The 127,241-nt window shown below is 40.3% G+C and overlaps 2 protein-coding genes across 9 annotated transcripts; both read left to right on the top strand.

Annotated features, from left to right (window-relative positions):
• The first annotated feature begins 450 nt into the window (after positions 1–450).
• On the top strand, positions 451–56,934 carry MUC2 (mucin 2, oligomeric mucus/gel-forming). Its single transcript, XM_038138065.1, has 63 exons — positions 451–520; positions 2,120–2,384; positions 4,822–4,936; positions 5,090–5,180; positions 5,583–5,692; positions 5,943–6,159; positions 6,591–6,716; positions 7,401–7,518; positions 7,850–7,988; positions 8,439–8,549; positions 9,553–9,622; positions 9,986–10,123; positions 10,664–10,828; positions 11,396–11,490; positions 12,375–12,501; positions 13,148–13,403; positions 14,291–14,343; positions 14,612–14,721; positions 15,131–15,282; positions 15,703–15,841; positions 16,398–16,508; positions 16,826–17,005; positions 17,971–18,210; positions 19,440–19,596; positions 20,655–20,783; positions 22,644–22,794; positions 23,506–23,549; positions 24,118–24,330; positions 24,674–24,703; positions 25,073–25,519; positions 26,107–26,342; positions 26,685–26,784; positions 27,365–27,547; positions 28,735–29,358; positions 30,014–30,187; positions 31,321–31,551; positions 32,522–32,665; positions 33,672–33,878; positions 34,955–35,137; positions 36,325–36,759; positions 37,595–37,801; positions 38,736–38,891; positions 39,999–40,193; positions 41,229–41,402; positions 42,445–42,633; positions 43,674–44,524; positions 45,651–45,825; positions 46,380–46,627; positions 47,768–47,951; positions 48,074–48,278; positions 48,919–49,097; positions 49,741–49,810; positions 50,134–50,234; positions 50,394–50,425; positions 50,600–50,774; positions 51,413–51,517; positions 52,119–52,159; positions 52,777–52,899; positions 53,346–53,444; positions 54,100–54,228; positions 54,916–54,955; positions 55,231–55,360; positions 56,451–56,934. The coding sequence occupies exons 1-63, from the start codon at positions 451–453 to the stop codon at positions 56,704–56,706; spliced, it is 10,950 nt and encodes a 3,649-aa protein (XP_037993993.1). The 3' UTR covers positions 56,707–56,934.
• A 5,684-nt stretch (positions 56,935–62,618) lies between these two features.
• Positions 62,619–106,586, top strand: LOC119702198 (mucin-5B). Of its 8 annotated transcripts, none has more exons than XM_038139821.1 (50): positions 62,619–62,636; positions 63,019–63,189; positions 65,688–65,886; positions 67,556–67,811; positions 69,210–69,324; positions 70,656–70,743; positions 71,658–71,791; positions 72,205–72,430; positions 73,244–73,369; positions 74,067–74,184; positions 75,410–75,548; positions 76,140–76,241; positions 76,458–76,527; positions 76,761–76,898; positions 77,456–77,620; positions 78,483–78,577; positions 80,066–80,192; positions 83,165–83,417; positions 84,423–84,475; positions 84,859–84,959; positions 85,261–85,412; positions 85,876–86,014; positions 86,737–86,847; positions 87,282–87,461; positions 87,854–88,090; positions 88,946–89,102; positions 89,317–89,445; positions 89,871–89,955; positions 90,158–90,195; positions 90,955–91,110; positions 91,977–92,042; positions 92,371–92,463; positions 93,093–93,334; positions 93,849–94,026; positions 94,310–94,560; positions 95,018–95,201; positions 95,732–95,924; positions 96,575–96,753; positions 97,184–97,253; positions 97,408–97,529; positions 97,906–97,937; positions 98,385–98,562; positions 99,168–99,272; positions 99,882–99,922; positions 100,491–100,613; positions 101,535–101,630; positions 102,962–103,090; positions 103,964–104,003; positions 104,676–104,799; positions 105,352–106,586. In XM_038139821.1, exons 3-50 carry the CDS (start codon positions 65,805–65,807, stop codon positions 105,524–105,526), a joined length of 6,393 nt encoding a protein of 2,130 aa, XP_037995749.1. In that variant the 5' UTR covers positions 62,619–62,636; positions 63,019–63,189; positions 65,688–65,804; the 3' UTR covers positions 105,527–106,586. The 8 variants fall into 8 exon arrangements, with proteins under 8 accessions (XP_037995749.1, XP_037995747.1, XP_037995750.1 ...); XM_038139819.1 differs by lacking the exon at positions 62,619–62,636 and adding an exon at positions 62,748–62,874; XM_038139822.1 differs by lacking the exon at positions 62,619–62,636 and adding an exon at positions 62,755–62,874 and having other exon boundaries at positions 63,039–63,189.
• Positions 106,587–127,241: the final 20,655 nt, after the last annotated feature.

Here is a 127,241-nt window from a genome sequence, read left to right as displayed (position 1 = left end):
GAAATCATTCTATGTGATGATGAAAAATGAAAATTTCTTTGGTTTTGAAGCCTTTATTTTAGGGTTTCACCTTAAAATTTCTTCAAGGGATTTCTTTGTTCAGCCACCCCAAAATTCATTATTTGTTATAGGAGTTACTGAAGGTTAAACTTGGTGTGAGCATCTGAAGGATTTGAAAGCACAGCATCCTGTAGATGAAATACAGCAATAAAAAATTACATGATTACTGAATCAATATTATAGTTTCCTGTATGCTGAATTCCTTCATTTATGGTGAAAAATGATTGTCTGTTTACTTCTTATCTTCTGCAAATATCACACCTGTTTTTTTACCCCTCCTCTTGCCTCCTCCCTTTGAATCTCCTCCCCTGTGACAGAATCAATTGCCCCAGTGGGTATTATAAAAAGCTGAGTTTCCAGTGCAGTTCCCATCCACCCACTTCAGCCGCCATGGGGCTAAGAGCGGCCAGCCTCTTCCTCCTCTGGCTGGCTCTTTCCTCTGCCAATGAAATAAAAAAAGGTAAGATCTAGAGATGAAATGGTAGCAGATTGCCTCCTGGAAAAGAGGGAGATATTGCTGCAGAGAAAGAAGGAGGCTGTGCATTTAAATAACACTCTGGAGTTTTAGGATGCCTTAAATTGCTTAAGCTTTCAAATACTGAGGCTACATTGCTTGGACAAAATTGGTAGATCCTACTTTCTTTGGAGAGATTAGTGCCTATCTCTGCTGCATTGATTTCTAATTTGATGTGCTTGGAAAATATTTTCAGTGTTGCTTTTCTTTCCATGCATTGAGTCTTTACTAGGTATGGCAAGAAAGCAACTGTAAGGCAAGAAAGGAACTGTAGGACTTTGAGAGGTTCATTGTTAAGGTAATGAAGGAAGTGGATGATTGTGTCTCCTGTTGCTCTGGAACAACATAAATTGTTCCTCAAAAATAAATGTAATAACATTGGGAAAAAAAAAACTTATTTTGTAATTTAGGACTTTTTTAACCCTTTTGCAAAAGTTCTAACTTACTGTATTTGGTATCAAATTTGAAGTGATAGAATGGAGCACTCGTACTGAAAACTACTTTTTAGAGGAATAGGTGAATAATTATATCCAGTGATCAGGTTTGGGCTACTGAACTTGGTCTGCTGTGTGTTGAATTCAGCAATGGGAGGAAAGCTTTACCTTGCATTTGGTCTTCCAGCTGTGAGCTCTGGGAGGATCTCTGTGCTGCCTTCCTTCTGGGAAGGGAAGTGTTCCAGCTTGGCTGGATGTGTCTGGTATGATTGATACCATCAAAATACAGTAACCTAGGGGTTTTCTTAGCAGTTTTGCTTTCTCATGTTAAATGCTGCAAGAAAATCTTGTGAAATGTTAAGATTCCCAAAGATGCTCAGCTTTTATGATTTGCCCCTAATCTACAGTATCTGGAGATTGATCAGATATTGTTGTTAATTTGTATTTTTTGTTGGTATAGATGGCAGGGAAAGGAACAAATGATCTTCATATTTTGCTATTGCAAAAACTTTTTTCCCCCCCTCCTACCATGGCTATTTTCTGACCTATATTCTGAAAAATTTCTGTCTTGCAGTAATAGAAATCACTACTGCTTTTAGGAAAATAAATATTTCACTGAAATCTCCTGTTGTGCATAAGCCCTTTCATAGTCTTTAAACTATTGGCCTTCCAGCGTAGGTAGTACTTTTTTGATTTCCTACCTGCTTTGTTTCTCGTACGTGTTGCACGAGGAAAGAAGACAGTTCTTGGAAAAAATAATATTGATAAAAATAATACTGTGATTCAGAGTAAAATCATATGCTTGGCATAGAAGCCAAGTTTGTGATCAGTATTAAGTTTCTCCACCTCATGCAGATAAGTTCCTGTACCTCAGTGAAGATTATAGGATATACCCTGGTCTCACAATTATTTATTAACATCTTATTCTGCTTTTGAGATTTCCATATTTTCTACTGACCTGGCAGATACTTGATCCCGTTTGAAATCTATGGGATCACTGTGAGCATAATTGCAGGTGGTTCCTACTGTAAAATTGAAGATTTACCATTTTCCATTTTAGATCGTTTCTTGCACTTCTTTTAATCTCTATTTCTTTTTCATCACTTAACAGGAAGGACAAGAAGCCATGGCCACTATGTCTGCAGCACCTGGGGAAACAACCATTTCAAAACTTTTGATGGAGATGTCTACCAATTCCCTGGCCTTTGCGAGTATAATTTTGTTTCCGACTGCCGAGAGGCTTACAAGGAATTCTCTGTCCACATCCAGCGTGCTCTCAACAGCAAGGGCCATCCTGAGATCCAGTATATTCTGGTGAAAATCAAGGATATAATGGTCTACCTCAAACCCAACCTGGTTGTCGTGGATGGGCGGATGTAAGTTCCTTTTCTATGATGATACTCAGAGAAATGTGCTGGGAAGTTAAAAGCAGGATTGAGTCTTTACACAGCTGTCTGTGCACCATTACAGAATGCTGCAAAGCATTTCCACAGACAAACAAACAAATAAAGAAACAAAAAAGCCTTTTGAAATTCAGCATTAAAATTGCTTTGGGGAGGGGCTTTAATACTAATTGTCATTTCTACAATGGCGTAAGGGATTATTTAAATACAAGTCAGGAATAGTTTTGAGTGAATTGTTCTTCCAGTTGTGCAGAAAACAGTGCAGCTCATGAGCCAGATTTTTCACTGGCTTAAAATGACATAGCTTCATTTGTTTAATGGCATCATCTTGAGTTTACCTTAGCAGATGGTCTAGCAAATCCTTGAAAAGGAAATACATGTCTCTGGGGTCTTCTCCTCTTATTTTCTGACAGAAGAGAGGTAGTTTTTTCTGATCTTCGTAAATAATTCTTAAAGATCTGATGGCCATTCCCCAAGGGAGTTTAGCAAATATAACACAGGTCAAAATTCACACCAGTTTATCTGTGGCACTATGTACTTTTTCAGACTAAGCAGTGTTATTTTTCTCCTCCTATAACATGATTACACAAGAAACTCATCTGACACCATTACTGATCCTAAGTAGTGTCTTAACCTGGTCTTTCCTACCGTTAGCTTATCCTTGTAGTGTGTGCCTTTATACTCTGAAGCAAGTGAAGTAACTCATGAGTTAATTAGTATCAGCATAATTGAAAAAAAGAGAACTTTTTAATTGTCATTGGAGAACTCAGTTTTGCCCAGAATTCAGCTTTTGCTCCAAAGTTTGGAAGCCACTGCAATGAAAACATGTTCAAGGACTGAAAGTAACTTTCAGTTTTCCAAAGATCGTACTAGAATGCATAATAAAATGACAGAAAGTTACAAAAAAATGCATTATTGCCTCAAATTGGAAAAGCTCTTTATTGTGCACTTAAGTCTTAAAAAGAACTCCATGAAAAACAAGTTGGAAGTCCTTTTAAAACTGTTTCTCTTAAACTAAGCTATTTTTGTCTTAGATAGACTTTATTGTCACAAAACAGCAGATCCCTGCCAAACTGGTTTTTGCTGCTTTGTGAATTTTATTTTTTTTTTGTAGAACTTAATTTTCCATATTGCATCTGAAATGATAAATTATCTATTGTCATGCAAAATAGCATTTCACAGTGCTGAAGTGAAAACTGTGAAGTGGAAAAGTGTATGGATTAGCCTTCAGGTACCTTATCCACTGATTGATGGAATGTCCTACTATTAGAAACAAAGGATAAATATTCCATGCTGTGAAAGCCAAAAGCTGAAAAGATGTCCAACATTTTATGCTTCCCCTCAAGAAATATAATCCCTCGAGACTTCATTGTTTATTGATGAATAATTCAGTCAAAAGCAGAAATAAAGGTCTCTGAGTTTGCACCTAGATGTGTAAGTCATTTGGGCATGAGAAAAAATGCCTGAGGTAAATAGCTGTAAAAACCTCAGTGACAGAAAATCAGGAGATAACGTTGTCCCAGTCAAGAGACTAGTGAAGAGATGTGCATATACATGCATGAATTGTGATGGATAACAATTACATTGATAGATCTGTAGAAAATGAACCAGTTATTTTGACTGGATTCCAGTTTACATTACTTCTGTTTGAGCAGACTCTAGTTCTCTGGATTTTATAGGATAAGACTGCCTGCCACAATTCTTTTATTGCTGAATGAAATTCAACAGTTCAGTTTACTTGTAAGACAGACACTAATTGTTATCACATAAAAATATCAGAGCTCAGCGCTCTGCAAAGTGTCTTTTGTCACCATTAACAAGCTCAGTCCTGTCCACTTAAAACTAAGCAACTAACTACTGGAAGAGCTACTGAATTCCTCTTGCTCCTTTCTTTTGAAAATTTTGTTGGCAATCCCTGTAGCTACCTGTGCATTCTGAACTCTCTCTTAAAGAGGCAGTTCCTTGCAATGGAGCATTAATTCTCTCTGAAATGGTTATGAGATATTTTGGTAGGGAAACACTGTAAGTTATGTTGTAGCTCCTTTCATTGATCTAGATTATTAGTGAGTGTTTGATATCCTCTGTTAATACCACAGTGACGATGGTTTTTCTTTGATTAATTTGAAGACATCTGACATTTTGGTATTTTTTTAAGTTAAAGAGCCCCAAGTGTTGGGTAGGCTTTTTCTCTGAAATTTCTTTGCTTTTTAAATGAGTTTTTGCAATGAGTTATTGTCCTGAGTGTCAGAAAGAGATGACTTTATGCCTCATTAAAACAAGGCACCTTGTGCAGTTAGAATGAGGTAGTCAGACTAGTTTCTCTATTCCTTGGGGTATTTGGCTTATTACAGACATTCATGTCAGTCCTTATGTTTCCTAACTAATACAAAGTTTGTGATTTTCTTCCTAGTGTGAAGACACCTTACTACACCTCTGGTGTCCTCATTGAGAGCAATGAAATTTACACCAAGATTTATGCCAAATTAGGCATGTCTCTGATGTGGAACCAGGAGGATGCCCTGATGGTATGTATGATCAAAGTATTTTTAATTGGTATTTCCTGGGTTTCCCGAGATATTTATCTGTATCAGTAGGGGAAAAAAAAAAAAAAAAGGAGGGAAAAAAAAAAGATAATTCTTAATTCTTTAATGTTTTTCCTTTTTCTTTTTGTTATTTAGGTGGAGCTGGAAAACAAATTTAATAACCACACCTGTGGTCTCTGTGGGGATTACAATGGCATTCAAATCTACAATGAGTTCATCAAGGGAGGTGCGTTATCCCACCATACTGACAGTTGTCAGACAGGCTGACAAGCCCTGTGCATAGAAACATCACAGGAGAGCCAATTTCATTTGAGAGCTTTCTGTGATTGCTCCAGACTAAACATTAAGTTCCAGTGAGTTCCAGTGCTGCATTCCTGGAATTCCTGCATTCTAAGTTTATTCTGTTCTAGATTAATCTTTTTGTTCTTTACTAGCCTTCTTTTCCTGTTTCCCCTTAACATTTTTAACCCCAGTTAGACATCATTCAGAGCAGGTACCTGTGTCTGACAGGCATATTTGATACCACGGTAACTGTTTCCCTTGATCAGTAGAGTTCCAGGAATCAGCTACTCCTTGTTGTCAATTTTTGGGGCTCAGCAAGTTATCTTCCTATTTTTTTTTCTCATAGATGCAAGCTACAACTCAATTACATATGGGAATATGCAGAAGATCAGCAAACCCAATTCCAAATGTGAAGATCCAGATGAAACTCAGGCTCTTCCAAGCTGTAATGACCATGTAAGTATTTCTTGTGGTGAACTTCCTTGACATGGACACATGGAGACATTCTTGTGCAACAGGGAGTTAGTTTGCAAGGAGCTGGGAAAACTGTCCCTTCCAGGATATATGGTTACTTGTTCCTAGCAGTTCAAAAGACAGCAGGTTTTTGGTTTTTTTGGTTTTTTTTTTTTTTTTTTTGTAAGATAAGAAATGTCCAGAAGCTCAGATGCCTGTAAATCTCCTAAACTTTATTCCTCTTCCTCCTCAGCGTGACGAGTGCCAGAGGCTGCTGACTTCCCCTGCATTTGCTGATTGCCGGCTGCGTCTTAATTTGGAAATGTACATCCAAGCCTGCATGCAGGACAAGTGTGCCTGCAATGGGAAGGATGACTCCTTCTGCCTCTGCAGCACCATCTCCGAGTATTCCCGCCAGTGCTCGCACGCAGGCGGCCGCCCGGGAGAATGGAGGACACAGAGCTTCTGCCGTAAGTAGCTACACAAATTTTACAAAGATCCGAAGGTTTCATGCATGTAGCACCATGAAATTTAAATTCATTACTTCTTTACAAAGCTGTTGGCATGTATTACAAATTTCACACTGGTAGTGCTAAAAATATGTTCTCTCTGTTTTCTTCTTCTGTTACTTTTACTATTAAGAAATACTTTACAGCAAATTCTGTTCCCATTAAAAAACCTGAGATTTGATGCTGCAGGAGATGGGAATAATTTTATCTATTTGAAACCAAAATAAGTAAATATAAAAACCAGGGAAAAGCAGTTCAGATTTAGATAAACATGCTTTGCCATGTGGAGTCTGGCTTGAGACACCACTGACTTGAAGGGAGTACAGTGTGGTTTCTCAGGAAAGATGGACTTAACACTCAAATAACTCCTGGTGTCTTTCTTATTCTTTCAGCCAAGACCTGTCCTGCTACCATGGTCTACAGAGAAAGCAGCTCACCCTGCATGGATACTTGCTCACACTTGCAGGTCAGCAGCCTTTGTGAGGAGCACTACATGGATGGCTGTTTCTGCCCTGAAGGCAAGTGTTACTCTAGCTGTTGCATCTGGAACAGAAGCAAGAGCCCTGGCTAAGGAAGTCATATGAAAATACTACATCTAGTCAAATTATATCTTAGAAAAGAGTAGTGCTACTCATTATTTTCCCCTCTAGGGGAAAATAACAGTAAAAATTTCTAAGGAGGTAATAATTGATTAATAATAAATTATTTTATAGTTCAAACATATTAACACAGTGACAAGTAATAGACCTGCTTCGAAATTCTCAACAAGTGGGTTTTTGATACTATATAGTAAATCATGCTTTTTAGGTTGAATAGTTGTGAGACAATGGACACCATTTGCCCAGAGAGTGGCAGTGAGGGACAGAGAGTGAAATTCTCAGGCTGGCTGTCTGCCTTAGGAAGGAAGATTACAGTGATAGTCTTCACAACCAAAAATACTAATAATCTAAACACATGACATTCTCATATTGTTCTTATCTGCTTGCAATAACCTTTTTTTTTTGTGTGTAGCTATATAACTGAACAGATGTGGATTTTCAAAGCTGAATCAAAGTGTTTTCCATCTGTTTTATATTTAAAAAATAGAGCCAGTAATTTTCAAAGTTTAGATAATCTCAGCCAGTGTGGCAAATCAGAGTTTTTCCTTTGTGGAAATTGCTTATTTGAAAAAGAGCTGGAATAGTTTATGTTGTGTTTTATAGGAACTGTGTATGATGATATCAGTGAAAAAGGCTGCATCCCTGTTAGCCAGTGCCACTGCAAACTTGATGGAAAGACGTATGCACCTGGAGAAAGCATTTCCAAAGAATGTGAAGAATGGTAAGGATCCTGGTTGTTGTACACATTTCTTTGAATGATTGTAAATGGGTCTGCATTTTTCAAATTTCCACTTGGTCATAGGAGATGTTCTGAAAGCTCTCTGAATTTAATGTTTATGTTGCATGTCTATAGAACAAAATTTCTTGTAAGTTTCTATGGCATACGTCAGGTTCTATGGTATATGTCAGAGGGAAAATCTCAAGGAAATGGTCAAGGACAGTTTTAAAACACCTGGGGATAACTTCCTGGTTGCCAGATATACAGATACTTTCAGTGCTCTCAGCTCCTGTAACAACTACAAGCATTTTTAATATTATTTTTCTGTTTATAGCACCTGTAATTCAGGCAGATGGACCTGCAAAGATCTACCCTGTCCAGGTACATGCTCAGTGCAAGGAGGTTCCCATTTTACCACCTTTGATGGGAAGAAATACACCTTCCATGGAGACTGCTACTATGTGTTGGCCAAGGTACTGTGTACAGTGGGGCTGTTCTCTTGTAGAGTAAAAGTGTCTGTGGGCTGATGTGTATCAGCTGGGAGTTCCAGTTCCATAGGGTGAGGGAAGCCAAAATCCTGGAAGCTGTACTAGAAAATTCAGGATATAGCTGTAATTGCCCTAAGGGGAAGCTGGGGACTTAATGCAATGGATGATTAACTCAGTGAGATAGAAGACTGCCTATGCTGTCTTATTATCCAGTGGAGTCCTTTGTATGTAAGAAATCTAAAGAAAGATAAGAAAAGAGATAGGCAGCTGTTTCACTCATCCCTAAAATATCTGGTGTCTGCTCTTCTAGAGAATGAGGAAACTCTTGTTGAGCTAGGAAAGTTATTGCAACTGATGAATTTAGTCTTTGTTGTGGAAATAATCTCATGAGAGTTTTAATATGACTAATGGACATTTCTTTCCCTGTGATTGTAGGCTACTGCAAATGAGAGTTATGCTCTCCTGGCAGAATTGACTTCCTGTGGCTCCACAGACAAACAGACCTGCTTGAAGAGTGTTGTGCTGTTAGTGGATAACAAAAAGAATGTAAGTGCTGTTCTGTGGATTCTGCTAGATATGGTGAAAATTAACATATTTCCCTTAATGTGGGTGAATACTTTTTTCTTCTGGAGTTATTATTGTGGATAGATAAGGAACCTCAGACAGGCTGACAAACAGCTCAGGTTTCTGCCTCAAGAATTCAAAATAAATCTAAACTTAAGAAAATATGAGATTCAAAACAACTGACATTTCCCCCTCTTCTTTCCTCTGCTCTGTGTGATATGATTTTTCTCACAGAATTCCAGGTGTCTGGAAGGAAGGGTACCTATTCTTCTCCACCTCATAGTTTTTTTCTTCATTCAGATATAATTTTATAGTTCTAGTTGAGTCTTTTTCAGAAGAAATCCTGTCTTTGGTGATACAATCCAACCTTCTCAAATATTCACTTTAGTATTCTCTTCGTTTATGAAAATATATAGACTATCTCTATACATAATTTACTTACATATACACATGATTTTCCTCACATATTTATGGACTTCCATGTCCTTGACAGCATTACTAGAACATAAGAAAATCAAATCAAAATCCAATAGTTTTATGTTTCTCTATGTAGAGTAGCATTTTTGAGGAAGTTTAATAAACTGCTTTCTTACCATGTCAGAATCATATTAACCATCACACAGAAGCTGTAACATATGCTCTAACAAGGAATAAGAACTTCCTAGAGATCCTGAAGACCTAATATTTTCTTCTACTTGCTGAAACCAAAGTGCCCAGTATAAATGAGTTTTGCATTTCATTATTGCCATGAATTCTAGCAGGCAGATGTAAGAGAAACACTGAATAGTAAGACAAAACCTTAGGTGTAATCTATAGGACTGCTGCCATGTTCAATTTTCAGACAGATTTTTCCTTTCAAAAATTTGGAGTTCTAGACAGAGCCTAAATGTGTAAAATGTCCTTGCTGTTAATCTTCTTTGTATTTGTAAAATCTTGGTTTTCCTCAGTCCCTGGAACCTCATTGATTCCATTTGCCTTTACACAGGTGGTGGTTTTCAGATCAGATGGCAGCGTGCTCCTGAATGAGATGACAGTGAATGTGCCTCATGTGTCAGGTAAGGGACACAGCCTTCTATGTCAAGAGTCACACACCTGGCTTCTCATGTAGGGTTGTATTTTCATAGAGGCAAAAGTGGAGGAGGGGTATTTGGCACTTTCCAAACCTGGCTACATGGTGTGGGCATGCCCGTTTGGTTCTGATCCCAGAGACCAGCCTTTATAAGTAATCAACTTGTTAAGTTTGTAAGCATCAGCATCATATCTAGTAGGCCAGTGATTTTTAAAGGAAAAAAGATATTAATTTGATCCTGGTCTCAGAGATTTCATGCTGGGTGATACATGAGAATCTAATAAGAAGTGTTTCTTTTGGCAGCCTGTGTGTATTGGTTCATTACAACAGTTCATGTTTTGTTTTTCAGCCAGCTTCTCAGTATTCAAACCGTCTTCCAACTACTTTGTTGTACAAACTCCTTTTGGGCTTCAGATGCAGATCCAGCTGTTTCGAGTCATGCAGCTGTTTGTGACTGTGGAACAATCACTTAAAGGAAAACTTCAAGGCAAGTGTCTATGCTAACAGGAAGCAAAGTCATGCTGTTTCCCAGCTGATAAATCATGTATTCTTTATAGGAGTGATAACTCATGCTACTTATTGATTCAAGGGGAGAAAACAGAAAGAGTATCAACTGAAGCAAACTAGAAATGTGGTTTTATTTTTTGATATTGAAACGACCTATCACTCTGTTGCCGGTACATAGGTGTTTCTTAGAGTATTCCTTACTTTTGTATTTAGTCTAATTTTATACTATCCACAAAACCAGGTTTTTGGTGTATTTTGTTTCAATATCATCAGAAAGCATAAAAAATTTTGGGTTAGAGTAGTAATCACTTGAAGCACAGATATCTTCATGTTTACTATTCTTGAAGATGTTGAAGATTTAAACCAGGGCTTCTAAAACCACAGTATTTATAGTGTGCATTAAATTGATGTGGAATAATCAGCAGTTTCTAGTGTTCGTGATCACTTGTCCCTATCCTTTGAATTTTCAGTATGAGAATAAGTAATGCTTATGTGAAATTTTTACCTTGTTCTCAAATAGGTCTTTGTGGAAACTTCAACGGAATGGAAGGTGATGACTTTAAAACAACCAGTGGGCTGGTTGAGGCTACAGGATCTGCCTTTGCTAACACGTGGAAAGCTCAGTCCACCTGCACAGACCAGGTAGAAAAGCTGGAAGACCCCTGCAGTCTCAGCATTGAAAGTGGTAAGCACATTAATAATTCAGAGGGCTAGCTTCTGCCAGGATGAGCAGTGTCTGCTGTGCATTACTGTAACAGGCCTGTAAGAGTTGTAGTGTGTCATGGAAGATTTTTTACAGGACTGTAACATTAATAATTAATATCTGCAAGTATGTATACATACAAACACTTCATCAAACTGAAGTGAAAATTTACAGGGTGATTGTAAAAGAATCCTAAGGTGGTAGAATGGGAAAAACAGTCATTAATTTGTACTATCTGCAAAGACAGCTTGTATCTCCTAGCATCATCTCTCCTTATGTTTAACTTAACTTTATGGTCCCCAAAGAGAAAGAGCTGTCACAATTCCATGTGTACAAATTGTAAAAGTACGGTGCAGTTTTTGATTTTGTGATTGCATGTTTCTGAATCAAGGATTAGAAATACATTTGTGAGGATTGCATGTAGTTTCTCCACTCCCCAAAATGCACACAGTTCTCTCATTTGTATTTCTGCACTGCATTTATGCATCAGCATAACTAGGCATGGCACAAGAAGATAAGGAAATGTGATGAATTTCTCTTTTTTTGCAGCAAATTATGCTGAACATTGGTGCTCTTTGCTGAGAAATCCAAAGGGTCCTTTTGCAAGATGTCACATTGCCATTGATCCTTCAGAATACTATAAGGTATTGTAATTTTGCATTCTTTTAGTACTGCAATATTTCAGATGGTTAACAGTAGACATTTATCATTGTTTCAACATTTGAGACATCAATGAGTAACTTGTCCATAAGAGATGCTGAAGTTTCTCCATTGTCTGATTCAAGCAGCATAGCATCCAAAGTATCTCATATGGTGAGATCCTTATGGGCTGCTGCTGAATAAAAATGTACATTTTTTTATCTTGCTTTTTTACTTTTTGTGGCGTGTTTAATGGCTTGGATATTTGGACTGAAAAGAAGACTCAAGAGTTGCAGATGTTTCTAAACTTAAACTGTGCACATTAGTTTCTATAAAGTGGGGGGGAAAATTCCAACTATATATTGGTTGGAATTTATCACCAAATCCTTTTCATGCCAGAGTCCTCATGAATTCTTTTCCTCCATGCTCATCTCTGTTGAGCAGCAATGGAGGAAAGGAATTCTAAAATCATTGCTTATACTTGAAAGTCAGTGTGAGCTCAAATGTTGTAAAGGTCTTTGTAGACCTGGTTAATATTTTGCCTTTATTCTAGTTTTTGTGGGTCTCTGCATTTCTAATTAGTAACTGAGAATGAATGGTATCAATATCCTTTGAAAAATGTGTTCTTAGGGTGCTGACCACTTTTTAAAGGTTCAAGAGGCTTGGCTTAGGTTAGAATAAGCATTGAAATATTTTCATTGTGTATCAAACAAAGCAGCACTTTAAATCTCTGGTCTTTGTCCATTCCTTTCATTGTTCTCTGGTCATGGGAATTAATACAAACAACATCAGGAAAAGCAGACAGGACATTTTGTAGCAATCAAGTTGCAATTGCCCATTGATCTCTTGTGGACTTGTTGACCCTTTTGTTCTTTTTTTTTTTTTTCAGAAATGTAAATATGACACCTGCCTCTGTGAAAACAGTGAAGAATGTTTGTGTGCTGCCCTGTCCTCTTACTCAAGAGCCTGTGCTTTCAAAGGGATCATACTGGGAGACTGGAGAAAGACTGTCTGCAGTAAGTAGTGGAACAGTAATCCCTGGGGAAATAATTAAGCAGGCTCTCTCTGAATTTGGTTTTCAGTGATCTATCTCACTGTTAAGGGATTTGGAGTATCTTAAAAATGTCTAATGGACAAAAAAGAGACAATGCTGATAGTGTTTACTAATTCACGTTATATTCTTCAGATGTAATTTGAAAGTTTTATACTTAAAATTAGAAAGCAATATTTTTAATTTTCATCTTCTTTCCCCAGTCTAGCTAATATAATTCCATTTACTGATGGAATCCCAGCCATCAGGGCTTTTACTGCGCATTTGTTTATCAATGTCTTTGTTTCTGATCATACTTGCTCTACATCAACAGTTCAATATGTTTGAGACTAGCAGTTTACTATGTTGTGCTTACTGTCTGATTATCAGTATGTGAAACAAATAGGGCTATGAAAGTAGAAACTATTAGTAGCAGTTAAAAATAAGTCTTCAACTGGTGAAGTTAGGTTAGGGTTACTTGTGACTTCTGATATTTTTTGTACTTTAATAAGATCTAAGGGAATGTTTTTATCAATATACTTGGCACAGCCAAAGAAACCAAAATGGAAATGTCAAGGCCAAATTGTCCATCCTGCATCCGTTATTTATCAGTTTGGTTTTTCTCCCTTCAGGCAGTGAAGCATCATCTTGCCCAGGAAATCAGGTCTTCCTTTACAACCTTACAATGTGCCAGCAAACCTGTCGCTCCATTGCTGATGGTGAAAAGTATTGCTTGCAAGACTTTGCTCCTGTGGATGGCTGTGGCTGCCCACCCAATACATACTTGGATAACCAGGATAACTGTGTGCCCGTCTCCCAGTGCCCATGTTATTACAAGGGATCATACCTGGAACCTGGGGAGTATTTCTCAAAAGATGGAGAACGCTGGTATGTTTTATTTTGGCTTCTTGTTTGTGAGAAAAAAGCCCTTTAAAAATTGCTTGTTAGGTGTAAGGTGCTTAGGTTTTTTGGTACTTGTACGAGTATTTGTAATGCATTTCACAACATCTTCATGCTGAGCAAAGCATTATTCTGTTGCAATGCAATTTATCAATAATTGAGCAGTGTAGCTTGCTTTGGAGGTGTGAGTACTGGCCTTCACAGATAAATGTTATTCTGAAGCTGGAGTGTTAATAGGGCTTTGTTAAGCAGAACAGTGAAAGGCAGATAAAAGGCCAACTATGTGTTATGTTTGCTTTTCTAGCAGACACAGATTGGTTGTGTTTTCCACTGCAGGAAGGTCCCCTTGATATGTATTCACTGTAACATAGGCTTTTGAAAATAACATTTATGATTCTTTTATATTTTCCCATGGTCTCTGGCAAAACTTTGCTGCCTGAGTCATCAGTGCAAACTGTGAAGTGCCTTTTCTCATCCTGCAGAAGAAGCAAATAGGTCAACAAATTTGTTGCATATAAATTCAGTAGCCATGAAAATACACTGTGTATCCAAATGGAGGCTTTGATTTAAGTTATAATTATTATCTGTGTCATTGCTATCTAATTCATGAGTTGTCATAAAGCATAGTACTAAAGATTAATAGAACAGCTGTCATTCCTTAAAACATAACCTTTCTAAGCATTATGCCTAAAATCTTGCTACACTTTTTCTCTAATGAAATAGAATTCAATAGAATTAACCTTGAAATTTCAGTAGAAATTATGCAGGATATCTTTAATAAATACTCTCAAATTTATATAAACAAGTCCTTAGACTTAAATTGAAGCTATTGAGCTTGCTTTCTTTTGAAATTTCTACTTACTTCACTCTTCTAGTGTTTGCCGAAATGCAAAGATCCAGTGCACTTCAGTGAAAATAAGAATGAAAAGTAAGTGACATTCTATAAAGTAATCAACTAGAATAAAATCCATAGCCAACCTCCTAACCCAACCCTACTTCCCTTTTGAATTCTCCATTTACTTGTTTTGCATGTTTTTTTCTCTTTATGTAAAACAGTAACACATTTTCACTTTGTTCTTTCTTCACTAAGCCTTTTTTTCCATAAGGATAGACTGAGATTTCTGTCTGAGAAACTACCACCTTTCACTAACATTTCTTTTGCCTTGATTGATATAAACCAACAATGTACCTTTCAGGTGAAAAAGAATGTTCTTCTGGCAAGAGATACTTTGACTGCAATGCATTCTCAAAGTGGACTTCACAAACACCTCTACAACTTAGCTGTCATACTCCTCAAACCGATCATGTATGTATTCAACTTTTCTTTATGTCTTGCTTTCTTTATTCTGTATTCTTTACATGACATGGTGCTATACAGCAAATACAGTTGTAACTAGCAGTTTATTTCTCTTTGGTTTAATCTACCCTTTCCCCCCCCCTCCCCATGATAATAATCTGTTGCCATTTTCACAATGGTTTCCCTCTCCTCTTCACTGTGTCTTCAGCAGAGTCATAATATCCAAGCAAAAAAGAATTTGAGTTCTTAGACAAACCAAAACCAAAAGAAAAATATTAGAAACCTAGTAAAAAAGAACCTTATAAAACTAATCAATATTAGGTTGTGTGGTTTTAAATGCAGATTTTAAAGTGTGAAGAAGTGGAATTAAGATGCAGCGCTTTGTCATAGGGTAACCATTTCTCCTTATATCCCTTAGTTCCAGACAGAGTGTGTCTCAGGCTGTGTGTGCCCTGAAGGTCTATTTGATGATGGCAGAGGGGGCTGTGTTAAGCAAAAAGATTGCCCGTGCATCCATAACAATGAGTGGTATTCTTCTGGAGACAAGATAAAAGTGGACTGCAACACCTGGTGGGTTATAAGTGAATACTCTCTTCTAGAATATACTCTATGCAGTATATTCACTGTCATATCTAGGCCTATGTACTAGAGTAGCTAGTAAATAGCTAGCTACAAAAGCTGGAATTATCATCCTTAATGTTTAGGAATACTTATTGCTATCTCAGAAAATACAGATTCTACTGGAAGGATGGGGGTGGTAGTTACCTCTGTTTTCAGTAGGTATTTCTTATTGGGAAAACTCACTCAGTTTTAAAAAATAAATGCTGTCAGATCTAAAGATTGTAGCTCAGGCTTATCAATTGAAGTTGAGGCTTGGATATTTTGCACATTATCCCTTTATATCAGGCAGTTGCTTGGTTTGTTCTGCAGTTTTTCAAACAGCACATTCTTGGTGAGATCTGAAAATTCAACTTCTCTGCTCTCTTCTAGCACCTGCCAGAAAGGGGTTTGGAAATGCACTGATAATGTGTGCTATGGGACTTGTATGATATATGGAAGTGGCCATTATAACACTTTCGATGGGAAATTCTATGACTTTGATGGGAGCTGTGAATATGTGGCTACTCAGGTAATGCTCATCAGCAGGGCTGAAAAGGAATTTGATTACCTTGAAAATCTACTTTACTCTTTGGTTTTGTCATTCCTTATTGCCTGTCATCATTGTTCCCAAGGGGTTCACACATTCTGCCAGGATAAATTGTGTATTTTCAGTGCAGGCAAGCTGTGTGAATGTGGCTTTTCTTTTATTTCAGATACAGATATCGTAAATTACATGTAACAGAACTACATTACAGTGAGAGCTAATTATCATTTGTGAAATAAATCCAAATTCTAAGCTTAGAAACTTGAAACTGTTATTTAAAGCTATATAACTCACTTTGTTTTATTGTCCCACTCTTTTTCCCAGGCTGATACCGTGTTAACTGTTTATGTGTATGCATGGAAGTATGCATATATAGCTATGCATCTGTGAAAATATGTGTGTGTAGGATCTCACATTTGAAGGAGCAGTAACTATTTATACATTGTGAAGATTTAAATGATTGCAATTCTTATGAGATTGAACTGTAATGAAATATTCTACCTAATTTTCTCATGTTCTTTTTTTTTTTCTTTTTCAATAGGACTTCTGCGGTGACAAAAATTCCAGTGGCTCATTCAGTATCATCACAGAGAATGTCCCTTGTGGAACTACAGGAGTCACCTGCTCAAAGGCTATCAAAATGTTCCTAGGGGTGAGTGGTGACAGTCAGTACATATCAGAAATCAAGTATTACCAAAAATGTAATGCTCCAAAGTCATGCCCCTAAAAGCAGCTGTAACAAGCATTAAAACAAGCTGTAACAAGCACTATCAAATTATTCTGTAAAGGTGTAGGTTCTCAAGTGATGAAAATTCTCTCAAACAGAAGTGCTACACCACTACCTGCCATCCTGGAAGTCATCCCAGAGTTTGAGCTACTGGTTTTAGAATGAGTTGCATTGTTACAAGGGTCTAATATTTTGTCTCATCATAGAAGTTAGTGTTACAATACTTCTCTTTTATCTTTCAGAAAACTGAACTGAAATTGGAGAACAAAGAGTACAAAGAAATTCAGCGAGATGTTGGTGATGTTGTGCAGTATTGGAACAGGACAGTCGGCCTGTACCTGGTTATTGAGGCTAGCAATGGTGTGATGCTGATCTGGGACAAGAAGACTACTGTTTTCATCAAGCTGAGGCCTGATTACAAGGTTAGTGCCTGTCTGTCTTCTTCTGAAGTAATCTTGTGAATAGACAAGGAAACATAAAGGAAAATAAATGTTCTTGTATTCTGACTCCATGTCTAATTCCTGTATCCTCTCTGCACTGATGGTCGGCTTGCATTATTACAGTCACAGCTTGCAGAAGTGCTTCTGGGGTTTCTTACAGTATATCACAATGCATTGCACAAAATGCATAGGATATTATTCCAACACTCTTGAGTTTGTGAGTGTTGATAGCCAATCATCCAGAATAATTTAGGAGATGTGGACTGACTGCACATGTGCTTGGAAACCTTCATGCAATCTCAGCCCTGTGTTAAAACCAAACTCCCTGTGCAATGTATGGCCGTGGTTCTGGTTCCTGAAATTCAGCATGCTGAACTGAAGAATATTGAGGCATTGTACAGTGACATACTTTACTTGAGGGGATTGGTGGACCTTAAATAACACTACAAATACTTCACCATTGAGGGCAGATTGATACATTTTCTTTCAAGAAAAACGGGTCCCTGTAATTTCTTTTCCATGAATGCAGAAATCATGATCATTATGTTAGAAACTTTTAATAAAAATGGCTTTGAGCAGAAATTAATTATCTCAGGCTTATATTCATAGGTCAGTTATGATAAATTGAGAATGGAGAATAAATAATTCTTCTCAGCTCTAGAGGCTTGGGCACCCTTTAACATTTTAAGTTGGATATGGAGACAGATATATGGAAATATACTAGATATAAATGATTTCAAGGAGGGAAGACATGGCAGCTGAATAATTTGCTGAGGACAGACAAATAAAAATTTATTTTCTTTAAAAAGGATTTGACAGTAAAGACGAATGTCATCATTTACACAGACAGTAATTTGTCATTTTTCATGTCAATGTTTTGCTGTTACTTTGCTGGAGCCTGTTTCTCATTTCCATGTTATATTTAAAAACTCAATTTTCTTTTCCAGGGCAAAGTGTGTGGTCTGTGTGGCAACTTTGATGACAAGGCAAACAATGACTTTACAACGAGGAGTGGACTGCTGGACAATAATCCCCTGAATTTTGGAAATTCCTGGAAACAATCTCCCATGTGCCCAGATGTCACACAAGAGATTAAGCCCTGTGATCTGAAACCACACCGGAAGTCTTGGGCAGAGAAAGAATGCAGCATCATCCAGAGTGAAGTCTTCAAAATTTGTCACTCCAAGGTTTGTAGAGGACAGTAGGTGGTGGGACAGCATAGTGCATATCTTATAATGCAGAACCAAAAAGACCATCAGAAATGAATGAAGAGATGGTTAAATAGATTGATCTTCAATTATGTCTTGAGTACAGCTGCAGGTGTCAGAACTTTCAAGTGGCTTTAGTCAAAGTAATCTGAGTCTCTGTGGCAGTGAGACTGTGTCAGTGGTGGTGGCAGCCCCAGCTGTAGAAACCCATATTCATCACCACAGTTTCACTGCTGCTACTCTGCAAGTTAGCTTCAAAAATGTATCCTGAACAGGCCTGTGTTTGCTGCAGTTGCACCATCTCTTGTTGAGAGACAGTCAGTATTACAAGTACTGAAGGACCTTGCAATCATCAGATCTATCCCCTGATGGAAATTCCTACTAAACATGAAAGGTGGCTGTTGAAGAGGCTACTACTTCTTGTAGTATTCCATCCACAAAAGGATCTTTTTAGACACCACTGACATCACATAGTTTAGACAGACAGCTGGTGGTACTGTGCCTCCAAATTGTCTCAGCAAACACTGTGACAGCCCACAGCTTCCAGAGTACAGTGCACAGAGAGCACTGTAGAGGTTTATTTCTCCTCTCTTTCCTGATGCATGGTAATAGTAACAACAATTTGTTCTTAACTCACAGTGGAAAACTCACAAACAATTATTAATTTAATTAATTTCTTATCTATTTCCATGTGGTTTACTTCAGCAGCAAAAATCCAGTCTAAGTTTCTCCTCTTGCAGTCTCAAAAAAAAAAAAAAAAAAGCTTTTTTTAATGTGTCATTGGATAAACTCCAAAAACTGATAGGCACAAAATTGCATCCTTCATATTTGCTGTGAATGCAGCCTTTCTGACATTGTTCACCATTTGGTTGGCAAAGCTTGCTGGAAGATCAGCCTTCACTGGCATAAATTCAGCTAGGTTTTGGGAGCACTAAAATGGAACTCTATTAGAAAATGTGAGCACTGCCAAGGACTCTTACTTTGTTTTTTCAGTCGTAGCAACTTATGAAGGAGCTATATTATTTTAAGTCTGTTATTCCCCAAAACATATTGAGCAGCTTCAGGCCTGTAAGTGTTTGTGATTTGGTAACTCTTAGACACAGTCTCATTCCTTCCCAGCTCAATTCTCATATATCAAGAGTTCTCAAACATATTAGTTTGAAAACTAATTTGGAGATGAACTGGAGCATCATTTCTTCCCCTGACAGGTGGACCCACTTCCTTACTATGAGGCTTGTGTTCATGATGCCTGCTCCTGTGACAGCGGTGGGGACTGCGAGTGCTTCTGCTCTGCAGTTGCAGCGTATGCCCAAGAGTGCATCAAGGCTGAGGCCTGTGTTTTCTGGAGAACTCCTGATATCTGCCGTGAGTAACGGATAAACACAGCTGTATCTTTCTAGCTGCTGTCAGAAAGCCAGTCAAATAAATCATTAGTACTGTCACTGCAAGGTCATGCTGACTATTTGGTGAAACCTTTTCTCAGCATATCAGGGAACAAACCAGCTAGTAAATTTGTGTATTTCAACTGTCTTCTGTTCAGCCTGGCTCTCTTCTCTTCTCTTCTCTTCTCTTCTCTTCTCTTCTCTTCTCTTCTCTTCTCTTCTCTTCTCTTCTCTTTCCTCTTTCAGTTGTTAAAATTACTCAGAATTTGATTTTAGAAAACAGTATATAGCACTGCTATGCTTTAGCACTGAACCTAATCAGTGTTATGTATATTAAGCAGTGTTCATTAATGGTGCTGGTACACATACCAGAATATAATAAATTAATGTAAAATAGTATTTAAATTAATATTGCCCAAAAAGCAGTCAAATTTTTGAGATTCTAAGCAGTGGAAACAAATATATTTTAATTTTTAAAATTCATTCAGATTCAGAATTTGGACTAATTGGAGCTTTTAAGTATAAGAAGTCAGTGAAACAAAAATTGTAAGTTTCATTCAGCTCTGATATATAAGTTAATAAAAACTCCTTCCTCTGTCTCTGGTCATCTAAGCTGAATTTAAGTTATATTCATAATGGCTCATATGCTTCCTCTTGGACTTTCAGCCTGTGTGATACAGCAAGATGGAACTACTTTGAATGAAATTGAAAAATATTTAGGAGTTTGCTAGTCGCTACAGAAGAAAAATACTCTCAGAAATGTACCTTTAATTTTAAACTAAAATAATTTTTTAAATAGTTTTTCTTTATGATTTGAAGCATTTTTATCCAGTGGCCTGAATATTTAAAATTTTAGTCTTGGGCACAGTGTTTTGATGTATCCTAAATTTAAGCAGAGTAGCAGAAAGTCCGGGTCTTGTACCTCAAGAGAAATTTGGCCAGCTTAATTTGTAGATTGATGTGGCTTGTACCTTTAAAGGCCTGCTCAGAAGTGAATTCTGGCAACCTTGTTTTTAATCAGCTTCTCTCTTTTCTCATCAGCGATATTCTGTGACTACTACAACCCTCGCAATGAGTGTGACTGGCACTACGAGCCTTGTGGCAGTAATATCACAACCTGCAGGATGATCAATAATGTCAGCACCAACTTTACAGTACCACTGCTGGAAGGTAATAAATTCCTTGCCACTTTATATTGTGTTTTATATAACTTTGTTCAGATATCTTTTAATGATTATGGACTAGTCAGTCAACTTGATGAGATGCTCCTAAATGTTGAGTGTGCCTCCAGTCTTACATAAATGTTTCCTATAATGTAATTTATTATTTATTAACATCAATGGGTGATAGTTACATTGCTGTCAGCCATCTTCTCTGCTTGGATAATATCCTGAAACGTGCATTATTATTACATCATGGTTATTTTGACTCTCATGCAAAAGTATTTCAAAATCAGGAAAATCTTTGATATGGCAAAGAAGCAAGTCACTGATAGTTGGGTATTTTTAACCTTATCATTTTTTATGTACCAGATCATCTCGCCTTTACTAGATTAATATGCAACATTCAGCTACCTTTACACTGGAAAATATCTTTCATAGCAGACACAGTGATGCTGCTTTGTATTTGATTCGTGCTGGAGATTCTGTTTCCTTTGCAGATGGGATATTAGTAGGTGACAGTCCTTGTGGTTGATAACAGAACAGGAATTTCACATTAAAAGGACTGCAATGATCCAAGAATATGAAAGACTTTACAAGTATCTTCTGGTTTACCACATGGTAAAGCTGGAGAAAGAAGCTGTGTTTTTAGCCATAAAGTCTTTTTGGTCTGTACTGGAAGCATTTATCTCCAGTTTAGGGATTGGCAAGAAATGTATTGAGTTTGACTTTGCTTTGAACTGCTAGCAAAAAATTAAAAGGAAAAAATCAAACAAACCAAAACTCAAGAGCAACAGAACAAACCAAACCAAACAAAGCAAAACAAAACAAACAAACAAACAAACAAAAACAAACAAAAAACCCCCCCAAAACCCACCAAAAAACCCTACTAAAAAATCAACTAAAATACCTAACCAAAATATTTTTTAAAAACCCAACAAGCCTCTGTATTTTAAAATAAATTATCTTATATTATTAGATAGATGAGGTTTGGGAAATGTCAGAAGGCAGATTATTATATATCCAATTACATTTCTGAATTATTTTTGTTGTTTGATTTCAATAGAAATATAGAGCACGCCTATTTTTATTAGGATATCTTAAGTGCAGTCTGGCAGTGTAAAGTGATTTTTAAGTACCAGTTAATTACATGGTGCTTTAGTTTAAAGGCTATTTAGAACTCCAGTACAGTAAAAAGAGAACTTCATGTCATTAATAATTGGACTTAATAAGAGGTTATTTGGAGGAAGGACATATAATAATAATAGCAACAACAGAATAATATTTTTAAGTGTATTTACATGAAAAATGGAATGACAACTGACAGTCAAGCCCTTGCAGTAAAGTTTGGATCACTGCCTGTGGGTAAAGAAAAACAGATAAATTATCTGTTTGAGGTAGAGATACCTGGTGTATTCTAGGTATATAAACAAGGCCTAATGTTCCATGAAATGTAGTGAAAAACCCGTTTGTTAGTGAATCTTCTTCCATGTTCCTCACAAAAGTATTATTGATATAGTGATCTATACAAAAATTGGGGTGATTCTTTGTCTTAAAATTACTAGTTGCCCATAGAAATAAGTATGAATTAGGGGTTTCTCCAAGGTATTGAACTAAGAAAAAGAAACTTCACTAGTTTTCTTAAAAAAACTTCTTACTTAATCCTCCTCACACCAGTATTATCAATGAGAACTGTTGAAGTCTTTTGGAAAGACTAATTGTCCACAGTCTGATTTGAATGGGAATTTTTAGATTTCTTTCACTATGCTTGATTCAGTGAGAATAGTTTACCTTCAGAAGGTAACGTATGACTGAGTTAACTTTTTGTACTTTTTCTTCATCCTTATTCTGTTCTACCTGTCATCAATAGGTTGCTACCCCAGATGCCCTAAGGACAAGCCTATTTATAATGAAGAGACAAAGCAATGTGTGACTGAAGATCAATGTGGATGCTATCTCGAGGATGGAACCCATGTACCCCCTGGGCAAGAAGTACCCACAGAAGAGAACTGTACAATATGGTATATAAAAATTACTTGAAGTAATTTAGGAAATAATTAGTGTATGCCAATTCCTTAGTTTACTTTTCTGGCCCTCAAACAAATAGAGATGCAACTTCAGCTGAAGAGCTGGTATATTCTTGCATTTCATAATTTTCCAAAGGCATAATAATCCAGATTTCAGGTTGATAGTGTTATTATAATAAGTGTATTAGCAAATTCATTAATTATACCTGTCAACTGTCATAAATTATATAATGAAACCTCAATGAACTTCTAAAACAACCTTTCAATTCTCACTACTCTTTGGGAAGAGAGGGGCTACTCTGCCTTGCATTCTCACTTAAAACAGGGACTTCAAAATCACTGTAGTCTGAAATACTCTTGCCCTGAAAGAGATAGTGGAGTCCTAACTGTTCATGCTTAGAGTGTTAGCAATGACAGCACTTACACCTCTGGCTCCACATGGTGACCAGAGAATAATCTGATCTAGCTGAAAGTTCACTCTGCCAAACAGTTGTTATCACAGTATTGCAACTCACAATTGAACTGAAAGTGGTGACTTAGTTTGAAAGAAAATGGTAGGCAATACTAGAAAATATACCCAGAAAAACATCCAGTAGTATGAATGAAGATCAAATGACAAATATCTATGTTTCTGTGTTCTTGACTGTGCTAATAGGTGTCATAAAACATCAGCAACATTTTAATTTTTGAAAATTTTTCTTTTAGTGTCTGTGTCCCATCAGGATCCATTGAGTGTAAACCAGTCCCAGGTAAATAATGTTTGGGTTGTTCTGGAAACAGAAAGAAAAGAAAATGCACAGAACTGCTCTGTCTGACTTTACAAAGGCTTAATATTGATTTAGAATAATTCTTTCCTAGTGCTAGTGAAAGTTGTGACTAAATAAAATTTGGCAGCACTTTTGTTGAACCTTGCTGTTAGTACTTCTGGTTAAACCTTTTTCTCATGCCCTTTCAGTCTTTCTCCCCATGTCCCATATCCAAACTAATGGATTTCACTACGAGTTTGCACTTCCTGAACATGCAGTTATTAATATAAAAGTGTCAGATAGTAAATTGCAATTATTATTTCTCTCAGAACATTTTAAAATCTACTTTCTAAGTCTGTACCACCAGGCATTTTATTCAGGACTTGATTAAATATGTTCTAACATTGCTTTAAATGTAAAGATAAATTATCACAATATAGTAGATCTAAACTCCAGGTACAGGTCTGAAAAACATGCATGACTCATGTAAATGCCCTCTTGTCCATAAGTATTTTGCCTCCGCCTCTTACATGGTAGTAGAAAAATTGTACAGTAAAGCTCTTTCTTGCAGGGTGTCCTTGTGTCATCAATGGAACAAGTTATGAAGAGGGTGCTACTGTGGGAGTCGTACAGGATGGCGACACATGTACAAGATACATTTGTGCAGAAAATGGCTCTGTAGTTCCTGGTGAAGTCTATCCTTGTCCAACATCTTCACCTACAACCATTTCAACCTCCTCCCCTCACAGTACTCTTACCACCACCACCACCACCACCACCACAGGTAAATCATCAATACAGATGTAATCTAAAAATGGTTTTCTTTAAGGAAAATGTTTTAAATATAGAATGTACAATTATATGGGATTATAGTTGACACAGATAGAGCAATATTTATGGATTGGTTTATCACTGCACACTAAGAAAGACTTTTAGCATTTTGAGTTGATTTATTTCTCATTAAAGAAATTGTAAGTATAAATGTATAGGGTGCCTTCCTGTTTTTGAAAAAAAAGTTAGCTTTTCAATATCCTAATGGGATAGTATAAATAATGTTAGGAGTGTCAGCAAAAAAGAAATACTATTATATATTTTTGAAATTATAATCTCTTTTTGTTCTATTTCAGTTTCCACAACAAGCCGTCCAGTCACTACAAGTAAGTTATAAATACAAAACAATGTTGTTAAAAATGTCAAAGGAATATTTAAAGGAAGAGTAAATTAAAGACAATCAATACAGAAAAAATATATTTTAAACAAAAATGAATAATTTTTGTTTTATCATTTCAAAAGTGCTGTTAGTATAGAGAGAAGAAGGATATTTAAAGGCTTCAGCTTGGTGATTTTATTTCAATGCAAAACTTCCAGTTTAAAGACATGGAAATACAGAACCAATTTTAGAACTCTTTTCTTTGGAAAGATTACAAATTGCAATGCAGTCCTCTAGTCCGTAATGGAAGAAAATAAACAATGGATCTTCTCAGGATGTTCTCTGTAAAGTCTGAAACCTCTGTCTTTTCTTGCAGCTCCATGCATAGTCACAGAACTAATCTGTGATTGGACTGAGTGGTTTGATGTCAGTAAACCTGAAGAAGGTGGTGGTGACTACGAAACATATGATGAAATAAGAAAACATGGAAACAAAATATGTCCTGCTCCTGAAAAAATTGAATGCAGGGCTAAGGATAAGCCGGATGTGAGCTTAGAAGAACTTGGTCAGAAAGTAGACTGTAATGTTAAATATGGGCTAATCTGTAAAAATGATGAGCAAGATGTAACTATGTGGCCACTTTGCTATAACTATGAAATCAGAGTAAACTGTTGTGAGTGGCAAGAAATTCCTTGTGGGTCTACAAGTACACCTACTATACCTTCAACTTCAACCACCACCCAGACAACAATAAGCACCACCACTACAACCCGGACTCCAACAGAAATGACCACCACGCCCACAGGCATCCATTCCACAACATGTGAGTATACACCATCAGTCCTCACTCCATTAACTTTAACACCTCCAGGTATTTAACTGAAAAACACTCCATGATCTTTGCCTTTGGAGAAATATAGGGCTATTGGCTACTGAAGGTAGGTCACAATCATAGAAAATGTTGGTCTGCAAGAAGTCTTAGGAGAGTTTGGACTTTTAAGTTTCTGCTGGAGACAATATTGCCAGAAGGATCTGTTGTGTGAGAAAAGAGTGGGCCATGCTTCAAACTCCTGTTGCTAGAGGCATTATCTGGGTGGGGCTGCACAGGCTTCCTTCTTCAGCCTGACATGGTCTTGCTGATTTTGTGAGAAGCACTTTCCAGCATTATGCCTAATCTCTTCACTAGGAAAAGAGGGCCATCACCCTCTCTGTGCATGGATGTCAAGGATTCTGCTTTCTGGGGCCAGAAAGGGAGGGCTGGTGCTAGGGACCTTTGCAGTGCTAAGGGTGGGCTGACCTCTCTAGCTCTGTGGCAACTGCCTCATGTGCAGCTTCTGTTCAGTTAATATTGAGTCCCACTCATGCCTTTGTGCCTTTGTCTGTTTTCTCTGTCCCTGCTCTTTCTAACAGCCCCATCTCCACCCACACCGAGCCCACCAAAATCGACGACCACTACCTCTCCGACGGAGACTCCCACCACCACCAGCACACCGACAACAACAACCCCTTTTACTGGATCAACAACACCCATCTCAACTACTTCAAGCACATCCTCACCGACACCAACATACACCACCACCACACCAACTCCAGGTACTTCTCTGGACTGTTCTCTGATGTGTTTCTTTGCTATGGGAGAAATGAAGGTGCTTTGGCCCTCCTTTATTGCATCTCCATGGGATTGCAGATTGGAGGAATTACTGTTCATCCGCTCAAGTGCCCTGTGCTCAAAGCTGGCCTTTTGGCCAGCTGATTAAGAAGAACAAGAATTTAGGGGTCCAAGGGTGAAGGTCTTGGCTTCCCTGACTCAAAAGGCTCCCAGGTAAAAATTTAATGCTAGTGCCCAGGTTAGACAGATGCTGAACTGATGGAAGTTCGTGATTTTCCTGCTGTTGGACCCAGTCCTTCAGCTGGCAGAATGTAGTTGCTGGATCCACACATGGAGGGCAATTTGAGTGAGGCTTTAGTCTGTGATACTCTCATTCTAGGAACAGCAGGGCAGATTTTCTTCCCTTTCTCCTCCTCCTTTGGCATGTCAGTACAAGTGGATGACAATGGTTGTAGATCTTAGAAACAAGGATTACACTGGTACACTTTTGGGAACAGTTTTACACGGAAAAATGCCACTTCTTGTGAACTGTAGCCTTTTGCTGATGACATCTGCTAGAACTCTAGGAAGCCCTTCATCAGGCTGACATTCCATCAGAGAGAAATTTCATGACAGTCAGGCAGGAACTTACTTCTCTTCACACTTCAAACTCTGACAATGAATTCACCACTCAGCTCTTATTGCAAGGAATTGTGAGGTGTTCAGGTAGTGAAGCAGAGATAGAAAGTCCCAGCAAGATAAAAAAGCATTGAAGCTCCTCACACCTTACATATTGGTAGCTCTCTCAGATTTAGTAAGAAGCACCTTCCAGCACCATCCCCAGACTCCTAGCTAGTAAAGAAGGGCCATCACCCTTTCTGTGCATGGATTTCAAGGATTCTTGTCTTTGGGGCCAGAAAGGAAGGGCTGGTACAAGGGATCTTTGCTGTGCTAAGTGTGGCCTGACCTGTCTAGGTCTGTGCCAACTGCCTCATGGACAGCTTCTGTTCAGTTCACACTGAGTCCCACTCATGCCTTTGTGCCTTTGTCTGTTTTCTCTGTCCCTGCTGTTTCTAACAGTCACACCGAGCACAACATCCCCTACATCAGAATGGACAACCACTTCCACATCAACAGAGACTCTCAGCAGCACCACCACCACCACCACCACTACCACTACCAGCACCAGCACCAGCACCAGCACCAGCACCAGCACAGCACCGACGACAACAACTGTTACAACAACCATCTCAACTCCTGGACGTATGTTCCAAAACCAACTAATGCCCGCCAAAAGCCCTGTGCCTCCAACTACAGTGCCAGCAAATAATTCTCTGGCTCTGTTGTCATTTCTGGCCTTGCTATGGGAGTAGTGGAGATCCATGAGCACCTCCATATGTGGCTCTGGAAAGGGATGAGGGAGGCGTGTAATTTCTGGGCAACCTGTGGCTAAACCTGGCCCTTGTTCTGGCAGTTTAAAAGGAGCAAGGATTTAGGGGACCTTGGGAGAAGGTTGTGTCTTCCGTGACTCAACAGTGCTGCAAGGAAGTATTTCATACTTGTGCCCAGATGAGACAGATACTGAAGTGATGGGAATGTTGCTTTTGCTGCTATTGGGCCTTGTCCTTCAGCTGGCCAGAATGTAGTCACTGGACCCAAGGTGTGCAGCTGGAGTGGGGCTAAAGTTTGTGGCAGTGGCATTTCAGGCTCTGTTTGGGCACAGCTGTGCAGGCCTACTTCCCTTTCTCTCCTGTTTTGTTTCTGTGGCCATTGCTGCTACTTACCAGCTGTTTGGGCTGTAGAATACTTCCACAGCTTTTGCTGGTAGAGTTTGGGGATTGGTTTCAGAGCTCAGAGTGCCACTTTTGACAGACACAAGCTCTGGGCAGTTGGATTCTACCAGCATTCCCACTGGTGCTTGTCTCCAGCAATCTGTGTGCTACTGGGAAGCACTGGGAAGCACTAGGAAGCAGCTGAGGCTCTGTCAGCAGCATGTGTCCTGTGCCTGCTTTCCCTGTTATCAGGTGCCTTCCCAGTGGTTGGTTTCTCCATGAGATATTGTGCTGATGTGCATGGCCCAAGAAGCTGAGAGAGTGGCAGGAGTCTCTGCTTAGTCCCACTCTGCCTCCTGTATGGGTCTTATGTGCGTGTTTTTTTGCAGCCGAGAGTCCATACAAAGCAGTGTGCCCCAGCTGTGAGGCACACACACATAACTCATGAGTGCCTCAGTCCTGATTTGGGCCCAGAGTGGATTTTAGGGCCAAGAAGGAGAGGCCTGGCAACACTACTGAGCTTTCTTATGGCCAGTGTTGCCTGAGTGCAGTAGCAGCCTGAGGGGCACCACTGAGTGCAGGGGATGCCCAGGGCACCACCTGTGTGTGAGCTGGTGCCCTGCATTGTTGTCTGTCTCCTGTCTGTTTCTAACTGTGTGTCTTGTTGTTTCCCCTCAGCGTGTGACTGCATCTGGACGGACTGGATCGATGTGACTTACCCAGACGGTTCTGACAGGAATGGTGGTGACTACGAAACCTTTGAGAACATTTGGAAGAAATACCCCTCCTGGGAGTGTGCGAAAGTTGAGAATATTTCATGCCGAGCAGAGAAATTCCCTAGCCAATCCATTGCAGATTTAGGGCAGAAAGTGGAATGTAATGTTAATGTAGGGCTCATCTGTAACAATAAAGACCAGCAGATAGGAGGTATAATACCGATGCCAGTCTGCCTCAACTACGAGATCAGTGTCTGCTGCACCCCCAACAAACCAGAGTGTCTTCCAACTCCAAGCACCACGAGCACCACAACTTCCACAGCTTCCCCCACAACGAGCAGTGTGTCCCCTCCAATATCAACCACCTCTCCAACACCAACACCAGTGGAGCCTTCCAGCCCTACCACCACCACCACCACCACCACCACCACGATGCCTCCCAGCAGCACCACCACTAGCGGCAGCACCTCACAGACAACAACAACTGCTCCTGTCTCAACAACACCCGTTTCAACTACTTCAAGCACATCCACGCCCACACCAACATACACCACCACCACCACCACCACCACCACCACATCTTCAGGTATTTCTCTGATCTGTGCTCTCATGTGTTTCCTTGCTGTGGGGAACCAAAGGTCTGTGAGCACCTCCACTTGTGCCTCTCTCTGGGATCTGAGATTGCACCAATTGTTGTGTATCCCCTGAAATGGCCTTTGCCCATAGGTGGGCCTTGGGCTGGTTGTTTCAGAAGGAGCAAGAATACAGGGCTCTATGTCCTCCTCTCCTGTGGAGATCTTGATCCTCTTGTTACTGGGCATACATCCTTCCCTGACCACAGATTCCCATCTCAGGTCTTACTCCATGACTTAGTGGGGGGTTCAGGTAATGAGGCAGAGATAGAAATCCCCTAGCAGATGAAAAGCATTACTCTTCCTCCTCTCTTCCCTATAGGTAGATCTGTCTGATTTTGTGAGAAACACCTTCCTGCACTATCCCCAGTCTCCTAGCTAGGCAAAGAGGGCTGTGACTCTCTGTATGCATGGATGTCAAGGATTCTGCTTTCTATGGCCAGAACAGGAGGGCTGCTTCTGGAGACCTTTGTTGTTGTTCTAAGGGTGGGCTGACCTGTGTATGTCTATGGCCGCTGCCAGCTGTGCAGCTTCTGTTGAGTTCACATTGAGTCCCACTGATGTCTTTGTGCTTTTGTCTGTTTTCTCTGTCCCTGCTGTTTCTAACAGCCCCACCTCCACCCACACCGAGCACAACATCCCCTACCACAGAATTGCCCACCACGTCACCGGAGACTCCCAGCACCACCACCACCACCACTACCACCAGCCCTCCAAGCACAACAACAACAACAACAACAACAACGGTTACTGGATCAACAACCACCATCTCAACTCCTGGAAGTATGTTCCTAGCATTAGTAATTCCCACCAAATTCTTCTGCACCTAACTACATAACCAACAAATAATTACCTGGTTCTTCTGTTATTTCTGACCTTGTACTGGGAGTACAGGAGGTCTGAGAGTACCTCCATTTGTGGCTCTGGATGGGATTGGGGATGGGTGTAACTTCTGGACATCCTAGGAAATGTCATGTGCCCAAAGCCGGCCTTTTGTTCTGTCTGTCTCAGAAGGAACAATTTTTTAGGGGTCCTGGGGAGAAGGTTTTGACTTCCGTGACTCAACAGTGCTCCCCGGCGGTATTTCATCCTGGTGCCTCATCTTGTACAGATTCTGAAGTCAGGGGAACCTTGCTTTTACCCCTGTTGGAGCTAATCCTTCAGCTGGCCAGAATGAAGTCACTTGACCCATGGAGTGCATTTGGAGTGGGTCTTGGTCTTGTGGCAGTGGCATTTCAGGCTCTATTTGGGCACAGCTGTGTATAGTTTCCCACCTTTCTACTCCTTCTTCACCCTTTTGCTGTTAATGGTGTTCAGCTACTCTAGGTGTAAGAAGAAGGATTCTTCTGCCAGGCTTTTGGGAACAGTTTCAGTCTGCATACTACCCTTTGCTCTGAGCTCTGATCTTTGGCTGATCAGATCCACTAGTACACTGGGGAGCCCTTTATCAGGCTGACATTGGAAAATCACATGACAAACAGGCAGCAAGATATTCCTGTGCATGCTTCCTTCCCTTACCACACGTTCCCATCTCAGGTCTTACTCCAGTGTTTAGTGAGGTGTTCAGGTAATCAGGCAGAGATGGAAAGCTCCAGCAAGTTCGAAAGCATTGCTGCTCCCAATTTCTTACCTATTGATCTCTCTGATTTGGTGAGAAGTGCCAACCCGCACCATTCCCAGTCTCGTAGCTAGGAGAGGAGGGCCATCACCCTCTTTGTGCATGGTTGTCAAGGATTCTGCTTTCTGGGGCCAGAAAGGGAGGTTTCGTGCTAAGGATATGTGCTGTGCTAAGTGTGGGCTGCTCTGTGTATGTCTGTGGCTGCTGCCTCATGCGCCGCTTCTGTTGAGTTCACACTGAGTCACTCTCATGCCTTTGTGCCTTTGTCTCTTTTCTCTGTCCCTGCTGTTTCTAACAGGCACACCTCCTCCCACACCAAGCACAGTGCCCACTACACCAGAATCGACAACCCCTCCCTTGCCACCGGACACTACCACCACCACTGCCAGCACCACGATGCCCCCCAGCACCACCACCAGCATCAGCACTCCGAGCACGACAACTGTTACTGAATCATCAACACCCGCCTCAACTACTCCAAGCACATCCACGCCCACACCAACATACACCACGACCACACCAACTCCAGGTACTTCTACATTTTGTGCTCTCAAATGTTCCCCTGCTGTTGGAGTAATGAAGGTCCGTAAGCAACTCTTTCTGCCCCTGAATGGGATCAGGAATGGGTATAATTCCCAGGTATTCCAGGAAATGGTCTGTTCCAAACCTGCTGTTTTGGGCTGGCTGTTTCATAAGGAACAATAATTCAGGGGTCATGGAAAGAAGGTCTTGACTTCCCTGACTCAACAGAGGTCTAAGGAGTTATTTCACACTGATGCCCAGCTTAGAGAGATGTTAAACTGATAAGAAATGTTGCTTTTGCTGGTCTTGGGCCATCCTTCTGCTGGCCAGAACAGAATCACTGGATCCATGGAGTTCTATTGGAGTAGGGCTTGGTCCAGTGGCAGTGGCATATCGGCTCTTTTTGGGCATAGCTGTGCAAAGCTTTTTCCATTTTGCCTTCTCTTTTGTTCCGTCAGTGCTAACAGTTGTCAGTTGCATTAGATGTTGGAAGGAAGGATTCCCTTGCCAGCCTTTTGGGAACAATTTCTCTCTGCAGACTGCCCCTTGCTATGAATCATGGCCTTTGATGAGATTCACTAGTGCCAAGGAAAGTCATTCATCTTGGCCTTCATTGCACCACAGGGATATCACATGACAACCAGGCAGGAATATATTCACAGAATCAGTTAGGTTGGAAAAGATCTCTGTGATCATCATGTCCAACCTTTGCTGGAACACCACAATGTCACCTAGACAATGGCACTAAGTGCTACATCCACTTTTGTCTTAAAAGCTACCAGATGCTGTGGCTCCACCACCTCCTTGAGCAGTCCATTGCAGTGTCTAATAATTTGTTCTCTGGAAAAATTCCTCCTAACATCCAACTTAAATTTCTCCCAGGACAACTGCCTCATGCACAGCTTCTGTTCAGTTAATATTGAGTCCCACTGATGCCTTTGTGCCTTTGTTTTCTCTGTCTCTGCTGTTTCTAACAGGTACAACCACATCCACACTGAGCACACCAAAATCAACAACCACTACCTCTCCAACAGAGACTCCCACCACCACCACCACCAGCAGCCCTCCAAGCACCACAACCACTGTTCCTGGATCAACAACAACCATCTCAACTCCTCAAAGTATGTTCCCAAAAGCAATACTTCTCATCAAAACTCCTCTGCCCCCAGGAACAGAATCAACAAATAATTCTCTGGTTCTGTTGTCATGTCTGGCCTTGCTGTGGGAGTAGTGAAGGTCCATGAAACACCTCCATATGTGTCTCTAGATGGGATCAGGGATGGATGTAACTTTTGGTGGCCAGCTTAGACAGATTCTGAACCAAAGGGTATCATTGCTTTTGCAGCTGTTGGACCATGTCCTTCAGCTGGCCAGAATGTAGTCACTGGACCCATGGAGTGCAAGTGGAGTGGGACTTGGTCTTGTGGCAGTGGTGTTTCAGGATGTGTTTGGGCTCAGCCCTTTCTCCTCCTCCTATGCCCTCTTAGTGTTAGTGGTAGTCAGCTGACAGACATGCAAGAAGGAAGGATTCTCCTGCCAGTCTTTGAGGGAACAGTTTCACTCTGCAGACTGTCTCTTGGTGTGAACTTTTGGTCTTTAGCTGACACCTCACCTGGTGAGATCCACTAGTGCCCAGGGAAGCCTTGCATCAGGTTGACATAGAAATACTGGGGGAATCACATGCCAATCAGGCACAAACTACTCCTGGGCATGCTTTCCTTCCCAGCTTCCACTCTTATCTCCTGTTCCATGAATTAGTGAGGTGTTCCAGTAATGAGGCAGAGATAGAAAGCCCCCAGCCAGATCCAAAGCATTGTTCCTCCTCATCTGTTACCTATTGGTTGGTCTGTCTGATTTTGGGAGAAGCACCTTCCAGCACCATCCCCAGTCTCTTCACTAGGAGAGGAGGGCCATCACCCTCTCTGTGCATGGATGTCAAGGATTCTGCTTTCTATGGCCAGAAAGGAAGGGCTGGTTCTGGGGACCTTTGTTGTTGTTCTAAGGGTGGGCTGACCTCTCTATCTCTGTGGCCGCTGCCTGCTGTGCAGCTTCTGTTGAGTTTCTATTGAGTTGCACTCATGCCTTTGTGGCTTTGTCTGTTTTCTCTGTCTCTGCTGTTTCTAACAGCTCCACCGAGCACAGCTACTCCCACTCCAACAGCGTCTGAAACTCCCATCATCACTGCCAGCACCACGATGCCCCCCAGCAGCACCACCAGCATCAGCACCCCCAGGACGACAACAACAACTGTTACTGGCTCATCAACAACCTTCTCCACTACTTCAAGCACATCCACACCCACAGTGGAATATACGACCACCCTACCAACTCCAGGTACTTCTGCCTTGCCTGATCATGTATCCCCTTGCTTTGGGAGTAATGAAGATCTGTTAGCGCCTCCATTTGTGCCTCAATATGGAGTTAGGGATGGGTGTAACTGCAGTGCATGCCATGAAATGTCCTTTGCCCAAAGCTGGAAGTAGGGCTGGCTGTTTCAGAAGTGATGAGAATTCAGGGGTCCTTGTGAGAAGCTCTTGGCTTCCATTACTCAAAAAGTATCTAAGAAGGTATTTCATGCTGGCACTCCTGCTGGGCTTAGAGAGATGCTAAATTGATGGGGAATCTTGTGTTCTTGTTAGACCTTGTCCTTCATCTGTCAAGAATGTAGTCACTGGATTTAAGGTATGAAATTGCAGTGGGGATTACTCTTGTGGCACTGTAATTTCAGGTGCTTTCTGGGAAAAATTATGCAGACTTCATTCACTATCTTCTATGACTTTCAGTGTCAGTGCTAGTGGATGCCAGTGTTTATAGGTGTAGGAAGCAAGGATTTCTGTGACAGGCTTTTGGGAACTGTTTCGTTCTGCAGACTATTTCTTCCTCTGAAGGGTGGTCTTTGGCTGATGAGATTCACTAATCCTCTGGGAAGCCCTTGAGAGGGCTGACATTGAATCAGTGGAATTCTTATGACAACAAGGCAGGAACATATTCCTGTGTATGCTTTGTTCTTGAACCACAGATTCCCCTCTCAGCTCTTGCCCCAGGATTTGCTGAGGTGTTCAGGTAATGAGGCAGAGATAGAAGGCCCCAGCCAGATCCAAAGCATTACTCATTCTCCTCTCTTGCTTGGTCTTTCTGATTTAGTGAGAAGCACCTTCCAGAACCACCCCCAGTTTCTTCACAAAGAAAGAAGGGGCATGACCAGCTTTGTGCATGGATGAAAATGAGTCTGCTTTCTAGGGCAAGAAATAGGAAGGCTGGTACTAGGGATCTTTGCTGTGCTAAGTGTGGCCTGACCTGTCTAGGTCTGTGCCAACTGCCTCATGGACAGCTTCTGTTCAGTTCACACTGAGTCCCACTCATGCCTTTGTGCCTTTGTCTGTTTTCTCTGTCCCTGCTGTTTCTAACAGTCACACCGAGCACAACATCCCCTACATCAGAATGGACAACCACTTCCACATCAACAGAGACTCTCAGCAGCACCACCACCACCACCACCACTACCACTACCAGCACCAGCACCAGCACCAGCACCAGCACCAGCACAGCACCGACGACAACAACTGTTACAACAACCATCTCAACTCCTGGACGTATGTTCCAAAACCAACTAATGCCCGCCAAAAGCCCTGTGCCTCCAACTACAGTGCCAGCAAATAATTCTCTGGCTCTGTTGTCATTTCTGGCCTTGCTATGGGAGTAGTGGAGATCCATGAGCACCTCCATATGTGGCTCTGGAAAGGGATGAGGGAGGCGTGTAATTTCTGGGCAACCTGTGGCTAAACCTGGCCCTTGTTCTGGCAGTTTAAAAGGAGCAAGGATTTAGGGGACCTTGGGAGAAGGTTGTGTCTTCCGTGACTCAACAGTGCTGCAAGGAAGTATTTCATACTTGTGCCCAGATGAGACAGATACTGAAGTGATGGGAATGTTGCTTTTGCTGCTATTGGGCCTTGTCCTTCAGCTGGCCAGAATGTAGTCACTGGACCCAAGGTGTGCAGCTGGAGTGGGGCTAAAGTTTGTGGCAGTGGCATTTCAGGCTCTGTTTGGGCACAGCTGTGCAGGCCTACTTCCCTTTCTCTCCTGTTTTGTTTCTGTGGCCATTGCTGCTACTTACCAGCTGTTTGGGCTGTAGAATACTTCCACAGCTTTTGCTGGTAGAGTTTGGGGATTGGTTTCAGAGCTCAGAGTGCCACTTTTGACAGACACAAGCTCTGGGCAGTTGGATTCTACCAGCATTCCCACTGGTGCTTGTCTCCAGCAATCTGTGTGCTACTGGGAAGCACTGGGAAGCACTAGGAAGCAGCTGAGGCTCTGTCAGCAGCATGTGTCCTGTGCCTGCTTTCCCTGTTATCAGGTGCCTTCCCAGTGGTTGGTTTCTCCATGAGATATTGTGCTGATGTGCATGGCCCAAGAAGCTGAGAGAGTGGCAGGAGTCTCTGCTTAGTCCCACTCTGCCCCCTGTATGGGTCTTATGTGTGTGTTTTTTTGCAGCCGAGAGTCCATACAAAGCAGTGTGCCCCAGCTGTGGGGCACACACACATAACTCATGAGTGCCTCAGTCCTGATTTGGGCCCGGAGTGGATTTTAGGGCCAAGAAGGAGAGGCCTGGCAACACTACTGAGCTTTCTTATGGCCAGTGTTGCCTGAGTGCAGTAGCAGCCTGAGGGGCACCACTGAGTGCAGGGGATGCCCAGGGCACCACCTGTGTGTGAGCTGGTGCCCTGCATTGTTGTCTGTCTCCTGTCTGTTTCTAACTGTGTGTCTTGTTGTTTCCCCTCAGCGTGTGACTGCATCTGGACGGACTGGATCGATGTGACTTACCCAGACGGTTCTGACAGGAATGGTGGTGACTACGAAACCTTTGAGAACATTTGGAAGAAATACCCCTCCTGGGAGTGTGCGAAAGTTGAGAATATTTCATGCCGAGCAGAGAAATTCCCTAGCCAATCCATTGCAGATTTAGGGCAGAAAGTGGAATGTAATGTTAATGTAGGGCTCATCTGTAACAATAAAGACCAGCAGATAGGAGGTATAATACCGATGCCAGTCTGCCTCAACTACGAGATCAGTGTCTGCTGCACCCCCAACAAACCAGAGTGTCTTCCAACTCCAAGCACCACGAGCACCACAACTTCCACAGCTTCCCCCACAACGAGCAGTGTGTCCCCTCCAATATCAACCACCTCTCCAACACCAACACCAGTGGAGCCTTCCAGCCCTACCACCACCACCACCACCACCACCACGATGCCTCCCAGCAGCACCACCACTAGCGGCAGCACCTCACAGACAACAACAACTGCTCCTGTCTCAACAACACCCGTTTCAACTACTTCAAGCACATCCACGCCCACACCAACATACACCACCACCACCACCACCACCACATCTTCAGGTATTTCTCTGATCTGTGCTCTCATGTGTTTCCTTGCTGTGGGGAACCAAAGGTCTGTGAGCACCTCCACTTGTGCCTCTCTCTGGGATCTGAGATTGCACCAATTGTTGTGTATCCCCTGAAATGGCCTTTGCCCACAGGTGGGCCTTGGGCTGGTTGTTTCAGAAGGAGCAAGAATACAGGGCTCTATGTCCTCCTCTCCTGTGGAGATCTTGATCCTCTTGTTACTGGGCATACATCCTTCCCTGACCACAGATTCCCATCTCAGGTCTTACTCCATGACTTAGTGGGGGGTTCAGGTAATGAGGCAGAGATAGAAATCCCCTAGCAGATGAAAAGCATTACTCTTCCTCCTCTCTTCCCTATAGGTAGATCTGTCTGATTTTGTGAGAAACACCTTCCTGCACTATCCCCAGTCTCCTAGCTAGGCAAAGAGGGCTGTGACTCTCTGTATGCATGGATGTCAAGGATTCTGCTTTCTATGGCCAGAACAGGAGGGCTGCTTCTGGAGACCTTTGTTGTTGTTCTAAGGGTGGGCTGACCTGTGTATGTCTATGGCCGCTGCCAGCTGTGCAGCTTCTGTTGAGTTCACATTGAGTCCCACTGATGTCTTTGTGCTTTTGTCTGTTTTCTCTGTCCCTGCTGTTTCTAACAGCCCCACCTCCACCCACACCGAGCACAACATCCCCTACCACAGAATTGCCCACCACGTCACCGGAGACTCCCAGCACCACCACCACCACCACCACCACCAGCTCTCCGAGCACCACCACAACTGGTACTGGTTCACCAACACCCACCTCAACTACTTCAAGCACATCCTCTCCCACACCAACATACACCACCACGTTATCAACTCCAGGTACTTTTATGTTTTGTAGTCTCCTATGTTCTCTGCCCTTGGGAGTACTGAGGGTCTGTGAACACCTACTTTTTTGCCTGAATTAATTAACTTCAGGGCAGCCCCTGAAACATCCTTTGCCCATAGCTTGCCCTTCAGCTCTGTTACAGAAGGAACAAGGACTTAGTAGCTTTTGCTGCTCTTGGACTTTGTCTTTCAGCCAGCCAGAGTGGCGTTCCTGGACACATGGAATGTAGTGCAGTGGGGCTTGATTTTGTAACACTTACATTTCAAGCTCTCCTTAGGCACAGATGTGTGGTCTTTCTTCCTGCTCCTTTCCCATGTGAATACTAATGCTTCTCAGCTATTATAGATGCAGGAAGGAAGCATTCCTCTGCCTTGCTTTTGGAAATAGTTTCGCTCTGCAGACTGTGACTTTCTGTGAACTGTGGTCTTTGCCTGACAAAATTTACTAGTACTCTGAGAACTTCTGACATCCGAAAACCACATGCCAATCAGCCAGGAACATATTACTGTGCATGCTTTCTTCCCTGATCACAGTTTCTCATCTCAGCTCTTTCCTGAGGATTTAGTGTAGTGTTCTAGATAACTAGGCAGAGATAGAAAGCCCCAGCAAGATCAAAAGCATTGCTCCTCCTCATCTCTTACCTATTGGTAGGTCTTTCTGATTTTGTGCAAAGCATATTCTGGCACTATCCCCAGTCTCTTTACTAGGAGAGGAGGGGTATGACCCTGTGTGTGCACAAATTTCAAGGAGTTTGCTTTTTTGGGGCCAGAAAGGCCCCTCATGCTAGGGATCTTTGCTGCACTAAGGGTTTTGCTGACCTCACTAGGTCTGTGGCAACTGCCTCATGCACACCTTCTGTTCAGCTCATATTGCGTCCTACTCATGCATTTGTGTCTTTGTTTTCTCTGTCTCTGCTGTTTCTAACAGGCACACCTCCATCCACACTGAGCACACCAAAATCAACAACCACTACCTCTCCGACGGAGACTCCCACCACCACCACCACCACCACCACCACCACCAGCCCTCCAAGCACCACAACCACTGTTCCTGGATCAACAACAACCATCTCAACTCCTGGAAGTATGTTCCCAATGCTAGTAATTTCCATAAAACCACCTCTGTGTCTAACCACAGAACCGACAAATAATTCTCTGGTTCTGTTGTCATTTCTGTCCTGGCTGTGGCAGTAATGAGGGTCTGTGAGTACATCCATTTGTGGCTTTGTGTGGGATCAAGGATGTGTGTAACTTTTGGGTATTCCAGGCAATGAGATGTGCCCAAAGTTCATTTGGGCTGTTTCAAAAGTGATAAGGATGCAGGGGGCCCAGGAAGAAGTTCGTGTCTTTCTTGATGCAACAGTGCTCTGAGGAGGTATTTCATTTTCCTGCCCAGCTAAGACACATGCTGAGCTGATGGAAAATGTTGCTTTTGCAGCTGTTGGACTGTGTCCTTCAGCTGACCAGAATGTAGTCACTGGACCCATGGAGTGCAAGTGGAGTGGGACTTGTGGAAGTGCATTTCCAGCTCTGTTTGAGTTCAGTTGTGTAGACTTTCCTCCTTTTCTCCTTCTCCTATGCCCACTGTGTGTTAGTTGTTGTTAGCTGTTAAACATGTAAGAAGGAAGGATTCTCCTGCCAGCCTTTTTGGGAGCTTTGCAGACTGCCTCTTGTTGTAAACTGTAATTTTTGGCTGACGGTATCTCTGATGAGATCCCGTAGTGCCCAGGGAAGCCCTGCATCAGACTGACATTGGAACACAGAAGAAATCACATGTGCATGCTTCCATCCCTGATTACAGCTTCCCATCTCAGCTCTTACCCCAGGATTTAGCAAGGAGTTCAGATAATGAGGCAGAGATAGAAAGCCCCAGCCAGATGCAAAGCATTACTCCTCTTCATCTCTTAGTTATTGGTTGGTCTGTCTGATTTTGTGAGAAGCACTTCTAGCACCATCTTTAATCTCTTCACTAGGAGAGCAAGGCCCTCTCTGTGCATGGACATCAAGGATTCTGCTTTCTGGGGCCATAAAGGAAGGGCTGGTGCTAGGGACCTTTGCAGTGCTAAGGGTGGGCTGACCTCTCTAGCTGTGTGGCAGCTGCCTCATGTGCAGCTTCTGTTCAGTTAATATTGAGTCCCGCTGATGCCTTTGTGCTTTTGTCTGTTTTCTCTGTCCCTGCTGTTTCTAACAGGCACACCTCCATCCACACCGAGCCCACCAAAATCGACGACCACTACCTCTCCGACGGAGACTCCCACCACCACCAGCACCACCACCACCACTCCGACAACAACAACCACTGTTACTGGATCAACAACGCCCACCTCAACTACTTCAAGCACATCTTCACCAACACCAACATACACCACCACCACACCAACTCCAGGTACTTCTCTGGACTGTGCTGTTGCTTGCCCCTTCCTGTGGTTGCCCTGAAGGTACACGAGCACTTCAAATTCTGTGTCTCAGATGGATCTGGGATGGGTATAACTTCAGGGCAACACTGGAAGAGCCTTTGCTTAAAACTTGCCTTTCATCTGGCTGTTGAAGAAGGAACAAGGTTTTGTTGTTCTGGGAAAAAGGTCTTGGCTTCCCTGACAGAGATCCTATGAAAAATTTTGTGCTGCTGCCTAGCTTACACAGATCTTGACCTGATGGAAAATCTTGCCTTTTTTTGCTGCTGAACCTTGTCCTTCAGCTGGCCAGAATGTAGTCTCTGCGTGGCTTTGGTTTTTTTGGCACTGGCATTTTAGGCACTATTTGTACATAACTGTGTAGACATTCTTCCTTCTCTTCTGTTCCTTTGTCCTATTAGTGCAAAAATGTTTTAGTGCTTATAGATGTGAGAAGAGAGATTCCTCTGCCATCCTTTCAGAACAGTTTCTTTCTGCAGACTGTGACTTTCTTTCAGTTACATCTTTGGCTGATCAGATCCCCTAGTACTCTGAGAAGCCACTTATCAGGGTGACATTGAGAAAATCACATGCCAATCAGGCAAGAACATACTGCTGTACATACTTTCTTCCCTGATCACAGATTCTCCTCTCAGCTCTCACTCCATGAGTTAGTGAGGTGTTCAGGTAATGAGGCAGAGATAGAAAGCTCCAGCTAGACCCACAGCATTACTTCTCCTCATCTCTTCACTGTTGGTAGGTCTCTCTGATTTTGTGAAAACCACCTTCCAGCACTATGCCCAGTCTCTGCTAGGAGAGGAGAGCCATGATACTTTCTGTGCATTGATTTCATATATTCTGCTTTCTACTGCCAGAAAGCTAGGGCTGGTGCTAGGGACCATTGCTTTGCTAAGCTGAGCTCTCTAGTTCTCTGCCAGCTGCCTCATGTGCAGCTAATCTTCAGTTCACATTGAGTCCCACTGATGCCTTTCTGCCTTTGTTTTCTCTGTCCCTGCTTTTTCTAATAGTCCCATCTTCATCCACACCGAGCACACCAAAATCAACGACTCTGCCAACAGAGACTCCTACCACCACCAGCCCTCTGAGCACAACAACCACTGTTACTGGATCAACAACGCCCACCTCAACTACTTCAAGCACATCCTCACCGACACCAACATACACCACCACCACAACTGCAGGTACTTCTCTGGACTGTGCTGTTGCTTGCTCCCTTCCTGTGGTTGCCCTGAAGGTACATGAGCACCTCAAATTCCATGTCTCAGATGGATCTGGGATGGGTGTAACTGCAGAGCATCCCTGGAAGAGCCTTTGCTTAAAACGTGCCTTTCTTCTGGCTGTTGAAGAAGGAACAAGGTTTTGTTGTTCTGGGCAAAAGATCTGGTCTTCTCTCACTCAAAAAGGCTCAGATGATGTGTTTCATACTGATGCTCAGCTTACACAGATCTTGACCTGATGGAAAATCTTGCCTTTTTTTGCTGCTGGACCTTGTCCTTCAGCTGACCAGAACATATTCACTGGACATATGTGCAATTGTGTCATGGCTTTGATTTTTCAGTACTGGCATTTTTAGGCACTGATTGGACATAACTGTGTAGGTCTTCTTCCCACTCTCCTGTTCCTTTGCCCTGTCAGTGCTAATGTTTGACAGCTGTTATAGATGTAGTAAGGATGGATATGCTTTTGGAAATAGTTTCATTCTGCAGACTGTGACTTTCTGAGAACTGTGGTCTTTGGATGATCAGATCCTCTAGTACTCTGAGAAGCCACTTTTCAGGGTGACATTGAGAAAACCGCATGCCGGTCATGCAGGAAGGTACTGCTGGGCATGCTTTCTTCCCTGATCACAGTTTCCCATCTCAGCTCTTACCTGAGGATTTAGTATGGTGTCCTAGATAATGACATGGAGATAGAAAGCCCCAGCAAGATCAAAAGCATTGCTCCTCCTCATCTCTTACCTATTGGTAGGTCTCTCTGATTTGGTGAGAAGCACCTTCCAGCACCATCTCTTTGCTAAGAGGGAAGGGACATGACCCTGTGTGTGCATGGGTTTCAAATATTGTGCTTTTTTGGGGCCAGAAAGGAAGAGCTGGTGCTGGGGTAGTCTGACCTCTCTAGCTCTGTGGCCGCTGCCTGCTGTGCAGCTTCTGTTGAGTTCACATTGAGTCCCACTGATGCCTTTGTACCTTTGTCTGTTTTCTCTGTCCCTGCTGTTTCTAACAGGCACACCTCCATCCACAATGAGCACACCAAAATCGACAACCACTGCCTCTCCAACGGAGACTCCCACCACCACCACCGGCCCTCCAAGCACCACAACCACTGTTCCAATTACCACCACAATTACTGAAATTATTAACACCAGAACCCCGGTGTCAACCACTAAACCGGTTCCACCCACTGAAGCAATAGGTAATTCCCAGGGTTTCATGTTCTTTTAGAAAGCAGGGTTATTGGCAGCTTAACATGTGTTTTAGTTTCTATACTTTGCACTAATGTAGTTGATTATATTTCAAAAACATTCCAGCTAACCTTTCAGCAGCAATGTTATATCCCCTACTGTCCTAGTTCATCTGCCTCTGTTAAAGGGCATGAAGTATATGAAGGAGTTTGCCTGTTCTCACCCAAATGTCAGTTAGTTTTCATTGAAGGACTGTCCTTGTGGGCTGCCTGGGCATAACCAGTGTATCTTAATTCCTCTAGCATTATTACTGCACTCTTGTTATGTACACAGTGTTTCTCTCTCTACCATGTGTCACTTATATAATGCTGTAAAAGCACAAATAGATGGCTCTGAGGCTGGCCTGTGAGAGTTATGAGCACTTTTTAACATCCTAATCAAAAACTATTTTAGTTTCCATTAACAACCATAATGATAACTGGCTATGTGAAAAAGCAGTAAAGTGTATTTTGAGTTCATAGCATCCCAAAACAGCTTGTGTGTGAGTAGTCTTAAAGACCTTAGCATTAGAAATGGAGCACAGACTGCTCCAGCAATGGCTCAGTTTCTGTAGAATTAAATTACTCTGACCATAATCAATGGTGGTATGGACGTGCCACATGAAGCAGCACAGGGAATAATGGTCTTTCATAGGGTATAGTATGACAGCAATACAGTATTAACCAGAGTTCATTGATCAGTGGATTCCCCTGGAATCTTGGACTGCTGGACTCTTCCATGCAATATAAAGTTTTAACACTGTGGAAGATGTTCCCTCTGACACTGATTGTTGATAAAGTGTTTGTATCAAGGTCTCCTATGCAAGAGGCAGGATATTTTGTTAATCCCTCTGTGATACAAAACCATTAATAAAACAATTTCTGCTTTATTTCCATCTAAAGACCCTATGCTTAGGCTCGTTGAACTACGTATGCTTAGTGGAAAATGAGGTGACATTAGGAAGAAAATGCAATTTCCCTACTTAAAATACTGTTTTCTTCCTGTCTTAAAGAAACACCTGAACCAGAAACAACAACAACAACAAGCACTCCAGTTACTCCTTCAGTTACCCCACTGCCAACAACAAGAACGACAGAAATAAGTACAGTGTCTACTACAAGCACCACTAGTCAACAGTCAACATCACCAGTGTCAACAAGCCCAGTGACAACTACCACATCTGAAGTCACTGAAACGGAATCAACCCCCAAGACCACCACTTCAGGCCCCACACCCTCAAGATCCACCAGCACCACACCAGTAACAGAAACACCTACCCATGAGACCACTACCACCAGGATTCCAACCCCTCCAATAGGATTTCCTACCTCCACTTCCACGACTGGCACCACCACAACCTCGGGACCAAGCAGCCCTACAGGAACACAACCACCAGTACCGACAACCCCATTCACTGGAACAGAATCTACTGCCAAGACCACCACTTCAGGCCCCACACCCTCAGTGTCCACTCCCCCCACCACCACAGCAGGAACAGAAACAAGTACCCCAAGGACAACCTCTGCAACTGTTACTACTCCAACAACATCACCTACATCAACCAGCCCTGTGTCAACCACAACCTCTGGTACTACTCCAACAGAAAGCTTTACCACCACTTCAGGAACCACCTTTAGTAGTTTAATCACATTCAATGCAACAACCACCATCTCCACAACCATCAAAACCCTTCCTGTCTCAACTACTACATCTGGGCCTACTACAACGTCAACTGCAGTCACCACTACAGGAAGTTCTACACACAGCACAACTCCTCCAGTTAATGGCTCAAGTTCAACTACAGGTCTAACACCAACCACTCCCAAAAAAACATGCACTATTTTCCCTAATGAAACTTATGAGGTGAGTAGATTTCATGCTTTCATTGCACTTTGGATGGAGACTAGACACATAACTTCAATATTAGTAACATAAAGAATAGGCGTTAATCTGGATAGGAAAGGAAGTATCAGTCTGTTCTATTTCTTTAGTTTCCTCAGGCATCAGCAGGACTTCCGATGATATTTGGATTGATAGCTTACATATTGCAATTAGCTCTTCAAGGATAATTTTAAAAAAGCTTTCTGCAAGAAGCTAGATGGCAGTTCAGTGTTTGTTGTAGGATAGCTCTGATGAAGAGGAAACCAAGAGCTAAGTGGTCCTAAGCTAGCTTTTCTATTTCTGCTTTTGAATAAGTCCAGAGTGGGTAAAAGTTGTTTGTGTGTTTACATTGCAGCCCAACAAAAATCCACAGGGCTGAATTTGGAATGAGTCATACTTGTTCACAGACTGGCTTCAGGGGAGGACTGTGAAACAGATCACTTCCTTCACTGCTTGTGAAATTTGACTCAGAGTTGTTGTTTTTTTTTTTAACCCTCTACTTTTGACACAGACAAGTTTGTGTCTTGTACATATCTAAAGCTTCATCATAGTTTAGATCAGTAGATCTGCAGGATTGAAAATTATACATGTCTGCAAAACTGGTAGAAGATAGAAGGAAACTCAATCACAATGCATGAACATAATCACCTTGGACCTTTTTCCCTGAACAGTTGGTGTTCACTGTAGCTTTAGCTGTTAATCTGTTCTAGGCATTCATGGAAGGGAATTGATCATATATTGGCCATTCATATTGATCTGTGTCTTTCACTGTTCTTTAGAGACGGTGTTAAGGTGATGAGATTAGGTGAGACATCTCACTTTTAGATAGCTGAAACTAGAAAAGGTGATTCTCATTTGGGTTTACTGGCTTGATTTTTGTGAGTAATGCTTTCCATTTAGCTGCTCTCAGTTGTTCTAGCTCATATTGCAGACCTAGACAATGCGGACTGATGCACCTACATCCCATTTTCATATTTCTGTTGGGGGAAAACTTGTCAATAAACATATGATTTTTTAGAAACCTGCAGAAGATATTCAGGCATAACTCTTGTCAGTCTGACTGCTTCCTAAAGGTTTGTCTCCCCTCTCCCCCTCTCTTCAAACACAGCAAGGTGACTCATGGATACTCTGTAACTGCACTAAGGTTATATGTATAGAAGACAACATTGTCCAGGTGATTCCAATAATCTGCAATCCACCCCCGAAACCCACCTGTGCCAATGGACTGTCTCCTGTGCCAGTCATGGATGAGGATGGATGCTGTTGGCACTGGGAGTGTGATTGTAAGTATATATTTTGTTGAATATTTAATCTCCTGAAGAAACAATACTATTGTTAAGACAAACAATATTTATCAGGGAACAAGTATCATGCAAAGCTATGACTCAGTCTTCTAGTGTTGCTTAGAATGCTCTGTTGATTCTTTTTAGCTACTTGAGTGATTGGCTTAAGTTGCCATTATCTCTACATAACTGTTGTGTTAGTAGAGTAAATTGGTCTCCCAAAGAAGGATTTAAATGTCCAGATGCAGACATTTATAGGCTATAAGCATATATATCTGTTACTTTTTCAGACTATTGGTAAAGATGTATCTATGGTACAGTTAATCCTATTCTTAGTTGTCTGTCATTATTGTCAGATGAACTGCGCATTGGAAGTGCCTGATTTTTATTGATGACTTCTAGCTAATGAGCTCATGCATTGACATATACACTTCATTAAAATTAAAATGCCTAAAGTTCATTGAGATGTTTTCCACATCTACAGATTTTGCTTGTAGACTGATATGATTTTGTATATTGCCATAAGAGCCTAACTTAACTGTATGTTTTTTTAGGCTACTGCACTGGCTGGGGAGATCCACATTACATGACTTTTGATGGACTGTACTACAGCTATCAAGGAAATTGTACATATGTCCTTGTGGAAGAGATCAATAAGAAAGTTGACAACTTTGGTGTCTACATTGATAACTACCATTGTGATGCACGGGATGTAGTGTCCTGTCCTCGAACACTCATTGTGAGACATGAGACTCAGGAAGTGAGGCTAACAACAGCACAACCAAATACTCTACAAGTAGAGGTACTATTGATTTCTTGACTTAGATATTAATACTGCATCAACAGGATCATTATAGTCACGAGGTTTGGAGAAAAAAATTAATCTGTGCTTTAGATTCAGTAACAGTTTAGATTATAAAATTAGACTCCTTCAAAGGACTTCAAAGGACTACTTCAAAGCATTTTTTTACTCTGAATGTAGGGGAGAAAAAATTCTACAACTTCTTGTCTTTTTAATTTCAAATCTTTGCAGATCTCTCCTAAATGCACAAATGTGGACAAATTGCTAAGAGTTACAGATATAAAATAACTTTATTTATAATTAACAATAATGTAAGAAAGGAAAACAATGTGGAATGGGAGGAGATAATGTAAGGTAGACATAACAATAAAGTGCTGGCCTGAAGCATTTTTGAAAGTATCATTAGTAGCTTTGACTTGTGTCACCTTTTTAATTTTTCAGAGTAGGGCACTTATATTTTTATTCCATTGATAAATGTGATGTCAAGGTTTTTGGGCTTCAAAATGAGTGAGAAATGTTTGGGGCTCTTCTTAGCTTTTTACTGTTTGGTTGGTTTATTTTTGTACATTACTATGTGAGAATATTACAAGTTAGGTTGCAACATATTGTTGAAAACTTACAACATTTAGACCTCTTTCTCTAAAGCAATCTCTGATTGCTGAGTGAAAGTAATAGTATTAGGAGTGAAAGTAATAGTATTAGTTTTATAGGTATATCATGGCTACTGTATTTAAATATCTAATACAGTTTTAGTCTTAGTTCCATTATTTAATTTTCCTATAAGCACGTTCCCTTTATGCCAAGAAACCTAAAACTTTATACCATATGAATTAATGAGAATTTTATATTCCGCTTTCATAGGAGTCCTTGATGCCATAGTCACTCTAGTAAGTCTGCTGAATGTTAGGATTTATCTGGTTTAAACCTTGAATAACCTCATTTGTCAGAGGTTAATGGGCTTTTTGTGGCTCAGAGAAGAAAAGTTTGACTTTCCAGTAACAAAGAACACAGGAACATTTGTTACAAATGAAAAGGATATTATTTACCTTTACATTCGCTCTGCAAAACAAAGGAACGGTCAATTGTTTTGAAAAGTCAAACTAAATTTATGCCTCTTTTCTGTTTTCCTTTATTTATTAGGTGACAGTAAACAACCAGCTCGTGGCTTTGCCTTATAAGAAGTTTGGTGTGAGCATCTACGAGTCAGGCATAAATCGTGTTGTGGAAATTCCTGAGCTGAAAATGAATGTGACCTACAATGGCTTGTCCTTTTCCATTAGAATGCCCTACAGCCTGTTTGGCAACAATACCCAGGGACAGTGTGGTAAGGCTTACTTTTCCAATTTTTGCACTCTCAGAAAACCACAGTGACAGCCCTGCTGCAAAGATGAATGGTATTTGCTAGCAAATTTGTGAGTGAATTCTTTCTCCCTGTACCACCCCTAGGTACTTGCAATAACAACACGGCAGATGACTGCATGCTGCCCAATGGAAACATTGCAGAAAACTGTGAAACCATGGCAGATCATTGGCAAGTTGTTGATCCTTCCAAACCACAGTGCTCTCCAGGCCTAGTTCCTACAGGTTCACCTAGCACAACACCAACACAGCCTTGCAAAGAATCATCCATCTGCGAGCTTCTTTTGGGAAGGTAACAATCCCCTTGGTTTTACAAGCCTTTGGTCTTTGATTCAAATGGAAATTTTAGGATTAATTTACCAGTGGAAAGTGTTTCTAACTATTTCTCCATTTCTTGTATCTTTATGATTTGCTTCTATTCCTTTCTCTTTTTCTGGTTGTTATTTTTTGCTGACAGTTTCTTTCAACCCTCTGGCTGCCACATTAACCATTGCTGATGTTCCCACATTCATCTACACTCTCTTCCCTCCTCTGTCCCATGTTCTTGCCTTTTCCCACATTTACTTAGCAGAAAACAGAGTCCAACCGAAAACAGAGATCTTAATTTTTAGAACACTATGTCAGAACTGAAAAAGAAAAAAAAATCAAAATCGCTTTAAAGAGATAGCACATGGTTGCACCAAATAATATTTAACTCCTGGACTCAAAATCTTGGTGTCAAAGTGTTTTGTAGATGAGGGAAGAATATTTTAAGGTATTTTGGAAGGTTACTATCTGGATAAGTGCTCTTAGCACAAATCTCTCATCAATAGTCCATATCCACATCTCCTTAATCTCCCGTGTCCACTGTTGCCACATCATAACATGTTAAGCACATTGAAAAATATATGAATCATTCAGTAACAAATAATGATAAATATTTCTGTTTCTAGTGTGTTCAAGCCATGCCATGCATTTGTCCAGCCTGAGAAGTACTACGCAGCCTGTGTTTTTGATAGCTGTGTACTTCCCAACCTAGACCTGGAATGCTCAAGTCTGCAGATCTATGCTGCCACCTGTGCTGATCAAGGCGCGTGCATTGACTGGAGAAAACACACCAATGGTGTATGCTGTAAGTATCTGGCCATAATAATTAATCTTAAATTATTAAGGAAGATTATGTGGAACTGTTTCAGCAGTAATGTCATACTGCTTTCAGAGTGACGAAGACACCAAAAAATCACATCACCTGCTCTCCTTAAGTAATTTTGCAGGTAACATTTTAACAATGGAAATGATAAATTTGCCTGCAAAAATATACGTGTATTGACTGTGCCAGAAACATCTGTATCAGTACATACTTTATTTTGGTATGCAGGCAGCTCTATGCTTTGCAGGCATCAAAGCTCTATGCTTTGCACTCTCTATTTGGTGACATATACATTAGTTTTCATCTGTAGTAAGAGCACAGAGGGAAGAATGACACTCCCCTTTGAGAACTTGTGCAAAAGAGACTAAAATTATGCAAAAAAAAATTGTAGTCAAGATTTAGGCTCTTGGCTTTATCACCTTAGTGTAAAATAAGTATTATATCTCTATGGCTAAATTGCACAAAATTATTCCATTTAGAGACATTTATCTGGGATTTTTCCTCTGCTTCTCAAGATTGTCATAGTTACATAGGAAAATAAGTGAACAGTGTTTGGCATAAGGTCATGGGGCTTTTATACAATATTGTTACTGAGCTATTCCTCCTTTTTGTCCTTCCATTCCAGCTCATGAATGTCCTCCAGGTAAAGAATACAGAGCATGTGGTCCTATTAAAGAGATGACCTGCAAATCAAGGTAAAAAATTCCTTCACAGTTAGTTATAGCTTGTACAACTATGCAGTCGTATTTAATGCACAGGTGAATGAGCAAAATCAAGCTCCTCTGATGTCTTAAACTGACTGTCCAATTTATTAGCACTATTCTGTTGACCCTAAATCTGGGTGCCTAAACTGGTTTTGTTTCTGTTGTTTGACTCTATCAAGCACAGACACTGCAAACCCCAATCACAAATGTGCAGATCATTTGCCACTGTATTTTCAGTGAGAGGTTATTTGGCATCATCCTCCTGTATGTGCCTATGACATTAATGGTATTTCTCTGAACATTTTGTCTCACAGAGGACAGAATGAGACATCAACTAAACAAGTGGAAGGCTGTTTCTGTCCTAATGGAACCATGCTATATGACTCTGGTGTGGATGTCTGTGTGAAAACCTGCGGTGAGTTTTACTGCTTCACTTGGACGCATGTTTGTTTCCTCTTTGTTTCCTTACATGCATACAACAAAGATTTGACTGTATGCAGTGCTCATGCAATGTATAGTAGAGATGCCTCCTGTTATATGACTGGTAATGGAAATTTATTTTGTTGTTTTCCAGGCTGTGTCGGAGTGGATATGATACCAAGAGAGGTATGATGCTGTATGCTTTTAGATTTCAAGTAGAAGTTTGGGTGGGGAGAGGAGAGTGGTTTCCACTGGTACAATCTTGTTTTGTCATCTCTGTGCTTTGTATTCCTGGTTTTATTTCTGTTCCTTTTAATTGGTTACTATGCAATCATTCATTTTATTGTTTTTCAATGGCAGTTTGGAGAAAAGTTTACAGTGGACTGTCAGGACTGTATTTGCCTGGAAGGTGAACATGGCATTGTATGTGAGCCTCATGAATGTGATCAAAAGAAGGTCACTTGTGATGGAGAAGGCTTCTATGAAGTCACTGAAGTCAATCCTAAAGACTCCTGCTGCCCTCTTTTCACTTGCAGTGAGTTTATACTCTTGTTTCTAGTCTTTCTATACCTCTTGGAAATAGAAAGGAAAAGAGACTGGACTACCTTAGTACCAGAGATCTACAGCAGGGAGTCACAAAATAGTATCTTTTCTCATGCTTTTTACAATCAATTTGCCCAGTGCTAGGGAAAATACATTTTAATATTGCAATGATTCAGTATAACTGAATTTACAGTTATGGGACACAACATAACTAAAGCTATAGTTATTGTGTTCAGGGCCACATTTTATTTAGGCAAAATCCAGAGAGATTATGGAATTCTCTGTGGATTTTCTTTTCCAGCAGTTGCCTAAAATCATGGAGAGAGTAGGAGTTGTTCCCTACTTCTTTGCATAGAATGGTGGTACTTTATTAACACAGAATAATTGCTGTGTTAATACTTGCATATTAGAAAAAAATTCATAAACTAATACAGTACCCCGTATCCAGTGCCTGGATTTATGAGGAAAAACATGTTCCCTATCTGCAATTTGGTTTTTTTTAAGAGGATCTAGACTGTTTCCTAGCAATGGAAAGTTCATCCTAAGTGCTTTGATAGGTGCTTATTTCTAGTAGCTGCGATTTAGTGTATTTTCTGGCTTATTCTTTTTTTTTTTTTTTTTTTTCCTCAGAATGCAATACAAGCTTGTGCACAGCTAAAGCCCCCAAGTGCTCACTGGGATTTGAAGTTCATTCTTATATTCCCAGTGGTCAGTGCTGTCCTGTATACCAATGTGGTAAGTCCCTTGGAAATATATTACAGTGATTAGCCTTGTAGTTTTATGTATTACATGATTTAGCATTACACTTAATAAGACTGTATGCAATAGCCTTTTGAAAGAGGTGTTAAACATAGTCAGATTCTACAAATTCACTACTATTAAAATTGGTCATTAGTGCTATAGTTATGAAACTAGGAAATCAGATACAGCTCATATGGCCTAAGTTCAATTTCCTGCTTATAAATACATGTAAGAACAGCTACAGAATTAACTGGGATGATGGTCTCAGTTTAATCTAGCAAAAAGTCCCTAGAACCATCCCCAGAAGAAGACAGATTTACAGTTATTGCTAACTGAAACAAGGAAGTACTTGTATCTGTTAAGTGGACATTCTTGGCTATGAGCAGGACTGCGTATTTTGGGACAAATCTTTTTGCCTTCTTGCACATGCAGTATTAGTTTTTATACTTTATACATCTCCGGTCTGCTACCAGAACTGGGGAATAAACATATGAATTGTGATTCATTGTGGAAGAATGAGTTGGATTAGAGTGGGTTGAAGACATTTTTTATTAATTTTCCTGTCCTAAACTTCTAACTCCTTGCTTATTAACAGTTCCCAAGGGCGTTTGCGTACACGAGAATGCTGAGTTCTTGGTAAGTTCCTGTTTCAACAGTCTTCAGAAATGCTTAAAAGACCAGTTAGTATACTTGATCAGAAGTGCTATGAAAAGGTTTATCCAGGACAACAAACATTTTAGAAATTTTCAGATTTCTACCAGAAGTTTATCAGTTTCACAAAGCCTAAATATTTTCTGAAAAGTTTCCTGTGTAGGAAAGAAATTGAAGAGCTGCATGTATGTCAGTATTATAGAGGAATTTGGGTTAAGTGGGCTGGCATTTTAAAGAGTCAGTCCACATTTACTGTCAGCACATTATTGCAGTTTTAGGACCCTATTTTCAAATATTAAAAGACATATCAATAAGTATTATTCTAACCAAATTTAGATTTCTAATTCTCTTGGGTCTAGTAATTGTGCCTTTTAATATCAGAGTTTGTCATTGCTATAGAGGTCTTCAATAAGGACACATTAAATGATATTCAGCAATTAAAATGTTGTCTTCTTAAATGGGTAGCCAAATAGCTATCAAGTTGTCTTTGTGATTTTTTCCTTTTCCCTTGCTTCATTTACAGATTTTTTAAAAATTAATAAATGTCTGTTTAAACATGCGATAACTCATTAATATGTGATTTTTTTCCTTAAAATGTGTAGCCCAACTCCTCAGTCTTTGTTGACAAGTGTCAGAATTGTGTCTGCACAAATGATGTTAACGTCAGCACTCAACTGAATATCATCTCCTGTGAACGTGTGCCCTGCAACACATACTGTCAACCAGTAAGTGGCAAACTGAAAGAAAAAAAAGACCCCAAAATACCCATATATGTGAGCTCCAGTTTGATCAATGAATGGTATTAAGCAAAGGACAGTGAGTTGAAACCCAGAGACTAACTCCAGCATGGATATCAACTGTTATCTTTAGCAATCTACTGCCTGAGATTGACTGTGTAACTGTCAGCGTTCAGTTCACACTGGCAGAATTAGCTGGGAAATTTCTGTAGACCACCTTGTGGAGTAATATTGAATTATTATGCATATTTTTTCTAGTGCTTTAATTTATTCCATTTATAACCTGCTTCTGTTACTTGTCTCCTGTTGGTTTGGAGCACAAATGGCACAAATCTTAAGTGCACTTCAAAATGTAATCAATTAATGCATTCATATCTTTTCATTTATTTCTCAAAAATTATAGTGCTATTGTTTTAATTACTTTTAATTTCTAGGGATATGAACTTAAACCAGTGAAAGGTGAATGCTGTGGAAAATGTGTGCAGACCAAGTGTATTATACACACAGCGGACAATTCTGAGCTCATCTTGAGTGTAAGTATGCTTTATGTCTTACTTCTCCACCAAATCTGAAAAGTTCCCAGTTCCAAAAAGGGAACATCTCCTTGCCAGAGACAAGGCTTTAGTATAAGTTTGCACCTGAAAGATCAAAATCTCAAAACCTAGCTACAATTTTTTGACCTGATGGTAGGTCTCATGAATTAAAATTATCTGTAAGGCCCTTCCTGGAATGAGAAGTCCAATACCATTGGAAGGGGTTTTCTTCCAGTGTCTGGAAGCTTGGGCTTTTCTATGTTATTTGATTTCTCTGTGCTGAAAAACACTAATAAAGCCTGCATATGAAACAATTCTGTTGTCCTAGTAGGATGAAGACTTAGAGTCTTTCTTAATTAACATAAATCAGTCTAGCTTTTTGAAGGCAAAATCCATTGGCATGGATGATTTTGTTAAAGTACTCCATGTACTTTAGAGACATTTTTCTTTCTTTCTCAAGGAAAATACCATATAAAACTGAAATTCTTTCCATGTATGGCATATTGGAATATATGTCATGATCTGTATCCCAAATGGCTGTTAACCTAAAAATAATTGACTGGGAAACAAGATGAAAGTTATTATCAGACGGCAGGAAAGTTTCTGTCTGAGCTCCTTTCAGCTTTCCTTATTACATTTTGCATTTCACTTGCAGCCTGGGGACTTTAAAAATGATCCTCACAACAACTGCACCATTTATAGCTGCGTAGATGTCCACGACCAGCTTATCGCTTCCACATCTGAGATTACCTGTCCAGCATTTAATGAGGACAGCTGCAAACCTGTAAGTAAAAATGGAAAAATTACCCTCTACTCCATACATGACTTAATTTTATTTCACCCATCTAACTAACAACAAAAGTAAAATTTAGCTCGGATGGCCTTTCATCATAATTTCTCAGTCCTAAGGGCAGAAGTTCTAGATGCATCCATGCACAGCCCCGTAGAGTATATAAAATAAGATATCTGGGTGAGAATTCAAGGTTTATAATTGGTTAGCTGCCTCAGTAGCCAAAATACTGGTCAGCACCAAGATACTGAATCGTAGCCAGTCAGCTTTGTTTGGGGTTCTGTCTCAACAAGAACCAGATTTCCTTGAATGTTAAAACACAAGCTGTTCAGTCAGTAAGTAGGCTGCCAGTATCACTGTGCATAATCCCCATTCAAATACAGAGGACTCTGAGAAACCATTTGTTGGAATTGCTTCTGAGCAAAAATTTCATGATGTTAACTGTGGACTTCCTTCAAAGAATTGTTTGTATTTTCACTATCCTTTGTAACTTGATAAATTTCAAGTCGGGAAGAGGCCGTTATCTCTGCTTATTTAGATCAATGTTACAGTACAATAACCAGTTTTCACTGGTTATTTACAGCCACTGAAGAATTGCTCTCCTCAGTTTTTGGCCTTAAGACCTTTTTAATATAGAAAAATAATATAATGTAAATTTTTTTTGTTTCTTTTTTATTTTAGGGAACTATTTCGTTCTTACCTAATGGTTGCTGCAGAACATGTAAGTATGCCAGTGTATCTGAATCAACAATACAGAGAATGGTCTTCTTAAATCAGCCCATTTTCCAGATAAATTTGTATTTAAATAGATACTTCCATGTTTATATTTTTCATTCCAAGCCTTCACTGTCCAATCTCTCTGGAGAAGTTTAAGCTGAAGCAGAAAGACCACTTAAGGCAATTCTTTGAGTGCACTAATGAAGCCCAGGGAATGCTGAGGTCCGGGGGACTTCTGGAGCTATTTCACTGAAAGTATTTTCTGCTCTTTCCCTGTAGGTGCCCCTCTGGACAGCAGCACACCATGCTCTGTGCGCCATAGAAAAGACTTTATCGTCTTCAATGGCTGCCGCTCCGTGGACAGAGTTGACTTGACTGAATGTGAAGGAACATGCGGAACCTTCTCGCTGTAAGTAAACTCACCAGACAATGAGATTTAAGTCCTGGTGGCCCTGAGCTTGTTTATATAAAAGGAACAACAAATAGTAGACTACACAATGGCAGAAGACCTGGAACTATCTGCTTCATGAATCATGGACATAAAATCATGGAATCTGTGACTGACAAGCTGATTTGTCATAATACAAAGCAGAAAAGTGTATTAAATTGTCTTGGGATTCAGACAGCTCTGATAAGGCCTATTCATCCATTAAGAGCTGGCTTTGTGTCAGACCACCTAGGCTAGAAATCATCACAAAAGAACATGGATTATTTCCTGTAATGAGAATGAGCCCAGAGAGCAGCTAGACTTGGCAACTGGAAGTAGAAAAGCTGCTTCTCAGTAGTTAACAGCTAAAATAAAATACACATACATCTTTCAAAGGAAGATTCAAATATGCACAATTTTTATACAGTGAAGAAATGTGAGGTTGCTTAAGGTGTGGTCTTAGTAGAGTAACTCGACTGCACATTTTTCTCTGAAATGAGAGACTATATTAAAAATGGCTATAAGGAAGTGGTTAGTAGGACATCTGGTAGTCAGCTACTAAAACACTGGAAAAACAACTCTAACTCTCCAAAGAAACTGTCACTTACTTCCTATCACTGAGCTTGCACCTTACATGGATGAAAACTGATCTTTAGTATCACATGGAACTCTGAGAAGCCAGGGAGTTTATTAGTATTTTGAAATTCCTGATCATCTTAGGGTCTTGTTGTGGTTGCTTCTACCAAATACAAGAAAAAGATGGATGTTGTCACACTTTATAACCTGATACTGACAGATTCTTCAGGTTAGGAATGGTGCTTAGGAAGCTGATGAACTCAAGATTGCAAAAAATACTTTGCAGTGAGATGGGAACAGAAAGACCTGCTGCTTCCCCTTTGTGTTAACACTGCCCTGATTGGGTTAGGCATTTTATAATCACGGCTCTGTCAGATGAGCTTAGCACCTCTATTAGCCACAACTGTGGCTCTTCTGGAGTTGCGTACCTGATTTCACCCTCTCCTGTACATTGGCTTCTGGCACCGAGTAACGTTGCCATTTCGCATGTTGACAGGTACTCTGCTGAGGCCAATTCTATGGACCACAGCTGCTCCTGCTGCAGAGAAACACACACCACTGAGAAGCACGTGGTTCTGAAATGCCCTGGTGGTCACGCAGTGTCACACAAGTACATCTATGTGGAGAGCTGCAGCTGTCAAGACACTGAATGCCAGAGGCCACTGTCCAATGAGCAGCAGAACAATAAAGAAAATGAGAAGGCGATCGCTCAGGAACGGATCAAGAGAGCCATCAGCTTAACATCAAAATGAAGGCAAAAAATTCCCTCTGGCATTATTAACTAAAAGGACTGTAAAATGGTCTTAGATTCCTTGACTACTTTTGAACTTTATTTTTCCCAGTAACTGCATCCTGTTTGTTCTCTAATTAATTAACTGTGGCCTATTTATTTGTGCACAAAATAAGAACACAAATTTGTATTCTTACAAGTGTACAACCTCTTGGGTTCTTCCAAATCTTCTTATTTTTCCCTGAATGATTAAAAGCACATCTCAAAAAGCATGGCTTTTGTACTTATTCTTATACAGTCTTGATGAGTTTGAGTTTGAAGAGAGAAGAAAAGTTATTTTTCCAGTTATAGGAAGTCAAGCGGTTTCCTAAATTTTTGGGGTATCTACTCCTGGCTCCTTAAAAGCTGATCAGGTTTTGCTGTTCAGAAGACCCAATCTATGAGAGAAGACGATGCTGTCTGCCAAAACAAAGACAAAGATGAATAATGATCATGAAATTATTCAGATGACTTGGAGAAACTTTAGTTCATCACCAGAACTTACTTTAGCAGGGCTCTGTATGTTAGAACTGTCTCAGTTCATTGCAATTATGTCTTTTCACTAAAAAAAACAGTCCCTCAGCTATATGAAGATCACTCACAGTGCTTTCAGGATGTACAGTTACTACCATAGTAAGAGCTCTCCAAATTCCAACATTTGCAAAACAGATGTCCATCGCTAAACTAGTAATTCTAGGCTTCCTCTGCAGAAAATGGAAAGCAACAGCCATTTTTGATATTAATTTGTCTCTCAACAAAGGACAAATCTAAAGGAGTGCCTGTTTATCTTATTGTAAGGGGAGCTGAAACAGGTAACTGGAAGATGTTAATTTCTCTTGAATCATCTTAGAGTACAATGAGGGTAAACCACACCTGTTGTATTAAAAAAAAAAAAAAAAGCTTTTAGTTTATTTTATCTCCATTAATGAAATCTTAATAGACAATATCCAACCTCAATACTGGCATCTTTGGTACCTAAAGGATTGGTGGCCCCATTTTTTGCTACTATCAAATACACTCCAGCTTAAAAGGCAGATAATTTTTTTTTTCCTTTTTATAAGACTGATAAGGATGTACAGAAAATGAAAGCCCATTTTTTTCAGCATTACAAAACTCTGATTGGAAAGCAGATTTCTCTGGAGTTGGAGAGGTAGCTGATCTAACAAGAAGGAAGTTTGTCAGTTTACAGAGCAAACTGCAGATTAAATGAAGCCCAGTTTCTGCTTTAGTACAGGTTTCTAAGGATTTATATCTCTACATTTGTTGTGACTGAGAGTTTTCTCCCGGGGCACATACAAAGTCACTCTCCTCTGGATTCTTTGTTATCCAACATGCTGACACTAGAACTGTACATTTCCTTGAGCTTTTTGCAAAAACTGCTTTTCTCAAAATCTCTTGACATTTAGCTGTCCTTGAGATTTTTATTTTTGCAGTTAAATTTGACTGAAGACAGCAAATAACTTCTGGAGACAGATACAAGGTGTGATCAAATCTGCCTTGTTTCCTATGAAAAAGAGATAAAATATTACTAGTCAGTAGTAAATTTTGCTGCACACAGATTTCAATGTATTTACATTGAAATATAAAATCTTCCTTGTTTCATTTTTTTCATTTTTTCTTTTTTTTTTGGTCTGTAGTTTGCACAGACTCTTTCTGTCCCTTCTAGTGATGGGCAAACTACTCCTTAATGAGGAATTCTAAAGATCCCGGATAAAAGTCAATAAGGCTGCAGATTTCCACTTCACCACTGCAGGGCAGTCTATGGCTGAGAATGTAAAGTCACTTCATACCAAAAAAGCAAGCTGCCTCGAAAGGGTGTTTTTATTTCATCACATGGAGTGTTTAATTTCTGAGTAAAATGAATGCTGATCTCTCCCCACAGACATTTACATGCTCTTAGTAAGCACTGGAAAGACAATTATTCTGACAGGAATTTACACGCAAGGTGTTATTTGTCACAGTGCTCTGGGTTATGGCAGCCCTCTCAGTTTTGGTGCTGGGTCAGTGCTGCCCATAAGCAGGTTCACAAACACACTGTCAGAGAATTCTTACTTAAAAGTTCTTGGCAGTTCCAGGTCACACTGCACATGTCAAACCTCCACCCCCTTCTGCACTTCTAGTCACCTTAGAACTTTGTGGTTCAGTTTGCACCTTCATTTCCACTGGAACTGGATGACAGAGTAGAACAGATTAAACTTTCTCCAGTGGAGAAATCCACTGATAGTACTTGGGAGGGAAAAGAAGGAAAGAAACTTTAACTGTGTATCCCTACAAAGAGTAGTAGTGGCAGTGAGCAGCACTTTTGCTCCCCTCCACAACCCTCTTGGAAGCAAATTGAGATCTGTATTATCTGATCTCAGAAGGATTTTGTTTCTTAAGCAAGAGCTGTTGAGTCTGCAGGCCATAAGAAGAGATTCTTCTGGAAAATCCAGGAAAAAAAAAACCAAACCCAAACCAAACCTGAGGAAATGTCTCTCATCACCCTCTCTGAAAGGCTGATATCAGCACATTAGGGACTCAGGAGATTGTGGAACCTTCTGATCCCATTGTCTTCCAGGCAGGACCTATGACAAAGGACGCTGGCAGCTTCATAGAAAGCATTAGTGCTGGAAGGGAGTGGGCTTGACTCTCTCTGTCCTGAAAGAATGGCTCTATTCTCCAGGAACTGCCTTGTATTCTGGAGTCTAGCAAAAAGAAAGCAGTAGCAAGAGCCTATGTCTTGTTTCCTTGCCTGAGTCCTGTGTTTGTCTCCTTCAGACTTTCTATCTAGCCTCCCACTTTCATTGGTGGTGAGGGGTTTCTCTTTGTTCTGTTTCTTTTTCTTCCTCTCCCAGTACTTAACAGTCTCAGTTTTGTCTTGGAAAATGGGGAAGCCTTCTTGGGAGGCAAGTAGGACTTCCAGTCACACAGCCTTTGAAGGCACCAAAACCCAAGGTCCCAGCTCCTGCTGTCCAAGATGGGTTTCATTCCCACTTTTAGTCTTCTCATCCAAGATAGTTGGAATCTCAGACAACTTCCTTGTAGCTACCTAGAGATGCACTGGAAACTCAATGTTGTTCATAGAACTCTTTAGCAACAGAGTGAGAACTTCCATCTGCAGTTAAAAAGGAGTTCACAGAAGATTGGCTCATAAAGAGAGCGCAGTTTTTTTATGAAGCATTACTGGGTATGTGTTTTGAGAACACCAGAGAGAGAAAGGAAAATATTTGTTAGCAATACGGAAAAATCACTGCTGCTATCTGAGGTGAGGCAGGTGGTATTCAGAAAGAAGGGAAAAAAATGCATGCAAACCAAGAAGAATTCTTCCCAAAATAATACAAGGTAGGGGTTTCTGATCTAATAACTGCCTTGTCTTCTGATACAACTATGTTCTTTAATAGTATTATTTTGTCCTGTGGGAAGGGTAAGATAAAATTTTCAGTGTGTTTACCATTTAAGTGTACTTTGCTAAACCGCACTTCACTGAGCTAAGCACAGGCAACTCTGCACATAAGCCCCAGTGAAAGGACTTTAGCAAAGGCAAAGCCTTAAGTAAATAATCCTGCAGTTACTGTGCTTGTTATATACTGTTGCACTTGTCTGGAAAAGCAAACTCATCTACTGGGAAAAGACAGAATAGACTTACAAACTCTGAGATCACAGGAATGAACATTCTTGTAGTTTTAGGTCTGACAAAAACTGAAATACATTTCAATAACTTAAACATTGATATACAATTTTTGAAATTTCACCTCCCAGTGGAAGCTTTGAGAGGTAGGGCAGTATTTTAAGGCAGAACAAGTTCTTAAAGTTGAGCAGCCCTCTTCCAGGGCCAAATTTCCAAAATTAACTCACTCTTTTAAGGCTACCACAAACACCCGTGTTCTTAACTGGCAGCCTCCCAGACTAAGGTCCAAACACCTCCAAGCAGATTACCTAAGCCATATTTCCATCACTAATATGGAAAATCCCATAAGTTATTTTTCAGCATCATGCTTCTAAAATCTGTTCTGTACAAACTGTATTCCCTTTAAAGTTCCAGTTTTTCAGCACACTTACATAAAATGCTTGAATTCTTTTCACAAACTAGTCTCTAGAACAGTAAAAATCACCACTGTGATGTTTTCATTACCTTAATACTTTGAAAAAACTCAAGCAGAGAGAAAGTATGGCAGAGCTGGCACTGAGAAAGAGCACCTGTGCTCCATGCAGCTTTCCTTTAAGCAGTAATAAAAGGCAACAGGAACAGTGATCAAGGAATGTGGCTTTACACAGTGCCTGTGACGTGACACAGCAGTTAAATTTCAATAGCCTGTCCATTTGGACTAGTATAGCTGAGCATTTCTTGCCCTTTTTTTTTTTTTTTTTTGCAGAATCTATGGGATCTGTATGATCATTCTTCTCCTTAAAAGTACAGGGAGTCTGAGCAAAACATAAGGGCAGGCAGTTCTTGGGTGACTAATTCTACCTTCCACACAAAAACCCCTAGGCCAAGGTTGCCTAGATTCCCACTTTAACTTGTTTTCTGCCCCATCTCTTAGCCTTTCTTTTGGCTTGCAGTAACTTTCAGTCGTGGTGGACATGGTTACTGGGTATATATTTCATGTAGTTTCAAGGTTTAGAGGCTTCAGTATTAAGCATGCAGTATTAAGCATGCAGTGGCCTCTTCTGAATCATCTTAGCGCCCAGGAAATAAGAAACTGCTTTTTAAAAAGAGGTAGAATCTGCTCTAGCCTAAACCCCATAAAAGTTCTCAAAGCAGAAAATTCTTATGCTTCCCTTTGTTCTGCTACCCCATATTTTTCCACCAGGAAGGTTGTTTAAAGTTAAACCTTTCAAGTAGAAAATCTCTAGGGCCCAACCTCCTGATGAGATGACTTTCTATGCAGGGAGTCTCTTACGTGAGGAAGTGCCAATAGGTCAAAGAGACCTGTGTGCACAAACTCCAATCAGCCGTATCATTACTCCTTGTATACGGATTTTGAAAGATCTACATCTTCTTAAAGAAAAACAGAAAAGAGTAGCTGGACTCATTCCTTGCAAACAGGAATAACTAATGTCCTGGATTTTTTCACAAAAAGTCAAGGAGCCCTACGGCAAGATGAGATGTTGAGCAGCTTTGTGTCCATTCTAAGGCAAAATGTAAGAAAACATTCAACCACCTCCTACCAAAACTGAAATACTGAAGGCATTTGTCATATATTTTAATGGCAGGTATCCATTCCCTCCTTCCCCACTGCCTAGAGATCACCTTATACTAAATGACATCTGTTTCAAACTGTGTGGTAGACACAGATCTGATAGATTAAATAAATCTTTAATGTAACTTTCCTAAATTCTATGATATCATGCAAAGGATTAAAAAGGATAATTCATGTTGTTCTTGAATTCTACTGGCAATTACTGATTGGTATAACTACCAGTTATGTAAAATATTTTGCCAGAATCACTTTGGGTGTTTTTTATCATGATTAGCACAAACTGCCTGACAAATGAAATGTTTTCCTAGCTAACATTACTTTGTTAATGGAACACACGTAATTTCTCTAGGGTTATTTTCTAGGCAGTGCTTGTAAAACACCGTCTTATAGTGGATACTCGTTTCAAGAAGCAGTACCAGTTTTGCCTGAAATAAACTGGGTTGTTAGAGGATTTCTAAGCTCAACCTCCCAGTGTTGATCAGACTCAGGATGGCCATAACTCTTTACAGCAGATATGGAATCACATACCCTTTTGACAGGAGGCTATGATACAAACACAACTGCCAGACTTTAGTACAGTGGCTGGCTATGAAGGGCACTGATCTGCCAGATACCTCCTACCTGAGTGTGTCTTTTACCAAGTTTGTAGCAAAAATATATTTTTGTGAATCACCGGTGTATTACATTAGCTTCATGATGGCTTATCTTCAGTGAGTCAGTGGTGATAAAGAAGGTGAGTTAATATTTACCTATTGTATTTACTAAAATCACATACCCTTTAATGGCAAATGATCCATGAAATGGGCTGTAAAGGGGCCAAGAGGAATTGTTCTTTCTGGTAATACAGCTGCAGAAGAGGGAAGGCCTCTTATCCTGTAGGGTCCAATAAAGGGAAGAGTTATTTATCCCAGTTTGTCACTGCAGGGGGAATAGTTATAACTTGTGTGCCAGTCATAATTGGTGATTCAGTGGTAAGTGATCATCACAGTCTGTAAGCTCCCTGTCAGTCTGCATTTCCTTCTGAAAAGCTTCTATGTATTTCTCCTGAAATCCTCAGTGTTTCCACGCTTGAATATAAAAACTTCATTTGAATGCAAATATCCTTCCCCTGTCAGTAGCCCTGAAATCATTGCAGAGGATTGAAGCAACCAGTGATTTCTAAGGAGTGTAGCCCGCAGTATCTGTGGAGAAGCCAGGAGCAGCCGCTCTGGTTAGCCATTGACAGAAACTCTGCTCCCCAGGAAATGGCAAAGGAATGGCACAAATGACAGAGCAGACAAGCAGAGGTAAGAAAATGGCTAGGTACAGAGCAAGAGGACTGGGTTTCCCAGTTCTCTGAGTAGAGTTTTGCTCTTGCTTTTCTCAGGGGAGGATCCCAGATGACTGATACTACTATCTCTGCTGATTAGAGCATAAGTGAATGTTGATTCAATGAATAATTTGTTTTATTCTGTCTTTTACTTGAAAAGTTTTAACATGTGCTGTTCATGTTCTTCCCAGGCCCCTGAGTGCTAAGTGGGGCTTACAGGAGGAAATCATGCCTAACTCATTCCTCCTGCCCATCCTCGCATTACCTTGAACCACCCCACATGCAGAACACAAAGGGCTGGAAGTTGCAGAGGTCAAACTCACTATGTCTTTGTCATCAAAGAACTACTCCAACCTGAAGGGTATCTTTGGCAAGTAGTTATTATATGGTTCCTGCTGCTTTTGTGCAGCTCAGTGGAAATAAAGGGGGCTTTTACCAGAGTCAAAAATCATACTCCTAGAATCTGATTCTTCCTTCTACTCTCATACTAAAATGAATGGAGTAGGTACTTAGATTTCTTGGGTAGGAATGGGAAAAGAAGAGGACAGTGACTGAAGAAATGCGGACTTTATCTCAGCAGAGTTCTGCATTTGGATTTTGACACTAGCATTGATTTTGGAAAATTAATGTATTTCAGCTACCCACCTTTACCCTCAACTGAGCTCTCTTAGTCTGTATCTGTGGTCTACTGGCCTCTATGCTTTTCCTCCTGGGCTTCACAGCCCTTCCCCACAACTCACCACTAGCCCTGTTCTGTGACCTGTACAGGAATTCAGTATAAACATTATCAGGAGTATCTGTTGTATTTGAGTGTTGATATTTCACTGTATTCAATTTCAGATCATCCTCAGATTTCCAATGTCATATTCTCATGGTTAAGTTCATCCACTAGATATTCTCCTAACTTACTTTGTACCTATTTGGACAGAGATCAGGAGGGAAGATGTGTTGTGATTAAAAGGAAAAGCAGCAGCAGTCCATGTCTTCCATCACCAGTGCCATAAAGTCTGTTGGTTCTGTATTCCAGCCAAAATGGCAGAGCTTCAAGAACTACCTTCCAGTAGTGCCCTGCTCAAGTGCAACTGACAATGGAATTAATGGGACACGGGCAGTGGCAAAGGGGTAACATGAACTCATGTTTCATGTCCTGCACAATGCTCATGCACGCTGGTGCAGTTTTCTTTAGAGCAAGGGCAGCAGCAAATCTTCATCTGGAAAATGCTGTCACCTGCAACTCTGCAAAGCACCTTGTGCCTGTGTAGGGCAGCAGCAGTGGGCCAGCTTTGGGACACTCCACTTTGGCAATAGCACAAAGTCTGGCAAAGCAGTGAGCAAGACCCGTTCCCAAGGCCCAGCTTGCTGCCTGCCAACCAGATAAAAGGCATTCATATTTCCCAATGGGTGCATGGGCAGGCTTAACCTGAGGCCTTGCAAAACTATGTCTACCTTAAACTGTATCTGTGCCCACTAAACTACTGGCAATCACTCTGACTTTGCTGTTTTCCCAAAAGGGATGGAGCAGCTGGAAGCATGGGAATGTCTGTTATCTGTGTTTGATTTTCTAAGAGTAGGTGAGAGGCTTCCTCTCTTGTCAGGAGCAGTTCCCCCATGGCACATATGAGGAAAAGAAATGCAAGGTCAGTTTGTGTCAACACAGCAAGTAAATCTCCGGAAGGGACTCTAAAATTACTAATACCAAAATATCCTTGTAGGGTATCCTACAAGGGGCTGTAGAGCTCATGACTGAGCTCACTGAACTCTTTATGGGTATGTGGTAGGGTATCAAAGTACTTCGAGAGCTCCAGGGGACTCTTTTGCAGCAGCATAATTTAGGTGATGAAAGAATGAACTGTGGTCTACATTATGATAGGACTTGGGCACAGGTCCCTTATGATGTCTGGAGAATCCCTCACTTCTGTGTGCATAAAGAATAAATTAAATCCCATTTGTGCAGTTAAGGTGAGAATTTTTACACTTTGGGTTTTGTTACTGGTCTACTGAAGCAGTAAATCTGGCCTTTTTTTTTTCTAAAATATTTTGGGTACGCTTCTTGAGGCACAATGCCCTCCTGCCGAAAGATTTCACTCTAAATAAACCATACATTATGCTTGACCTGATAATACTTTTTGCTCCATTTAGAAGTTGTCATTAAAGCTGGTAGAGGCAACAAACACATTTGCTTGTGCTGGGGGATTCTGCTGATGCTCAAGACAGAGAAAAACTCTGAAAGAGGTCAGTGATTGCTTGCAACTAATCAGATGTTATAAAAAATAAAAACTGTTACTGCCGAAGAAATAACAGCGGTAGAAGGAGGGTGAGGGGACCTATTTTCAAAGGAGGAAATTTGAAATGGACAGCTCTCTGTCCCCACAAAGCAATAAATAACTGGATACCTGTCCTGTCTGAGAGAGAGGAGGTTTCTGGGTGCTAATAATGAATGACTGAAAGAAAATTTAATGAAGCTCCACCTTTCAGGGACCCTGCCATCAGTGTTTTGTTCTCATGCCAAACTCCTGGACTATAAAAATCTGCTTATAAGCCAAGAAAAAACACTTCCCTGAAAGGATTTTCAAGTTACGACTTCATGGCAAGATGGAAATAAAAAATGGGAGATCATTTTGGATCTTCTGCCTAATTTGGAGTTTTTGCAAGGGCAAAGAACCAGTTCAGATAGGTAAGAAAAGAATCTAATTCTTGCATTACTTGCTCTCATATGGCTCTCCATAGGTGAGAAATAGAGTTGACAAATGAAAAATTTTAATATATTCATAAAAGAGACATAGACATGCCAGATACTGTTAAACATGGTACATTTTTATCCTGATTGTCAACCATCTAAGTATGTCTTTTTTTCTTTCATTACTAGGTAGTGTTTTATGTTTTATGCTCTAAATGACTAATCTTAAAGAGGAGACCCTCTGAATGCAGTTTACACAAAAAAAAAAAAAAAAAAAAAAAAAAAAAAAAAAGGTGACACCCTTTTCAACACATTTCTTCCTAAAAGAAGTACTTACCATATCACCAGCAGCTAGGCTTGATTGACCAGTATGAAAGGCTGGATTATCAGGAATCACATTTTTTTATGGTCTGGTGCACTGCTACCTCCTGGTTTGATTTTTAATGTTTTACACTTTTCCCAACTGCTTAATACACAGCTGATGTACCAGTTATTGCTGCCTTAGTAATTCCAGCAATTTCACTTCCAGGTCCAGGACAGCCAAACTTTCTTACTTGCCCTCACAACTGTCTAGAAAAGTGCTAAATTGCCCTACTCCACTTCAGTGCTGCAACCACCCATGACAGTAGCAGTCCCTTTAAAAAGCTATTTCTGCAAGGACTTACAGGGCACTTGAGTTTGGGCTGCACATTTATAACATAAGGATCTGAATTTCTCAGTTCTTCCCTGCTGATTCTTAGGCAGGAATATTTAATAAGATTTTAGAGTTCACTGAGTAAATGAGTAACTGGTTTTGATTTGATCTGTGGTGGATGTTGCTGTGTTGATAGTCCTAAACATGCTACCTGAACAACACAAGGAAATTTGCCTGTTTCATTTGTCATTCTTTCAGAAGAAATGTTGAAACTATTTTGTAGCGGGCATTTATAATTTAATTCAAGGTGATTCATGTTTTCTTTGTGAAACTCAGTGGTGTGAAACTGCTTTCTGAAGTAATATCTTATATGCACTTAGACTATGTATCTATACCTGTGACAAAGGTAGAGCTTAGAGGTCCAAAACATGAGTTTTGGTTGAGAAGGAAAACCAAATATCTCTTAGCCAACAGCTGAAGCTGGTAGCAGCCTCAACCACTGAGATCAGTGGCTGCTACTTTGCTGTGAATTCATGCCACCTGTGATATCTCCTGGAAAGCACTCAACATAAAGTCTTGCCTGAGTTAAATGAGATTTAGACATCCAGAATGGGATTCTCATCACTTCACTTTAGATATCTACAGTACAAATATGTCTATAGCATGAATATAGACACAGCCTTTCTAGACAATGGAGAGATGCATGTGGTTTACAGCATCTTCTTGCTAGGCACATATGTAAGATGAGAAAGCTGAACCTCTTCTGCTTTCCACTGTTAGCTTCTGCTTTTCACTGTTAACTTCAAAGGAGACTGGGCTAATCTGCTCGCATTGCAGGTGTCTCTGTACTTCAAAAGTCATGGACTTCAAAAGTTCAGTGAGATGAAACTGCTTCCCAAATGCTAGTATCTTCCAGGAGTTATCATTTTTGCCTTTGAAAATCTGCCCCTTTAATGTTTTTCAGCAAAAAAAAAAGGACGAGCACCTCATATGGGTGAATTTCTAAGCTCCCCTACTATGATTTTTCTTTAGTCCAGGTCTCTACTGTCAGTAGGAGCGAATGTGTCACCTGGGGCAACTTCCACTTCCATACATTTGATCATGTAAAGTTTACTTTTCCCGGAACCTGCACATATGTCTTTGCTTCGCACTGCAATGACAGCTACCAGGACTTTAACATTCAGATCAGGCGCAGTGCCAAGAACAGCTTCCTGATCTACTTCACTGTCACCATTGATGGAGTGGTCCTGGAGGTGAAGGAGACAGGAATCACGGTGAACGGGAAGAAGTGAGTAAAGGCTGAAATGCTGTTTTGAGCTGCATTTTTATTGCTACGTGTTAGGTGGTCTGACTGGAAAGCAGTGGCTGTGTATGAGATGTATAGCTTTTTGAACAGGGTATTGTGAAGAGTCCTCCCCATAGTGTTTGAGAAGGCAAGAGGCATTTAAACTAAACTACACATCCCAGGGACCAACACCAACAAGTTAAGTAGAGAGCAATGTGTATATTATAAAAACAGAAGGTGTTTTAAGGTTTTCTAAATGTTACTTTGATTTGAAAGGGAGGGATGAAGGAAAGTATATAAACCCCAACACTTTATTTATATAAGTTTAGACCTGTAGAAGCTTGGTGGTTTTTCTTTTTTCTCAAAACATTATTTCTGTGGTACTAACCCTACTGTTTTATATTGCTGTTCAGGAATGGATGGTTCTTTTAGGGATAGTTTTCCATTTCCAGATAGATTAGTCTAGAAAATTGCTCTGCTTTGCAGATCACAACTTGGTCAGGGATCTTCTTATAAGAAAAGGCAGAATTTTTAGAAGTCAAAATCCACACCTTTAATTCCAATTCAAAGTGAACCTCAAAGGAAACTGCAAAGAGAAAGGTAAAAATATTCCCTAATTTAAAATCATATGCAACAATAGCTGAAAGTTGGGCACAATATTAAGGAAAGTCCCCATGAGAAGTGCAGAGTCCTGTTCCTAGCAAAGAATTATGAAGGGCTTAGGCAACCTTTGAGTCCGGGAAAACCCCTCCCAATTTTGTTGAAAAGAAAATTGCAAGCATATGGGCTGTCTTGACAGCCTTCTAGAAACAACCAAATATAGAATAGCACCACTCTGTTGTAATTATAGCACCAAAGCCCATATGTGTCTCCTAAAAAGGGGCAAGAAATCACCTATCTTCTAGCCATTTTCTGAACTTCTAAGTTTTTAGAGTGTTGCAAACTGAATGGTAATTATCTTGGAACATGGAAAAGTAATGTAGGTCTGAGTTGCATGAGTACATGTGTAACAGAACAGAGTTGTTTGTGAATCCCAAATATCAAGGAGGTCCTGGAAGGATGATGATATCCTGCAGTGTCCTCATGTGGAGGGCCATTTTCCCAATATTGTCGTCTTGCTCTTAATGAACTTTTGGGTTAGGTCCTTGGGTTTGACTGCTTTCCATCAGTTGATGGGCTGATGTAGTATTGACACAAGACCAAATGCATTGTGTTATGGATTAAAGTTGGTAAAAGGACACAGTGGACAATGCAATGCAGTGTGTGGACAAAGTCTGACCTTGCAAAGAGTGTTCCCATGTCTCATTTAGTTCCTTTTAACTCTTTTAACTCCTACATATCTGTAAGGATTTCATCATCCTTTTTTTCACTGCAATCTGTTTTGTCCCCTCAAATTTCCAGGATTGCCATGCCTTTCAGCTTGAAGAGCATTCTGATTGAGGACACCTGTACTTACTTCCAAGTCACTTCCAAGCTGGGCCTGACACTCAAGTGGAACTGGGCTGACACTCTCCTAGTATGAACAGTCAGTTAGTTGTTTTCCTCCTGGTGAACCTCATCAGTAATGAAAAGCAAGGCTGGATGCAGGCACTGTGTTGATATATGAAATTATGGGTGGGAGGTATCACTCTGTCCATAAACTGATAGAAAAACACCAAACTGGGCAATAGTTTCACAGGGCAGGGGTGTGGGGGCACAACCCCGTGGTATTTCCAGCTAATTTTATGTGACAAAAGGGTTAATCCTGGGTATAGCACATCTGCAGTTAGTTCATTGCTCCATGGGGCACTGGCAGCAACAGCCCTCCAGCTTTGCCTTGCTACTCTGTCTCCCGCCCATATTGTGTGGGAAACTGATATGTGTGACCAGTTCAGACCTTGGCCTCTTTCATTCCAAAGCAATGCTATGTGGGAATTCTCCTCTAAACATCTACCCTGGGATATCCTCTTCTGTACCAGTGCATTTACATTTTTGTGTGTGAACACTTATCCTTTACAGTCAGGACTGAGATTCACAAAATGGAAGTTGTGTCATGTTTTGCCACTCAAAGAGATAGAGAGAGGGTAAAAGGGGAATAGAGAGAAAAAATATCAGCAAGTAATCAAGTGATATTGAAATTCTGATTTATTGAAGTATTTGCTTTCCCCCTTCCCATGTACTAATTAATACCTAAAGTGCTAAAGGCAGTATTTGTACATTACTGTAGAGTGGACACAACAGTAGGAAAAGCACTGCCTTTTTTGGGTGGACCTGAGTGGCACCAGTACTGTTCCCCAAGCATGTAGGAGTGATAAGGTGCAATAGTTTTATCCAGCAAGGCAACAGTGTGCTAACCTGGCTGTTTATTTCCACTAAGTGTGGGCAAAATAAGTAATGGTTGGCAGACCCACGCCTAGAAGTGCTATAAAATTTTCCATCACCCTATGGACTAGAAAACCCATAATATATGGCTAAAAGTTAACCAGAAGCTGCTTCTTTACAGCATTCCACATTAGAGCACAGTTATCTGACCTGCCCAGAGAGAAGCTGTGGTACCCTGCAAGAGGTACCAAATGTCCCTATACCAGTGTCTCTATTGGGAGATACTGGTCCAGGGATAAATCCAGTATTCAACATGCTTCAGTTACCTCTTTAGTGGGTAAGAATGACAATTGCTGGAGGATTCTCTTCCCATTTGAATTCATTTTGTCTGCAGATAAGTTTTATGAGAGATTTGTACAGAAAAGGGGATTGCTATAAACCAGGAATGAGCATTTCTGCCACTGCACTTTTCTGCTGTGAATCACTTTGCAACAAGTCTGCTGATATGGGGAAAAGCCTTTCAACTCTGTGTTTCCTTTTTTGTAGCTGGATCTGGAAGAAACGTATAAAGAGAAAATATGTGGTCTATGTGGGAACTATGATGGCAATGAGAAGAATGATTTGATTTTGGATGGTAGGTCATAAGTACAGCATATTCCACCCAGAACAGACCTCCTTATACATGACATGAAACTTGATATCTGTTTATCTGAACAGGCTTTCAGATTTCCTGACAGGCACATGAACATTTGCATATACAGGAGATGTATTTTAGGGGCTTCTGGGATATTTGCGATTTTCTGCTCTTTTCATATTTGTAAGAGTCTCCAATCTCTTTGACCAAAATTAATTACTTGGCTATCATGCAGCAACATTGCCAGGTTCCCCACTGACAATAACATACTTTCAGGAAATGCAAGAGTGAATTTTCTGTTCTTCTATTTTAATCATTCTATTTGGGATTATTTTTGCCTCTATAATGAAATGAAAGCATCAGGGAAAACATAAAGTATCTTTGAAGAAACTGTGGTGCCATCCACTGACACCTTTAGATATTGCAAATAGCTGAGCCTCTAATCCTGCAGCAGGTTGTATGGATGGAAAGAAACCTTCATCCTGGGATATCAGCTGCAGGACTGAATCCAAAGCTATAACAACATCCCTTTATGTAATACCTGTATCACTGTTATACATGTGAACAGAAAACTCTGTAAGATCAAACACACCCAAAACAAAGAGAAGTCTGGAAATGATCAGAAGTAACAGAAAGTTCAAGAGTGATTTATGATTTTAAAATGATTTTACATGATTTTAAAAGCCTGGGCTGACAGCAGGCCTTCATACAAGGAGCCAGATTCCTGACTCTAGCCCAACAGAAGATTATATCAGGCTGTCATCCTCTATAAGATATGGAAGCTGGTTAAATTTGGGCATCTCTTGAAGTGCATTCTGCCTTTGAGCCCAAAGAATGAGTGCATTTTTATAGCCCATTAATTGACCTAAAAAATTGTGGGAAGTTACTGAAATGCATCTGAGGTTTTTTTGCAGGGTATAAAATGCATCCAAGACAGTTTGGGAACTTCCACAAAGTAGAGGATCCATCACAGAAGTGTGCTGATGTGAGCCCAGATGACCACACTGGAAGACATCCCAGGAGGAAAGACAGTAGATGCAGTACATATGTAAGTGTGTGGGACCTAGAAGTACAAACCCTCCCATCCTACAGTTATGAGGAGACTGTTGAAACAAATCTTAATCATAGAACATGCACTAAACTGAATTTTTCAGAACACTACACATGAATTTGAGCAAAATTATGATCCTACAGCTGAAAGAATATCCTACTATGGTATTAAAGAAATAGCTACTGGGAAAATGCCCAGTTGAATGATAGCTTCCAGTCTGAGGCAAAGGACATTGTGGCAGAAAGTTAGACTGGATAATCTCCTGAGATCACTTCCAACTTGAATTATTCTGTGACCCTGGAATTGTGTCATCAAAACTTGGGGTGTATATTCAAAAACCTAAAAGGTGGTAAAATATCAATATTGCTTTTCTTCCCACATCCCCCCCGCCCCCCCTTTTTTTTTAATAGAAAAAAGGATGCAAGAAACTTATGTCCCGTTTTGGAAACTGCCCCAGAGTGGTTGCCTTTGATGACTACATAGAGACCTGTGCTGAGGATATGTGCCACTGTGCAGTTAATTCTTCTCACTCTGATTTGGTTCCCAGCTGCATATGCAGCACTTTAAACCAGTACTCTCGAGATTGTGTCCTGAGGAAGGGAGACCCTGGGGAATGGAGGACCAAAGAGCTCTGCTGTAAGTAGCTACTGCTCAGGAGATTTATTTAAGGTTAGACATTTACACAAGTATTCTGATCCCAGCAGAGCAAAGTTAGGAGCTCTGGTAACTGCCTTGAATCAATCTGTGGAAATACTTCGACACCAGCATTGCTAATGGAAACATTTCTACAAATTTAACTGGACTTTGCTCCTTGAATTAGAACTATACCTTGATGTTGCCCACCTCCTTCTTACAACTAAGTTTTCTTGAGTTTTCTATTTTTTTAATTTTCCTCTGTGCGGGTAACTCAGAAAGAGCCTTATTTCAACATGGTGACAACCAGACAGAAGTAGTTACTGAGAAGAGCAATATGTTCATACTTATCTAATTCTGTGTTTTCATACTCAGTAGTCCAGTTACTGAGCAGGAAATCTCTTTAAATCCAGGGGGGAGGCTACAGGTAGTTCACCCAAACTGCTGGTGTGGATTGGGATAGCAAATTAATGCCAGAAGTACTGATGCTTCAGGCAAAAATTAATTGTTATCACTACCTAAATGATTCTGGTGTTCTTTGCTTGTATTGTGACTTCAGCCAAATTTGAGCTAGTAAAATAATGTGAAATAGCTCACACTTCCCAGCAGCACAGTTTTGTCCAAAAGATAAAGTGGCCATAAAACATTCCTTTAAGACATTAAACAAACACAAGATATCTGCATGGAAGGTCTTGCAAACAAGATATGGAGGAAAGGAGGAAGAAGGGGTTGGGTAGTGACACAACAATTTGAGAGATATTATAAATACATCATTAACATACTATTAACCTACTCCATTTTGTTTTGGTCTTGCAGATCAGGAATGCCCAAACAACATGGAGTACATGGAATGTGGAAATTCCTGTGCTGACACATGTGCAGATCCAGAAAGGAGCAAGATTTGTAAAGCCCCATGTACGGATGGCTGTTTCTGTCCTCCTGGTAAGGCAGCTCACTTCTGCCAACGATCACCCACATCAAGGGACAAAAAGGGAGGTTGTTCCCTTTCTTTACCATTTCACACAACAAATAAACTGCTTCTTCTAGCATAATTTACCAACTTTCTTCTAAAGAAATGAGATCCTGATGCTAGTGAAAGGAGGCAAAGATTTCTAAGGGCTAGACAGGGAAAAAACGGTGCAGATATGGAAAGAGAAGAGGTGCTCTCTAGACAGTAAGAATGCAGGTGAAGATGTTTCATGAGATGCCTCCCTGCTATGACACTAAATCTAGCTGTAGCTTAAGTGACACAAAACATACATGCATTTCCAGGTATGTGCATGTGTAAATTTGCACATGAAATAGTTTAGGATGAGGCTCTGACTTCTGTTAGATTCACTGTTAGAAAAGGATGGAAAGTGGCTCACACCCTTGCAATCTGATAATCCTGCTCACAGAAAAAGATTTTGTAACAGGAAATGTTCTTTGAGTTTTGCATTGCTTTTGTTTGAGTTCTAGTTAGAAATATTACCCATCCATTAACTTCTGAAAGGGCCTGGTGTGGTGTTTTCCTTTAGAAGTATCCCATTCATTTTAAGAAATGCTGAATACTCCAGAGTTTTTTCCATACTCTAATCTTCCTTGATGGCATTTCCCAGACTCACCGAAGGAATATTAACTAGCCATTGTGTCTGAGCAGGAACTATCCTTGATGACCTCAGCAGCAAGAAGTGCATCCCCAGAGACAGCTGCCCCTGTACATTTCAAGGCAAAGTCTACTCATCTGGAGGAACTTACTCCACTCCCTGTCAGAACTGGTACTGTTGTGATCTTGATTGCACTAACAAGGCAGAAATATTTATTTCAAAACATTGATGAGTTGCATTTTGTACTTTCCTCCTTTTTTTAAAAAATATTTTCCTGTCATTTGTCTTAAATAACAATTCAAAACCTTGCTCTGAATTTCAACAGTGTAGGAAAACTTAGAGGTATTCCTCAACCACACATAGTTATTACCCACCTTCACTTGAAACTGCTTGTGAAAACTGAGCTCAAGATTTCAGAATGTAGAAAAATGAGACTCTTTACTGATTAATTCAGAGACTTTGCCCACAAGAGTGAGGTGAGAAGTCATACCATGTTAATAAGTGGCACTTCCAACAACATCTGGATCTCCACAAGGCTGTTTAAAGGCCAAATCTCAGAAGTCCTGATCCTTAAGAATTATTTGATTTAGAAAAAAAGCTGGCAGCTTGAACCCATCTCCATCTACATTGGTGAAAGGTGATAAGATCTTAAGTATAATTCTCTCAAAACAGTTTTATTTATTACTCTGTGTGTGTTATCTGGGCTCCTGTGACACAACGTCATTTTCTGACCATCAGTTATAGGTTTACTATAGGGAGAAATGAAAAGTGGCATGGTGCATGTCCAAACATTCTGCAAGCCCCTTTGGATTATCTTGCATTTTGAGAAAATGCTCCTCAAATCCCAGAACTTTTGAGTAATTGAACTTAATGGGCTTTGTGTGGCTCCCATCTTGCCACCTCCTCATTTACTCCCCTCAAAGCCCAAGCCTATATAGCTGGACTGTTTTCTTCTTGTATGCACAGGTGTGAGAATTGCTTATTATCTGAGGACCTCCACAATCAGCTGCTGAAACATCCCATCAGTGACTTGCTGAACAGTTGCATCAGTCGCACAAGATGTAGCAAGATCCTGTTTGAAGGGGTTCTTTCTCACTTTAAAAAGTCAAGTAAACAATTTGGGCCCAGAAAACCATATCTTGCTTTCCCATCTCAGTGTGTCTCTGAGGGAGCCAGCCCAAAGCCCAGTGCAGTTAACTCTTTCACTGATTGGAATTCAACCCTCACACTTTAAGGGCCTAATAGAAAGGCTTCCACCCACAGGGTTTGAATAAGAAGCCAAGATAATGAGCTAAAAATACAAAGAGGCCACATCTGTGCAGATTAGAATGGTGCATCATCTTTGCTCCCTTGAAGCTGTGTTTATTCTAATGGCTGCCTTTTGGGTTTTGCACAGTACTTGCAGAGGAGGCCACTGGAGCTGTATCTCTCTGCCCTGTTCTGGAAGCTGCCACATAGATGGAGGATTCCATATAACTACATTTGATAATAAGAGGTTCAATTTTCATGGCAACTGTCATTATGTCTTAGCTAAGGTACGAGCAATTTCTCTTTTCTCTCCTAAATCTCCTGAGTAGCACAAGGCTTTAAACTGTGCTGGAGCTTTATATGACTTAATTTAATTAAATGGCAGTAATCCAGCAAAGCACTTCAACACATGCTCAGTCTTAAACCCCATAAATTTTTGAATTTGCAATGGATTGCAAATCAATTGCTGATGCTTAGCTTCAAAGTCTTGCAGCTTCAACATACTTGTACTTTTTTTTAATTACTTAATTTTCTTAATGGATGTATTAGTGTTGATTCAAGCATTTCTTTTCAAGTTTTCTTCATGTGTGACTGTCAGAAGGAAGTGGATGAACCAAAATTTCTGCAAAAAGATTGAATTATCTGTGAATGTCTGAAAATGAGATCCACACAAGCTGATAGCAAGGAAAAAGAGTGTAAAGGAAAGTTAGTGAAATTATTGATTTTGGCAAAGAAATAAACAGTTTGCAGTTAGATATCAAATACCCCAGTTCTTTCATTACTCCTTCTTAGCCTTTCAGTGACATGTTTTTCTCCTCAAGCTCCCAGCCTGTAACATGCTAACAATCTCTGCACATACCTTTCTCGTGGTTTCTTAGAACATTGATGACACAGTTGTGGTGATTGGGGAGATCATTCAGTGTGGGACTTCGAGGACAATGACTTGCCTAAAGAATGTATTGGTCACACTAGGAAGAACTGTGAGTAACTGTCTTTAATTAACAATACATCGGAGGTCACTTCTATTTTCCATACATTGTTTGTATGGTGTCTGGACACTGAGTTACACTGACCCCAGAGGTGATGAGGTTTTGAAGACACTACTTCTCAAGGCTTAATGAAGCTTGTCAAGTTGCTCTTGTCTGTCTCACGTCATATGCATTCACTACTGTGGGCTTTTTTCCTTTTCCCTGCAGACTATAAAAATATGTTCCTGTGGAAATATCTACATGAACAATTTCATTGTGAAGCTGCCTGTAAGAAAAGGTAAATCCCCTTCTTCACATCTTCCACAGAATAGCCTACATCTTTTGCAGAGGGATTCCTGCTCCTTTCTCTGAAAAGAACATGATCCTACTCATTGTTAGGTGGATACTAGGTCTGGGATTCCCTGGGAATCTCTGTACTGCATGCCCTGGCAAATGGAAGTTCCTGTTATTCAGCTTTGTAAAGATTTGCAAGTGAACACAATATTTTTTCTTTTTCTCTTTCTTCTTTAGATGGCATCACCATCTTCAGACAATCTACATTTTTCATCAAAATCTTGAGCTCAGCTGGAGTGCAGATCCGAGTGCAAATGAAACCTGTAATGCAGCTCTCCATAACAGTCGATCATTCCTTTCAGAATCGCACATCTGGTAGGACACATAAGGCTAAAACCTTCAATGTGCTGAAGAGAATCTCTGTGATGTTTAGAGTGTGCAAATTTTTTAGGCTCCATCTGTTTAAACAGTCCTTCATCAGAGACTTGTGAAGTGTAGACTATGTTCTTGGTTTTGCCACTAATCTCCTGTTCACACAATTTAAAATGTTTGTGCTTCCGTTTCCTGTCTGTGCAATGGGATTTCACTGTCTCTCTGACCCATTTTGTTTTTCTTTTGTCATTTCCTTTATTTATAAGCCTTTAGGGAAGATACTCTCTGTCTGCCAGTGTCTACAGAAGCACATTTAAGCAGTTCCAATCCTTGTGCTATCACCAAGGCTACTGTAATGCAGAAAAATAATAAATACAGTCTAAACACAGGGTCCTATCAGTCCTATCAGATTTGTGGTAACATCAGGAAGCCTCTGAAGGAAAACGGATTTGTATCAGGCGAGGTCCACTACAGAGCTACGGGTGTTCATCTAGAAACATTCCTTTTTCATGCATTTAGTGATTTCTTTTCTTTTGCCTTTTTTTTGCCTCCCACGCAAGGTCTTTGTGGCAATTTCAATAACATCCAGACTGATGACTTCAGAACAGTCACTGGAGCTGTTGAAGATTCAGCTTCTGCTTTTGGTAATTCATGGAAAACTAGAGCCAGCTGTTTTGATGTTGAGGACAGCTTTGAAGATCCTTGTTCAAACAGCGTGGATAAAGGTACCAGGCTTTTCATCCCTGGCTTATCAGTGTGAAATAATTTTCACATGATGGATAATCAAAAAAGCTTTAGAAATCTCATAAGCATCAAAACCCTCTGGCTTTGAGGCTATAACTAGAGAAAAAATATTGTGTTTTGAAGGTCTTTAAGAGGATAGCTTTGCTTTCAAAACAAAAAGACAGCACTACTCGTGAAACAGCCAACACATTAACTGATAATTTGAAAAGCACACACACAGCATCACTGACAGCAACTTAGGCTTAAGGCAGAGCACCACTGGTTGCCAATATTTGGGCAAGTTCTTCATCCAGTCTACGTTGTTACAGCTGTGCTGAAGTCCAGAGGAGGAAGTTATCAACAGCCCTGAGTTAAGCAAGCATTGCACTGTATTAGGTGTCCTGTCTGATTTTTGACTCTTACTGAATTTGGATATATGTATTATTTGGACTGATCTCTCCTAAGTACTGCCACATATAATTAAAGCTGCAGCTCACAGCCACACAACTCACTGATTATTACATGCTTGATGTTATTGCTTGACTATAAGGAATTATCTGGCTGTAAAGAATTAAGAAAGTTTGATGAAAAACAGTGAAAATGGGGAGGCTCTGTATATGTTCTGCAAATCAGTCTGCAGTAATAATGTTAATAATTAGAAGGTGAAACCTTTCTTTTAGGAAAATGGCTGGTCATCCATCCAACTATGCTTATCCCTTTTATAAGTTAATGACCTGTAATTCCATCCAGTGTTATCTAAACACTTCAGGACATTCTAGTTCAATGTGATACCTGATAAGATATTGAGTCAGACAGTAATGTGGTTTAAGTAACCATGGACAATGATATTTTTTCCCACTTCAGAAAAATTTGCCCAGCACTGGTGTGCTCTTCTGTCCAATACAAGCAGTGTGTTTGCTGCCTGCCATTCTGTTGTAGACCCTTCTGTGTACATCAAGGTAAGGCACTGCTCCAAATGGGTGGTTTAATTTAGTCTGGAGACTGATCCCACATGAGGGTTGTCTGGCCTAGGGGAGTGAAATAGGTTACAGTAGTTACTGGTCACAAAAAAGTTCACTGATGCTGATTAGAAAAATTATGAAATAAAAGTTTGTGTAGATTTGGCTACAGCCCCATAAATACTTGATTGACATCACTGGCTTCTGTTGCGTGACCCAGAAGTAAAATGAAAAAAATCAGTTCAAGATTTCAAAGTTTCAAGGAGTGAAAACTGTTCACTCTGACTAGCAGAATCAGTGTTTCTGCATGGAATTGAATTGAGAGTTTTACCAGCCCCATGGATTCCCTCTGACTTGGTTCAAAATTCACATTGAGGGAGAGAATATGAATTTACATTGTTTAAATCTCATTTATTACCTTAGAATCTTGTTAGTCTCCTTGTGTTTTGAATGCACGAAGCTGCCCATATGTTCTCTTGGTGTAAAGCTCTATAATGCTACTGAGAAAGCTGTCTGAGCTAGAGAGTTGCCACATTTATGTGGATGGTAAAGAAGTTCCTGCAAAACCACAGAAAGTTCATGCAGGGTGTGTGTGTGTGTGTGAAACAACTTACTGAGAAAATACCTGAGCCTGAAATTTTGCCTAGAATGCAATATGTCTTCAATACCTTTACAAATACGGCTAATGTTTTACCTCTCCCAGAAGAAAATTTATATACTTCAGAATTAATGGAAACTATAAATAAAATAGGATTTTGCAATTTTCAGTTAAGAAGAAGTAATAACCAGTTTCTTACAGATATGTCTGTTACTCCTGCTGATATCATCAGATTTGAAACCATGATTAGTGAAAGCTTTTTCCACAACATCAATAATGGCAGGATAAGTCACTGTCTATCCAGTATGATCCTACTGCTCTAGAATGACTAGCTGCATTTGTGTTCTTTTGTACAGCCCACACTGTTGAAAGAACTCAAGCTTTAAATTCCAGCTATACTTACATAACTAGTGCTTAAAATGTCATTACATATGACTGACTCTCTATAAACCATCTTCTGTCATGCACCTGTCATGTCATTGGGTGCATCTCATCTGCTTACCAGATAGGTACACAAAGTGCCAGTCATCACTGTGCAATATTTTCAGATTATATGTTTTGACAGGTCCTAGACTGTACATTCTCATAGCAGGCTGGTAAAGACATTTCTTAGTGCTTTAATGAACTCCAGGTGCCTCTATATTTTTTAATATTCATCTATTAATGAGTGTTAGACATAATATCATTGCAATTTCTGTAACTGATTTGCTGTTTCTCAAGTTTGCATAGTATTTCATTAGCATACATTTTGTCTTAGAGATATTAAGTTTCCTTGGTAATAATACTTTTTAAAAGATATATTGATTGACTGCTTTTTAAATTGCTACATGTTTTGCTGTTTCTTCTATGAGCTATGCATAATAATACCCATGTCCTCTTCTGTCCTTTAGAAATGCATGTATGACACCTGTAATGCTGAGAAGAGTGAAGTTGCACTGTGCAGTGTGCTCTCTACTTACTCCAGAGACTGTGCTTCAGCAGGCGTGTCCCTGCAGGGCTGGAGGCAGGGTGTCTGTGGTATGTGAACTGAAATTCCTTGGGCAGGGATATGGGGGAACAGCTTCAGGACAGCCCCATTTGTGACAGTGTCTTTTGTCTTTAGTCATCAAGTCTGATGACTTTGAATAACAGAATATATAAAATTCAGTTTGTGACTGCTTCATGCTTTTACAATGCATGTTCCATGTGTAAAATCTTAGGTGAATTCAGTACTCAGAGAAGCAAAATAGTACAAGGCATATTACTCAAATCAAAACAGAAACAGAGTTAGTTTAATTTAGGTTTAGTTAGCAATTAGGTTACTTTTGAACACATGGGCTTCCCCATATATTTTAATTACAATACCTTTTCTGCTTTACATACAGTCCTCTTGTCCCAGACAACACAAATGACATCACTCAATAACCACATTTTTCCATGTTACAGTAAAGTAGTAGGTTTTTAAATAAATATTTTGGTATATTTGAGAATGTGAAAATCTTGAAAAGCATTTTCAGCCCAGTATTACCTAAAAAATGAACAAAAGTTTCTTGGACATACACATTGTCACCAAATCCTGAGTTCAGAGTCCACGTATGTGTGTATTTTCCTTTGGCACTGCCAGAATTTATTACAAGATGGCATAAAATCTGAGAATAAAACTCACTGTCTTGGATTCTGAATTTTGCTTCCCAGGTTGTCATTGATAGTCAGTTAGTTCAAGTGAGATTTGCCTCTGTCGACATGAAAAGAGATGTATGGGTTTCTTGACTAATTGCTCATCTGAATAGACAACATAACAATGATTATGTTTTTGGAGCTTGATGCAGCTATGATCTATTTAATTGCCTGACTTAGGGGCCAGCTGGGATACTTAATAGAGGCAAACAATGTAACTGGTGTGACGCATTGCCAGAGGCATTTAAGACTGTGATAAGAACAATTTCACAAACCTGTGCTGAAATAATTCAAAGGAACACTGTGTAGTCCATGGTAAATTGTCCTAGAATCCTGCAGAGTTATGCACTAGACACAGACACTGTTTACTGAAAGCTTTGTTCCCAACACAGAATTACTGACATTTTTTAATGGCAAATCAAGACTGGTTCACAGCATGGGTGTGGCTGAAATCTGTGCTCTTAAGGCACAGTAGGTAATATTGCCTCAAACAGTGCACTAACCTTGAGAAAAATGCTAATGTTTTAATCAGAACAATCATTTTAGGCCTTATTTAAGAAGAAATAATCTTTTGGGAACATGGCTGTGATAAGAGTATGATTGTTTATGACTCAGTGTTCATGAGTGAAAGACTAAATGGGCCACAACCTTCACTCTGTGCTCTGTCCCATTGTGGGGGTTGGAAAAACTGCTCTTGAAGCTGTATCCAGTCTGCCAAGCTGCAGGTGGCATCCAAGGCAGGTTGTATCCCAAGCAGATGTCTGCACTGCAGTCAGCAGAGTGTGTGAAACAAGAAAATCCTGCTAGTTAAACCCTGTGCATACCTGTTACACACTCTTTAGCAGAGGCATGAGCCATTGCTGGAGTTGGTGGTTTCCCAGCAGATCACTGGGGTGAGCATTGTTTTTCTAGTGCTCCCTGTGCAAGCTAGCTTGAAGGTATCTTTGGTATGCTCATGTTCTCTGCACTCAGGCCACCAGTTGTGATTTGTCATCTTAGATGTGTGTCACTCCTGTGACCATGAGCACTGCAATCAAATAACCTTTCTCTTCCCAGTCTCAGTCTATCAAAAGTGATCTTATTCCTCTATGAAAATTTTAAGAGAGAAAGTAAGCATGTTATTTTATTGTATTCATAGCTAACAATTGAGACAGATATAAATTCATATTCAACATCTTTATTAATATCTTTTTTATTTTGACTTACAAATACCACTTGCCGTATCTTCAAAGAATAAAAAGTAGGAGAATATGCCTTGCCTGACTTACACAGGGGATATTGTGTTTACTCCAGCTAGGACCAGAAAACCAAACAGTTTATGGCAGTAGAGGTGCTGGTTTTGAATGTGTACACAAGCCTAGCACACTAACTAATCTAAAAAAAGTGTGCCATGGTCATGGACTGGAAAAACATACAGAGCTTTATTTAAGCATGGAGCATATTGCTGATAAGTTCTTAGCATTGCTGCAAAGCTGATTAGCACAGGTGCCCATGATCAACACCCCTGTACCTTCTAGTGCATCCGTGTGTATCTGAAAAACTGCTGCAGGGTTAAATCTACAGAATTAGAAAGAGGCCCAAAATGACTAGATCTCCAGTTATCACTTAATTTCAAAGAAATCTGGATGCCAGACTTTCTTGCAGCCTTAATATGAGTGATGTTTCCTGACAAAATTTAATGTCATCCCTATGGGTCAGTACTGCAGATTCTATGGCAGACCTTTGGTGGAGGTGTATACTGTCAGCCCGTGAAAATTAACCAGCTTTTTACTGTCTTGCAGGGTTAGCTGAGCTCTTTAGATTATGGTATTTACCTCTTTGGTTCACCCAGAAATCTTAGAAACTGTTGTTTCTCATTTCCCCAGGGGATGACAACAAGAGTTTTCCTCAAGACATCTGTGAGAACTGAAACACCCTTTTCTTGGTAGCATCAATCAATGGGCAGAATTCCTTGTCACTGCCATTTAATGTCAAAATTTCTCTCTTACAAAATGTGGTAATTTCTTAAGTTATCCCCAGCCAAAGAAATCATTAGTAAAGGTCAAAAAATAAAATTTTAACAAGTCAGAAGCTACTGGTTTCAGTTCTTGACATAGGATAGAAATGTAAATTGTGGAAATTGCAAAAATATGTGCCCTGCTGAGTATTTCAGTGCTCAGTATCATATAGTTTAGGATATGCAAGTAGATTCTCCCAGAATCCTGGGAGACAAGGTCTGGTAGTTTGATAAAAGCACATTTATGGCTACCAGTGTGCAGAAAGGCTAAATGCTAAAGTCATGAGAGATGATTGCATGAAGAAGGCCATACATCCCTTTTATTTCTCTTGCCAAGATCCCTCTGAGGAGTGTCCTGAGACTATGGTTTATGGCTATAGTGTGAAGTACTGTAACCAGTCTTGCCGCTCGCTGGACGAACCCGACCCGCTGTGCAAGGTCCGGATCGCACCCATGGAGGGCTGTGCTTGCCCTGAAGGCACCTACCTCAACGATGAGGAGGAATGTGTGCCTCCAGATGACTGCCCCTGCTACTATAAAGGCAAGATTGTTCAGCCCGGCAACTCCTTCCAAGAGGATAAACTCATGTGGTGAGTTGCTGTGATGATGCAAGGGCTGCTCTGTGCCTTCATCAGGGGACATCAGGGCTCATGGGGGAAGTCTCTGCTCCAATCCATGAATGGCATCATTTTACAGTTAGGAATAATGGCAAATTTTTCCTAGATTGTATCTTCCCCTGGCAGGAAGTGCAGCCACAGCAAATGTTAAGCTCCCATATTCATGCTAGCAAGCAAGAACCTGAAAATGTGTTAAGCAGAACAATATTTGTAATCTATCTCTTGCAGAGTTCATTGTTTTGTAAAAAATATCCACAAACAGTGGGAGCAAGTTTTCTAGAAGACAGAAGGCTTGGAGGAGTTTCAGGCTTTGAAATGAAAAAGCAAAGTGAAAACTACCACACCATCCTGCAGACTATTTAAAAAATAAAAATGGTCCATGAAAAAAACCACCCAATTCTCAGTTTTTAAACTGTTTTTTTTTTTTGAAAAGAGAGAGAGAAACTGGGGGGGGGGGGGGGGGGGGAGAGGAGGGGAAATAATAAAAATAGTGTAATTAATTTGCATCTGCATTGAAAAACAATTGTCATTATTCTCATTTTCAACTACCTTAAGGCATCAATGGAAACAACCACCAGGGGAAGGCTTCTTTATTGTCTTTAGATGTCTACATGTTCTCTCTCTAGCTTCCAGCTGAGGATTCTAGACTATTTTGTAATCACATATTCATTTAGTAATTTAAGAGATCTCTTATTTAAGAAAGTATTAGTCTTATCTCATGGAGTGGAAAATGGATGCTTAGGGAAAACACACAATAAACCAGTGCCAGATGAAGAAAGAGTATTTTACGAGCTGGGTCTTTTAATCTTCCTTCTGGGGATGGTAATACATGTCTGTGAAACTGATAGCTGTAACAAATATTCGTTTTGATAGGAATTTGTTATTCATGTGACAAGTGAAGCTTTGCAGTGCCTTTCTCCCTGGTGAGGGAGAAAAGTGCAAAAAGCTGATGTGTTTTGTTTTATGGAATCTCTTTAGCAAATGCATTCAAGGAAGATTAGACTGCATTGGAGAAACTGTCTTAGTGAAAGGTGAGATTTTGTTAAATAATGGCATTATGGTGTCAGCCAGTATTTATAATGTTTTCCTGTGTTATCTCTCACTTTCTGTAACATTTTAGTATTCTGCACATTTTTCCATTCTCCCTGAAATGTGTTGGTTATTGATAACATTTGTCTTTGTAAAATGTCACCAGACTTACTAGACTCTTTAGATGAAGAGGATATTTCCCAAAGCTTAGAAGTTATCTGCCTTCTTCTCCCTTCACTGTTATTGGGCAGAAGCAAAACTCTTAGAAATTTTAAATGATAGACACCTGCTGCTCTCTGAAATCTCTGGCTGGTTTTGCAATTGCGGATGGCTTCCTTATTGCTCTCTCTAAATTACCTTCCTGAAATGTTTTCTCCTACTGCAGATTGCCCAGCTCCTATGTATTACTTCAACTGCAGCTCTGCAGGTCCTGGAGCAACTGGATCAGAGTGCCAGAAAAGCTGCAAGACGCAGGACATGCACTGTGTAAGGAGTTCACCTCCCACCAGGGGCACGGCGCAGCAGGGCTATGCATGTGGGATTGTCCTTATCAAGCACTGATGGGAGCATGCCATGCTGGGCACACACCAACTGCTTCACTGATAACACAGCAGCTGTAGCTAGTACTGTACCTGTCATGTTTGTAGCATGATTTCCACTAGCTTGCAATTAAGGAGTTTTTTAAAAAATCCAAAACTTCGGCATCCAGAACTAACACACCTCTGCTGGTTCCCTGTTCTTTCTGTGCACTAACAAGTTGTCTTCTCCTATATCTTCTAATGTGCAGTATGTCACAGAATGTGTTTCTGGCTGCATGTGTCCTGATGGACTAGTACTGGATGGCAGTGGAAGATGTATTCCCAAAGATCAGTGCCCATGTGTTCATGGAGGACACTTCTATAAACCCGGGGAAACCATCAAAGTGGACTGCAACACATGGTATGTTATCCCAGGGAGTCTTGTTTTATAGCAAAGTTTGTTAGAACTGTCAGTCCATAGTGCACCCATTGGACAGGGTGTGCTTTGAAGCCTTCCTCTTCATCATGAAACCCATTGGGCTGCTAGTAAAAATAAAAAGGGAAGTATTTCTCTGCATCATGCTGCATGAGCCTGCACCTGGGGAGAACAAGCACCAATATCTTCTGTTAAAAAATTTCCATCCTTTTCTGTTTCCCCACCAGCTTCAGAAACATCAACCTTACATTTGAAGGAAATCATAGAATAAATGTTTCAGGATAGTAAACATGAACTTTCTGATTGATATGGTGTCTTATGGCATGATCTTAGAACAGTTGAGAGGGGACTACAACCAACAAACCTTTTAATTACATGCCCCTGTTTGGGGTTAAGGAAAGCCCATGTTTCATGCAAACATTGTTATTTTTTGCATTTTGCTTCCCAGCACCTGCAACAAAAGGCAGTGGAACTGCACGTACAATCCCTGCAAGGGAACCTGCACTGTGTATGGAAATGGGCATTACATGAGCTTTGATGGGGAGAAGTTTGATTTCCTGGGAGACTGTGACTATATCCTAGCTCAGGTATCAATTTATTTTCAATTTTGCATCCATATGCTTTTCACAGCCCACAGTGTAGGCTTCAGTCTGGGTAATTAAAAGGCATTCCCATACGAAACAGCCAAACTACGGAGCAGGGCCTACTCCCCACCCCTCCTCTTGCACCTAGAGCTGATAGAGTGAGATTTTCCAAATAAAACAAAGCAAATTGACTCTCAGAAGTGACACAAGAGGGCACTGTGTGATCCCAAATGATTAACTCCTTGGTTGGACTGCCCTTCCCGGAAGGCATTCCAGCATTTTCAAGGGAAAGGAATAGGTGTGGTGTTGAAAAGTGTTTCCATCAGCCATCCAAGACTGACATTCTTTTTGTTGTGACGGAAGCACGCAGAGGTTAATGTGTGAGCCTCATATACAATAATTGCATGTAATGAGACAGCACTCAGTGAGACATTTTGTCATCCCCAAATTACAGTTGGTTTTACTAATTTTAAGAAAATATATTTTTACCTTTTGGAACTGTTGCTGTGACAAGTTCATTTCCCTCCTTAGTTTTTCTTTTTGAAAATCCTGGTCAAATATGCATCTGCCACCAGGCCATCTTCTACCAGCCTCTTCCAAAATCCTATAGTTTTAGTGAATGAAGAAGTCAGATCAGAGTACCGTTCACTTAGAGCTCCTAAAAATGCTTATGACTGGTCTAGTTGCCTGACAAGATCTAATAGAATGTTATCTGTTTTTCTAAGGATTTTTGCCCTAATAACATGGATGCTGGCACCTTTCGGATTGTGATTCAGAACAACGCCTGTGGGAAGTCACGCTCCATCTGCTCCCTAAAGATCACATTGATTTTTGAGGTTTGTCTAGAACTAGTTATAACCAAGGAGCTGTAGTCTTGATTTTATAGTAATTACTGTATCATTCTCTTACATTCCATCTCAGTTGCTTCTAAAAGTACCTAAGGAAGTCAAACAGCCAGCAAGCTAAGGCAGGGAAGTTAGGAAAGGCTTAGGTATTTGATGTTAACAGGGATTGAACACTTCTGTGGATGAGGGGAAAGATACAAGGAGTCAACAACACTCTGTGAATGTGCATTTGTGTGTGTGTGTGTGTTTGTATTTGTGTGTGACAGTAGGCTCTGTACATCTGTGACTGTGGCTCACCTATCTACCAAGACAGAGTGTGAAGATGACAGAAAAATAAGGCAAAGAATGAGAAGCAGAATGCCAGTGCTGTTGCGCTAAGTTTTCTATTTGTTTTCCTTCCATGCAATGTATCTGTTCCTTTGTAGAACAGTGAAATAAGGCTGTTGGAAGGAAGAATTCAGGAGATAGCCACTGATCCAGGAGCTGAGAAAAATTATAAAGTGGACCTCAGAGGAGGTTATATTGTAATTGAAACAAATAAAGGGATGAACTTCATGTGGGACCAAAAGACTACTGTTGTTGTTCACGTGGCACCATCTTTCCAGGTAAGTAGGGGGTGGACTGGGAGTTATGATTTCAAAGTCAGAGTTATGCATCCAGAGCTGGAGCCCCAGTTTTTCCAGGGCTTGGGAAAAAAGGCTTGGAAAAACTTTGGTTTAGCGGACAAGAAGAAAGATCAAGAAGGCCATATCTTGAGTTTTATTGCACTGTTCAGTCAGTATAAAACACTCCAGAATATTTGGAGCTAGAAGTATTGGTAACACATTAGGAGTGTTTAGGTCACCTGAAGGCCAACTTTTTCTATGCCATTTTTTTGCTTTCTGTTTAGAAACTTGCACCTATTTTGCCATTACAGGTTCTGTAGTTTATTTCTGTCAAAGAGTGGGCTGCACTCAAAATAACGAAAGGTTTAACTGTGCCTACACACTTTACACAGGGAAAAGTCTGTGGTCTTTGTGGGGACTTTGATGGCCGCTCAAGGAATGACTTCACAACCAGAGGGCAGTCCATGGAGATGAGCATCCAGGAGTTTGGAAACAGCTGGAAAATAACAAGCACCTGCTCAAATATAAACATGACAGACCTGTGTGCGGATCAGCCTTTCAGATCTGCCCTGGGACAAAAGCACTGCAGCATCATTAAGAGTAACATCTTTGAAGCCTGTCACAGCAAGGTAATCCTGTTCTCTCATCCTCAATAGTTTCACACTAGATATTTGTTGCTGTTTTGCAGCACATTTGTGGCATATTTTTAGTATTAAAGCTACTACACAGTAGTACTCGCCTACTTCTCTCAAAACTTCACAGCTGTGCCAAATAAAACCTGTTGCACATTATTGAGGAAGCAGCAGTGCCTGTTTTGAACAACTGAAGATATAGAGGATAGTAGTTGGCCACCAGAAGTAGAAAGTTAGGTATCTGTAAAATGTAGAGATAAGTTAGTCTAGGACTGTATGTGTGGTGATCCTTGGGGAGTTCATTCATGTTATCTAAAGAGACTAATTATTTAGTTTATTTGAGTCACAAATTTAATTAATTTAAACAGAAACAAAGCTATTATTCTTAGGTAGAATGTCTATACAAAGCTTCAGTGAACTTTAATAAAAAATTTAAAAACAAACTTGACTTAATTTCCTTTGTTACTTTATGTTGGCAACAGTTAAAAAACAAGAGACATGAAGTTCAGTGGAAATAGGATTTCCTCACTCAATCACTGTCTCTCAGTTGAAGAGTCCACACACTGTGTAGTTGTGCTAAGCCAAAACAAGGTAGCTCAGTCCTGCAGAAATGACACTGAGAAGGCATTTTAAGTGGCAGCATTACACATATGAGAATAGGAAGATTTAGAGTCCAATTCTATCAGACAGGTGAAAATAGAAAACTACCTGTTGTAAAATATCATGGCTCCATCATGACAATCCCAGTCTGTCACAAACCCTGTACATGACAGAAATTCAGAGCCCTTTCCCTCATTAAAACACAGTGCAGCAGACACAGCTGTGGTGACAGCTCTGTTGGTGTTTTGACAGGTGAACCCAATTCCATATTATGAATCTTGTGTGTCTGACTTCTGTGGCTGTGACAGTGTGGGAGACTGTGAGTGCTTTTGTACCTCAGTTGCTGCTTACTCGAGGAGCTGCAGCAGAGCTGGTGTCTGTATCAACTGGAGAACCCCTGCCATTTGCCGTAAGTACTGCAGGGAAATGCACACAAGAAAGCACTGCCCCTTGTGCTCAGGCACACGGGATACAGAGGAGCAGAACTCTTACATTGCTATGCATGTGTGACTGAACAAGCTCTTTTTATCACGTTTATCTTATTAAAATCTTTTCAACAAGATTTAAAAAATAGTCCCTGCCCAGTCTGTGAGACCTAAATGTTTTTTATTCTTCTGTTCCAGCTGTGTTCTGTGATTATTACAATCCACCTGACAAACATGAGTGGTTCTACAAACCCTGTGGAGCCCCTTGTCTAAGGACCTGCAGGAACCCACAAGGGAAATGTGGGAACTTGCTGTACAGTTTAGAAGGTAATTCTTTCTTGACTTTAATGCAGTTTATGGGTGTCACATCTACTAGTCTGGTTTTAAATGTCTGAAGCTGTCAAGGTGACTGAAAGTTTATCCCATCTGTCCCAGAAGCTCATTGACCATGCCTTGCTAATTCTCTGTGATGATGCCATTCATAGCATCATTTGCCTGCTGCCTTTAAATATATGAAGAGATAAAACACCATTCAATGTAAATTTGTATAGAATAATTATCTGTTGACAAATGCAGTAAATTAAAACTTTGGGGAGGTAAAAAGAGGACTTGGAAAAACAATTGGTAGTAAAAAGAACATTCATACTGGAATCACATTCATTTGGAGATCAAATCTATATTTGGTAGAGGTATTTATGTGCTTTCCTGTGCCTATGTAACTCAGACTAAAAATACTTTGTTTGATTTTCCAGGCTGTTACCCAGAGTGTAGTCCTGACAAGCCGTATTTTGATGAGGAGACCAGGGAGTGTGTCTCCCTCCCCAACTGCACTTCATGGTAGGTCAGTTGATGGTGAGAAAGGTAGAACAGGACTGGAAAGGACAAACTAGGAGATGTTTTGTTAATGTTTATAGGCAGTGGCAATTACTATTAAATCCAGGAGTAGTTTTTTTGTAAAAGTAGGTACAGTTACAAACACTGCTATTACATATACAAATTAATTTCAATAAAACAATTCTTTTTTACTCTTTCTCTTCAGCGATCCTGAAGAGAAATTATGTACTGAAGACTCCAAAGGTAACTTTTCACCACCCTCACCATGCATTGAGTGATGGCAGGACTACAACAACCCAACATTACATGTTACTGCAAACATACTGGTAATAGGAGGCCGGACAGATAGTTTAATATGTGGGTGCAAAGCAGCACAGATATACTTTGATAAGCAAAATGCAGCCTTTGACCTCAAGAATTGTGTAAAGGATAATCATGAGGAGGAAGGAGACAGTTGTGATATGTAGGATTCATCTTACACAGGTTAATATCACTTTTTCACTTTTCCACTTCCTTGGTAGCCACTGAAGACATATTGTAGTCTGTAGCAGGCCATTCATGGTACCTCTTTTAATAAGCACTTTTAGAACAGGGCAAATATTGTAGAAGTACTGTTTCCTGACCATTCATTTAATAAAATAAACCAAGATAGCTATTTTATTAGATAAATATTTGTGTGCCTAATGGATGCATTTGGTTAAGGTACAGTATCAGTTCCCATATCTGGGAAAAAGCACATCCCAAAACCCAGGGTGACCCAGCAGACAACACATTTGCAGCCTAGCTGATTTTGTTACAGTAATAGATACACTTCCTTTGGTTCTTACATGTACAGTCAAATAAATGAGATAGACTCATAGTGCAGCTTCTCAAATAGCAACTAAGAAAGTTTCTTAGCCAGGTAATTCAGAAGGGTAAATGCAGAGTTTGGTTTGCTTTTCACTTGTGTTTATATTGCAAGTGTCCTCTGTTGCCATGACATTTTTTCTTTTGGTGCCTCAGTTTGCCTGTGCTGCTACAATGGGAAGACCTATACCTTAAATGAAACTGTGTATAGCCACGTGTCTGGGACCAAGTGTGGTGAAGCTGTCTGTGGCCCTAATGGACAGATCATCAAAACCCTTACCCACTGCACAACTCCACCTACACCAGCACAAGGTACTAGATTGATAAGAGGCTTGGTGGTGATTCTGTGGAAGTCCACAATGGTAATGAGATTTATCCATCCTGGGAAAAGATTCCTACAGCATGTCTAGGATAACAACAGAATTTAAGACTGTTGAAGTTTCAAAACTGAGGGATCAGAGCTTATGGGTCTTGTGGTGAGGACCAAAAGTGCAATCTTATAGATTCTTGCTGACCTTACTATTAGTGAGGTTAAGAGAGAATAGAAAGATTCAGCAATTTTTCATACAACATTTACAATAAGCTTGACCATATCACAGTTGCCACTCTGGTGTTGTTAGTCTCAATATTTCATACTTCTAAATCTTTCTTTTCTCCTTCTTATCACCCATAACACATTCCGTTTTTTATTGTACTGTTTTCTGCATTGGAGTAAGTGAGTCTTATACAGGTCACTGGAATATGAAAATAAAGCTTCCTGGCAGTTAACTCCTGTTCCAAAGACATTTTCCAGCATGAATGGAATGTGAAAAATCAGAAAATTTCTTTATCTCTTTTTCCTAAAAGATATAAAGAAAAGTGGGGAATTTGCCACATGATTTTTACAAATAAAAATAAGTGTCTGATTTATATATATATATATATTTATCTTTATATATATATAATCCTGGTAGCAATTTATACAAGGGCAACAAAGAAAATGAAATGAGAAGCTAACTCTACTCATGTGAGTGGAAGAGCTAAATGGTGGTGAACCCATGTGTTTGGTATTTACTGGAAATGTTAAAAAATGGAATAAGGACAGTGGAGTAGTACCTAGTAAAGGCAGGATTATTGAAAGCAGACTGTAGGTGGCGTAGAAAAATGTCTACATGATCTATCTCTATTTAAACCAACAGTTTCTTTGAAAGAAAGCATTAAAAATCCAAATGGACTGCCACTGGAAATCACCTCTCCAAAGTCAGGTGAAGTACTGCAGGACTAGAAACATTAAATTGTAAGGAATAAATGACAGAAGAAGGGGTGTTTATTGTATTATGTATAGGAAAAAAATAATTAGAAGTCGGAGGGTGTGTGTGTGTAGTATTATAGCACCATACTGTGTAATAGAGTGTGTTTCTAAATAGAGAGGATGGTTTCAGTGTGGATGTGTACAGAATATAGATTTTTTTATTTTAAAAAAATTTAATTTTTTAAATTTTTTTTGTGGTTGTAGAGAATGTAAGAGATGTTGTAGGGCTTGGAAGTAGAGTAATAGATGATTTAAATACTAATTTATTTGATTTCCTGCAGAACCACATATGCAATATGTAACATCTGCACCTCCCTCATCAGAGGTAGCCACTCCCTGCTTCTGCAATGACAATGGACAATTGATACAAATAGGTGAGAAAGCATGGAATGTTTTTTCTGCACATCTGACATGGAAAGATGTACTGATAGATAAAAGTGCTTCAGCAAGTGCTCATTCTGCCTGTCACAGTTGGACATTACCAGAAGTTGTTACATCTTTGAACTGTAGCTAACACCTTCAGAAGTACTCCTCTCCCACATCAAATAATTCTGTTCTGGTTTGAATACCCCTGGTGTAAGGAAACTCATAATGTTGCTGATGTCAGAAGAGCCCTGGATCCCAAACTGCTGAACATGAGCTTGTAACTGACAATAATATCCCAAAAAGCAGGGGAGGGGGAGAGTCTTCTTCTGTTAGTATCTCCTGCTTCACTTTCCTCCTGGTGTTTGTGAACAGCAGATGCACTTGGTGATGTACTCAGTATTGGCTCTTCTTGTACTCATTTTCAATTCCTTCCAATGTATCTAAGAGCAGAATTTCAGATTAGGCTTTGTGGCCCTCCCTCAGTCTTTGCCATTTGGATGAATTGCTGTCCAGTTCAGCCACTGAATCCCGGGAGCTGCAGACAGACAGTCCCCAGAGCATGGCTGTTGGGTACAGATAGTTAAATGCAGGGCTGAGAATGCAGCCTCAGGCTAACACTTGGGTTTTGCCCTTGCAGGAGAAAATGTTTCTCTGCCAGTGAATGTATCAGGTCGTTGTGCTTACTCCATCTGCAATAAATCATGTCAGCTTGAATTAATTTGGGCAGAGTGTAAAACTGGTCATACTGAGACCCTCAAGGTCTGTGATCCACGTTCTGAAACCTGTCCACCAACACCTACTCCTGGTGTAACAAACCAAGTTCCTGCTCCCACAAGGACTTCTGTGAGTGATTGTCTTGCACTCACTCCTCCCAGAAAGGTGAGAGACTCTGAAGATGTTTCATCATTCATTGTTCTACCATTCATGCATTGCCTGCAGCCAAGGTTCGGTGTTCTCCTCTGATGCTGGTATCCAGCACTACAGCTGGACTGTAGGTGTGGCTGAATGAGATGATTTAGAAGTATGCCAGAAACCCCTCACTGAATGAATAAGTTGAAGATTCTTCTGTTCACCTGAAACACCTAAATGATTGTATGTGAGCAGAGCTACTTAAGCTGAACAAAGACTAGGAAGCCACATCTGGCAGCATCCTACCATCAGAAGTTATCAGGGCCCTAACATATATACCAAAAAAAGTAGATATCAAGGCTTTCTTTATTCCTATATGGTTCATATTGCCTGGTTTCCAGAGCCAGTGTAGACACCAAATTTTGCCATGCTAGACAATTAACTGAACAGAATGTAGTTGCTGTGTGTGATTTTAAAGATTTTGTGGCATTACTTTGTTATTTGCCTTTCCTCCTTTTGTTTTTTTTTTTTCAATAATTAATAGTTTAATGAAACATGGAATTTTGGAAACTGCCATACTGCCACTTGCCTGGGAGAAGGAAACAATATCAAATTGTCTGTCATGACTTGCCCGCCTCAGCAACTGAAACTCTGTGTCAATGGTTTCCCGTTCACAAAACACTCCGATGAAACTGGTTGCTGTGAAGTCTCTGAGTGTCAGTGTAAGTGGTGGGAGAATTCCTGAAATTTATGTTATGTTCAGCTGGGCCTCAAAAAAGAAAATCTATCTGGTCAACATCTATATTATAGTCATATCAATTCAGTAGGAACGGAAATCCCATCTGAAATCTTGTCTGTTAAAAGCAGATGTCCTTGCTAGAGTCATTTTTCTTTATCAAACTGGATATTTTGTCTCTGACTGGAAGTGAGTAAAAAGGTTAAAACCAGCTTGTACTTACAGGTAGTTCAGAAGTCAAACTTGAAGCCTGTCATTCTGTCTTCTAGGTATTTGCAGTGGATGGGGAAATGAGCATTATGTGACTTTTGATGGAGCATATTACAATTTTAAAGAAAACTGCACCTATGTCCTTGTGAAGTCAATTCATCCTGACTCTCACAACTTCTGGATTCACATAGACAATTACTACTGTGCTGCCACTGGTGGAGCAATTTGTTCAATGTCCCTCATAATTTTTTACTCTAACTCTGTTGTTATTCTGACACAAGCAATGGAACATGGGAAAGAAACAAACTTGGTAAAGTATTGTGTTTAAATGAATTCTCAAAATTATTTTGCTTTAGTTATATTACTGTACTGCCAAATGTCCTGACAAAGGATGACAAAGGATTGTCCTGACAAAGGATGACAAAGGATTAAGCTTGTAAAATATGGAATGGGTAAGAAATGCAATTGCTTTGCTTCTTCTCTCTCTTTTTTTGCTTTTTATCAATAGAATCTGTATATTCTAAAAATCTGAGAAATGATCACATGGCTGAAAACTGGGGGTTTTGTCCTGATAGGAGAATTCAAATACAAATTGCAGCATATTAAAAAGTAATATCAGGCAACTGCTTAAATGACTGACTTTGACAGACATCATTTGGTGCACCTAAGGTCTGAATTTGTGCTGCTCTGCTTTCCAGTTGCACTAATCTTGTTCCTTACTCAATGAAGGAGCGTCCATAATAACCTTTCATTTCTTTTCTTTTTAGATTTTGTTTGATGACAAGAAAGTTGTTCCAGACATTTTTAAGAATGGTATCAGAATAACCAGTTCTGGCCTTTATGCCATAATTGAAATACCTGAATTAGAGGTTTACATCTCCTATAGTCGACTTGCATTTTACATAAAACTCCCTTTCAGCAAGTTTTATAACAATACCATGGGACTCTGTGGTGAGTGTCCTCATCAGCTGACAAAAAGTATTGCTCTGAATTTTCATCCTTCTATCTCTCATTCTCTTGTAAAATCTCTAAATGCTTGCAACTTCACTATTTCTCACAAACATTAATAAATTTATTTAATGGAAAGACACTGTCAGGAAATGTAGTTTTAACTCATATCATTCATTCTGTTCACAGTCTGTTGGGGGATGGCGATAGAATTTTTCTAGGCCCTTCCTCTTCATCAGATCTACTTCATGTAGGAATGTAGGAAATGTGGAGAATCCTGTGCCATCTCAGTTACTCTGGCCACCAGAAGAAATGTATCAACCAACACATCAATTCTGTGTAGTAGCTACATGAGCAGCTGGCAAACTTTTTCTTCGAGCCTTCACTTCCTAGAAACAGTTTGTGTGAATTTATCCAGGATTCCACACGTTGCTCCCTTCACACAAGGAGGAGAACTTCCTCCCAGATTTTCTCTAAAAGCAGCTTCATCAGCATCAACTGTCCTTGAACTGTCATTTTTATATTGCCACCAGGTACCTGCACCAACCAGAAGTCTGATGATGCTATGAAGAGGAATGGTGAGGTTGTCAAGTCCTTCAAAGAGATGGCATTAGATTGGAAAGTCCCATATCCTACCAACAGATACTGTAACCCTGGTGTCTCACAGCCATCGAAGATTGAGTATCATCAGCATTGTGTGCCTTCTAACCTGTGTAAAATCATCTGGTAAGACAACTCCCGAAAGTATCAGAAAAGAGTCCACAGGGTAATTTCGTTCTTCACTAAATGGCTTGGGTGAACTGATTCTAGGATATGAAGACAATTCAAAGTCTTGCATACCTTGTGAAACTGAGCAGTGAACTGATGTGTGTGTTCTTGAGTTTGGCAGACATTTTTCAGCTTCATCAGCAGAATCAGTCCTCTCTTAATTGTGTCTGCTGCTTGGCACTCCGTCTGTCAGTTCTGGAGAGGGCAAGTGGGAACTAGCTGTAATTCAGTATCTGAAAGCTCTGAATGATACGAAACACAGTCAGAATATAGTAAGCAAATATATGTATCTGTTTTTTAAATAATTTTGTGGTTTAAAGCAGGATTTTCAAACATGCTAGCATAAAAATGTCAGCATATAGACTTATAGCTATGAGCCGTGCAGGAGCCTTTGCAGGTAGCAGTCCAACATAATATTGTTTCCTTTCAAAGCATTGTGAAGAATGGCAGGCAAAGCTCATTCTTTATTAAGCAGTGGGGGTGTATTGCCTGTGAGAACAATTTGTAGTTGTACCTTGTGGCTTTGCCTGGAGCAGGGGGGATGGTTTGGCTCTGAGTTGAATTCTTCCTTGGAAGTAGCCCAAGGTTTTTCTCCTTGCTTTGTGAAGGACCTTGACGGAGTGCCACGGCGTGGTGCCCCCCCAGCCCTACTACGAGGCGTGTGTGGCGAGCGGGTGCTCGGAGGAGCACCCCAGCACCGAGTGCCAGAGCATGCAGACCTACGCGGCGCTGTGCGGGCTCCACGGGGTCTGCGTGGACTGGAGGAGGCTGGCGAGCGGGCAGTGCGGTGAGCCTGGGAACGGGCACTGAGTTAAGGTGGAAAACACCCCCTGGGGTGAAGCAAGTCTGGCCTGCTCTGCCCTCCCCTGCTGCTCTGGACCTGAGAAAAAGCAGGAACAAACCAAAGAGGTTGTTCCAGCCTAGACCCGGTGCAAAACAAGGTGTCTCCTGCGTAGCTCAGGCGAGGAGTTCTATGCAGCTTGGGCGCTAGATGGCAACGCGCCGCTTCTCTCTGCGTGCTTTGCACTGCTGGCCCCGTCGCTTGCACCTTGCTGTCCCCATCGGCCCCTCTCGCTGGAGCTGCAGGGCCCCCTTGCCGGGCTGTGCGGAGCCGGGAGGCTGCTGCGGTAGCCGGGCGCTTTGTCCCTTCGTGTCCCGGCATCGGAGGATACACCTGGGTCTGGGCTTCTTAACTTGTGTATTGCAATGTTCCACAGAGGCCAGCTGTCCTCGGGATCAGGTGTACAAGCCATGCGGGGAAGCAAAAAGAAACACTTGCTTCAGCAGGTGGGTTATTTCCTGTAAGGCGTGTTTCAAGTCCATAATGTGAAGATTACCAGGGAAATTTGAAGTTTACATTCCCTTGGGATTTAGGTGTCTTGATTGCCCCGGGCTACATTTTTGCCTCTCGTTCATTCTCATTTATATTCTCATTGTGCAGAGGAGTTGTTATGGACACCCTTCCTTCCCAAAATAGCACATCAGTGTTCGTTGAAGGATGCTACTGTCCTGATGGGAAAATTCTGCTGAATGATCATGATAGCATTTGTGTGTCTGTTTGTGGTAAGAAATGGTATAAATGGTGCTATGGGAAGTGGGGGTAAGAGCCTGACTAGAAGTGCACATTAAGGGGATTGTTTTGGGTGCAGAGGAAACGGAGGAGACCTTGTTACTGACCCTTTCTGGTGAAGCTGGAAGCATTCCAGATTGAGAGTTTCTGCCTGCTCTCACATGCCAAAGATGCAACTTTCAAATGAACAAAGAATAGCATGTTGAAGATGTTTTTGTGTTTACAACCTGTGACTTTGCACTCTGAATTTCTCTTTCTCTTGGAGGCTGTTTCTCAGATTTCAATACCTTCCTTCTGTTCCTGTTTTTCTGCTTCTGTTGTTTTCCCTGATGGAGTTACCTTTAAAGTAACATCTAATTCATTTTATAGGTTGCACTGCACAAGATGGGTCAGTGAAACAGGTAAGAGAAAGGAAAATACTGTCTTTATAGTTTATCTGTGTTCTGTGACCTTCTGCAAAAATGACTGCATAAGTTGTTTCTTTTAATTCTAAGCTTAAAAACCAGTGAACTGCAATGACATCGGGGAGAAAATCAGATTTTATTAACTCCAGGACTTGTTTAATCACTTGAGGTACAGAAACAGAAAGAGCAGTTTGTGGGAATCAGTTTCCTGGTAGAACTATCAGGCTTTCCTCCTGGAAACACATGAACCTGCGAAGGAAGGTGCCAAATAATGGTATTTTTTCTTACTCTTCCCTTCTTCTCCCTCTGGGATTTGAATTGCAATTTCCCTACACAATAAATTAGGTCAACTCAGTCCTACCTACACTGGCTTGCAGCAGGCATTCATTGATATAATGCTTCCAGGTTTTGCTCTCTGAACTGCTATTCCTCTTGTTTTTATAGCCTAGAGAGGCTTGGGAACATGGCTGCCAATACTGTACTTGTGATGAAGTGACCTTGAACATCTCTTGCTTCCCCCGCCCGTGTGCTAAATCTCCACCTATCAACTGCACAAAAGAAGGCTTTGTACGCAAAATAAAACCACGTCTGGAAGACCCTTGCTGCACAGAGACAGTCTGTGGTGAGTAGATCCTGCACTTGCCATAAAATGTCAACATTTGCCTTCATCAGTAATCCTAAAGTGAGATGTGGTGCCCTACAGGTAGCAGATTCAAATAAGCACACTGGAGAGGTCATTTCTTCCATCTGTATGCCAGGAGCTCTTGCTGGCAGAAAGGAACTCCTCTGGTCCACCTTGTACTCTAAATTAGTGCCATGACCTGACAGATATTTACACTGGAAAATCTCCTGTGGATCATTGGGATGAGCAGGCACTCCACAGGATCCTTTGGCTCTTGTCCTTCTGAGATGAGAGGGTGATCCTTCCACAGAGATTCATCCAGTAAGAGAGGATGTGTTCATCTTCCAGGCTTCCCTAAGGCCTCCTGTGGAGGTTCCTGACATATATTTGCCCTCAGCTTTGCATTTGCACCCTCCCAGTCCCAAATGCACACCACAGCACAGGAGTAGCCTGCTCCTAAACCTGGTTGTTCCCAGTACCTATACTAAGACACAGAACAGAGAATCCTGGCAATGGTAATAGGATGGTTTTTTTCAAGCTCTGTCCGTAAGTAACACTGCTGGATGGGAGGCTCTGGCTTACTTTGTCTCTGCTGTCTATTGCAGAATGTGATATAAAAACCTGCATTATCAACAAAACAGGATGTGACTTAGGTTTCCAGCCAGTGGTTGCTATGTCTGAGGATGGTTGTTGCCCAATCTTCTCCTGTAGTAAGTACCTTGTTTCCTTAAGATGTTTTATTCTTTGAAGTATTTGATTTTTCTAAATGAGTTAACATCATGGCAGAAGCCTCTTCCCTTCCCTCTCAGCCTTTACAATTGGGCTATTTTTTTTTTCTTTTTTTCTTTTTTGAGTTAAAATAACTGATCCAGGTTCTCTGTATTCAGTGTTCAGGGAGTGTAAGCTATTGACCATGTACTGAATGATGGTTAAACTGAACCCATCCAGAAGCTCTGCTGCCACAGATTTACACACATAAGCCCGTTAGCTTTGTTACCAGCACAGTGGTTAACAATAAAGAAAAGGTCAAGTAATTTCATGTATAGGTAAAAAAACCACAAGGCAAATAGATTTTATCCTATGGAAAATACCAGGGTTAGAATTATCCCCACTTGATGCACAACTTCTAAGCAGATGCTACATGTGGCCTTCTGAATACCAAATAGCACCATGTACTAGTTGCTTTTTTCCCTGTCTTGTGTGGGTTATTAAGTTCAGCTCTACTCTTTGACTTCTCTAAATCACTCACAATTTGGAGATGAGTACAGAAACTGCATCATTCCTAGCACAACCTTTTCTTTTTTTTTTTTTTCTTACAGTTCCAAAACATGTATGTGTTTCTGAAGGAGTTGAATTTAAGGTAGGCCTTCTTCCAAAAACTTCTTCCTATGAGTTAATGTTACCTGAGTCAGAATTATCTGAAGCTCTTGTTTTCAAGACTCATACAAAAAGCAGGATTAGAATGGCTTGTAATTCTTCCCTGCCAGTAGTTTCCCTCCCAACACCAAGTAATCTGTGATTCTGAGATAGGTTATTCAATAGGTAATGCTTGAGACCAGTAAGTTGGTTACTGAAAGAGATCTTGCCTATGGTTTAGAGTCAATGGGTCAGAATTGTGATTGAACACAAATTTTAAATCTCACTGAATGTTGTAAGATTACTGCTTGGTCAAACTGACCAAAAATAGATGCTTGGAATTTATAAAAACTCATTTAACATCATTGAAACACTTGGGAATGTCAGCCTTGTGTTCATTTTGTGATACCAATGGTGAAGTTTTAGAGATTTGGATGTGTATTCATTTCAGGAAATTCTTTCAAAAATAAACCTCATAAGCATTAGGGGTTTTTTTGATAGGCCAGGGGGAATATTTATTCCAGAACCCTCTGAATTCTTGTCATGGTTTTCTCTCTCCCCTATATTTCCAGCCAGGGGCAATGGTGCCTAAAAGCTCTTGTGAGAACTGTGTGTGCACGGATGAGCAGGATCCTGTGACACAGACCAACCACATCCAGTGCCTTCCAGTGCAATGCCAAACCACCTGTCAGCAGGTCAGCACTGACCACAATAGCTGTTGAGCTGAAGCAGGGACAGTGTTACTGCTTTATCTATGCAACACAGCAGGATAGACTCTTCTATTGATTGTTTTGTAAAGTCCTTTTTCGGGTGCTGTTATTTTTGCTCCAGCAAATTTAAGAGGTCACCCTTGGAAAAGTGCTCTGAGGGGAAATGATTGCAAACCTGTTAAAGTCTGACTGCTGAAAGATGTTTGTGTCATTCTGTTCATGTTGTCCAATGTCAGCTCATAAATGAAGATTTTAAGGAAAATGCACAGTGGTTTATATGTTTCCAGACACTTTCACTTGTGGATGGGGAATACTCAATTACTTCTCAGTACTTGTGAGAATTAGCACTCAAGTTGTTCAATCTGTTCCTGAATATAAGTAGGGTGGTTGCTTTTCCATTCATGCCCAGATAAGGACAGATGCACCACCCATGTTAAAAACCGACAAAACCTTTCATTACACTTTTTCCTTAAGCCAGCCACACCCACAGCCATCAGAAGACCAATGTATACCTTAAACAGAGGGAAGAAAATCTTCACATGTCTGACAGCAATAGTTCTTGTAGATAATGATATCAGACCAAGCAGTGGTGGCAGATTGTGCAAGTAATCATGTGCTAAATTAATTTATTTGACCTCTTTTGTGTGTTAGTCTGAAGAGAAGAGTAGTCAATGACAGGGTCTTCATGGCAACTGCAGTAGCCAGAAGTCATTATTCAGTAAGCAGAAAAATTACCAGCTTTGATTGTCAGGCTTAATGTGGTTCCAACACATTTCAAAAGACAACAAAACTGAAACCAGAAGGCTGGCTCATTTTCTCTGCCATCTTCAGTGTAGCTTTCATCCAAAGATGTTTCAGCAACAAGACGCAGATTAACATGGATAAATGGAAACTTTATTCCCACAGGGTTTTCGCTATGTGGAAGAGAAGGGTCAGTGCTGCAGCCAGTGCCAGCAAGTGGCATGTGTGGCAAATTTTCCATTTGGCAATGTGACCATTGAGGTAAGCACTCCCTTGCTCTGCACAGAAGGCTGAACTATCAAAAAGACCTCAGCATTTTTTCAACCAGTGTAATGCATTTCAAGGCTGGGAGGACCTCAAGGAGATGTAAAAATGTCTGTGTTTCCAAAGTGAATGTAGATGTTTATACAGCTGTTCCCTGCTGTGCGCATCTCATAGGCACTACCATGTTGACAGTTATATTCCCTGGCAGGAATGGAAATCATGTTACCTCCACTTCTCTTGACATGAAATAGAGAGAAAGAATTTAGAAGGGATGGTGACATGGTGTAATACTGCTCTTGCAGAGATACATGTGTTGGCTTCACATCACACTGCTCCCATCTGAAGCAGTTTCATTATCTTGCCCTGAAGATACAGGGATATAGTGTGAGCAAGCTGATATAGCTGTGCTGCCACTGGTTCTGAATTTGCTGAGGCAGAAATCAAGTGACACAGCTGCTGTATGTTCTGTGACTTGGTAACACACACAACTAATGCATCATGTCTTGTGAATGTAGCATTGTGAAGGCAGGAACTAAGCCTTTAAAGGATGGGCTTAATGATCCCACCCTCAATGATACTATAGCTTGGTCTTTTCCACGCTTAATGGTACTATGATTCCATGATTCTAGCGTTTTTTGGTTTTATTACAGCCTGCTACTCCTGTGTATGGTTAATGATGCTGTTTCAACCAGTGTCTTGTCTTACATGCAATTGTTCCTCTGACAGCTCTTGTGTTCTACATATTTTCTATTTCATCCTTTTATTCCTTGATAATTTATCTTACAAGCTAGATTTTTCTGTTCCAATATATAGTTTTTATCTCTGCATGATGAGGCTTTGCAGTTATCTATTAATCTCTATTGCAAAGACATTTTTTTCTCTTTCATTCCTTTTCATTTTCTTCCATCTATTAAAAAAGAAAACTGTTGAAATCCTTTGAAAGAATTATTTTTCTTTTGTGTATATTTTAGCCCACAAACATTAGCACACCTACCTTCTGGCATTTCTGTTCATACCTTTATGCTCATTCTGGCATTCTTTCATTCTTTCATTGTGGGAGGCCACAGAAGTGATTTTGCATAGACTGGTAGTGGGTGAGCTTGGTACATAATTAGTAGATCTGAGTTGCAGACATCTCAGCCCTTTCAGAGTGATATGAGCAACCCCATCTCTGCCAGTTCATTGACTTTATGACTGTTTCAGTTTTCTAATTTTATCGCTATACTCCATTGACTTGGTTTTTTGTTTGGGTTTTTTTTTTTTGTTGTTGTTGGTTGGTTGGTTTTGGCTTTGTTCTTTAAATTTAACTTTTTTCCTGTTTCTATCAGGTTGGAAAGAGTTATAAAGATCCATATGACAACTGTACTCAGTACACGTGCACTGAATCAGCAGGCCAGTTTTCCTTGACTAGTACAATAAAGGTCTGCCTACCGTTTGAAGAAGCAAACTGTGTGCCAGTAAGTATTTTACAGCCAGAAAAAGACTTCTGTAATGAGCCCTACTCCTGTCCTGGGAGTTATATTTGCTGTTTTGAATGAGTATTTTTTGATCTTTCCTTGTTTGAAGGAAATGTGCTTTTCCAGCCCTGTGTCACATGGAAATAAGCTAAAAATATTTGCAAACAAGCCCGCACCATTTACATTGTTGTAGGATAAGCATTAGAACTTGAAAGAGAAGGGTATTGGAGCAATAGCAAGGAAGGATTTTTCATCACTTGGGAAACATCAGTGTTATAAAATGCAATTGAACAAGTGGTAACTCACCATGGATCCTTGGGGGACTGATGAACAAAGTGTCTTTTGATATGTGGTGTCCCATTAAGTGAGGCAGTGGAACATGAATGATCAAGGAGTAATATTCATACCCAGGCTTTCAGCTATTGGTGGCCTGCAGTAACTTTCAGTAGCATTTTGGGACTTCAGAGCAGATCAAAGCAGGGACTAGGACAGCCATGTACTTGAATTAATTCCGGGGTAGGCTCTGCCCAGGCCAGGCTGTTCAATTCCAGGGACAGCTGTCAATCTCTGGGGCTGGGGTTTTTATGCTGGCTTCAGTAGGACCTAAGTAAGATCAGGCATGTATGACAGGGCATCTTACCTGGCTTGTGAGAGGATATATAGTTCTAAGAAAATTCTCTCCCTTCCTTGCTGGATGATTTGTTTTGGTTTGGGTTTTTTAAGCAGCTTTATATGTAATTGGTACACAAGTAGGTCTGATGAGGAATTTGTATGGACTAGAGATGAGGGACTGTAACTGAACTCTCATCATTGCTGCTGTCTGCTTAGCACTACATGCATCTCAACTGACTGTTCTGCTTACTTTCAATACAGGGGACAGTTGAGGTGTCTTCAGATGGCTGTTGTAAGACATGTGAGTGCATTACATCGCTGCTTCTCTATTCCAATACTGTTTGGTCCTTGCCTGCTTGTAGCCCTGTTTCTGCATGGACTGAGAACCTGCACATTCCACAGACTGAAAGACAGTTTTACAGCAGCAGAACTGTTCTGCACCTCACAGCCAAGACTAAAAATCTGCCTTATTCTTCCAATGGGAGGACTACAATTTTTTATCTCCTTTTCTGTGTTTTTAAATAACTGAAATACTGTTAGCTTGAACTATATTCCTGGCAAGAAAACTTGTAGAAACTATTCTCTGAGTTCTTGCATCTGCAAATTGCATTGAAACAAAGTTTTGGGTTTTTTTTCTGTAGCATCCACTCAGAAATCCTAGGTTGTTATAGAGCCACAAACGTAATTTATAGCCATATTAGAAAAACCTAAACCCTTCATGTCTCCTTTAGGTCTTGATTCAACAGTATCTTTAGATGCTAAAGCTAGTTCACAAATGGAAAAGTACATTGACCCGTGTGGAATCATTTTGCTGAATTAATGCCTCTTTGCACTTTCGTTTGTGGTTTTGGTTGTGCATTTGAACTGTGAGAAATTTTACTAGGATGAATTGTCCTTGGTTTACTGGCAGATACCTTTCAAAACATTTGTTCCCCAGTCTGAAGAAGCCTAACAGAAGTGTTCTTCTGCCCAGGTATTGACCTGCCACACAAATGCAAACGCAATGTGAAGGAGCAGTACATCATCCATGGCAACTGCAAGTCAGCTGCTCCTGTCCCAGTGCCCTTTTGTGAAGGGATGTGCAGTACCTACTCTGTGTAAGTAGGAAGCCTTTCTCTGTCCTCCTCTGTGGCTTGTCTTCCTGGGTTCTTGTCATCAGTGGGCTGCTGCTGTTTGTCCCCTTCCTGCTGTTTGAGAGGACTCAGTTGGGAAACTGGGTGTGCAGAAGAGCAGTCACAAGCAATGGCTTCAGGGTCATAGAGTGCCTTATCTTAGTCAGGAAAATAGATCCCTTGGGAAAGAGGTCAGCTAAATTTATTAAACATGCTCTTAAATATGTGCTTGTATGGTTTTTGAACAGCTCTAGGAGGCTTTCCTGCCTTTTGTTCTCTGCATGAATTGCTCCTTTCTGTCTTTCTAGAATATGCCAAATCCAAAATCCACTGAAGTTACTGGGATTTTCCCCACTGGTGTCAAAGGATCTGGCTCTGCATGGCCAATAGCATCCTGAGGAAAGGCTGTTATGAACAAGCAGAAAAATAGACAGGAAATTTTGCTCTTAGTAATATGTGCATTTGGAGCAGCAAATATGGATGAGTTTGGGAAGACCACAGGCAGCAGACTGATATGAAAAAATCTCATTTCTATAGGTATTCTTTGGAGGCCAGTGAAATGGAACACAAATGCACTTGCTGCCATGAAAAAAGAAGTCACAAAGTGAAGGTGGAACTGGTTTGCTCAGACCATAAAACAGTCCGGTTCACATATGTGTACATAGATGAATGTGGATGTGTGGAAACAAAATGCCCAAAGAGGATAACATGAGTATAAACTAAAGGAAACATTTCATCTCCCATTTAATCCTTTCCTAGCAAGTGAATAGTTTAGAAAACAGCTGTGAGTAACCTTCAAATGACCATAGTAGCACTTTTTCCTTCTGGTATTATATGCAGTTATGGAAATTAGCTGAGATTTTACTCTAAATGTTTGTAGAATAAACTGCATTTCAAAGAGGACTTGTTCTCCTGTTTCAGTGATGCTGCTAACAGGGCAAAGGGGCTGATGTCTTTAATCTCACACTGATGTATAAATGAAGGTTATTACAAGACACTCTAGAGACAACTGATGCCTTTCAAAAGTCCTGCCTGAAGAAAGTGCAGTTTTAAACCATAACCACATGTATTTAATTTCCCTTAGAAGTGAAACAACAATCACTTCCCCAGCTGCAGTTCAGGCAGAGGCAGGACTTGGCTCAGGGCCACATTTCTGTTCTTCTCCCCAGTGGTCCCAAATCTACTTTGGCTGTGACTCTGGGTGACTGGAGGAAGTCAAAGTGGTTTTTGTCCTTCTTTACAGTGAGCACTATATCAGCAGTGTAAAAACATGGATCTTACATATACACTACAAAATGAATATATTTGCACCCTTATTGGGAGTCCTTATCTCATTGGGGGTTTTTATTATTTGCCAACATCAAGCTCTGATCTGCGTGTTAGTTCAGTCTCACTACTGGTTACGCAGCTATGATTTCTGTTACAAATAATTGGTTCCCAGCTAGCATGCCCAGTGGTACTGGTGACAGTATTTCATGTGGACAGGGATCAAGGTGATCCAACAATACCTTGAGAGTGCACAAGGAAGGCAGATGGTTCTGTTATTTGTGCAATTTGTCTTTTGTGACCTGAAAGAGAACTGAAGACTGTGACTTTCTTGGTGTCCTGCAGCCTGATGTGGAGGCTTTTTGAGAATTGTTTTGCAGGGAATGCTTTTGAGCTGACCAAGTAGATATGATACTCATTATACTTTAGCTTTCCATTTTTAAAGTGTTGCAGCTCTTGAGCCCCAAGGAATTTTTAATTTTCTTATTTTTCATAATAAATTCTTTCAGCAGATGTCAGGTTTTTTTGATGTGTACTGTTTCATCATGGTGTCACTGATCTTAAAATTGTGGAAATCTTTGACATTGCTTGGTTATAAGTTATAGGAACCTCCAAATAATTCAGTTAACTCTCTGTGCAATGCAGCTCCCTTGGAAGGCACAATTGCTTGACTTAGGCTTATGTACAAATTTCACACTAGTCTAGAAAACTGTTTTTGTTGATATAAATCAAGAACACAAATGCTTTTGCAATGCAAAGAACAGCACCAAAAAAAAAACCAAAACAAACACCAAACCAGACATCCCTTTCTTTCCTCCTTGCCTTTCCCTGAGGGGAAAGAGGTCATTCTTGAGTCCTTTTGTCATCAGAATAGTAAGTAGACTCTGTAAGTAGTCATATACACACTCATGCAAATCAACCAGCCAACTAACCCTGCAAATCAATAATTGTCAGCCAGGTGACTTAGCAGGAACAGGATCTGAAACCTTTCACATCTCTGCATTATCTTCAGGTGGGAGAAGGGAATAAACCACAATCTAATCATACCAGCTGCCTTTAGATTTCTATTTTCTTGTCTGTTTCAGTGATGATGAGATTTTACACAGAAGCTGAGACTCTCATTGATTTAAAGGCATGCTTTCTTGTTCATTTTTGGCATGCATTTTGCTTTTCAGGCAAGTGAAATGCTTGAACCAAAGGCATATTTTCATCTCCAGGATGCTTTTGATCATGTGAAATATCATATGCCCCTTCTTCATTCCCAGTTACATCTGGCACTCCATTTACTCACTCAATCCAGCATCTAACTGGCCTATGTGATACTACTTAGAGGCCTGATGGCCAGGTTTTAAAGAGTACTCTCTGATTCTCTGTTTGGAGGTGCAGAGTCTTACTCAGCTGCCAGCCAGGTAAAGCCTTTTTAATGAGAATTTCAGCTTCTTCACCTAAAAGACAGTCAGTAAATAAAGACAGTCAGTAAAATTACAGAATCACAGAATATGCTGAGTTGGAAGGGACTCACAAGAATCATTGAATCCAACTCCTGGCCCTGCACAGGACATGACATTCCCTGGAGTCACACCATGTGCCTGAGAGCATTGTCCAAGTGCCTCTGGATTTCTGTCAGGCTTGCGCTGTGACCACTCCCCAGGGGATCCTGTTCCAGTGCCCAGCCACTATCTGGGTGAAGGACCTTTTGCTAATATCCAACCTAAACCTCCCCTGACACCACTTCAGGCTGTTCCCTTGGGTTCTGTCACTGGTCAGAGAACAATTCAGTGCCTACCCTTCCTTTTCCCCTCACAAGGAGGTTGTAACTGCAATGAGATCTCCACTCAGTCTTCTCTTTTCCAGGCTGAACAGACCAAGTGACCTCAACCCCTCCTCATCCATCTTCCCCTCAAAGCCCTTCACCATCTTTGTTGACCTCCTTTGGACCCTCTCTAATAGTTTAGTATCTTGTGGTGACTGAAACTACACACAATACTCAAGTCAATGGGTCAAACATCTCCCTATGAACAAAACCAAAAATCAGTCTGGAGGCTGTTTGATCAAGATGCTGACAAGCTGGCTCTTCTTGGTTAGAGCCTCTGCATGCAGCAGCAGCACTACTGCTTGCACAGAGCAAGCTGGACTGCAGCAGAAGTGTGTCCTTCTTTAGGCTGTTGCCACAAGCTCCCCACCAGAACAGGTGAAGTTAAACATAGGTGACTTTGCCTGAAAGAGCTTGATTTGACCATGATCCTGCTGCTGTTGCTGTGTGGCTTCTTCTCATGTGTGCCAGGGTCAAACCTTCATCTATAGCCCAAGGCCATCTCTTCCGGTTACTGACTGGTCTCTGCAAGTCAAACATTTCCCCGGTGGAACTCGAAAAAAGCAGTGGCATGACTCCAAGTACTGTTTCTTCCTTTTGCGTGAATTCTTTACACCAGCACAAACTTCAATAGGGTAACCCCAGGAGAACCAGGGCTCAGCTGAGCCAGCTGGGCCAGGGCTCAGCTGGTTTCAGCCTGTAGCCATTCTTTCCTTATCATGCGAGGATGGTACTCCCAACTCACTGGACAGTTCTGAGCCAGCACACCAGGAAGTACTGTCACATATTGCTAAGATAAATATTTGTCAGAGATACTGCCTCATGTCAGGTGAACAATTCCTAAGACACTTTATCATTTTGCTGGTGTGCTCGGAGTCTGGATCGCTGTTATAAGATGAACTCTGACTTGCCTATTGGTTTGAGGCTTGGAGAGGTCAGTTCTCAACACTACTTTCATGTAGTTTAGTAATTTTTTTTTGCCTTTGTTACCAGTTATTGGCATTTGCAAGGAGGAGAAGAAAATTCAGGTTGTACTCTGAATTTTTATTTGGGGAGAGGCGCTATTCTTTGACCTAGTTCTCTACTGAGCGATCCCCTGGCTGTGGAATCCGACCTGTAGTGTTATCTATGATGTGTTTTATCGAGATCAATCTATTCTGATATCTAGAATCTCAAGCTGAGAACAAAGACTGTGAACTGTAAATGCCCTCTGATACAGAAGGGATTGTTTAAAAGAATGCTGCACCTACTTTGTTTCAGTGTACCAGCTTAACAATTGGAAAGTTGCAGGGTAAACATGAAAAAATTTGTCTAAATATCACTCAGGAAAGTTATCTGATTAGTAGTGAACCAGAAAAGAAAAGAATCTGGCAAATTCGATGGATCATCGTTTAGGTAAGGGGGAGAATAAAGATTGAGTGGTCTGAGAGCTGTGTCTGATGCTTCTACAGATTCGAGTATTCAAAGACATGTTCTTGGCCTTGTTTATATTTCCCTCCTGATCTAAGATAAGGACGAAGGTAGGCCTTTGTTTCTTTTATGGGATTGTTTCTTTTATATGATTGTAACATTTAAGTTCATAAAGCCTTCATGCAGTGATATACAACATGGTATTTGCTACTTAGCTGGCATCCAAAACATCCTTTAGGAGAAAAACTGTGACAATTTTCTAGAGACACCGAGACAAAGGTATCAGTTGTGAAAATCTTTCATGTTTTTACACTTCAAAGGATCTGATTATTCAGTATCTTTAGGGCAACAATAGAGTCTCAGTTTACCTTGTACAAGGCCATTCTCACAGCCATTTAAAGCTCTGACAATCGAAATGCCTCTCTCAGGAAAGCAGCCTCATGGAGGCCTGCCTGGGTAATTGGCCTTCTGTCAGGAGTAGGCCGCAGTTCGATCATGAAGCCACAGAAACCTTGCAATTTCTTAAAGCCTTTTCTCTAAAAAAGTTGAAAGCCCAATTTCCATCAGTAGTCTGTAAAGCAGTTTAATTGGTACTCCCTGGCTTTATTTTTTTTTTAAAATTCAAATGCAATCTGTCCAGTGGCTTCCTGTAACTGTGGATTGACACTTCGGGTCACAGATATCCCCGTTTCACTAGGGCTTGATTTCTCCAAAGGCCTGTTTTTAAACTGTCTTGTTGGAAATAAAATTATTTAACTACAGATTCTCCAGAGCATCCAGTCCAGAAACCAAGAAGGACTGAATAGGTAGGCAATGATTCATTTCATTTAGCTAAAAAAGTCTGTATAAATCAGGACTTGAAGCACTGTACTCTTTCTGTTTAGTTACTGAAAATTGCTATGCATCTTACCTCAGCCCAGCCCTTCTCTGGAAATGTTCCTGCCTCTCCTTCTTTTGACTTCCTAGTATGAGGTAAGTGCAGCCCTACCTCATCTAAATCCTTTAAGCAATGTAAGGATTTCATCCCAAAAGCCAATATTATATGTTTGTGACAGGAAGCACCAGATACTCGCCATAAATTCTGCCAACCCTACCTCCTATCTTGAACATCTCCACCAGCAGCACTTTCAGTGAAAAACACTTTCACCCTGATTTTTACTAAGACTAATGCTGAGAACAGTTTCATAGCTTGTAATAGCTTCTTTGTAAAGGGCTTAATCTCGCCTGCTTTTAACATTTATAGTCATCTTCTGAATTTTCCCTTCACTGTTTTTTTGGTGTTTTAAATGTAGTCCTTAGAAACTGATCTCATTCTCAACACTGAGAATAAGTCATATTATTAAGACACTGAATAAGTCGTATTTTGACCTACATTAATGTCCCTTAGCATGACTTGAGCAAATCAAAGGGACTTAAAACTGGGCTAAATTAGCAGTGAAGTTAGTGCCATTCCTACGTGTTTTATTTATAAGTTATATTCAGCTTCAATGTATGAAGGTCTCTGAAGAAGTGCATAAACTCTTTCATGTTCCAGCTCTGAAATGTTTGTTTCATGTCACCATTTCTCCCTAAACTGCTATTCAAAGAGAATCTTGAGGCAAGTTCATTGCCCCTCCTTTAAAGCATCTTGACTTCACATCTTTACATATATCGACATTATTTTATATTGACTGATGTATTTCCTGTAATGCCATAAAAACCTGGCTTAAAACCAGAGTTTAATCTGACCTGCAGTGCACATTGTTCTATAAACAAAAGGCTACTAAAGTGCACTGTAGCCATACCAGCTGCTACTTTATGGCCTGGAATTAGCCTTTCCCCAAGGGCTATTTCTCTCAAGGACCAGTGCACAAAACATCCCCAAGTACCCCAATTTAGTTTTAGCCTGCCCACTTGAACTTACTGTTTCCTCTCGATGATGTTTTCTGTTTTTTCAGACCTCAGGTTAGCATGGAATAGATTTCCTGGGTATGAGACATATGCTATAAAACCATATTTCTTCACTGTTGCTCCAGGAAAATGTTTAGGAAGTTCTATAATTCATCACACTGTTCCCAGATAAGTAGTTTGGAAAATCCTTTGAATTTTTATAGCCTGCAATGCTGGTCTGTATGGGGAAGTTCTTGTTTGGTGTCTGTTTACTGAGAACCAGAATAGCTCCCGTAGTTCCTGTGGATGTTTGTTCTTCTCCATCACCAAATAAATTGTACTGGACATCCTCCAAGAGATGCCTGTGCCTTTCCAGGAGCAAGTAGTTGATTGGGTGACATTTTTGTGTCCTATGTTGTGCTGTTCACAGTAAATCATAATAATGACCCTTACAGCCATTATAGAAGGAAAATCAGTTTCAAAGACATTGTCATCCTACATCTACACTTTCTTAATGGAATAATTATTCAATGCAAAGGTTTCTGCCAGAATGGAGAAGCTATGCCTATTAATTCACCTTTCCCTCAAGCTCAATGACTTGAAAAACATCTGAAAAATAAGCCCAAATCAAGTTGAAAAAAGCAAACAAATGTTTCCCAGCAGTCTCATATTTTGCTTTCAGTGCAATGCTCTCAAGTGTGCTTGACTTTCCTGACATGTTTTTATTAATAGCTAGTTAATTAAGCTGCTTGCTTCTGGTGTTGATTTTTCACTGCAGAATATGACTCAGTGAAAGGAGCTTCTTTGCACCCTGGGCATACTGTGGGATGGCTTAGCACTTCTGATAATAAAATTGTCTGTTCTATAAAAATGAGTTATTTTATCTGATGAACAGTTCTACAACATTGTGTAATATCATCCTTGCTTGTAGATACTGTGGGATTCCATAATACAGTTCCATTTCAGTGCTTCTTTATCACTTCAAATTCCCTAGTTTATAATAGCTTTGGGCCTGATTCTCTTCTACTTTCTGTTTTATAAATATGTGATAATTCAGGATTTTTTTTTCTAAGCACAGCTTTTTATTGCAGCTTTAAAACTGAACTACTTTTTTTTTAATTTTCATTGTAAGGTGGGCTGCCTTGCCTGAGAAACTCTTCTAACAAAATAATAACAAAGTTTTTCATTATCATCAGCAAAGATGAATTACTCTGTACATGGAGCTTGTAAAACACTGCAGGCTCGGCTATTTGAACAAAATAGTCTGTTAATAATGCATGCAAGGGATTATTAGTAATTAAGAACTGTTTCTCCTTGTTCCTGCAGTCAAAACAAGGGAGCAAACATTGAAACATATTATCTTTGTTGCTAATGAATTCTGTCTGGACTAGCAGGTCCAGCTTCATCTGCACAGCTTTCTTTGAAAGAAAACTAAATTAGTTGTGTATCCAGTCTGCAGTACAGCTCAAGCCCTGAGATGGGTTAGCACTGTCCTTTAGAGTGGAATATATGCTTATACCAGCAGAATCTAAAAGTGAGAAAAGCCTTTGCTTTCTCTGAAAATCCTAACCTGTCATTTGATACAAGAAGACATTGAAAGTGGTGTCATGATGTGACAGAAACGTGGTGTGACAGGATCCCTAGGCAGCAGGTTCACTGAAGTGGAATGCTTTTGAAGTAAAAAGGGCTCTCCCTTACCAAAAAAAAAAAAAAAAAAAAAAAAAAAAAGAAAAAAAAAAAAAAAAAAAAAAAAGGCAAGAAAATCCCCCTCCCCAGAAATTTTGCAACTGTATTTATAGAGTGCAGAATAATAATCTGCATTTGGGATGACCCTGAGAGGGAGTGCAGAGCTCTGAATTGAATCTGTTTTAAAAGTTTTGATTAAATTGATCTCCTGTGAGCTCTGTTCATGAAGAGTAGGAGCTTTCCCCCAGTGCAACCTCTGCCACAACCTCTGATTTGCCAGCTGTCTTCAGGGTCCCTGGGAAACCCTCTTCTGTCCTTCACCTCTCAAATCTGGCTTTGGGTCTGCCCTCAGCTGCAGCAAGCCACTGCTCCTTCTCTCCCAGTCTACACTCCTGCTGCTGGCTCAGCTCCTGCATTTCCTATCCTCTCTGTATGCATTTGCCCTCCCAAACCCTCCCCCAGATAAATCTGTGCAACTACTCTCAGAAAAGGAGCCATCTCCCCAAAGAGGGATTACTTCTGAATAATCCCTCAATAATTTTAGGCTGAAACTAGTACTGGGCAGTTCCTGGTATCTGTGCAATCTGTGTGGTTAATTAATGGTGAGTTATCCCTGCAGAGGACTGAAGGATACTGGGGGATGTAAACTTGGAAATGAGCTGGCAACGTGCCCTTGCAGCCCAGACAGCCAACTGCATCCTGGGCTGCATCAAAAGAGGTGTGACCAGCAGGCTGAGGGAAGTTATTCTCCCCATTACTCCATCCCCTCTGGTGAGAGCCCACCTGGAGTGCTGCATCCTGCTCGGGAGTCCCCAGCACAAGAAAGACACAGATGTGTTAGTTCCAGAGAGCTGGCGCACCTTTCCTATGAAGAGAGGCTAACAGGTGACTTTGTTCAACCTGGAGAAGAGAAGGCTCCACAGGGACCTTAGAGCAACATTTCAATATATAAAGGAGGCTGATACGAAAGGTATAGAAAGACTTTTTACCAGGGACTATAGTGACATGACAAGGGACAACAGTTTTAAATTGAAAGAGGTTAGGTTTAAATTGTAGATAAAGAAGATTTTTTTTTTAATAGTGATGGTGACACACTGAACCAAGTCACCTGAGGAAGTTGTGGATGCCCCATCACTGGCAGTGTCCAAAGTCAGGTGAGACAGCACTTTGAGCAACTTGATGTAGTGAAAGATGCCCTTACAGGGCTATTGGACTAGATGATATTTGAAGGCTCTTTCCAACCCAAACCACTCTATGAATGTATGATTCTGTTGCTCTCCTCTCCAGAGACACATTCTTTATCAGAACATGCAACAGCTGTTGCTTTCACCAAACTGAAAATCTGTAGTAGTTTCTTTGGGTTTTTTGTTTGGTTGGTTTTTTTGTTTGTTTGCTTGGGTTTTGTTTTTGTTTTTGTTTAACCAATGCAAAGACCAGTGAAAAACATGGCAGTGTTCTACACCCCTTTTTGGCAGAGAAAGCTACTCCAGTACCTTCCGCCACTACCAAAAAACCCTCCTGCTTTTCTCTGGGTTTGTAGTTCTAACCTGCCAGGGCACACTGACTGACTTTCTAGTTGTTTAACTTGCAGTTGGTCCTAACCTATTTACCATAATCCTGGCTTTTGTGCCACAAAATATTAACAAAATAACCGCAAGTTATAGTAATTTCCGCTGTTATAAATTTTTGTGCATAATTACATGGCTGGAACAGAAACCCTCTTGCAAGTCTGTCCTTCCCCTTCAGTGATGTTGTTACTACCTGGCTTACTACAAACACTGAGCATGGCATCTTTTTTACGTAAATCCTGGTTTTCTTTGAGCATAGGTTTATGTCAGAAAATAACCTTGGTCTGAAATTTTTGCAGTATTTTAAATATGATAAATTGGCAAGGTGTAAAAACTCATAAGTGATTTTTCAAAAGCTCTTCAACTTAGATTGCTATGCTGCTATAATCAAAATATTTTTTGGGCTCTGGCTTTTGAAGAATACCAGTAGTAGGCATTCCAGAAATGAAAATTTATAAAGTTCCCAGTTAATTTGCTCTGGTAGGTCTTAATCTTTCCTTTACAATATCTAAAGATCATAATTAAAACAATGAAGCTATTAACAGAACAAATTAAAAGTCAAAAGTCAGTGTTGCATGTAAGAGCACTGAAATGCTTTCTCATATTTTGATAGAGTATTAGACTAAATTGCATCCACAAAAATTGCATTTCAAGAAGAAAGCACCATAGTTTGTCCACATGTCAATCCTAGGTTAATATTTTCTTGATTTACTGGAAATTATTTTTGGATTTAAGGGAAACATAGGAAAAAATTATTTTTAAGCCAGTTCTGAAGATAACATGATGGTCTTCCATTTCATTAAGTATCAGAATATTTAGCATTATGAGAATTTTGTTTATAATTGTTATGGGTATGCCTACTGTTCTTAAATTGTCTTTTATTTCTGCATATAGAATTTATGATTTACTAAATGTATTTTTGTAACTATTTTCCCTTTCTGCTTGCACCAGTCTATTGCCCTCACATTGCTATGATATTTGTCAATACATTTACATCATCAGTTATTGAGCAGAATAACTTTACATCAGTTTTAGCATAACGTATACATATAGTGAGAAAGTATAACTCATCAAGCACTGCTGATTGTGTTACCCTTTAAGACTGTTTGAAACAATCCTGTGTTGTTGTTGCAGGTGTTACTGCTTTAACTTAGGCCAATGTAAGGCAGATCAAAATTTACTGAAGTCAGCAGAACTCTAGTGAGACAATAAAGAAATGGTGGGAAGAGAGAGTTATTCTTTTGTTTATAGTAAAGTGTTAGATTTATAAGTACAACATCCGTTTGATTGTATACCAATCCTGTTATTTCATGTGTTTTGCATTACAGTGCTCCTAATTCCTACTTACAACAATAGTCCTTCTATTATGTGCCTGTAGAAATGAATGTTTGTAGAGAACCAAATAGATCTGATGCTGACAGCTTTCTCAGATGAAAGGTAAAGAGTTCATTTGCATATTTTTATGCACATATCATCTGTATCCAGAAAGTCAATATAAGAAGGGTGGAACAATCAACAGGTTTTACAGAGCTATTTGCTTTATATTCCTTAATCTGAAATAAGACATATTTTTTAAGCTATCAAATGTGTAAGACCCTGTAACAATTTTTTTTAGGAAATGGCAAAGGCAAAAAACCTATTTGGTTTAAGGTAGAGATCAATAAATTTATGAGGGATTACCTGATATGATTCTTTCTAGATACCAGAAAGGAATCTGGTGATCTCAGAACTCTTTTCCACTTGGAGAGTCATACTAAATTTCATGCATAAACCAGATGCATGAGTTTTAGTGGCATGAGTCAAGAGGCCACCTTGATACTTTCAGTGCACATTGAAGTCCATATTGCCTCTTTGAACAACATGTTCCTGACCGTTGGTGTATTTCTGTCCAAAGAGCCAAATTAAACTTCGTCCTCTTGCTTTCAGTACATGATTTGACATAAATCATGACGGTAGTGGCGTGTCCAGGACCTCTGCCAGACTGAGCACTTAACATAGCTCATGTCCTGAACTAGTGTTCCTTACTCAGCTCCCACACTGGATTTTTAGCACTTTATAATAGCAAGGTTTATACTTGCTATTATAATTACAGTAATGTTGTTGAATGTCCCCTTATTGAATCTGTGACTCTTTCTCCACCATGAATGTGACTATCTCAAAGCCTGAAGTTAAATTGAGTAACCTGGATTTTTTTGCTGTGCCTGGCAGGAATTTGCGGAGGCTTGTAAGACTGTCTCTATTTCATGAATCACGTTTGAAATTCAATGTCACAAATTCAGACTCTCTTTGGTGTTCATACTGCAGAAAAGTTGACTGCACCTCCTTTATCCTAGCTCAGTCACTTTTCCTTCTCAGAATTACATATCCTGTGGGACCAAGTGTTACTCCAGTGGTATTCTGCCATGTTTCGTGAGGTCCTAAAGGAAAACATTAGAGAAGCAAACTGCTGCGTGTCACTAGTGGTGATACTGCACTGAACAATGTTTGCTTTCCAAAATCCATTTTCAATAGAAGTAATAAATCATTTAATTGCTTTCCACAAGTCTGCTGCAGCACAGCCAACCTCCTGCTTAACTGGCCAGACAGACTTCAGCAAACATTCTGCACAGGAGAGGTGAAAAGGGGCCCTAACATAATGGCAGGAGAAAATTTGTTTCTGTGTTGGCAAAAGCAACTATTTTTCCCTAAATCACATGCCAGTACAATGCAATCACCCCAAAATACTGCATATTGTGCTGCTCTTAGGTTGTAGCATGGGAGTCTGAGCCCTCATTGTTCTTTCCCATATGCCAGTAAGTAGTAGTGTTTACTGTACAATTTCCATGGGTTCAGCTTTTGTGCCTAGTTAATTACAAGGAAGCAGCTACAATTTAAAGTCCCTACACTTCTGAAAGCAGGACAAAACACTACTGGACAAAACTTAGATGTGACTGAGCAAGTGCTTTTGAACAGCTTTAAAGGACTGGAATCTTCATTTTTCCTATACATGTCCAGCCCTGAGTCTTTTTCTTCACATACCACTGAGTTCCGCAACAAAGATGAACAAATATATGGGTTTGGTAAATTTGCAATGTCAGTGTAAGTGACAGGAGCTACCTGGGGAGCAGCAGATCTACAAGGGGTCTGGAGAAGTCCTGCAGCCTGTAGCTCAGAACACACATAGTGGGAGATCACAGGGCCAGCACTGTAAAAAGGTAGGGATGCCAAAGGCTTTCAGTGTGTTCACTGGAGATGATAACAAAGCAGTAATGAGACAAACCTAGCTCTGCTAGACAAGGACTGTTTTCCTGCAAAAATGACCCAGAATTAAAGAAGCAACTTAGTGGCAAAGACAATGGACAATGGACCCATCTTCTCCTTCTTAAATTCTAACTCTGGTTCACAAACCAGAAATGCTCCTGTGCAACACAATTTCTAAGAAATAGGCTAAAACTAGCTGCAGTCAATTTTTTCCTCCTGATGCTACTAAAGATTCTGTAGAATCTTTAGAGAATTTAGCTTCTTTTAATAACTCACAAGAGTGAGTTTCTGCAAGCGAGAGTTACAGCAGTTGCTGCCGGGTTTAGCTCAGAGCATATTAAATGTATTGCACATCACCCAATGTCCTGAGTGGTTCAAGTATATGATAATTTTGCAACTATTTTAAGCTTTGGTTCTTAGTTTATTTTTTTGACTGAGCTTATGAGCAAATATTGGCCTGTTAAAAAAGAAATGTTTCTCATGTAAATTAGCATGGGAACAATTATTTCATTCTACTTTTGACTTAAATTAAATGTAAATCCTGGAAAATTAAGTTGTTAAACCACACCTCCCATTCTGCTTTCTCCATTTATACTGGTTGATTAGTGAACTTACAGAAAGCTTATCTCCTTATGGAAGTGAATTTGTATTAAGGGTGTGTGTATGAATTTAAACTGTGCTGCTTCTCATTGATTGGCTTCTTAGGATATTGTTCTTATCTGGGAAGTGAGAGGTCTGTATACAAAACCAATTCAGAATAAGACACTCTTTACAGCTTCAGAAAGCTTTATTTACACATTTGCCTTCATCTGCAAAGTACTGGGTCAGACAGGGTGTAAGTCCTGGAATGAGATGTTCAAAAGAGGCAGGAAGGGTTGGAAGACTAGGGCTGTGCTATTGGCCCTAGAGAGCATCAATCACAAACCCACATCCTTTCTGATAACCCACAGGAGCTGATAATGGTTGAAACCCTGTTTGGTGCTGTTGGGTCTCTATAGATCTGTGAGTCATTTGCAGTCTTGGACAACATTTAAAATTCTGCCTCATTTGTATATTTATGGTGTTTTTCAGAGACCTCAAAGTGCTAACACCCTGGCATCCTGGATCTATTCCAGCATGCATATTTCTACTTTTTTTACCCATGCTAGCCCTGTAGTTCCATCTCCTGTAGCCAAACCATTTGCTGCTTCTTGTTCTAAACTGGAAAATAAATGCCATGTCGTTAGCCTGTTGACTCACAGGGCAGGGCATTCCTACGGCTTGCACTGTTATTACACCTGTCTTGTAAAGAAAGCTTGTTATATCACACATGCACAAAACATTTTAGCTGTCACCATCTTTCCCTCATTCTTTTAACTATTCAAACATTTACCTAAGGAATGGTCATTTTCCATTCTTGGCCAACATGAGGTTTGGGTTTGGTTTTGTTTGTTTTATTTTTACTGGAAAAACAGTTTTCAGACTTCGGGGTTTTTTTAGAAATGCAGTTTGACTTCTTCCTCTGACTTTTTTTTCAGCATGGGTGGTTGACATTCCTCCTCTTTTTCCCATTTTCTGTTTTTCACATATGATTAAAAGGGCCAATAGGTACAGCTAACAAATTAGCTCTTAGATCAGAAAAAAAATCTACACCAATACGAGCAGAAATTGATTAAATCTTGACACTGGGCTTGTGAGCAGCCAATATTGACTACTTCTACTATCTACATTGGCTAAATACAATAATAGTAATAGTAGAAGTAGTAGTAATAATAATAATAGTAATAATGAGAATAATAATAGACTCAAATATCCTAAGAGAGAAAAAGATTAATAATTTCTTAACATTCTCAGGATAATACTGATCATGTGTTCTTATTCCCGTCACTCAGAAAAGCTGAGGCAGTGAAGGGACACACTCTATTTACAATGACTTTAGGCCATACATGGTGGAAAGCATTTTACTGCCCAGTATCCAACAAACTACTCCAAAGCACCTGTTTGAAGCTTCAGCAGAGGGGAGTAATTCACATTAAGTTTGTATTGATATGAGCCTTGCAAGGCTGTCTAGTTTATTAAATCAAGAATTAAAAGGACTTTCATTAGTTCATCTAAATGAAGATGTAGGGATTTTTTGTTTAGTGGTTGTTTGTTTGTTTGTTTGTTTTTTAACTTGAGATATCTGGCCTAAGTTTCCAGGATGTATAGTCTAATAATATTTGGCAGCAGCGTCTGGTTTTAAGAGGGTTTTTCTCAGGGTTGACCCTCACATATATTTCTTGACATATTGAAAACCAGCATGCACCTTCCTGCTTCACCCAAGACTGGGCAATGAGGCCTTACTTCATATTTTCTGCACACCCAGATTGTCATCAATAATAGCTGAATAGAACCACTGAAATACTAATTTTGTTCAGTAAGGAGTCTATTTTTCACCACTTTTTTTTAAATTGCTATCTTGAAAATCGAGGGGAATCAAAATTACCCAGATTGCCTGCAGCAGTGAAAACAAATGTAGAGTTCCCCATGGAAGGCTGCCTAATGCTGCAGATTTCTCACATATTCATTTTGGTCGAAAGCATCTGGAGGAATAAGCAGAGCCATATTTAATAGTAAAAAAGCACTGAAAATGCAATAGATTGGTAGGAAAGTTAATCTCCTTATGTTTTAAAGCATGAGTTACAGGCAGAGCTGTGATGTCGGATATTTTTTCAGTTAAGATAGTGTACACACAGTACAATCCTTTTATTTCATAAGAGCATTAGGATTCTTGGTGAAGAAAGGCTCTATTATAAATGCAACACATTATTATAATTATTAATATGTTAACAATTGTAAGAATTATTGCAAAGGAAGTAAGCTATTTGTTCAAACAATATCATTTTATCATCAGTTCCTATCTATGCACAATGTAAATGGGATTGAATCCAGTCCATAATGTCAAAGTCCAACTGAATTTCATTTACAGTGCATTAAGCAGGAAAGAAAGATAATTTGGGAAGTGTGGGATGTTTGCACTTTGCTTACTTTGGCAAGACTCATTCCCGTATAATACTTTCCTGACTCTCTCATTTTTGCAGTCAACATATTCGGGTCTATTTCAGTGTCAGGAGATCAGTGTACTTCTTACAAAACAAGATTATATAATGCTCCTAACACATGTATGCCAAGGGGAAACCTCCTTTATTCCTTGTCCTACTGCCTTTTAAAGTGAGTGTTGGCATTTTTTCCATTCTACTGCATGTGGTTAATTTTTTTAACTTGCTGCAAGTAAGGGCTAAAAAAAAAAAAAGCCGTCTAATATTTGCAATGAATGCACCTATCAAAGAACTAGGTGGTGCCCAACCTGATGCATTTGGGCCCTACACTGAGCCCATTTACCTCAAGACTTCCCAAGTAGATGGAGATATTATTGCTAGCTTTATTCCTTGTCCATCAATTACATGTTCTGGGCATGTTCTCTCTCCCAGAAGGAGTGAAAGAGTTCCGCCACTGCATTTTCATCAACACCCCCAGCACCACCATCTGCTCTGCATGGTCTCCAGCCCAATGGGTGCTCTGGATTTACAGCAATACCAGTCAGTTTTTGCTTAGACTTGTCAACACATTTCCTCTTTAAATAGCACAAAATTCTACATGGTGGGAAGAAGGGGAGGAGAGTGCACCCTGAATGATTTTGCAAAAGCCTGATCTCCTTTCTCTGACCAGTTGGGAGCACTCTGAGAATGATTCCTGCATCCCATCTGCCTTGTTTGCATGAGGCTGGAGTGTTTACTGGTGAGGAAAGGAGGGAAGGGGCAGCTGCAAACTGTTGAATATTTTCCAAGGACCTTTTTGCAGGCCATGGATAATTTCTGGCATCTCCAGGTGTAAGCAATACAAGCACTACCTGGGGTGCTGACCTTCTGGGAGTCCTGTAGGCCATCTCTATCCCTCACCAAATTACATCTGGCTATCAATTTCACAACATGCATGGAGACTCATCCCCCATGTTTTTTTGTACTCGGTACTTTGTATGTCCCCCAGCCTAGGTGCCAGGGGATAGAAATTGCTGAGGAACAGCTGCAGTGAAGGCAGGGACCTGATGGCTGTACAGTGGCTCACATCTTGTGGGACTTGTGGCCACTGGGAAACTTGGGGAATTTCTCCTGTCCAAACAGGTGTCTTCTTCCTTAGAGAGGTGTGGATCAGGCAATGTGAGGAGGCCAGAGCAGGAAGAATGGACAGTCAGTGATGGGATGCCTTGGGCCTTGTGTGACCTGGACAGGTCTGGCCAATCCTTCTGGGATGTCGTCAGAGTCCAGCTTACTTGGGAACTAAAGACTGTGCCTCTTCACTGCAGCAAGTACAGGATCTTCACTGCACCTGATCTTCTAATCACTGACTCACAGCCCTGAAAATAATTTTTATTTTACCTTGATTGAGGCTTAATGGACTGAATTTACTTGCTCTTGCTCCTCCTGCTATCCTCAGACATTCAGTATTATAAGACCTCTCACACATATCTGGGGATTTTTGTTCTGCTTTTAGAAAATTCCACTGCTCCAAACTCTAGCCATTTTCAGGAAAAGGAAAGGAAGTAAAAATTGGTTATAATTAAATTTTAGTCGTTGTTTAGTCAGACCTTAGACCAGCTGCTAACTGATAGTTTTTATGCTTGTCTCTTTTGAAATGAGAGTTGTAGCTGCCACTCCTTTCCTGCAAGCAGCAGGAGGTAAGAGGAGTAGGTAGAAAGAGATTTAAATCCAAAAAAACCCCTCATGTTGCATTTACAGAGGAATTTCTCTATTTCTTAAAGGGTCACAGCACACAGTTCTGTAACTTCAAAACACAGAGCACCAGGAAGTTGATTACATTTACTGTTACCATATAAAAATATTGAGTGTTTGATGGACTATGTCTGACCTAATAATTAAAAAACCCTTTGTCAATGTATTGCCTTTATAGATCCTAAAGCTAAGTAAATTTCAGAAAAAAACCCCAACATTTTTCCTTTAAAAAGGTAACTACTGAGCTTCTAGCCCATCCCCTCTTGACTGAGGTTTGTTCGAGTCATGGAGGGTTGGTCTTAAACAAATATCCCAATGAATTTTTTACGTCAAAGTCATGTTCACTGCATTGTGTCTAATGCCAAAGGTATTGAGGAAATTCCATCAACAAAATCATTTTCCAGCCTCCCTGCGTTCATTGCCAAGAACAGCATCAGCACAGCTGATAAACAGAGCTGCCATTTTCTGTAACGCTCCTTTCAAAGGAAAACCAGACCAAAACCAGGAGAGTCACTGAAATATAAATGGAGAAAAGAAAAAGCTTACAACATCCCTTTTGTAGTTCTCTGTTGAATGAAACTCTACCTGAAGTTAGTGGAATTTAGGCCTAAATTGAAACAGATGCTAAAATTTACTTCTTCAATGAAGACCCTGCCCTGGTTGGGACCTGCTCATCTGTGTTGTAATAAAAGCCATGCAAGGATGTTCAGAACTACAGTGTAAGTGAAAGGCTTGTTAGGGTCCAGTGCCCTTCCTAACAAACTTCATGCATGGTTGTTACCCTTACATGATGTAAAACATATCCACCCCCCTCCCTCACCACCACCCTCCCCCCCCAGGATGATGGTTCTCTAATGGCTGTTCCTTTTTGGTTTACTTTCATCTTTGCAAAAATTAAGGATGCTGGAATGAGATAGTTTTACTGTTTTTTCATATTATCTGGGATTTATCTCTAAGAAAGCGAAGGAGAAGATTTAAAATTCATGAAGTTCAAAGGGAGAATAATTAGAATAGCTTTCACTGCATGCCATCTTCAGTTACTAAATAAACAGAGTCCCTATGTGCACATAAACTGTTCCTTATGCCTAAGGCCAGAGCCTGTTCTCTCAAGCAAACCAGAAGGACTTCAGGTGTTTTTCACACCAGATGCTGGAACTAAACCTAAGCAAGCTTTAAGGTGCTCTAATTCTGCATTCTGATTTTCCATATGGGACATTTCCCTATTTCACAACTTCTCTAAAAGAGAAAATAGGAGGATGTGGCTTTGCATTGCAGAACCTAAACTCCTTTTGAATTGCCTCTCCCACTATTTATCTTCATTCCTCTACTCATTCTTTCCTATATCATGTGCTTGTGATGCAACTGCAGGAACAACACGTGGGCTCACAGCCCATGCTCACAACAGAAATGTTATAGCCCCAGGATTACAGCATTTGTAGAGCTGGAAGAGTTAATGAAGAGTAAATGGCAACAGGCAACTTGAGAGGAGGGAGAGATGTTAAGAATCGAGGCATTGTTTTCTGGATTAATGGTTCGTACACAGAAAAGAAAGTCAAAACCTTTCCTGCTATAGGCAGTTGGGATTGGTAGAACCTGGTCACACCTTTAGCAAAAAAAAATCTTAGCAATTTACTCCAAACAATTCCAAGTAAACTGTAGTAAACTGAAACTTTCCAGGTTACTTAGTATTCCTCCTGGTGTACCATTCAGGGAAGACTTAACACTTCTGATTGGAGCTGCAGTGTTTAACACCTGATACTGGAGATGTAGCAATGGGAAGAGAGAGGTGTGCTGGATGGATGGATGGATGAATACCTGTAAGCCTGAATCCTCCTGCTCTGCAAACTCTGGAGGGCAGTAGGCTGTGACTGACCAAAGCTGAACGGGGTGAGTGTTAGGAAGAGTAACCAAAGCACCCAGAGTTACATACAGAAAAAGCAATCTTAACAGTGAATCACTAAGAGTGGTTATTCAATATATTATCCTGTTAAATCCTTCTTCTGACAAAGTTATCCTGCTGGTCAGTACAATCTTAGCTGCTATGCTGAGCTATTTATGAGAAGAACTCTACCTCTAGAAGAAGAGATGAGTCCAGACAGAATATCACCAGTAAAAGTGTTATTCAGATTTTCCAGTAGGAAACAGTAAATGACAATGTCTTCATGTACCTGTGGATCGGTAGATCTCATTCTCAGTCTCTTTTCTCTCCCACACCCTGCCTTGTCTTTCCCTGGATGACTGCTTCTTCCCAAATGTACCTAAGATTCTAAGTGCTTGCATTCTTCATGACGGTACTTGGTAATTCAGTTCCATAGAAACATTGTTTTAACTTCATTTATTGAGCAAATACAACCTGTTGCTTGGCCTACCTTGTGTTATCATAGGTTGACATAATAACAACATTGGTCACAAGTTTTGTGGAGCCAGATGTACAATAACAGGTAGATTCTTGTTCCATTTGCTCCTAATTTTACATGAGATGGGTGCCCAAGAGGAAGAGCTGGGGCAGAAGTCTGCTTGGTGTAGCACTATACTGTATGATGGAGAGGCAGGGGGTCATCAAATTAGATTTTGGTTCCTAGCATTCTCTTTAAATTTTAGTCTGTAGAGATGAGGTCACACCCTGAAAACCCCAAATGTCACTTTGGATTTATACTATCTATTTAAGTGCATTAGTGAGTTAAAGTCCTTAGTTGCCCACCAAGTCAATACCCCACCAAGGCAGTTCAGCCAACTAGAGACAGAAATCTCCTTGCATCATTCTCCACTGACTTGGGTCCTGAATTAAGTATTTCACTTAGGTAACCACATCAAACTGAATGCATTTGGGCCCCTCATATTTTATTGGCAGATAATCTCCTGACATCCATTAAAACTAGAATTTGCTGTGAATACTCATTTAAAGATACTTATCAGGACTCCAGCCTTTGAGCACAAAGTGTTTCCCCGCCTCCCTACCTGTAACCCATCAAATATCTGTTGGTGGTCTGATATGGAGAGAGATCTTGTCAGGAATATGCCCCAGATTTGACCAGTTTTTATCCTGCAATTTATCACCCAGATACTTTGCAAGTCCTTCAGTGGAGGACCTGAATGCTTTGTAAACCCTCTTGTCCACAAAGCTCACAGTCTAACCTGCAATTTCATTCCATCATACACAACAAATCCTGTGACTGATCTGCTTGAAGATTACAAATTCTCAGGGATGATTGGAACAACAGCATAAAACTGGTAGTAACTTTAGGATCAAGGAAACTTCCCATAAACTTGGGGAAGTAGAATTCAATTGTGCTACCATCAAATGTCAAGCTAAATATTACTTTGATTTCTAAAGGCAGTAATTGGTTCCAACTCCTAGCCCTGCAAAGCTGCCCAGTCTTAGCATCACCCTTGTCATGTGTGCTCTTGTGATCAGTGGCATTTCATGGAAGATGGCTTGAACCAGCAGACATGAGCTTCCAGGAGGGACCATATTTCAGTGTCTGGGGGTGGTTTTCAGCATCCTGAGTGAAGCAGTTCATTCAATACAAAGCTTCAGATATCAAGGGCAGAGAAATCATGGGGAAGATAGTCACTGACTACAGCTGGACTAGGATCACATTTGTCATCTTCACTGCCTCTGGTGATTTTGTGTATCAGCTGACTACAGAATAATGTTATAGTTACATGTGATGTAGGGTACAAGGAGGGAAGCTCTGTTCAGGGGCTATAGGAAATCAAAGGACCTTCTTCAGCAGAACTGCAAAAATAACTCAGCAACAGAGAGGCATTATCATACATTACTCAGTATGATAAAGGCCAAATTCCTCCATGTCTGGACTTAATATCCATAACTGGGGAACAGTGGAAGTGCTTGTAAACACACAGGAACTTCCTGTAGCATGACTAAAATTAATTATAAAGAATATTTAGTTTTACAAAATGTCAGGGGTTATCATCAGTTCATCCAGCCTCCTTGTATCCCATGAAGAACTTTGAATTGCTATTTCCTTCCCAACTCTCTCTCCATCCCATCCATCACCTTAAGCTTATACTTCCTGGGTTACTTTCTTTCTTGGTGTTGCCAGGACATTAAGTATCTTCATACTGTATTTCATGCTGGTCTATGAAGTGTCCCTTTAAAAATCCTATTTTAAAATATGATTTTTTTTTTTATCCTCTAAGTATCCTCTTTAAGTATTATGAGATCTGGGAAAATGAAACCATTCTTTATGGATCAGATTTTCCTGTCAACTTAGGGAAATAATACTACAGGGTACTACTAAGTTGTTTGACTTCTAAAAAAGTATTATAACCCGCCATCTTTACACATTAGGATTTTGTTGATTTTTTCAGCCAGTGTTTCAGAAGAGCACATCTTTCCTTGACTTTGTTGCTTAGCTTAAAAACATCCTGATTAAGAAGAACTTAAGGAAGTGCTCGTATAGTTTGATATATTCCCCAAATTGTTATGCAAAATGAAATGCACACTGGTAAATAGAAATCACTTTACTTTTGGGGGGGATGAAGTCATAGATAAATAAAAGGGAATTGTCAGATAATATTTCCACAGTAATGAACAATGGATGTATGTTTGCATAGTTGTACTCAGACAAGAAAATTTCCCTTGTTGAGACACTGCCACCTATGTAAGACAAATTTGCTCAAGTCTGTGCTAAACTGTCTGCTTTAATTGGATGAAGCAGATTCAGAGTGATTAGAGATGAGTAAGAATAGGGACAATGGTCAACTGTTATATCAAAATCCATCAGACACGTGTTGCAGAAAAACAGGAGTGAAGGAAACGTGATCTATTGTAGCTTGAGGATCCTGCATTTTCCCTGAGGG

The sequence above is a fragment of the Motacilla alba genome, chromosome 5, assembly GCF_015832195.1.
Source record: "Motacilla alba alba isolate MOTALB_02 chromosome 5, Motacilla_alba_V1.0_pri, whole genome shotgun sequence".
In the NCBI taxonomy this organism is placed as follows: Eukaryota; Metazoa; Chordata; class Aves; order Passeriformes; family Motacillidae; genus Motacilla; species Motacilla alba.
The sequence above is the reverse complement of the archived record's forward strand: the minus strand, read 5'-3'. Positions and strand labels throughout refer to the sequence as shown.

Bases quoted from the DNA above. Each gene is read 5' to 3' on its own strand.
- LOC119702198 (XM_038139821.1), top strand. From the start codon at position 65,805: ATGGAAATAAAAAATGGGAGATCATTTTGGATCTTCTGCCTAATTTGG. The intron at 90,196-90,954 runs GTAACTTTTCAC...TTGGTGCCTCAG, and splicing joins ATGTACTGAAGACTCCAAAG to TTTGCCTGTGCTGCTACAAT. The intron at 99,923-100,490 runs GTAGGCCTTCTT...CTATATTTCCAG, and splicing joins CTGAAGGAGTTGAATTTAAG to CCAGGGGCAATGGTGCCTAA.
- MUC2 (XM_038138065.1), top strand. From the start codon at position 451: ATGGGGCTAAGAGCGGCCAGCCTCTTCCTCCTCTGGCTGGCTCTTTCC. The intron at 7,519-7,849 runs GTAAGGATCCTG...TTCTGTTTATAG, and splicing joins TCCAAAGAATGTGAAGAATG to CACCTGTAATTCAGGCAGAT. The intron at 22,795-23,505 runs GTATATAAAAAT...TTTTTCTTTTAG, and splicing joins GAAGAGAACTGTACAATATG to TGTCTGTGTCCCATCAGGAT.